Raw genomic sequence first — 144179 nt, 5'->3', positions numbered from 1 at the left:
CAGGGAAAAAGAAAAGAGCTCTAAGAGCCGTGAAATTATTAAATGTTTACATTGTCATAGGTCTGTGTAGCTAAAGTTCACTGAAATAAGACAAATGTTGCTTGAGCATAAGAGCATAAAGTTATCAAGTTTTTCTATTTTTAAAAGAGAAGACAACAATCTGGAATACCAATTAATAAAAGCATTATCTGCATTAAATTTATATAAATGAGATTAATTGCTAATCACACAACTGACAGTGAAGTGAAAGTTAAATAGTCGAGTTTTTGAATGAAAGAATTTGCTGCTTTGCTAAAAATTGAAAAATTGCTGAATATCCATTAGCTGCTTTCAAGCTATTTATTAAACTTTTTCTTTCTTTTTAAACATCAATTTTACTTAATTGAGTTCTTATTTTATTCTATTTATTTATTGAGTAAAGGTTTTATAGTATCTCTGAGCAGCTGGTGTTACATAATTTTTCTGTTTTATCTTGTTTATCTTATCTTCTGCAATGTGACAGAAATACCCTTAAATGTAATCTGAACAGGTCCCTATGCATGTCTGAAGGTGTGTGCAAAAATGTAGAGAAATTTAATTTGAGACAGTTCCTAAATTCTTTCATTGCTTTAACTTTCAGCCTTTCATTTGAAAAGTTAAAAAATCAGGTGCTGTAAATGGAAATGCTGAGGGGATAAAGCTCCAGGAACTGGGTCTATCCCTGTCACCTCCCACAGATTAACCCATTACTCCGTCTCTGAAGCCACTATCTCTGTCAGCATAGAGAAGCTTGCATAACTCCTCTTAAATCTGGAAGTCCTCCAACTTTATGTCTGATCAATTTCCATGTAGCGTTAAATCCATGTTTTTTCAGGACAGAGGCTTGTTTGCTGCATTTCTAGGACAGAGATGCCATCTTAATAGCTAAATTAGCTGTCTCTTTGAGGAGACGTGGGAACAAGTCATGTCATGATGCTATCACTGACTTTACAGATTTATCTGTACATGTTTGTTCTAGCTAGCAGACAACTTGGCCTTGATAACAACTACAAATGTTTGGCAGAATCGGAGGAGAGAGTTAAAGAGAGGAAAGATGCCGTGTGACCTCAGCAGGATTACCGTTTGGGTAGGAAGTTGGTAGAACACTCTAGCTTTGTTGCATGAGCATGCATGTCAAAGACAGAGACAAGAGGACAGGAGGAATGATGTACCGGTGAAGAGGATGCAGGTGGTTTGGAAGGAGATCTATTAAGTGGATAACGCTGATAGCAGGCATGGAGTGTTGATAAAAATATAACGGAGGATATTGTCGACAGCTAAATGGGTCGAGGTTTTGCATGTTTATACATCTGATTTCTTAATAATGAGTAATTAAAGAGCCTATATAATAATCATTAACAGATTAATTGTTTATTTTGGAATTTTACTAGAACGAGTTTAAATGCATAATTATGGAAAAGCACGTTGCTTTGCTCACGCTGCACTTTGCTGCAGCATCTCCTGTCAGAATCTTTCTGAAAAGGGTTCATTTTTGTGCTTGTCTCTTTAAGGCCCACCCCCTGAAAGGACAAGTCTGCTCTGGTTCAACAACCACATGAGTGGGAAGCTGAAATTGTGCTTAAGATATTGACCATTGCACTGATAAACCATGATGTTAACATAACCTTTTAACCACTAATATTAAACTTCAGGGTGTGCTTGATTTGCTGTATTACTCTCTTAAATCAAGCGCCATTGCCACAGCGTTGCTTGAAAGAAAAAGCAGTGATCACAAACACAAACTAAGCTAGAGGCTGAAATCTAGGTGAGAAGAAAAGCGCTTTGGTCCCCAATTATTCATTTTAGACAGTTCAACTGCAACTTTATTTATAACAAACTTTAAAAACAATAAAGTTGAAACAAAGTGCTACAACGTGCAATTCAAGATCAGCACCTTCTGTGGTTTAGAAAAACTTCCTGTGGTGTGGACTTAATATATTACACACTGAAAGAAAAAAGAAAGCATGGCATGTATTCTTCAAAGGCCTAATTACCAAACATTTTGAAGGTTTTATAGACCCTGCAACCTCAAACGTTCTTTTAGATGTTTAACCTTCACATATGCATGCACTCAACATCCATTTAAAGACACCATGAAGACTAATGAGTTGATTAAATGCTTTTAAAGGATGCACACCCATATTTGTCCCAGAAAAAAAAATAGCTTTGAAAGCATTCTTAATGGCAGAGCTAATCCTGTCCTGTACAACATTTTAAGCTTTCTTAAATTCTCAATTTCAATAGAGTTGATACAGAATATTTTAGAATTGGGCTTTCAAAAAGGGATTGTCTCCTTAAATGTTATAGAAAATCTGTAAATTTGCAGAAGTAGACACTCCTTTCATTTCATTGGATGCTGAAATGTCTTGGTGTTAGTGGAGTGTGCTTCTAGATCTGTTTGAAACTGTGGAGGGAAATCTTCTTTGAACTGTTCTACAGAGTGGTGCTTTACCAGATATGTATTTGCTGACCTAATCGGTCTTATAAAGAGAAGAATACTGATGACAGTCATGTCAAATTATATGGACTCATTATCCCATTGTTGCCCTGGAGTTAAAAAATTCATTTAGAAGAAAATGTTGCAATAGAAAACTTAACATGTAGCACAGATGTGAGATTTTTGCTTTCTAGGTTGCCCAAAACATAGAACTGTGTAACACAAGCCTAAAAGTGAGTTTAAAATGAGGTGGGATATGATCAAATTTGTTTAGGTATTTGTGTCAGTGCCTCTGCGGTTCTGACCTCCAGCATTGTGACCAGCACCACCAGGGCTCCAATGGTGTTCATGATGCCTCCGTAGTAGGACAGCAGGGCGTCACGGCAGCCGCGTTTCCACACATTGAGCTCCTCGGTGTAGTGGTCGTAACTGTAGTGCGCCGAGTTGTTGGTCATCTGGAGCTGGATGCAAGGTCTTGGGGAGCCGGGGTTACAGCAACTGAACGGCACTCCATCCATCAGATATTGGCCATCCACGTTGCTCCCAATGCGGCTGAGAGGATGAAGCAAAGTCGTGTTAGTGTAATAAAAGTGAAGGTGGGATGAGATTTAATGTCCTTATCTGTTTATTTTTTTTAATCCGTTTGGGCTAAAGCTGCAGGACTCTTGTCTGAGGCAATTAAAACTGTAAGTGTTGAGCTTTATATGGTCATGTAGTCTAATACAACCCCACACTTAACAGACGCAAAGCATTAAAAAGTACCACAATCTTAATAAAGCTAGAAAATTAATGCAAAAATATTCATAAAGCAAATCATGTTAGCTTTTATCACCATATTGTGTTGTGTTTACCCCCTGTATAGTGTGAAGAACTGGTGTAGGATACCCAGGCAGCGGATAATGTCTCTATTTGGCACTGAGGCAGTCACATTGCAATAAGTAGAAAAGTAACTACCTTAATGTGTATATCTGGGTCAGTACTCAATTTGAAGAGCTGATCTCAGCTGTGATTGATGGTTGTAGGTCAATGGAAAGACAAGTGTGATTGGATCACAAAGCATCCATGATTTCCAGTAAAACCACCACCTACTCAGGCCCAAAAATAATAATGCCCCAGATAAGACTTTGTTAAGAACTGAAGAGAATAAGTAATTACTATGATGTACGGAAAAGTTATGAACACTAATCAAATTAATTTTCATTTTTTAAACTGACATTTAAAATATAATATCATATTAGATTACATATTTAAACAGAAATTTGTATTTAATTGTATTTATTTAATTTGTAAGCACACATAGGCCTGCAAGACAAACACACCTTTAATCATTTAATCACTGCCCAATATTACAACATGTAACAATGATGTATTTATAGACAGTTGTTTGGTAGTTGTGTCTTATTTTTCCTCTTTCCTGAAATCTCAAGGAAGATGTTGTTGAGAAGTGCCACTCCTGGGCAGCTGCCAGGCCCGCTGCAGATTGGACAGGACACTGATTCTTGAAGGACACGTAATCCTAGAGATTAAACACTAATTATGTCCCAGCCTTCAAAACTGTCCTCTTCACCATTGTTTACACAAAGTTAAACAACCGATCCAAAGAAGCCACAGATTATTGGACTGTAACAAAAACACTTTCAATTCCACAGGTGCCACTTTGACTACATGTGTCTTCTTCGCAGTGTAACCTCTTTCAACCTCTATCTCTACTTGTAGCCGTCACCATTTAGGTGAAGGTAATCCTGAGTGGAGGAAAGTGAATAACACACTTGCTCTGACCTACCTTCACCACAAATCCACTTTTATTCAACTCTAAACAGAACACACCTGAATCAACACAACCTTGCAGCCTGCAGTTTGTACTTTAATGCTGAAAAAAAGTAACTTGTTCATGATAACATCACATGTTAATGATCAGCCATTAAGGGCTAACACGAGGGATTTAGCCTTTAATCTTTGCCACTTACTCTTTGACTTCCTTAGCGCTGAAGTCCAGGTAGCGGTTGCTAACCCATTGAATCTCAAACCAATCTCTGTAGTTGTCATTTCCGCAGCAACGGAACTCCATCTGCATCAGGTCCAGGGTCCTCTTCATGTAGCAGCGTCCCGGCGTGTCCGTGTCCTTGTAGAACTTCATGCCGTTTCTCAGGCCCTCAGCCAGGGTAAATTGTAGAGGGATCCTCATCACAAAACACAGCAGAGCGGTGACGAACAGCAGAGCATTGAACACCACACAGAACGCCAAGAAGGGCTTCAACATGGGCTTCCACTTTACAAACTTGGTAGGGTCCAGAGAGTCGTAGCAGACCTTACCTCCAAAGGCATTGATGCCACATGCTATAAGACCCATGAATATCAGCAGGTTGGGCAAGAAGTGGCTCTCATTGTTGTCCATAAGTTCTGAGCGCTTTCGCAGCTCAACCTTGAAGAACAGACCCAAACTCAGGACCAGGATACCGGCCAGTACAGCAAACCAGTACATGAACCAGACTGTCTGAGCGAGCTTCACTCGCTTTTTCAGGTCAAATTTGACCACCATCAAAGCCATCGTTCAGGCTGTGTTGTGTCCTTGCTCGCGAATAAAGGAGAGAAATTATCTAGAACTCCAGGAGCACCAAGGTTTCCAGATTCCTTTACTTAGACAAAAGTTCTTCTGCGGTTCTTCTTTCCTTGTTTCTTTAGCAGCTTATCCTCTGGCTGGTCCAATAGGACAGGAGAGTCAGCTCAGCATGGAATCCATCCCACAACAAAGGAGCAGAAAAGAAAAACTCAATTACACTCTTTAGAAGCAAAGCAATCTTATTTCCTCAAAACCTTCTCCTCTCCCATTGCGCCTGAAACTTCAAAGTTCATGAACCTTGAATTTCAACTGCTTTTCTTAACACACAGGTGAGGCTAACCGCAATGTACAGTCCTCTCAGAGAGGTAAAAGATTGCCAAGGAGCCTCATGATTAAACTCAAAGTTGCAGTACGTCATGCTAAGCCCCTGTAAGCGGCCTGATCCAATTTACAGAAATCCCCCCCACAAGATGAGCCTGATTGTAAGCCGCTGTCAGGAGACGTAATTGGTTTGAGTGTTCACATGGTTGTAGCCTCCATGCATCACACCAGGAGATGATTGCTGACAAAGATCGTGGACATGACAGTTGAGCTAAAAATGGAGCATACCCATTCACAGAGATGAGGTCTGCATGTCAAACACAAAGTGGATGTCTTCACTTTAAAGCAAACAGGCTGAGTTAATGAAACCTCAGTCACCCATTGACAGAAACTTTTAGACTCACAAGCAATAAGCCCCAGCACATTTATAACTGGGTTATTCCAATTACCTCTACTCCCAGTCAATGTTGCATTTAATCTGTTATTTTATTAACAAAACAAGCAAATACTATGGCTCTACTCCAAACACCTGTTTACTCATGAGTTTTATTTGGTCTCTCAGAGCTAAACTGAATTATTTCTCTAGACTGGGCTGAAATCTAAAGCTGAATTGTAGTTTAATGTTTAAAGAAATTATCTAAAACATTTTTTTATCATTTATAATATTCAGTTTGAAAAATAGCCAGAAGTTGTTGCTCTTGTGAGAATAATTCGAATTCAGGCTGGGCACAATCGTAGTTTTGCCCTGCGAAGAACTGGCAACCTGTGAGTGGCTGTGGGGAGAGGCTACAGTCGACCAAGACTCTGCACTGGAATAAGTGGACATAGATAATAGCTGGATGGACAGATAATTGTAGTTTTATCATATTTAGAAGTAACTTAACCCTCTATAGGAAACTGGCTTTTTAAAATTTCGCTAGACATAGTATCATATATAAAAAATATAGAAACATAAAATATAAACATCTACATGTTTCGAGATTTAAAACTTTCCTTTAAAAACTCCCTTAAATATTTTGTGAGAAAGCATTATCACTCATTGATTTGTGCATATTTAATATTAATCCATAGTTGAATAATATCTTGATAACTTCTTACTTATCATTTTTCTGGCTGTCATTTTACTCCAGTAGTAATAATTTTATATTCTAGCTCTATGGTTTCTATTTCTTCTTTTAGCATCTTTACCTTTTAATTTCATCTGTTTCCCACCGCCCACTTTATCAGGTAGACCTGCAAAATCTAATGCAATAGAAAAGTAGAGCCAATAATTTGATGTCTATGACTTAATGTTTGATTCTTATTCAGTTAGGAAAACAGGAAACATGTTTTGCCACAAAATATCAGGTGAATAAGGACAGAGATACAGGATAAAACCTTAAAGTCAACTTTATACAGATGCCTCTTTTCCTATGAAATCAAGCAACTTAGCTATTGTTATGTTGATTTAAAAAAAAATACTACATTAGGATTTCGATTTGGGGATTAATAAAATGTTTAAACTAACACACAAATGAAATTAAAAGAAAAAAGGAGGTCACATTTCAATAAACATGGATGCAGCATAGCTGTAGCAAACTTGTGTAGCAAGCTAACTAGCTAAGTGCCGCTTGTTGTCTTGACTGTGATAATTAACAGTGTCACACACGTGCCTCTGTTTTCACTATTTGCATTTTTATATGAGAGCTGCAGTGTTGCTGAATGTTTGCCACATGCAGTTAGAATATTGTTTTTAGCTGTTGTTTATATGTGTGCTGTAACTTTTATTTTTAACATTTTTATTCTTTCTTGTAAGTCTTGTATTGTTATGTAAAACACTTTAGGCTGCAGTTCTGCTTAACAAGGAGCAATATAAACAAAGTCGAAGTTGAAAGTGAAACCTTTCGTGTATCTTGCAGTAAAACACCATTGTGTTGACAATGATAGGTATTTTTATTTGTAGTAGAAGTGGTTGTAATAATATTTTCACTTATATGTAAGAAATCAAGTTACATATCTGTATTGTATTATATTGTTTGGTGGGTCAGTGGTGGTTTGTAATTATGATTAATTTTTTTAACCATAGTGGTTTATTCACATACCAGCATGGTGCTGACCTGCTGCTGGATGGAAACTGGGGTTCAGTGTTGCCATTTGGGGAGAAAAGCTCTGGCTCTGGAGCCATGGCAGCCTTGTGAATTCAGAACTTCATTAATGTTTTTATTATTGAAAAACTCTCATAACATTTATATTTTTATATGGCTACAAGCTTTAGCAGCTTTTTGTTAGCAAATAACATAATAGGATGTTAAATAGAATTTGTTTTCATAACACATTTAAATTAAAACTAGGGAATAAAATTAAACTTTCAGCATCTCAATCAAGAAAAAGTGGATGTTTTACAAACATATTACTTTTTATCTTGTGGATTAGTTTAGTAACTGTGGTGAGTTGAGTTTTCTTATTAATTTGTTGTTTTTTCAGTGGGATGAATATAATTTATGCGCCGCACAAGGTACAGCAGCATGACCACCATCATTAACAAACACATGAGAAGCAGATGTGTCAGATTATTAAGAGGCATCATGATTTTTGTGTCTCATTTCAGTTTGAATATTTTAAACTTCCTGTTTAGATTTAGCTAGCAAGTAGCCTGTAAACGCTGCAGGGTCAGTGGTTTACAGGATAAAGACATCATCATCATCATCAGACTCTTTATGATAAAGACTAATCTCATTATAAAATTTAAAGTTGTAGAAAAAAATAATTGAAAGTTTTTTTTTAATGTTTGATAGCATAAATTCAGATTTTTTTTCTCTATTAATCACAAATATCAGCTTACCAGAATTTCAAAATTGGCAGATTTCACTTAATGGAAAATATTTTCTAAATTTAGAAGTACTTTCCAACTCTGACAATAACTCACTGTTCATTCTCTTAAGAGATCAATGCTGTTGATGAGATTAACAGACCATCAGGTGCTCTGGTAATTGAGTTAGTATCCCTGAACAGTGAGCAGCAACACTACAGGTTCACACTTTAGTTTCCTGTCAAATAAATGATCCTGCAGATTAATCATCAGATCATGCAGGTCACATGACGCTGTTATTGGAAGATGAGGCACTGTTTACTTTTTGCTGGTTGCAGGAAGAATAAACCAAGGAGAAAAATCAGGAACTAAAGACATTTTGAGGATCCAAGAATAATTTCTCCGAAGGGAAACCAGTAACTTTGGACTGCCAAGCAGAGAAAAATGTGTGGAAAAAGTCATGGTGGACTTGGGGAAAAATGAATACATCATAGCAAATACAATTTATTTAATTGTATTTTCAAGTATGTATAGGCACAGCAGGTTATTTTACAACTATAAATAAAAATGTCACCTTTATTTAAATTACTCAAATTTGCCTTTAAACTTTAACTACTGTAAATCAAAACTCCAATTTGGCTAAGAGGTGAAAGAACTTCTTAAATACTGCCCAAATGTGATTTTGGACAATAAGTTTAAGGGATTTTTGTTTAATTAGTGCAGCTCCAAACTTCAAAACTTTTTTTTTAAAGAAAACATGTTAAACATGCTTTAGCCTGAATGCAGATCATGTAATTCTTCAACTGCCATGCAAATTTGAGATCCAATAGCTTTAAATGTTTAATTCTATGGGTCCCAGGTGGTTTTTCTATCTTCCTCTGGAATGAGAGTCCAGTTCGGAGACGGTGTTCCTGCTGCAAGCCAGTTGAAGTCATCCACTTGACTCCAGTTGTTTCTGTTTCGGTCTAGGCCAGACACCGAGAAGTCCTCCTCCAAGGTGGGATAAGACCAGGAGAATGGGGCGAAGCTCACTCCACTGCAGTCTTCAATGATGGCCCGGCTGGTGACGTGCACATACACCTGAGTGTCAGTGGTGTTGTGGGTCCGCATCTGCTGACATGGGAAGGCCAGTGTACTGTTCCTGCAATGATCTATGAATACAGATGTAGATACTGGTCCACACAGGATCTCGCAGTTGTCGATGTGTTTTAAGTGCAAGGTGCTGGGAGACCCAAACAGACGGACTTTGCAGTTGGTCAGATGAGTCAAAAGCACATCTCGATTTTGGATTTCCTCAGCTGTCTTAGTTAAAAACTGACTGTTCATATGGGAGAAGCCACACTGCTCTGAGGCCGGAGCTCCATCCACCTTAGAAATACTTGAATCTGGAGGTGTGTCTGCCACTTGTGCAGGGACTTTTTCTGCTCCTTTGGTGCGAGCTCGAAAGGCAAATTTCTTCTTAGGAAGAGCCTCCTCTCTGGTCTCAGTGAGGGATGTGTGGAGCTTCTGGAGGGCAGCTTGGGCTTGCCTTAGTTTATACTGAGTTAAAAACTGCATGCTGTCATTTAGAAACTTCTGCAGCATCAACGTTTTGGCCGTTGCCTCCTCCAGCTTCTTGGTCGCCACAGCCCGGTCAGCTCCGGAGCAACTGGACAGCAACTCTTCGATAGATGCCCGCTCCTCATTAAAGGTTCTGGAAAAATACTCGCCCTTTTCTCCCGCGACAGACTGACTCTGTTTGGTTTCCTTCCTCCGCTCAACATCCTCTAACCTGGCCTGATTCCGTTTCTGGATTCGCTCTTGAACTTTGGCTGCACCGCTTTCGCCATTAAACCCATTTTCGTGGTCAATTTCTACCGCTACGTCCATGTTCGCACAAGTTGATGCGGAAGTAGTGACGTCAGCTTTCTTCTTCGTGGCTTTAATACAACAAATTCAAGTAGATACTGCCACTTGTATCGGTGGTAGAATATGAATTTACATGCTACAAAGAATAACTAAATGACGTATTTAAATATATCTGATGATTATTGTGATTTTTGTGCGTATATAGATGGTAATTTCCTTTTAACCATGTTTGGATTGCATGATTTTAAAATAAGGTCAGTTACTAAATTTAAATAATTAATTTCTACATTTTATACACAAAACACGTTTATTGCTTCTCATTTAGTTTGAAATAGTTAGACATGCTTATTTATTTATTTATTTACTTATTTATTTATTTATTTATTTAAAGGCAGCATGGAGAACTTGTGATGGAAGAACTGTTACTGAAAGTTTCGAAAAAAGAAAAAAAAGGGCAGCAAACAGATGTTTTGAAAATGTAAGGAATCTCTGAAATTTAGGTAAAATAGTATTAAGTATTTCATAACAAAATCTGATTATAGTACCTTTATTATTTTTCTTAACGTCCAGTTCTTACAACATATAATTCTTCTGACTTTGGTAGGGAATTTAAAACGTAATATTTGCATATTACTTATATATGGCTTCTTATAGAAAAGAACAAGATGAGTAGCCTTATTATTTGATGATGATAGTTAGAGTTTTTAATTGATTTTCTGTATTCACTCCCCCCTTTTTGTCCCCTTCCTAATTTCTGTTCTGTGATGCATGTATTTTAATTATGGCAGAAAACAAAGTATACTAAAAACAAAAACAAAACAGAACAAACAAACAACAACAAAAAAAAAAAAAAAAACAAAAAAAAAAAAACATTAGAATAAACTAAGATTTACGTTGTGGAATTACTTTGAACACATGTTTGTAAAAATATCTAAAGTCATTTATTTAATTAGATTTGTAATAATGTTATTATGTTATTCAGGGTCGTAATGGAAGATGGATATTCAAATTTAAAAGTATCAAGCACAATAGCATGGTTTTTCCATTATGCTACTGTTGAGTATTATCTGAATTAATTGGTAGTTAGATCATACCTGAGCAACGTCAGTTAGGTGTGGCAAATACAGGCCCGCCCCCTACCGTTGGTCATGAATAAGTCTAATTACATGGGTTATCTATTTTTGGGGGCCGTGAAACATGTAATTAAAATTTTTAGAAATACAAAAATTTTTTTAATTTATCAGTGACTTATCCTTGTTTGTATATTTCCCTACTGAAATGTATTGAGTTGCAAGTTGCGTTGTGCACTGGTGATTTTGGTGCGTGCACTACCCCAACAACCCGTGCGGTGATGGCGAGGAAACCCCGTTGACAAGACACTGCTTTTTCATGACGGTGAGTTCCCCTTTGAGTGTATTATAATTTTGTGATAAAAATTTCAAGGAAAAAACACACACAAGCTCCTTCCTCCCTTCCTTCAGGGAGGGAAGAGAGTTTGAGCGGAGAGAAAAATCTATCCGAGACAGAACAGGGACAGTGAGAAAAATATATGAGTGGGAGAGGGAGAAGGAGGAGGAGGAGAAGGAGGGGGGAGCAAATTAAAAGTTGCCAAATGGAGATATTGGGTTTCAAGAGGAGTGAGACAGGAGTAAAGGGTTTGGCTCTTTGGGTCGTCTTTATGTTATGCTAATCTGGATAAATATTTATGCCTCGACGCGGTTTAGTCCTTTAGCTTTTTCGACGAATTCCAGCCGACGTTTTCCAAACAGGCGTCGTGGGCATTGTGGCTAGCTAACCAAACAACAGAACAGGCCGATGTTTAACGCTTAAATGTGGCGTCCAGCCTGGAGAGCGACCCGACCGGGACACGGACTGGTTCAAACGTCCAAATTTAAACCTGTCGGTTCGGCATGTCGATTCAAATGTGACGTTTTTCGTGTTGGCAGAAGAGCCACATCGAGGACAAATGAAAGCCTCCCTTAACAGAAAGAGAGCACGTCAGCGACGACGGGCGTTTTGTGCTGCTTCAATGCGATTATCATTGTGTCGATTCAGTCTATTTTTGGAAATTTAACTTGCAAGCTGTACAGTAGCCGTCTTTCTAAATCGGTGGTGGCACCTTACAGGGGGGAAAAAATACAGCGAGCGTGGCTTTTTCTTCGCAGTGTGCTTGCTAGTGCGGATTTCGGACTGTGAATTTGAGCGTGTAAATGCACATAAATGATCTAACACTAAACGACTTTTTTATTTTTTTATGAAACCACATAAAAATATATTTATTTTAAATTCCAGTCCTGTTTAGCGGGATTTCTATTAAGTTTTGGACACAGTGGACGCTCAAGAGCCTTGTTTTCTTTTAGCTAACAATTTGAGCTGAAAACTAAACGCGCAGTTATGGACGTTGACATGGGTCTTAGATTGTGGTGGTTCTTTATTTTTTCTACTTTCTATCCATATTTGGAGCTGTCTGCAAAATAAAATGATCAGACATCGGGTGTTCAAGGGTAGACACTGTGTCCTGTTAAACATTGTGCAACAACTATTGAAGGATAAGGGAGCCTCGTAGCCAACTCTCTTTTTACCTGTTATCTTAACATATTAGTATAAAACAATTTGCGCCGTGTGTGAAAGCTTCAGGTATTTTTTAATGATTTATTTGATACAGTTTAGTAAATTAAATCAGCCATTTTTATGTAGCAACCTAGTCGTCTTTGTTCTCCCAGATTCAAAGATGGAGGCTGAACGTGGTTCAGTCACAAAGACAGCTCATGACATGGTAACAGCCATTTTGTTGGACTGCAGTTTTTATGCACACATACAGGAGGACTCAAACTGCATTTCTACATTGAATGAAATAAACTTGAATTTGAAGGACGTTTAGTTTTATTTTTTTGGTCAATGTTGGATTAGCATCTGTAGGGACTTTAAAATTTAATGATATTCTGCCAGCATGTTTACATGTAAATTTACACCAGAACACCTACAGATCATTATTCCTAGATAAGCTTAGTGCCCATATTCTTGTTTTTTTCCTTTGTTCCCCACCAGTATAGCTGCATACTGCTGACTGACACAACATAATGTAGAGATAAATAACCATTCAGTATATAAATGGAGCAGAGTGTTGTTATTTACACTCAGTTGCCCATTTTCAGTCTGCACATATGAACAACCAATGTGGGGCGGCAGAGGAGGGAAATAGGAGGGAGTTTGTGTGTCAGAATAGACAAGCCATTTGTAGGAGATGAAGGCCATCCTGTCCTTGTGTACCGAATAAATGCTTCCTTCTGCATCCCTGTTTCATACACTCACTTTTCTGTCTGAAATACCTCACCCATCATTCTGAAATTTTACCAAATGTTGCTTTTCACTCTACAGCCCAGCCCGTTACAGGAGAGAAAGAGTGTAAAATAACTGAGTCCATGCTTCCTGCTGGAAATCTGTGAGTGTTCTTATAATACAGATGCTAAGCTTTTCCAGCTCAAACACTCACCTCACAGTAAAAACAGGCTAACAGTATACATATACTGCTCTGTTAAAGCACTTAAGTGGATGCATATTGAAACATTAAGAACCTAACTTTCCCATATCCTCACTTGCTATCCATCCACACTCTTTTAGGTGTCATGGATGATGACGACGATCGCCGTCTTCTGGATATATTAGGGTAAAAACTATATATATATATCCCTGGAGTTATTATATCTGCATGACAGATTTGTGAATCAGTACATGATCATTTGAGTTCATCAAGCAAATCACAACCTGACCTCACAACTTTACATCTTTCCTTTAAAAGTTGGGTAACATTTTTAAGTATTCCTCTTTGAAATCAGAACTTTTTTTTTCTACTGTTAAATAAATGGACTTGATAATCTTCAGGCTCATCAGTAAAAAGGTTAAAAACGCTTTTTCCACTTCTCTGAACATGTTGAGAAATTTTAGAGCCACACAAAAAAATGTAAACAAAGTGATTACAGTTGTGTCATCAGCTTGTAAAGGTTTCTTCTTTATCATTTTTAGAGATGTGGATGCACTGAATGACTATCTTCATGGCAGAAACAATAAGTCTGTGAGTGACAGTTGCAGAATACTTTCAACCATCTGAGCACATTCCTCAGATATGCAGCTTGGTTGCATAACATAACCGGTTTTACTGTTCTTTTATTCACCACCAGATTGAAGAGGATGATGTGACAAATGCAGCTTATGGGTCAGATGGATCCTTTTTTGCTAACGATACAGTGAGTGTACACGTGTCTTTGATCCAGCCAAACATTGGACATGATTAAGAAGTTTGATGCTAAGTCATGGGTTTATGGACCAATTGGACCAAATAATGCATGCATGTAATAGAATTATAGATGGTATAGAATCAAAATTTGGTTGCAGGTAGGTGAAGGGCCAGATGAAATGACACTAAACTAAAATTAAATTGTTGTAGAAACAGAAATAAATCAATAATAATAAATTCATGGTATTGTAAGCTTGTTTAAAAAGGTGAAAATGCTATTTACAGTTATGCAAACATTGCCCTTTGGTTTGATGTCTCCTTAAGACTGGCTCCACAACTGGCCTCAAAGATGGTTCTTCAGTGGGTGACTTTGGTGAGGACACAGCCGGGGCAGGCCTCCAGCTCTCCAGCAGCCTCTCTTTTATCGAGGACGAATTGGGTGCTGGAAGCTCCCCTGAAGGGGTGGATCTCGGGGGAGAGGACCAGCCCTTCGACATCCTCCAGAAGTCTCTCCTGGAAGCCGACATTACAGAGCAGACTCTGGCCCAGGAGGCCTTGCTGGACTCCCAGCCTGCTCCCACTCTTATGCATGCTTCAGTTCCCTTTTCCTCCCATATGGTCTCAGGGGGTTATGGAGGAGGTGTGGTAACCACAGCGACAGCTGCTTTTCCAACTGGCCAGTTACTGCAAGGAATGAACCCGCTGCCTAATGGCTCTGCCCAGCATATCCAAGTGTTGGGCTCGTTTGGGGCGAGTGGTGGCGTGATGACTTTGAGCAGCTTAGAAAGAACTCCACAGATTGTGTTAAGGCCAGGGGTGCCTGTAGCTCCAACAGGTACTGCAACAGGGGGCCAAGTGTTTGCCCCTACCCAAGGGCAGGTAGGCCAAGTTGGCTTACCTTTCAAAAATATCCCCCTTCAAAACATCATCATCCAGAGAGGCCCTGGAGGGACCCAGACTCTTGTCAGACCAATCCAGCCTAAACCCCCCCAAGCTGGGGCTCAGACTGTCTACAGCCTTGGTCTTCAGCCCACTGCCACCACCGTGTCTAATATCACTAACGCTAATGCTGCTGCTCCTGCTGGACAGTATGCAGCCAATGGCTCTATTGTGTTGCAGCAGCCTCTAGAACAGCAACAAGTGCAGGCCCAGACCAATGTACAGCCTGGACAGTTCTTACTACCCAACTCCTTGGCACTCACTCCGTCCAGCACCATTCAAAATGGTCCCACCGACCCAACCTCAAACACCCTAATTACAAGTCAAAACACAGTTCAGATTGTTGCAGGGCAGAACTTCACTGCAACACCAGGAGGACAGCTAATTTTGAATCAGGGAGTAGTGAGTGGGGGTCAGGTTGGAGGGACAGTAACTCAGACGTGGACAGGAGTTTCTGCTACAAGCTCCACCCCTGTGCAGACGTCTTGTGCTCCCGGACGGCTGACTCTGATCGGCCCAGCTTCTACGGGAATCGGTGGTCAAGGGCAAGCGTCAGGTTGTGCCGTGCAGCGCCTTCTAGTGACTCAAACTCCGAACTGCACTTCTCTGTCGCCTTTACCTGGTAACGTGATGCAGGAGCAACAAGACTTCAGACAGGTATAATCGTATCCTTCATTTTTATTCTGTTTCTTTGCTGTAAACTCTTGTCTGACCAACAACACCTTATTTTTCAGAATTCTTCTTCACCTGCTTTTAAATCGGCAAAACTCAGCAGTATCCATGGTAACTATTTTTTTTAATGTATATTGTGTTTCTATGTAGTCTGCTACACTTTAATCTTTTTTCATTGACTTTTGTGTACTCTCTCTTAGCAGTGACACAAGATTCAACACTAAACTCTGAGGTATGGTAGGCACTTATTTCAAATGCCTGTGAGAAATTTGAAGGAAGAGCAATCTAATTAAAAAGATGCCAGTGTTATGATAACTTTGGTTTTTTGTACTTTATATCCTTATAGGTCAGTACTCAGAAGCGGCCCATCGTACCACTGCTTACAAAAGGAGAAATGTGAGTTTTTTTTTTTATTTTATTTTTATTTTGTTTAAATTTTTTTAATGAATTTGATTCTCATTTAACAAGTTGTCTTTTTTTTTGTAAATTAAAAAGGATTTTACAACAATTAAGGAAGGATCACGGTGGAGTTCAGACTCCAGATCGACAGAAGTTCACCTCAGTTGATGATGCACTGCTAAGACTCCTCCCTTACCATGTGGTCCAGGGGGCTCCACCAAGCCACAATGAGTTCTCAGAAGGTATGGCCTTAAAATGATCAACTTAACTCCAGATCTTAAAGGGAGGCGGAAAATTAGCACTGAAGTGTGTATTGAGGGAAAGGTGAAAGTGAAATAATATTTGTAGCATTAAATTACATTTGTCTAAATATTGTTTTATGTTTAATCATTCTCAGTGGATGAGGAATTTGAGGCAGCTGCATCTCAGGTGCTGAAGAGGACCCAGGCCATGGTGAATAAATACAGACGACTACTGATGGTTGAAGCAGAGGTCAGTACACACTGAAAATATCCCCACACCAAGTAGTTCATTCATGCTGTTGTCAGATTAAATCTATTTCCCAGGTTTTATTATATTGTTGAACTTAAAACCTGAATGTCTCACAGGAGTTAAGGGAGCATTATTTTTTTTTATTTTCACAATAAGCCAACTTAGAGGCATCAACTACAGCTTCTTCTATGCTTTTCAGAGGTTTATTGTCTACTAGAAATCTCCAAAGCTTCCCAGTAATAGCCACGTATCAGTCCATAGTACATTTTAGAAACGTGGATCTTGCTAATTTTCCAGTATAATCTTTCAAAAAAATCAATCATGTCCTTCTGCTGCTCATCTTCTTAATCTAGTGTATTGTTTTTCTGAATGGAGAGAATCAGGGACAATTCTAGCTGGTGTGCAGAGTCTCCATGGCTACAAATAATTAGGTTTACATGGTAGGACTTGCTAGATTCTCACAGACTGATTAAGATGAAAAAATATCTGTCACACAAGCCTCTTGACCGAGTGGACATAAACCACGAGTACTTGGCTACATTTGGTAGAATATTGTCCATAGGCCTCCCGTTCTTCTGTATACCAGGTCTTCTAGAAACCAGCAGCAGGCTTGGATGTTGATTTCCAGCCTTTAAAGGACAAAGTAGCTCATCCTTGAGCCAAATTCACATTACAACAGTTTTATGTTGTCAGATAGTTGTTTTGTTTATGCTACACAAAAGTGTTACTGTCATGTCTGGGAGTTTTTAAATCTGAGATGGTTCACACTAAACAAGCGGGACTTGACTTATCCCCAGACTCATCTGTCTGATATTTATCTAGCCACCATGCAGTTAAGTTGTTCTGTATGTTTCCTTAGCAGGCTGTAGTTACTTTACCATGGTGTCTCACCCACCAACTATACTCCCTCTATCTCCTTAGAAATATAAATAAACCATAGATAATCAGTTGCGGAGTAGGGTGCGTGCAGGCCTCATGAATCACATCCTTGGTGCATTTACACATAGCAACAGATGACTGCTGATTAAACCGCTGTGGTGGTTGTTTCAGATCACTTTAACTTGCCTTTGAAAACTTGAATGCTTAAACTACACAATATGCCTTGTTAGTTGCAGTTATATAATTTGCAGGCTTTGAAGCATAATTGAAGTCTGGAAACTTCACTTTTCATCCTTCCAGCCATTTAAAGCCTTGTCCTTTTATATGCTTTTTTTTAAGCCTGATGGCTGTTTGCAACAAAATATCTGATTTTTTTCTGGTTGTCATGCATCATTATTTTTGTTAATTTCAAAGCTGCCTCATCAGTCTTAAAGGCATCTATGTCAGTTAAAGAGAAGCTGCAGATTAAAATCCCCTGTGACTTAAAATTCCTAGTTGCTGCTTTCACATTTTTGTAAAGTTTTCCATCATTTGTCAGAGTATAATAAAATTAGAAGTGATTGTTTACTAATTGAGTATTAAACAGAATACAAAATTGAACCTAAAGCTAAAGGATCAGCTGGTGGGTTTTGCAATATAGTATACAGTCGGTAAATCAAAGGAGAAAAGAAAAATTAACCTTTAAATGAGATAATATATAATAATTAGATAATATATATATATATATATATATATATATATATATATATATATATATATAAATATATGTATATGTAGCATCACAGTCATACCTGTTAGAGCTGCATCAGTGAAGTCTCGGGTCTTCACCTGTACAAGGTGCATCCAGGCAGGAATGCAAGTTTTGTTAACTCAAGTCAGAAAAATGGTGGTCGTTTTATCTATGTGCAGCCTGCATGAACACAGCATTCAGAATGATGCCAGCTACTTTTCTCTCAGCTACAAAAACTCTAGCCAGGAAGGTCCTGTTGAGATATAATGTTCGCAGATGACATAAAAGTTTTATATAAAAGACATTTTCACTTGTTTGTACAACAAAAAATGACACAAGGTAAAAATAGGGCGTTATTAGCTAAATGCAGCACCTTCTCAAAATATCTGAATCCAGTAAGCACTTGTTTTGCATAAAATGTGCACAAGATTTAAGATCTGAATCTCACTTCCCTAATAATTGTGCATGCTGTATACCTTATATATCATAAGCACTGGGCTAACAGGTTTCCTCTCCTTTTCCTGCAGCGTTCCAGTCCATCTTCAGAGATGGTGATGATTGACAGGACCTTCAATCAGGAGGAGCGCAGCAACCTGACACAAGACAAGCGCATGGTGCTGGTAGATCCAGGTATAAACAAAAAAAAAAACAAACAAGAGTAAGGAAGTCAATTGGAACAAAAAAGTGTTTCCACAAAGGATTTATTTAACTATTTTATCTTCCTTCTGGTTCATAGACAACTTTTTGGAAGACTTCTGTTGTGGGATGAAATCCAAGCTTTTCCAGGACCCCGTTCCCACCCAGCCGACGACTAGCTGTAATTGGGACCAGTCAGAGCAAGATTCCATGGAGCCACCATACAGGACAGAAACCCAGTCTGGGTATGGAGATCCTGGAGGGGGTGGGGCTGTAGGACCAGGTTCAGCAGGTGATCCACACCTGCCACACTTAGAAAACAAGAGCATGTCGGACATAAAGAGATCTCAGCAGTACTTTGGGTCCAGCAGCACCGGCAGCAGCAGCAGTTACCCCCAAGGCAAACCCTCACACTTTGCAGCACCGTCAGGACAGACTCTCTTCCAGGTCTCGCACCACCACCCAGTGCAGCCTTCGTACTCGCCCCAGCTCACGTCACCCCCTCACCCTGACACAGATTCTGCTTTAGAGGCAGCAGTCAACAGCATCCTGGAATGTTAAAAGTGATGCTCCATATCAGCCCTACCGTTTCACTTCAGCTTCTTTTGTGGGCCTTTTTTTGTTTTTGTCAAACGCCTGTGTGAAAAGAGGTTTACTCTTCTTTCTGGTCTGCCCATGTGACACGCAACCATGTAGCATGTATGTAGTCAGTGATGATGTCAAGGTGAACACAGGCACTTAACCTATAAAGATCCGGGATTGTGTGCAATGCAGTGAATTTACAGATGCAAAAAAAAAACAACAAAAAACGTTTTTTCTGTTATTGTAACATTATTATAAAGTAGTAAGGTTTGCAACTCTTAACAAAAAAGCAGCACTTAATGCAAGAGTTTCCTCTCTTCACACGCCACTTGACAGTTTGTGCCAGTTAATTTTCCACAGGGATGATGAGGAGGGACGAAGTGGCGACTCTGTGCCTAACTCCAGGTTTTCTATGGAAGTGTTTACATGCAGTTTTATTCCGAAATATCTTTTATTTTCCTCCTGCATTACAAATCTAAGCAGTGCACACATATTTGATAGCTTCATAGTGGAACAGTTAAACTCAGTAAAGACACGTTCACAGACAAATTGCACTAAACATACTGTTGTTTCAGGAACTATAGAAGTACGAAGCCCTTCTTGTTGATACATAGCATATGTTGGGCTAAACAGAATGTGAACATGTGGAGTAAAACCTAAATCTATTTGCCTGCTTTCCAGCTGCCTGTAACAAGGACAACCTCTTATTCACACTAGAAAAAAACTTGTCAAACTAGTCATGTAGTCACTAAACTCAGTGCTTTTTCTTTTTTTTCTGCTTAAGTCACATTTTCTTTGGCATTTTTCTTTTGTACCTTAAAGGTATGCAAGTCCCGACACAGACGCAGGACAAATCTCTCATATCATTTCACAATGAGTTTGTGTCCGTGGAGCTAAAGTCCTCAGATTGAGGAAGAAATGTTAAATCAATCTGTTTTATTTAGATTTTAATTTCCTCATTTTTAGAAATGACATTAATAAGAGGACTGTTTTTGTTTGTTGTGATGTGTTCCCCAGCCTTGTGAACATGACAGTACCTTCATCAGTTTAAATGGCCCTGGAGGGTTGTTGATTGTATGTACGTTTGTTTGCCTTCTACATACAGTTCTATATTTATTATATCTATCAATGCTTTATTACCTTGACATGTATGTCAGTGTGTGTTTATCTTCTTCCATACACACTGATTTATGACTGCTTTCACGTAGTTTGCCATCACTTTCACTTTGTCCCCATGTGTTTTCCAGGATCGAACAATGTTTTTCTCACGTTTTTAGTTTGTTTTCCAGCATTTCTCACATTTCCTCCATTTTTCTCAGCAGCAAAACCAAAAATATAGAGAGGAGTCTTATTCAGAATCCCCCCCACAGCTACTTTTTGTTCTAGTGACAGCAGCTCTGTGGCTGTTAAATTTTTTATTTATTCTTTTTTTTTAAGCCAGAATAACTCAGGTTCTGGTTTAAGTATTTTTAAGGTTTTGTATACTTTTTAAAGTCAAAACCGACCATTTGCTATATTGTAGCAATCCTTCGTGTTGACTGTATAATTCAGCTTTTCTAATGAGCTTTTTGATAACAAATCTACAGAAACCTGCACTGTGGTGAAAGCAAGAAATTCTTGTAAATGCAACACAGGACCAAAGGTTAGGTTTAATGTATTAAATGCACCTGGGGTTGATTCTGGATAACACCACTTTTCTTTGCTGTGAAAGATGCTTACTAATGGGCTACAGGAGTGGACTGGAGGCCTTTTATGCAGAGTAATAGTTTTTTTTTTCCAGTAGCCATCACAGCTTGCCTGTATCTCAGCCTCAGCCCTTCTAAAATCAGCCAGTGTGCACTGAGAAAACTGGGCTCTCTGCTCTAAAAATGAGATCTCTCACGAGTGAGGGTAGGCCGAGATTTTGCATTTGCACATTCAAAGTGACTGCTAAAAGATTTTGTGCCTCCGTAGCACTTATAGCCACAAGGAAGTTAGTTTTATGCTTGCATAAGGGCAGGATTGCTGGTAAAAACATTGCATTATCTGGAAGCATATCACAGTCTCCGGGGCCTGGTGAGAACATGCTGTGCTTTCCCGTCTGTACTGTTTCTGAATCCATTTTCACTGTCGTCTCACTTGATTTGTGATTTGTATAGTTTGTTTTGTAAAAAAAAAAAAGTATTTATAATTTTTGTATTGACCAAAAAAAAAAAAAAGATTGTTTAAAGAAAAATGGAAATTATTTTTATTGTGTTGGCTGAGAGGCGATGTCAAGAAAAGTAGTTACAAAAATGCTGTAATTTCTTCATTAGTAGCTAATGTGTGTTCACTACAGCAGCAAGGAGAGTCAACAATAAATTCATTTGAAATACAAGAACAGAACAGGTCCAACCCGGCTGAGAACCTCCTTCAGTGTCCCTCCATTACTATTCTGTGAGCGTTCGCACACTGGCACTGATGGACTAAGCATGCACAATCATATCATGTGACAGAGGAAGCATTTGTAAAAAGGAAAACAGACCATCTACAAATATGATGCTGTCATGGATTCTGAAAGCAAGACATTTAGAGATCATGTTTGTTTTCATTGTTGTGGTCATAGTCACAATTTCTCAGGTAAAGACAATCTCTAGGTTCACTTTAATCCTCTGATGGGCCCCAGAACCAGTGCCTATACACAAAAGAGCTAAGAAAACTGCATAGCAGACATCAGCCTCCCAAACCCTTTTGGTTTTCAGTAACACAACCCAACAATGACACCTAGTGGAGCCAGTGGGACATAGTTGGACAATAACTGCATGTTCCAGCCTTGTAAACTAACTAGCTGCTGGCCGAAGCTACTTGTTCAAAATTGGTGGCAGCAATCAATAATTTCTCAGAGTGCAAATTCATGATCTGAGGTAAATGTGATTAAAATGTCGGGTTCCTTCTTCAGTCATGTTCTTCAGAGTCGTGCAAACACGGTTGACTTCAGTGATACTTCCTCCAACGACTGAGTTCTGGGAAGGGGGAAAAAAAAAATATACTTTTCAGTTATTGATGCATCTACTCACTATAAGGAGATACTAAGATTGATGTTCACACTCACTTATATGAGGGTAACTCCAGATGTAGCTGATCACACAGTATCCTACCAGCAACATGCCCAGTCCACCTACACCAGCTTTTTTTACATCTACGTACCTCCTGTAATACCACCGCCAGCCTGAGACGACAGGGGATCTTTAGTAAACATTACTGAAGTAATACACTTTTAAAACAAATTATAAACTCAAATACATAAACAAAATGCCTTCTAGTGTGTTCTAATGTATTTGTGTCGTTCCATAACACACACAGATTTTCTTGCTTGTTTTTCTTACTGCATATTGAGCAAAAATTGCATGCACTTACTGAACACTATTAGCAATACCTTGTTAGTACCTTGTTGGACCCCCTTTCACCTTCAGAACTGCCTTAATTCTTTGTGGCATAGATTCAAACAGGTGTTAGAAACGTTCCTCAGAGATTTAGCTTCTTACTGACATGACAGCGTCACACAGTTGCAGCAGATTTGTTGGCTGCACATCCATGATGAGAATCTCCCGTTCCACCACATCCCAAAGCTGCTCTGTTAGATTAAGATCTGGTAACTGTGGAGGCCACTGGAGTCCAGTGAACTCATTGTGTTCAAAAAACCATTTGGAGACGATTTGAACTTTGTGACATGGTGCATTATCCTGCCAGAAGATGGATACACTGGTCATAAAGGGATGGATACTCAATAAGCTGCTCAATGCTCAGCTGGTACTAAGAGACCCAAAGTAGACCAAGAAAATATCCCCCACACCATTCCACCACCACCAGCCTGAATTACTGATACAAGGCAGGATGGATCGATATTTTCATGGTGTTCACACCAAATTCTGACCCTACCATCTGAATCTTGCAGCTGAAACGGAGACTCATCAGACCAGGTAATGTTTTTTTTCAATCTTGTACCATCTAGTTTTGGTGAATCGGTGCAAATTGTGGCCCCTGTGTGTTCTTCTATTTTCTCCTGCGTGTTGGAACCAGTGGTTTTTTGAGTCCCTGTTGCCTTCCTATCATATCTAACCAGTCTGCCCATTCTCCTCTGAACTCTGACATCAAATCAAAATGTTTGAACTCTGACATCAACAAGATATTTTCATCTTGATGACCACTCACTTTATGTTTTCACTTTTACAGACCATTCTCTTTAAACCCTAGAGATGGTTATGCATGAAAATCCCGGTAGATCAGCACTTTCTTAAATACTCAGAGATTCCCATCTGACACCAACAACCGTGTCATGTTCAAAGTCACCTGAATCCTCTTCCTCATTCTGATCAGGTCATCTTCACTATGTTTACATGTCTAAATGCACTAAGTTGCACTCTTTGATTGACTGATTAACTTTGTTATAACAGCCTATTGAACAGGTGTGCCTAATTAAGATGCCAGTGAGAAAAACAATCAAACGTCAGAATACATATCTGTTTTTAAATGTCCTAAAATCTGCTCGCTAAAAGCATAAAAAATATGGGTCTTTATTTAGTTTCAACATGACAGGTGGTTAAATCGGGCAAAAAGTGGCTGTAAATATGGCTCTAGATTAAAATGAGAAGTGCATTGAATACTTTTCTTGTATTGTTTGCCTGGCAGTGAAAGAACTTCCATTTCCATTTAAATATATTTTAAAAGTCAGATCAAGTAACATAAACTGCTGCAGCTGTATTCGTGTTCAGCTGTGTGGACTACTGACCTCTCTGCACCATTTCTACAACATCTCTTGGATGACTGGGGGTTCTGCAGGCCATCCACTCAGGTAACTCCCTCAGTCTCACCTGTCCAACACTCAGCTGTGTCAGCGCTTCTGCAAATCATCAACACCACAGAGTTAATGGACTACCAGAGAAATACACACTCAAAACAGATTCCTTTTTATTATACTGGGGGTGGACACAGTCCATTCCCATTATCCCTCACATGTACTGAGGTTCAATCACTAGGCTTAAATTCAGAAACACTGACCTGCTGGTAGCTTTTCAGCAGCTTTTTGCTTCCTGACCTCTAGTTGCAACTCCTCTGCCCTACCAGGCAGACTTTGTGCTGGAGGGAATTGAAGAGGGCAGGACAACTGGTGCAGGGGCGGTGATATGGAGAGGGGCCCTGCCATGTGATGACCCACCTTCGGGCCTTTATTAAAGCTGACTGTACCTGGAGTGGCTTGCCACACCTGAGACAATGAATTTGCAGAGGGAAGGTAAGCTGCAGGGAAGGTTGGTTTGAGCTTAGGAGCGGCATCGTCTTGCAGAGGAATTAAAGATGTTTGTTTAGACTCTTTCTCAACTGACTTGGCTTCTGTCTGTTGTGAGGTGGTGCTGAGCAGGTTTTCTGACAGGACAGTTGGTGTGACCAAGCAGCTGGCAGCATCGTTTTGGTTCTTCACTGGAAGTGAGACTGGACTGAGATCAGAGTTAAGTCTGAGTTTTTCAATCTGGCTCAGGATGCTCACCTTGCTGGACTGACGGCGGGTGTTAGATCGGTCTAATGTAGCTTTAACATCTTGAAGAGTAACCTTCACCTGCTGGCCACTTCCTGATTTGGAAAACAGCTTATTCACAACTGGATCTTCTACCTCTCCCTCACTATCCTCCCATAAGTTTCCTTTTGCATGAGGTCTTCTTTTACTTTCGTTTACTTCAGAGTCCAGAAAGTTGGAAGTAGTTTTGGTTGTGGAAAGAGCCTTTGTTGTCTTTGATATTGTCTTTTTAGGAGCATCTTTAGGTTTAGTGTCTGCAGACAGATGGGTAAGACTGGTATCTTTTGTTGAGACTTTTTCTGAGTTAGTTATGGTCACTGACCCTTGTGATCCCTTTGTTTTCTGGTCAAACTCTGCAGCTTCTAACAAAGTGCGCAGGCTCTTCTTTTTTGGCTTAGAGACGGTAGGAGACAGAGGTGGAGATTGAGACAAGAAAAGGGTAGCGTCTTTGATTTGATCAGCCAGCTTCTTCTTTTTCTTGGTTGATGATGAAACTGATGCTGCATTTGGTTTGACTGATGACAGCAGCAGTTCTGATGAAGACACAGTCACCTTTTTACCTTCATCTGCATGGAGATCTGTTGTCACTGATGAAGTCTGTGTAGACTTCTTTCCCTTTGCTTTTGTTTTGGGTAGCACTGGAGCCAGCAGAGAAGACGATGTTAGATTGGCATTGACATCTTCTTTATTTGGGAATGTTTTGGAGCTCGCTGCTGCCTTGCAGTGTGGTAGGTGTCTCTGCAGCCTTTTGTATGTTTTCCCACAGAATGGGCAGACCTCTGTGGAAACCGTGACAGTGAACAAGTTTAGCTAAGCATTGATAGTCATATGTTAAGAGTAGTTAAAAAGCGCAGGGGCTACAATATGCAGCTATTCAAAATAAATTAACAAGCGTCTAAACGGATGCATATGTCAAAGATGACGATAAAAAGTATTCGACTTTAATTTTTTGATTGCCTCTGAACTTAACGACACCATAAAATAGCACTTAATATCCACTGTTTTTCTCTCTGATTGATGGGTTAGCCTAGCATGTTTGTTAATTTGCATCATAAAATACAACATTTTCTTTATTCAACATGTTATTAGGTTTCTAAATAAATAATTGCGCAGACTTAAATGATTTTTGTTACGATAAGCACACGCGATACCTCTGCTTTTCTGAACTTCGACAGTTTTGTGACACTTACCAGAGCTCATTTTGCGCGTTGCTCAGGTGAAACCATTTTCCAGACCTGTAAAGATAATTATATTAATAAAAAGCGCTATAGAAGTAAACCTAATTAGCGAATAAATAAACAGCAAGGTCACATTTAAATACTAAAGTTTTCACGATCAGGGTCATAACAGAGGCACTGGACAGAGAAAGCCCCCCCCTCTTTTTTTTTTTTTTTTTTTTTTTTTGGGTAGCGCGTGTGAAGCCTGATCACAAAAATGATCACGCAATGTGTAAATACGTGCTTTTAACCTAAATTGTTGATGTTTTGATCAAGGGCAGATAAATAAAGGGATTTATAACGGTGCAGCCTGACAGTCTGAAATCTTGTATGAACATGTAGGTTTATGTTCAATGGGTGTGGGACTGTGGTGGAGAGTTGAGATGATTCACTCCGCCCTACTTCCGTTTTTGCGTAATTCCCCAGATTTACCGACACACTTTTTACTACGTAAGAAACATGCGCTCGCTCGCACACACACACACAAAACTGACAACATTGACATTGATGTTCCGTAGATAACCTATCTGCTATTTATCTTTGACTGAATTTTATTGACAGTAAAACCGTTCAAATCCCTCAACAAATCCTCATCTCATGTGGTCTTCCTGTGCTGTGGCTATGTTCTATAAATCATTTCCACTTGAGTGGGCCAGGAAATTTTGCAACACATTAGAGAGAGAGCGTTGGAGACAGAGAAAGACTGGACAATAATATCGATATATCACGTGCAGTATAAGATAACATATTTTACACCAAATCACGATCATACTTGAAAGTAATAGAAAATGGTGCAACAAACAAGGGAAATTTTATTTTTTTTCCTCACCAAGACATCAAGGGGAGGTTAAGCTTAATTTAGTTGTTTAATCTTATTTTTGGGTGGTCTTTTCGTGATTAATTTCAATTCACTTTAAAGTCATTGTGGTAATTTCGTGAAATTGTGATGGAACTTCTTTTAAGTTGTGCGGTACACATGACACAATTACAATACTCAACATTTATGAGAATCTGGCAATTCCTAACAATCACTAGCTTATCTGACCATCTTCTATTATAATTCATATCTCACTTGGCATGTCTTAATTTTTTAAAAAAAATTTTAAAAGGGGGGAGGGGTGATTTGTAAAACAAGTGAACATATGTCATTAGTTCAGAGATACAATAAAAAAAAAAGAAAGATAAAAATCAACTTTCACAATAATGCTTAGAATAAACAAAAAGCATCATAATTAGAAAGGTGTATTTTATTGAGGGTTAGAGTGGCATGAGAATTAATTTGAAAAGGTGATGGAAAAACAAACAAAATAAGATCTACATCAAAAGGTCATCATCAGAAAAGCAGTGATCTGAAAAAACATCCAGAATGGGGGAAAAAAAAGACATTTCTACGTCCATTTACATATAAGTAGATAAACCTGAATATTATTTACATAGCAACAGATTAGAGTATTTACAGAGCCAGGACTGGAAGCAAAGTGAAGCGCTGGAGAGGCTCATTTGTGGAGAAAAAAACAAACCCAAAACAAAACAAACAAACAAACACCCTGACAGACTGTTGACGTTAACACTCCTCAGAAAGCACTGATTTGGCAGAGAAGCAGAGATTTTAACAGTGCCTGGAAATTGTCCTCTAAATAAGATTGGCCCTCTATGGAGTACAGTCACTGACAAAAACTCAACTCCAGTAGCTTTGTTTATTTGGTCACATTATTTCTAGAAAATCATGATGCAATCAATGCCGATGGAAATCCAAATGGCAGAAAAGGAAATGTTCAATGTTATTTCAAACATGCTTGGAGTGACAATTCAGTGCCAGTACAGATATTCTCACATGATGTGTTACAAATGACCACAACAATGTCAGTTACAGTATATTCAAACAATCAAAAGCAAACTTTTGTACAATTATCAACAGACATTCATTATTCAGGTAAAGAGAAGAGGTCCGTCCCTTTACAAGGCATCTAATCAGAGATGAAAACAAAGGCAGACAGAAGGGCATTCTGGGACAACGTAAGCAGGATGCAGTTCTAAACCCGACCCAGAGAACGGTGTGAAGGTCTGACTGAGCTACTCCACTGCAACCCAGATCGGAGATTATTTGATTAGTTCACGAACAATTACATAACTATTGACACCGGTTCTGATTAAACCCTGAGAAAACAGTGGACTGCATGTTCACTCACTGGCACAACTTTTTACCCTCTCAATAACCAAAATAGGTATGCATGCATCTTAATCATCTTATTAAAGAAGCTAAGATTGACTTAAATTCTAAAGGAAAATTTGAACAGTAATTAGGTATTAAGAAATTACACAAAAAGGTTCAGTCTCGTGGTTGTACCCTCTTCTTGTAGTTTTCTACAAACAAGGTGCCAGTGCTGGAGCTTGTTTAAACGTCTAATCGTTTCGAGTGCTTTTGTGATCCGCAGCTCTTTAGCGGGTCCTCGTTCAGGCAAAATTTGGCTCGATGCCGGCAGCTAAAACCTGCTGATCTTAAACCAAGACAAAGTGATGCAACAAAGGAAAAATGGCAGTGCAAGGCAAAAAAAAAAAAAAAAAAAGACAGCCGTTCAGTCTCTGGATCATTAACAAGTTAATTCCTCCTAACAAGGCTCAAAAGCCATGTTAAAGCAGCACTGGTGAGTAAAATGGGAATATTGGGGTGAATTTGGATGAACTAAATTTAATGCTTGGACACAAACTGGCCAAACAATTCTGGTACAGACGATCGGTTTACAGAAAAATCTGATTTACGTGTCACTTAAGCAGTACTTGTTTCACTGTGGTTATTTCCTGTGTTTGTTGCTTTGCAAGATGTATATCTGGATTAGAAACCATTCACCTGGTTTGTCAAACGTTTTACCGACTTCCACTGGCGCCAGCACTGGCACCCCAGCAAGTCATTTACTGTGAGGCAGAGATCAGGACAGAGGACCGAAACAGTAGGGATTAGATGTTATCCAAGATCCAAACCAGCTTCTTGTCTTTCTACATTACCACAGTCTGCCCAACTGACTTGTTCCCCAATAAGATCCTGAACTAACAAGAGGGCCAACTCTTCAAAGAGGAGAGTAAAAACTAATATAAAAATGTCTGAAGAAGAATGGTGACTTCTATCCGATTCTTCAGAGGCTGGTCTCTCCCAAGTCCTCTTCAGGCACGAGGGGGGTGGTTTGTCCCTATTCAGGTCCTCCTATTTTCACAGGTTTTCGGGGGTCATTGAAGCATGAGCTGCTTGAGGTTGTCATGGAGGATGGTGTCCTTGACGTCCCGGAACACCAGCCTGATGTTCTCCGTGTTGATGGCCGTGGTGAAGTGGTGGTACAGGGGCTTCTGCATAGCGTCGCGTCTCTTGGCCCGGAAGCACTCTACCATGAAGGCCTGGATGTCCGGCAGGCTGTGCTCCGGCCCAGTGTAGTCGGAAAAATAGTCCTTGAGTGGAACGCTCTTCACCTTCTCCTCCAGCAGGTCTGTCTTGTTGAGGAAGAGAATGATGGAAACGTTGATGAAAACACGGTTGTTGACAATGGTCTCGAAGATGTTGAGCGATTCACGGAGCCGGTTGGTCTGTCTGTCCTCCATCAGCACCTAAAAATGAGGATGGATGGGTTAAAAATGTTTTTGCACGAGTTATATGTCAACAAAACCATCAAAGTTTTATCAGCAGACTTAAACTGAGCCACTGAAAGAACTTGTTCATTTACCACACATGCTACACATGTAGACTAACACTGAATTTGGTTCATAGGAAGTACAAAACACCCCATTTAATAAAAAGACCATTAAGCCATAACATGATGCATCACACAAGTTAAAGCTTGAGGCAGCAATGTTTGCTCTGTTTATTACTGCCTTAAATTTAGTGCATGAACAGTGCTAACTGGCAGTAGCAAGGGGAAGAAAACTGAATAAGACTGCAAGCACTCATATTAGCATCGAATGCTAAGACTGCCACATTCAACAACACGTTTCATCTACATTTTTATTTCACCTAGCACGTACATACTTAGGAATAAATCCAATATGGTCGTTTTCAATCATGTTCCTCTAGAACAGGTCAAGACTTTGTCCTTTTATCAAAAAGTAAACAGTCTGATACTATTTATCTGATTTACATAACGGCATGCTGTGTCCACGGCAGCAAGCACACACAGGGGATGCCACCTCCACCAGAGGACAGGGTGCACGCATCAGAAAACACAGATAATTCAATGGATAGGAAAGCATCAGTCATGACTTGTGTGTTTGCGATGAAATATAAAAAATGTTGATGGCTGTCGATCTGTTTTCGCAACCCATCCAAGCTTGTGGACAACAACAGAAGCAACAAACCATGACCCAAAAAACAAGCTTTAAATAACTAATGTTTAGACAAGTGATGATGGAAAATAGGCCAGCACATGTCACAGTGCATGCCACAGGACATGCCAATGAGCTGTGGTTTTTAAATATATACAAATTCTATCATACTTTTAAAGTGGCATTTATGCAGTTTTTGTAAAGTAGCAGAAAAAAAGAGGAATATCAAAGATAAAAACAGATGCAACATGAAACCTAATGTTGGTGCCAACAAAGCCAAGTCTAAGAAAGATAAAACAGTCTGAGATGGAATATTTTAGGAAATCTCATGTGGAACAGTAAGAAAAACAAATATCAAGTGTATACGATGAAATAAGGTTCAGCTGTTTTCACCTGGTCATATTCTGAGGACGAGACGAGGAAAAGGATGGAGGTGACGCAGTCGAAGCACTCAAACCAGCGCCTTCGCTCTGACCGCTGCCCTCCCACATCCACCATCTTGAATGGAACGTTCTTGATCTCAAAGTCATACTCGTGGATACCCTTGGTGGGTTTCCGAGCCAGCAGGATGTCCTGTTGACTGGGAAGATAATCCTGCAGAAGACACACAAAATCTACGTCAAATGTTCGCAAATTTTATCCATGTTTGATGGAAATTATAATAAAGAAATAAATTATAATAAAGAAATAATAAAGACACTGATATTGTAGCGAGAGAGAGAAAAAAAAATAACAATGCAATAACTAGGTTAGACATCCGTGCATCAGTCCTAGAATCAGTTCCTCAGATAGTCTTTTGTACAACTTTACATTTTACAAAAACAGAAATTACTGGTAATGATGCAAAATCTCATTTAAGATCAAACTGAGGCAATAACTCATCTCAGATCAAACACCAGCTTGTTGCAGGCTTTCAATCATACTTCAAAGGTAAAAAAAAAAAAGGTTAAGAACTACATATTCATGGGTTTTGAGGAAATAAGTGGAACAGAAAGTCTATTTTTTTCTCTACAATAAATCACAAGTCTGCAATTTTATCTTTCTGAACATAACTACCAAACAAATGTGCCATTTTAAAGGTTAACTAAACAGAAGTGATATTGAAGCATGTCATGGAAAGTGGAATATTTAAATGTTCCTAACATTAACGGTGTGATATTAGTGATGTACAAGGAGATAACTCTTGTTGCCTGTTTACTAATTAGTCAGAAGTAGTGGAGAAGACTAATTGGGGGAGAGAAAAGTTGAGGGGCAGAGCAGGAGAGAGCAGCAAGAAAGATGTGGCCGAGTTTCCGTACAGCAGAGCCTCGAACTCTTCTTTCAGAAAACAAGAAAAATCAAATGCTCTCAGACTGACTGCAAACTGTGCCGTTAGCTAAGGTTACATTACGCTCGTCTTAAACTTTTTTATAAAAGTTGTGATTTTGTGGGGGTGGGTGATGTCATTTCTGAAAGGAAAAATATTACATCTTGTACTAAGGTTAAAAACAAACAAAGAAATTAGCTGTAGATTTTCTTATTACAGGAGCAATAAAGGAGGATATGATATCTGGGACAGTTCCGTTAGGAAACTTAAAACTTACATGCTTTAAATATGCATAAAGTTTTGCAGGGATCATGCTGACCTTGAGACTTTTTCAATACCAAAAAATGCTTTTTTTTTTTCCACACACAAGCTTCATGAAATGCCTGAAAATACTCCATTACCAAAGTTCCTTTACACTTTGTCAGATCTAAGTTAAATGAAGCTTTTCTGATAAAACATCATCATCTCTTGTAAACAAAAATCCAAGTTCCTTTTCAGCCAACTTTATATTTGTCTGAACACGTTTAACTGTAACATGTACACGTCTGATTATAATAATAGGCATAGGCAGAAACAACTTACCCGCTCGCTGAGCTTATCCAGATTATCCAAGAAATACTTCACTGACTCACCCTGCGACAGGACAGAGGAGGAATTTCTGTTAATTCGACATCGTTTATTATTTTCTGTCATTTCATTATTAGCAGGCACAGTTTGAATGCATGACATATTTACTATTACTGCTTTCAACCAAAGCCATTTGTCAGTGGAAATGCATGGAAATGCTACACGAGAAAACCTTTCTTTAGCTGCTACACACAAACACCAACAGGTAATCTGCTTTTTTGTTTTCTTTCAAATTCTTGAACAGAGCTCAAGCAGGATGCAAAATTATTTGGTACTGAAGAAGACACGTGTTTCTAAGTGTGTCTTTGATGTATGCAGAAGTGTGGCTGGGTTTGTAAGTGCAGGATTTTTTTTTCTCCCTAGACTCTTCTGATGCTGCTGTTGTACAGTTTGTGCAAGTCCAGACATGAGGCTGCCAAGACTGAAGCATTCCTTTATCTGTGAATATGCATGTGGGTCCTGCTCAAAACTGAACTAAAAACTAACTCCAAAGATTTCCTATGCCATCTCTCCTGGTTCGTCTCATCTTAGTCTCACAACTAAACACTGGACTATTTGCATGTATTTTGCATTAATCATTCAGACAGCCAACATCTTTGTCATAAAATTCAAACTGAGCTGGTACCAGTGATTCGGCTGAATTTCTGTGCTTGACATTTCCGTCCTATTGCTAACGTCTGTACTCACCTTTTGATCTTTAAAAGAAAAAAAACTAACCTGGCCTGAAAAACCTGCAAGTATGAGTGCATGCACACAGCTAAGATTACAGGAGGGAGGAGCAGGATGGTTGGTGTGCTGCCGCGGCTAAAGCCAGAGAAAGGGGAGCTACCTTTCTGCAAAGCCAATTTCAATTCTGGCCACAACTCTGATTTCGTCTGAATAAAGACGATCAAATCTGATGGGACCGGGGGTTTTGTAATCGTCAAAAATCCAAAAGGAGAAGAGAAACCAGAAGAGCAATCATTCTAAATTTCCCAGCTCATTTATGAACCACGTAAGCCCGTGAAGTCTACATTAGCACACTAAAAATAAAACTGAAACATAATACGTCAATAAACTGACTGTAGTCAATGAATTTAGGAAGATTTCAGGTGAGACACAAAATATTCATAGTTGATTTTAAATACTTGGAGGCCTCTGTGTTCCAGGAAGTGACAGAAGCCAGCCAGGTTGTACATGCACTTTGAATGATAATTAAAATAAATAAAAAGAAAGTCTGAGAGAACATGATTTGAGATGCACATACTCAAAGAGCATGTACAAAAGACAATAAGTTTTATCTGCACGCAAAGGAACGAGCTGGTCCTCACCAACAAAAGCTGAAATTAGGTTTCATCTATATTTTTTATTTCCACGGGCATTAGAAAGGGAAAACAGAAAAACTTGAACGATGATGCAGTTTTTGACAAGCCGTTTGGGGTGTAAACACAAAATCTGAGGCGGCTAAAATGTTACCGCATTTTGCTGCCACTAGGTGTCATTCTCAGGAATATGTGGAACAATCTGATCTATAAGCTGCTCTTGGTTTTGCAGGTGCTGTTGTTGGTCCTTAGCTTTGCTTCGCCGAAGAAGACGCAACTCAGTGGGTAGAAATCAGCTTTATGATTGGGCAAAAAAAAAATTGCCAAGTGCGACTATAAATTGAATTTTCCCCCACGTTTTTCCGTTTTCTATAATTTGTGGCGCTTCATCTTGTTTGTGATTAAATAAGCTGTTGCTGTAATCCTCTTGGCTCAAGCTAACTTGCACACAATCAGCATATAAATTACATTCAGTATTATCCAAAATTGCGATGCACATTTAGAGGTTGAAAATCCAAAATTCTTTGTGCGGCATGAGGTGAGATGGATGCAGGTGGATACCTTTATATTACCAAACAAAACTGTATACACATCACTGATGACATAAACTACTGTCTCTTTCTATAGAGAATAAGTACTCTGAGACATGAAAGAATAAATACAACATACTCAGTTAAAAATCATTACCAATTTTTCTATTTTTGATTTGTTTTTAAATCGTATATAATTCTAATGTTTTGCTTCCCTGTCAGCAATTTACTGTGTGTGCTGCTCTGACTGTTATACAAAAATTAACATTAAGAACTGTAAATAAATTAATAAAGGCTGCAATCAGGTTCTGTTCAACTAATACGTCAATTAAACATCTAAATATCTCAACCAGTCCACAGATACATCTTCAGATTCTTTATCAAACATACCAAAGATGAAATAATCTAGATAAAGCTAAATGTACAATAAAATGCTGACTTCGACAAATCTTTTTAAGTTTCTCCCCTAAAACATATCAAATAACTATTTTAAATTCCAGTGTTTCTGCTTTCAGTGTCCTGCATTTTGTTTCAGTTTTAGGTTGCTTGTAGTTTGATAACGGTTTATTTTGTCTTGCAGCGCATCTATGTTTAATGTTCGAAGAAAAAAAAAAAAAGTGTCAAGATTGTTTGTGATTTTTGGCAAAGAGCTTCTGTAAATTGTGAGCTGCATCTCTGATGATGAAACCTACAAATGGTTATAGTTTCTACAATAACATAATTAGCATTTTGTAAGGTTTTTGTTGTCTGTCTGATGAATTTAAAAAAAAGTATGCATTTCTTTTGAATACCATTATAAAAAAAAAGTCCCAAATATAAAAGTTGCAGTCCTACACACACGTTTCTGAAAATACGTTGTGTCCTTGTACTTCTATTATGTGAGGTGTGTGACACTCTGAGTGTTTGTGTGCAAATAATGCTGAGTGGGACAGCCTGGGCTCTGTTTGTAAGCATAAAGCTGTTTAACTGCAGATCAACATTCCTGCTCTGATCACACTACTCCCCCTTTTCGGTCTGCAAAAACAATTCACACCAATGAGCCGAGTGTGTGTGAGACTGGCAAAATCCCACTGAGAACAGTCCAGCTTTGTGCCATTGACAGACAAATTGCAATTTTCTGCCTTTGTCTCATTACTGAAAGCAACTTAAGAGTCCTTCCTTCCTTAGAAGGGGCCCCTCAACAAAGTTTGTCACGTGACCTTACAGAAAAGGGAACAAGACATATCAGAAAGAAATACAAGTAGGAAAATGACATTTTCTTTTATAATGGCAGCAGGTTGTAAAAGTACAGCCAGACAAATTCAGAGCTCTGGAAGGTCCCAGGGAGCGCTTGTGAGCACTCTCTTGACCACAGCTGCTGCTCTGTGGGAAACGTCACAGCGTTTCAACGTGCATGCTGACAGCCAAGATACAAGGAGCGGGGAGAGGTGTAAACAGGAAGCTGACTCAATCACATGTCTGACCGCTCGAGCAGACAGAACGCCAAAGACACAAAAATCAGAGCTAGGAAAGGCAGGATGAAAATTAAAAAAAAAAAAAAAAAAAAAAAATCAGTTTCACTTTCTATTTTCACTGCCATTTTCTGAACGCTTTTAAACTCTCTATGGGTTTTTGAAGAGTCCAACTTGAACCACCTTTATACTCTTACATCCTTTGACAGGGAGCGCAGCATGTCAGCCATCAGAAAAATGTTCCTGTCAGAGCAAACCGGCAGAAAACCTGAGCCACCATTATCTCTGACCCATCATTGCTCTGGGTGTGCTCATCAACCTACCAGCTGAAATTCCCTGCGACGATCATAGGCGTTCTGTATGCCCGAGTCCGCCCACAGAGCTTTAATGGCAGGCAGGTACTGCAAAAACACTGATGTCTCCAGCTGCCCGCTGGCCATCTTAGATGACCGGGTGTCGAATGCCATCACGCTTTCGCCATGCTGCTGGTTGTTCGAGTCACCCCACGGGATGTGCAGCTTTTCTCGAGCGTCCACCAGCACACGAATACCTGGACAGGAAGTGAGGAAATCAGAAAGACAGCCAGATGTGAGTGGAAGAGCAGCAAAACAAACAATGGGGTCATTTCATACTCTTTTTGTTTGATAGACGCACAGTCTGGGTAAAAATATACGAGTCCAGGCCGCAAAATGTAGTTGAAAAATTTGAGGATATTCTGCATTGGTTGCTCTGACTTACATATGATTACATGTGACATGGCAGCAATTTAAAAACTCACAAAGCTAACAAATCTGAATGTGTGTGACATGAAGGATGGAAAGAAGTACTCACACATTAATACTCTTTCCAATCTCTGATTTGTGTTGACTCATTTAAAGATGTAATGAAATGGAAACAGTTTGAAACAGTTTGGTGGGAAATATGAAAGTCTCGTGGGGGTGTTCTGAGCTCATAAGATATCTTAAATGCTGTTAGGCGAAAATGAAAATAGCTTAATGGTATATTTTAAAAAGACTATCCAATATGTGAGATGTTTTTTTTTAAAAAATAACTAAAAGCTGTCAAACACATGCGATAGGGGAGAAAGGTCAACCTGTAGTGAAGTGAAAGAATACGGCGGAACTGTTACTTAGCTATTGGACAAACAGGAACACCTTACAGTTTAGCTAGTAGGTTACCCTCCATTGAGAAACACAACATGTCTATCGCTTTTTGAAGCTAATAACTTTGGTATATCTTTCATTAATCAAATAAAAACAATTTTCGTGGTTATACACAAGTAAACTGTTGAAAAAGAAAGGTTTTCGGAGAAACGCGGTTGATCTGGGTGTGCCGACAGCAGATGTAGACTGTTTATGCGTCCTCTCACCAGCCAGGCGCTGCTTAACAGATGTAGAAACTTTCCCATGCATTTTAAACGTCTTTCTGGGGTTTTTAAGTCCCAACCAAATGGCTCAAATACTTCTTTATAGTATCTGTCGTAAGCAGCGAGGTTACCTTTGATAACATTGCTGTAAATCGTAGCTTTGAACTCCTCTCGGGCTTGCTGGTCGAAGTCCTGGCCGTGGATGATTCGCATTTGTTTGAGGAAAGTCGACTTGCCGCTTTCGCCAGCGCCCAGCAGCAGGATCTTCACCAGCCGTTTTACGTACGTTTTCTCCCGGGACAGACATCTGTCGATCTCTTTAGACTTTCGCAACTGTTCCACTTCGCCGTTGTTAAGCAGGCAAACGGGTAGGCAAACTTTTAACACGGACCTGGTCGGCAGGAAATCCGCCATGTTCGCAGAAACTTCATCGATGCTAATTTGAAGCGCGTTCGCGGAGCGCGGGCACGGGACCAAGCCCCTTCCCTAAACTCAGGAAGTGCTGAAGCACAACCGCTGAAGACTGTTTATCATCAATCTCAAAGCACCCTGTGCTGAGCTGTTTATGCGTAGCTGACTCACACAAACACATTTCTTTACACACACAATTAAGCTGAAATATGTCCGTGTAAAACAAAATAGTTTGAGGTTTCAGTGATTTTAGGGACGCGGTTACATGAAAAGTGAATTTACATTGATATGTGTAGATTTAATATAATATTTTATAAATACAGTTCAACAGAGAAAAAAAATGTTAAATACATCTTAAATAAATCCAAACATTGACAAAAATTAGCGGATGATGCACTACCGCCATCTGCTGTATTTTCTTTATATTTAAAAACCTTGTCCCCCCCCCCCCACTGTTGAAAAAAGCGGCCTTCTGATTGGTTGGTTCCTGTCTTGATTTACTTATGTTGCATTCAAGGGCTGCAGGATATGTAACTTCTCTACTTCAACCCGGTTCAAAAAGATCAATAAAATGAGAAACACGAACGCTATCAGCTATAAAACGTGGGCCGTATCCTTAACATGTTACTTAATCTTTGAGGCATTTTTAGCTTAACAGTATTAACCTTTTGTTTAAACAAATGACCTACGTTTTACACTATTATTCAGAGTCGTTGATTTAGATTACATAGTTCTTTGGGTTGAAAAAAAAAATCACGTGCGTTATAATTAATTTAATTATAATGTTAATTTAAAAAAGAAAACAACAAAAAACGTCACTTTGATGTTTTCCATCCTTTGAGCGGGAGATTTCGTGAGACATTTGAAAGCAGCATCAGCATCGATTATTTTCATTCCTTCCAACATCCCCACACGACACCGGGCTCGGTGGCCACAGCAGCAATATATGTGTGTGTGAGAGAGAATACAAAACATCAACAACATGACCATTAGAAACGCTATCCGGGATCATGGACAGAGATACCGGCCACGGATGGCCTGTCTCAAAAAGGTAGGCTACCCTCTTACATTAGAGATGATATAAATCACAAGCTGTTGGGAGTGCAGACGCACAACACAAAATATGTGAATCCTCAAGCTTTGGGCTGTAGTGGTCTCCTGCAACATCATAAACCCTTGCTTTTAATAATTATGTTATCCTTAAGAAATAATCAGATTTTCGAGGGCCTCTTGGTTTCCTGATGCTTTGCTTAGTGTAGATATAAAGCAAATAAATCCTACAGGTAGTAATTGGGCCACCGAATGCTTTCTGTGCATACTCTGCTTAAATAATGCCTTAATATCTTAATCGTAGTTGTAGGATTAATTATAATCCAATTTTTCCAAAGAACTAAACAACCAGAAATGCATGTAAAAATGTCAGAACACTGTAAATCAGATGGCATTTTGATTTCTGTGTGCACTTTATTTAAACATATTTAATGTTAGACTGTTTTTGTTTCAACCTTGTCACAGTGATAAGGTCATTCAGTTTAATAAGCATTAAGTCTGGATCAGTTTAAGTGCTCCCATCTATACGGAGCAGCTGATGGGAAGAAGTTAATCCAGAAAACAACAGCCCAGCCCTGTGACCAGTGTGGCTCAATTCATCATGGCACAATCCAAATTCATTTAAGAGCTGTATATTTATCACAGTGTCACAACTATTGGCATCAGGATATAATAAGGGAGGCATTAAAATAAAAACAAAAACAAATTTCATTTGAGTTTATTGATCTCAGATGCAGCATTCACAATGCCTTGTACTCCAGAAGAATGTGCCGAGAACTCATCCACAGGAGAACTTCGAGTTCTGGTCCATGAAAGCCCACTTTGCTCCGGCTCAGCCAGGGGTTTATAGCCTCTCCAGGATGACTTCAAAGCGCAAAGCCACTTCAAACAGCCCTAAGAGTCAGCTTCACACACTCTCACAAACACACATACACTCATGCTTTTGCACAAACTGCACTACAGGATTTTTTGCTTTCTGATACACACCTTTTATGAGACCTATGGGAGCATCAGGATCTGCTGATAGCTAAAATGCTATTTAGAAAGGAGGTGACTCATTGCAAACCACCCACACAAGCCAAAGAAAAGCCTTGAGATCAGGGAACATTGTCTCACCTCTCATCACTTTCTGCAGCATTAAGGTTTATGAATAGTCATGTGGGGACACTTGATTAATCAGAATAACTGAAATTGATATCAAGCTTCAATAGTGAATTAATGCAAAGACGTGATACTTTGGGCCCTGGAGATGAAGATGATTATCATCAACATCACTTCCTAGTTGTTTGAATATTTGCAGCATTCTGGAACAATTTTTCATTCACAGAAATAAAATATTTACAGGCAATTCCAGATTTCCTTTTTTTCATGCAGGTTGCCCTCATAACCTGTTGTCAAAGCAATCTGTTGGCATGGTGACCTCTACCCCCTTTCACGTATCTTCTCACTTATTATAACGTTCCTTTACAGGCGGAAAGGGTGCTGCTGGAGATGCAGGACCCCAGCACAGGAGTCAAATCACAGCCTCAGAGACTGGTTATCACAACCATACCACATGCTCTCTCTGGTAAATAATACAGACTCACACATGCACAAACACACACACACCAGTGTGCATGTGGTGTTATTCAATGGCTGGTTCTATGATTGTGCCTGCATAGTCTCACTGGAGGGTACCAGAGCTATGGGCTCAAACTCGGGAGCTACAGATTTCATCTCCATGACAACCCCCACGGTCTCAGACTCGGGAAGAGGGAAAAAGTAGGAGGTGAAGGAGGAGGAGGATGATTGAGGAGGCGAGAGGAAATGAGCAGAGACAGATACAAAAAAGGAGAGGAATAAAGAGAGTAGGTGGTGGAGGAGGAGAGGAAGAAAAGAGGGAATCTAGGTTCCTACGTCATTTGAAAACATTGAATCCAGCTGAATGAATGAAATTAAATACATCTGCTTCTACTCTTCTCATTCTTTCCTTCATTTACTCTCCTTTCTTTTCCCACCCTTTCCCACCATCTTCTTTTCTTAAATTTTTTTCTATAGTTTTCTCCTTTCTTCTTTCTCCTCTTCCTCTCCTTCAGCATTTCCCTGACATTAGTCTGCATTCGCAGGCACACAAACCCTCACTGAAACAGCCATTAATATTTTTATTTCAAATTGTTCTTTGTTCAGTTTTGCGTTCAATTTTCTCCCTGTGTCTTACTCCTTAGGTGAAGACATAATTATGTGGCTAGCAGACAAATTTGAAATAGACGCACAAGGTGAGTGAGGCAACTGATGCCATCCATACATGAGTTAACAGTTTTTGCCAAAAATAATTTAACTTAAGATGCTACTAGGTTAAGTAAGCTGAAGGTAAATGGCCATGAATGCTTTGATTTAAATCTCTAAGAAATGCCAGAAATCTTGTTCATCTTTATGTGTATGTGTGTGTGCTCCTTCTTCAGAGGCCAAGAGTTTTGGCACTATGCTGGTGGCGTTAGGATACATCTACCCTTTACAAGACCACAAACGTTTAGTGATCAAACCAGATGCATCCCTGTATCGCTTTCAGGTAAACACGCCACATTTCAAACCTGAAACCTTAAAAATGAGAGAGGCAAATAATCTTGGATGATGTAATCTGGAAGTTGAAGTAGGAAGTATAGGACGCTTCCCCCTTCCGTTTATAGAGCAACTATTGCATAAGTGACTTCCCATTTTGTTTGTATTGTTCCATAAATGGGATGCACATGTTTGTGTAAGGTAGGAAGCAAATTCTGCATGGTTTTTAGACTGTAAGTGTCTAACAAACATGCTGGAGTATGCACAGAGCAAACAGGATCTTAAGCTGCAGTAAACAAAGTTCTTGTGTGTTTGCAGAAGAAAAACCCCCAGTGCCTTCCAATTAAACAGTGCCTTTAAACTTTATCTAGAGTATATAAAGTGCTTCACAGTGAGTTTCTTATTCATCTGTTCACAATTACAGCTCAGACTATACACACACATACATAAATATGTACATAATATATATACATTCACTATATATACCTACCATCTCTCCTGGGAGCTTGAGGGTCCTACGCAGTATCTTAGCTGTTCCTAGGACTGGATGAAGTTGTCCGATGTTTCTCCAGGGATCTGTTGGAGCCACCTCTCCAGCGTGGGAGACACAGCCCCCAGTGCTCCGATGACCACTGGTACTACTGTTGCCTTCACCTTTCAGGCTTTCTCCAGCTCCTCCTTGAGTCCTTGGTATTTCTCAAGTTTCTCGTGTTCCCTTTTCCTGATATTTCTATCATTGGGGATGGCTACATTGATCACCATGGCTTTCCTTTGCTGCTTATCTGGTTGGTTTGTCACAACCATTTTGTCGGTCTTTATCTGGAAGTCCCACAGGATCTTAGCCCTCTCATTCTCCACCACCTTAGGAGGTGTTTTCCTATTGTGACCTAGGGGTCTCCAGTCCATATTCAGCACAGATGTTTCTGCACATTATGCCGTCTACTTGCTTATAGTGTTCCATGTATTCTTTGCCTGCCAGTATCTTGCACCCTGCTGTGAGGTGCTGGATTGTTTCAGGGGCCTCTTTGCACAGCCTGCACCAGCGGTCTTGCCTGGTGTGGTAGATCTGGGCCTCGATTGCCCTGGTCCTAAAGGCTTGCTTCTGTGCTGCCATGGTTAGCACCTCTGTGCTGTTCTTCAGTCCAGCCCTCTTTAGTCATTGGTAGGACTTGTTCATATCTGCCACTTCGGCTATCTGTCGGTGGTACATCCAATGCAGGATCTTGTATTCCCATGATGGTTCCTCAATGTCATTCTCGTCCAGGTACCACTGTTTGAGGCATTCACTCAGTTAACCCAATTTTAGTAGTTTTTCCTTCCCTGGATATTTTCTCTATTTGAAGCATGCCAATGATAACATCCTTCTTAAACAAACATCTTTTCCACGACCACAGAATGTGTCTTTCCAAATGGTTGTTTAAGCAAGAGAAAAGACATTTACGTTTCGTTAGGGGGTGCCAAAGTGTGAAAATCTGCCAAAGTTCAGAAGTACTGCTTTAACAAGTCCTCAAATCTTTATTAGGAAGTAGGAGTGTAGGTTGGATGGTGCAGCAATGCATTTTACCTTCTAATATCACTCCTTTCATCAGATGTCTTCAAGACCAACCAACTTTTAAAAAACATTAAACTTCTGATTCATGTTCAATTAATAACAAGCAGTAACCTCACTTGGTTAGGATTAAAAACAGTCCTAGTTTGGACTATAATACATTCTTTTTACAATGCAACCATTAGCTTATTGACACCATTTTTAAAGTTTACATGCAGTTTTTCCTGTGTCCACTTGATATCACGTATCTTTGCATGTAGTTGCAGGCCTGAATAAAAAGAAACTGCTCCCATTGGTTGGTATTGGAAGGAACTGGTCTCAACTAATCACAACAAAATGGGTTCCTTGGAAATGTTTCCATTTCCATGTGCAAGTAGACACCAAGCCAGTTCTGTTAATGAGTTCTTAAAGCAAGAGGATCCCAATAGATAAACTACATGTAAATTTTATGGTATGATCATGTGACACACAATTATGATTTAATTGTTTTATATTTAAATCTCAATTCATTCTTGTTTTTTGTTCCAGTACAAGAATTTAAGTTTTAATACAGTGTGTTTTTTTTTTTTTTTTGTTTGTTTTTTGTCAATAAAGCCTTGAATAATGTCAAAGTAAATTTACATCAGTCAGTATTGTTTTCATGGCGATCTATAATTATACTTGTTTTACTTGATGTTCAGAGTATCAGCCAATTAGAGCATTTATCATTTCTTAAGCACATAGTAACTTATAGTGACAGTCAGGCTTACATTCCAAGGATTACAGTCATTATTGATAAATTTTTGTTAATAGCTTCTGGTAAATAGACTGACAATGTGAAAGGGTAAATTATTCATCACAATTTACTAGATGTTATTCATGTAGTTTAACCCAACATCAAAATATCATTTTATAGACATTTTATAATAATAACAAAAATACACAATAAAACCCCAAATTACTATCAATTTATGAAGCATTGAGAAGTAACATAAAATCACCAGAAATTAATGTGTTATTCCTTTGTTAGAACTTCATCGCTACACTTGATTTCACGAAACTAGGTGTTTTTAATATTCAAGCTAAAAAAATTCTGCGATGGACTGGTGACCTGTCCAGGGTGTACCCTGCATCTCACCTGTTAATTTCTGGGATAGGCTTCAGTTTCCCCGTGACCCTGAATTAGACTAAGCGGTGTAGATAATGAATGAATGAATGAAAGCTAAAAAACAAAAAACAAAAAAAAAAAAAACAAAACAAACAAAAACAAAACAATAAACTGCAATAATCTGACCAAACATTAACATTAACCCTGTCCATTGTTGTTCCAGACACCTTATTTTTGGCCCACACAGCAGTGGCCTGTTGAGGACACAGATTATGGTGAGTGTGACAGTAGCTGTTACTTACATTTTATCTCATGTCCACTTTCAGTAAACACTCCTTTCTGTTTCATTACTGAAGCAATCTACTTGGCGAAAAGAAACATTCGTAAAAAAGGAATCCTGGAGCTGCATGAGCAGGTGAGGATACGGTCGAGACACAGGTGTAATCATTTCGTCTACTGGCATTTCCTGATGTGTTATTTTATGTCCTCAGGAGCAATACAACCACCTTCACAAGTGGATGAATCATAAATGGGATTTCATAGTGATGCAAGCTAAAGAGCAGTACAGGTAGGTGTTTAAGAGTGACGTCACTCAATTTTGAGGTGAAGATGATGTTATGATTGTGCTTCTGTGTTTGTTTCTTTGTTAGAGCTGCAAAAGAGAGGAAGAAACCAGACCGTGTGGTGTTTGACTGTCAGGAGAGAGCCTACTGGGTGGTTCACAGACCTCCGGTGAGAAACACAAACACACTTTACATAGTATTATACTAACTACCTTACATTGATTCCCCCCAACATGCAAACACATTATAATTTACATTATGAGGAGTTCTTTTTTTCATTAGAAGAGAGAAGGATCCCCATAAAGTCATGATTCAGACAGTTTTCTGTCCTCACAAATCGAGAAACAGAAATACACAAACACAGATAGTTATCAGACTTGCACTGTGAACACAGGATGTAGCTTCATGTACTGTAAGTAGAATCTAGCAAACACAGAAGTCTGAAAATAAATTGCATGCCACCTCTATACTTCCCAGGGTATCTCATTATCTCTACCCATGATGCCTCGTTATAATTATATGTCCAGGCAGAGGAAAAGGGCACAACTGATTAATATTTCACAATGAATGGCAAAATGTGGTGCAACAGCTTTCGCCTCATGCTCATCAAGTGTTGTGTGTCATGAGGCTCGATAACAACCAACCAATAAGGGAAATGTAAGACCTAAAAAATATCAACTAGATTGTAGACAGAGCAATGTGTGTTATCAAACTACTGTATATCAAGGTAATTGACACCCTGCAAATGTGACTTTACACAGGTCTAACTGAGACAGTGTAATGAAGTTGCCCTGTGTTCACGCAGTGCAGCGTTTGCTCAGAAGTTCACCCGAGTAAGCAACAATTACAGGATAATGGTCAATGCAAAAACATGATGTAACAGTGGCAAGTAAAATATGTTATGATGTCATTGTTAAACATAAACACACTAAATTCAAATTATAAGTCTGAATTGACCAAAATCCTTTTTTTTTTTGTTTTACTGTTGATGACTCATCTGATTTTTTCAGGGCTGTGTGGACACAAAAATACAATCATCCATTCACAGTGAATGGACAATTGGATTAGTCACAATCTGATGTGTGACACTTCAGTATAAGGTCCTACTGGATGATTCATAAGAGCGAGGCACTTGTATCACTCAGTGTAGTTGGCGTAAACCTGGTGGATTACTACAGCACTGCTAGCAAAGCTGCTAAACAAGCTAAAGCTAGCCGTATAACCTTTCTTGTACTTTTCAGTCTTTTCCTATATAGCTGGGCAAAAGGAATCAAACAAACTCATGGAAGTCATATGTATGATGCACCTACAATTCTGAATCATCAAATCTAATCTGATTGTGTTTTGTTGAGCAAATTTAGCTGGTGATGTGAACCTAGCCACAGAGTTACAGCTGTCTAAAGTTTGGCAGAAACACAGTTGGGTGTTATTTGACTTTTAAGGTTGCTTTTAACAAGCCTAAAACAAGATGCAGTATGTTAAGTAGTGAACTTTGTCACTATCTGATGTGAGTCATTCCCTGCTGTTAGTCGTGCATTTGCAGGAGAGATGTTATAGCATCAAATTGTTGCAAGTGCAAGCTATACTCAATTGCACTACCTTCTGTCTGTCTGATTTAAGAGCCCTCATTTAAGTACAGGAATAACTTCCTGATATCAGACTAGGGCTGCAAAACTTATCCATAATGTATCATTATTGAAATATCCATCCATGCAAACCTTATTATTACACCTGTAATTAGCACAGTAATTTAAAATATTTCTTTATATATCAAAATCATATCGTCATTGTAGTATTCAACAATGAATTGTGCAGCTCTTTATCAGTCAACTCATTTGTTTCCATGGAGTGGAGACTTTGAAAGATCTGGAGCTAGGCAGGAGGAGCAGTAAAATAAATAAAATGTAACTTGTATAAAAGAAAATTTGATATCTAAAGTTGCACAATTAAATGAGGCTATATATATTAATGAAATTTAAATTCTGCTCTTTTGGTGGCCTTAGTGTTGTGTTTTAAGTTGCGATCACTGCTGAACCTACCAGCAGGTATCTCTAGCCTCCAGGAAGTAGATGCGAGTTTCTGACATTGAAGGTAACATGCACATGCAGGTTTTACAGTGCCATACTTCACATAGAGACGACCTTGAACAGGTGTAGAGGTTTTTATTAGTTGAGCCGAAAAGACTTGGTGTTTCCTCCTTTTTCTAGATAGTATTCATACTAGGCATAAATTGTGTGTAAAAATGGAATTTGATATCATCAGTGTTTTGTGGAGTGTCATAATGAACTAATGATTTCAGCATTTGTTCCAGACCTTGTCGGTCTTGTGAAACAGTAAGCTAAAAGTGCGCAGAGGATCTGACTGAGAGATAAGAAAACTTTGCCACTCCCAAAATGTAGCCCACTCTCAAAGAATATTTGCATTATTGCCTTTTTTATTCTAAATTAAAGTATTATTTATACAAAGTCAGAATCATGTCAAAAATTCTCACTGTGGCAACAGATCAAGGTAGAATTGGGGTCAACCACTGCTGGCTTGAAGATTGAATGCAAATACATGGTGTGTTAGCAGTGGTGTAATTTTTCTGATAGGGTCTGATTTTATCTTAAAAGACAAATAAAAAAGGTGAAAATATTCTAAACGTTAAACCTGGGACGTGTAGATTTAACATAGCAGAAAAGCTACTTTAATGTTTCCATAGCCCAGTTGTAAATATGATGTCAAGACAATCCATTTTAAGGGCTCTTCTGGAGGCAGTCTATTTACTTGCATGATATGAATCCCTGTTTTATACTTGTTAGTAGCCTCTTGTTGTCTCACATGGCCACAAAAAGCGTGATACATAATTAGAAGATGATTAGCATCAGAAAACAGCCATCTGCTGTAATTAATTAGTCCTCTGGAAAACACACATTGTCTAATTGCCTATTTTATGTGTCTGCAGCCAGGGACAGTGAGCGCCATGGACTATGGGCTGGAACGACGAGCGGATCCCAACGCAAACGAGGTAACAGGTGAGTCACTGCATGACCTGCTTAAACATAATTCCTGTCAATCAGCTTATATTCAGTAAGAAGCTTTAATGTATGAATGTAGCTGCAGTAAAGGATATTTGTTTTCACTTTCATGTCTACTATGTCTTTTATTAATCTCTTCTCTTCTCTTCTCTTTTCTTCTCTAGGCATTTCCCATGGCTACATTGTTCAATCCAGATATTTAAGTTGGTTATATACTTCCAAATGCTGTCATACTGAAGCTCTAAAACTCACGATGATTCTGAAATGGAAGCTCATGCAAATAAACGTTTTCAATGCAAAACATTTCACTTTGCTACAGTAGATACACATTATTTTTTAAAAGCTGTCACATGACTTAAAAGTTTTAATTAATAGATGTATTTTTTTGTGCTCAGACGAAAACTCCTGATGACTACGAAAGAATTGTAAGTGATGCTTTTACTCCAGCTTTATCTTTTCTATCATCCTGTGGTGTGTATCAGCTTTCCTGTTGTACGTCATTCTAACTGTCATTTCTGTTTTCTGCCTTTTCAAGATGATCTTCACCCAGCAGTCCATCATGAGGCCCAGAGTGAAGTCATCTGTGTCCATTGGCGCGTAAGACAGTCACTCATTTTACCTTCTCTTCAATACTTGAGATACACCAGTCACCTTTGAGTAGCTGGATTGTTCAGATTACATCTTAAAACAGCCTACAATCACCATCTTTACCAAATCTTCCGCCTCTCACTCATTTGCAGCTGCTGCTAAAAATCAGCTGATCAGACAGTGCTTTTGAATGCTGCTGTTGTCTCAGGTTTGAAGGATGCCTTCTCCAGACAGCATGTTTCATGTCTTTTCACAGATGTTCAATAGGATTTAAAACAGGGCTAGCAAAAGGCTACTTCAGAATAGTCCATGTTTTGCTCTTGAGTGTTTTTAGCTGTGTGTTTTGGGACAAAATCCTTTTAGAAGACCCATGACCTGTGACTGAGACCATGTTTTCTAACATTAAGCAGCAGATTGTGCTCCAGAATGCTTGGTCAGTCTAAAGATTTCATTGTACCCTGCACAGCTTCAAGACAGCCTGTGCCAAATGCAGCAAAGCAGCACCAGATCATAACCGACCCCCCTTCATGTTTCAAAGTTGGGGCAGTCAACTTTTCTTGGTGTGCTTAATTTTGCGTCTGTGAACATAGAGCTGATGTGCCTTGCCAAAAAGCTCCAGTTCTGTCTAATCTGTCTAAAGGACATTCTCCCAGGAGCTTCGTGGCTTATCAATATGCACTGTGGCAAATTCCAGTCTGCCTTTTTTATGATTTGCTTTCAACAGTGGTGTCCTACTTAGTCGTCTCCCTTGAAGTCCACTTTGGCTCAAACAGCGAAGGATGGTGCGATCTGACCCTGGTCTGCCTTGACCTTGGAGTTCACTGTTAATGTCTTTGGAGGTTGATCTGGACTCTTTGGTTATCATTCGTATTATCCATCTCTTCAATTTTTCATAAATTTTCCTCTTGTGGGCTCATCCAGGGATGCTGGCTACAGTCCTGTGGACTTTAAACTTCTGAATAATATGTGCAACTGTAGTCAGAGGAACATGAAGCTGCTTATCAATGCATTTAAAGCTTTTACCTTTACATGTTTGTCAGTGATTTTCTTTCTAATCTCCTGAGACAACTCTCTCCTTCACTTTCTGTGGTTAATGTTCAGTGCGGTGCACACCATGTCACCAAATAGCACTGTAACATGTTCCCCTTTAAAACAGGCAGACTGACAGATTACAAGTTTGAAGCTATATGTGATGCTAATTTAGGACACATCCTAGTTTAACGTGTCCCTATGGCCAATTATTTTCAATCTTTTCAAGAGGTGGCATCATTTTTGTCCAGGCCTGTTTCATTAGGTTGTTTTTTAAAATAATTCCGTTGAACAATAATTCAAAAGCATTGTCTGGTTTTCGTTGGTTAATTTTCTGTGAATATTTATTTATTATTAATTTAATCACTTTGATGAGTTATAATATTTTTTTTCAGATAGAAGTAATTTTGTTACCACACACAAATTTTTATTTATTATTAATTTAAGCAGTTTCAAGGGATTCCAGTGACTTTTGTGGGCTTTTCTTTCATTACAGAGGTGTCCATGTATGTATATACAATATGTCTGTATATTTGCTGGGCCATTGCTTTGCCCATCACATGTTGGGCTACTTAATAAGTCATAGGTTCATTTAGCATTTTGTACTTGTAGAGATTTTTATAGGAGCATCTGTGAGATTTACAACAACTCATGTGTTTTATACATGTTAATATCCTAATTTTTTTACTGTCTTGTGTTTACTACTTGTGCCGACTACTTATAACGAACCAAATCCTTTCTAGGGAACATTAATAGTAATCCAGTCTAATCAGCTTCTATCCAAGAATAGCGTACATGTATTTTATTTTATTATTAATAAAGTATTTGTATTATTAATATAAAATGTTTTAAATATGTATAATATTTCTATTTTTGAATGTGCCGCTAGTTGGTAGCAATTTGTAGTAGGTCTGATCATAATATATTTATATTTTAAGAACAGTTGTACTGTTAAGTGGTTTCTCCTTAAACGCTTTTTAAACATCTGTTATGAATAATGTCCATGGCAATGGAAAAGCTGTTTAACTGCAGAATATGCGGATTAGGCTCTTCAAAGCCATATTAATGAGAGTATAATTAACCCAAAATCCCACATGTGTTGAAGAGGAAATGGAGAGAAAAGATAGAGAGAAAAGAGAGGGAAATTCACAGCATATCTTCCAACCATTCTGATGAGAAATGTGAGCTTGCTAGTTAACAACATAGATGAGCTTGAAGCTCTAACAAGTAAATAGAAGGAATAAATAGAAAGCTGTAGGGTGTATTTTACAGAGACATGGCAGGAACAAAGTGGTGTATGCACTGCTTTAAGACTATACAAGCAGATCGAGATAACAAAGTTATCAGTAAGCTAAAAGAAGGAAGTTCTGCAGTGCTGAACAAATTTTACACTCACACAGCCTCATCACTATGCTCCCACCTCCGTGTTACATTGTTATGACTATGCCCTGGCCTGCCCACCCATAGCAGTCAGACCCCATCCACGCTTAATAAACTTGATTCTGATCCTGCGTGACTAAAGACCGAGCTCTAACAGTTCTGAGTTTAATCTTCTGTACATGTGATTAGTGCAAGTCTTTACAATTCCTGAAACTGAAGCACTCGTTTGAATGTAAAATAACCTGCAGCTCAGCTTTATCTGTAGCTGTTCCTCTGCTTTTTATTTGTGTATGAAACAGATTTTTTATCTCAGATGATAACTTCTTTCTCTCTTCCTTGCAGACTGGTGAAATATTGCGCCACTTACACAGGCCATGACCCTTTTCTCTCCAAGTGTCTTCCAAGCAATCCCTGGCTCACTGATGACCCCACATATTGGACCCTGAACCTGGCCAAGTGAGTCAGCTAAGAATGATAAACTTTAACTGAATTTAGAGCTACTTTTTAAACTAAATTTGACCATTTTACTCATTTTGTTCCTCTGTGGTTATTTGTGTGTGCGGCAGGGTGGAAATACCCACTAAGATGCGTGTGGAGAGGTGGACGTTCAGCTTTAGTGAGCTGCTCTCAGACCCTCGAGGACGAGATGATTTCAGACTCTTCCTCAAGAAAGAGTTCAGCGGTACATTGGTTGGATTTTAAATAAATTAATATAAACTTTTGGTTAGGTTTACTTTTAATTTCTTTTTCATTTTGGACTATTATAGGTGAGAACTTGGCATTCTGGGAAGGTTGCGAGGATCTGAAGTGGGGCACTGCTGCAACAATGAAGGAGAAAGCAGAGCAAATCTACAAGTATGGTTCTAATGTTTTCTTTCTCAACCATATTTTTGTCCTCTCTGATGAATATTGATCAGAGTTTAGATAAGAAATGCAATTTAAGTCTCTTTTAATTTATTTATGTAAATTTAACCAGTTAATTATTTGAAGCATGAAAGTAATTTTTGGATTTTTTGGCTATTTTAGTCTTAATCTTAGTATTACCCTGAATTTAATACAAAGAGAATATTTTAAAGTGGCTCTAAACGTGAGCTTGTGTTAAAGCCTTCTTCACTCCCCTCACTTGATTTTTCTCAGAACATTCCTGGCCCGTGGCGCTCCACGATGGATCAACATAGATGGAAAAACAATGGAAATCACAGTGAAGGGGCTGAAACACCCACACAGATATGTTCTGGATGCAGCCCAAACTCACATCTACATGCTCATGAAGAAGGTCAGTGAACATAGCGACAGTTTTAATATGAGAATAGAAAAAAAAAATTACTGCTTCATGATGAGGTTATGTGTTATCTGCAGGACTCATACGGTCGGTATCTGAAATCTCCCGTGTTTAAGGAAACGCAGAAAAAGGCCATCTGTCCTGATGAGCACAGGTTCAAGTAAGTGGCAGCTTTTGCACATTTTCACATCTAATTAGTTACACTTCTTCAGGTTGTTGAAAGAAGCTTAAAAACGTGTATAATAAAAAATCTGCTTAAATGAAAGTTAATAATATTAATATTAATAAGATAATAAAAAGAATAATGATGCTCAAGGTTTCACATCATATTTTGCTCTGTATTCTCTCATTTCTTTCCTTTTTTTAATCCTTCCACTCTTTTTTTCTGCTTACCCCAGTGAAGCACAGTTGGAGCAGAATGCCAGGAACAGACGGCCCAGTCTCAGCCCCATCGTCATCCGACAGCAGGAGCAGGAGCAAAAGGCCAAGATGGCTGCCAATGCCCCCGTCGACATCACACAGGTTATGAGCAAACTCAGCAAGCAGGGCAAAGAAATTCCTCCTCGTCCTCCTAATAAGTGAATACAAACATTGTGTCCAGTAACAGAATTAGGTTTATTTATTTTTTTTTTTTTACTTACTTGTAGTTTATTTCTTAATGATTCTACCATGCCATTTTAGGTAAACTTTAAATTTGCTTTCTTCAGTATCTTTTCAAATAAATCTTTTAGAAGCTGTTTTGGCCTATAAATGCTTTAAAAAAGTCATTGAAAATGGGACCGTGCAATAGTGAAGCTAGTGTGTAAATATGAAAAAACAAAAGTACCTTAAATAGAGATATATGAATAAATATGAATTGTAACTAGATATTAACATGCACCTCTTAAGTTACACATGCAGTTAGGCAGATTTGAGCCAATAGATTTTTGTTCTTCCTACAACAAATGAAAATGATGCACAAAGAAAGTTTCTTTGTGCAAACATCCAAGGGCTAATGAAACATGTATGAGGCAAAGTTTGTGTTTAGTGTGAATTCATACTAAATTATGCTATTATCATATTGATAAGGGACAACAGGCAGAGAATCAACTGTCATAATTGGACATACAGTGTGTTATCACATGCTATCTTTATGTCCATGCAACTTTTGTCTTTATTTCCCATAATACATGTTATACTTTCCATCTTTGCTCATTCTTTGTTCTGTAGAGCTGCTTTATTTGTTTTTATTTTTTTGTCATCAGTCACAAGTTAATAAAACATCCACAAACCTACTCATGTTTACCTGTTTGTGTTTATTTTACTTCATTAGTCTCTTTCCATCAAATCATATCTGGTTGTGATGCTGCACATTGGGACATTTATTTATTTATTTATGTTCATAAATATATGTTAAACTTAACAGGATGGAGGTCCCAAATGCAGAAGAAAGCTAGGTAAAATCCATCAGCAAAGGATAATTTTGAAAGCAGAGGAGAAACTCAGGTGATTGACTGTGTGCTACTAGAAATGATGAGTGAAAGCAGTTGTTGGCTGCAATTTGGAAAAATCCATGATTCTGGGTCTCAGTGAGTAAGAGTTAGCAGCCATTATTATTAGATTACTTTGTGATCACTACATTATGAACTTAGTGGTCAGTTTTAGTAGACAGCTTTCTCATGGTTCAGCCATACAGAGCCATTGGTGTCCTGACAACCACATCAGTATATCTTTGCCAATAAAGGACTATCTACTGGCATCCTGAGAGAAAACATGAAAAGAACGGGTCTTATGGGACATGCTCATACTCATGGTGTCACAGATAGTGTTGAAAAAGTACTAAATATAATTGGTTCAGAGACAAAGTTATTTGTGGGCGGCAGTGGCTCAGGCGGTAGAGCAGGTCGTCCAATGATCGGAAGGTCGGCGGTTCGATTCCCGCTCCCGCCGTCATCTGTCGTTGTGTCCTTGGGCAAGACACTTAACCCTCCTTGCCTCCAGTGTTGGCATCGCTGGTGTATGAATGTGTGGATGAATGTTCGGTGATGGTCGGAGAGGCCGTAGGCGCAGACTGGCAGCCACGTTTCCGTCAGCTTGCCCCAGGGCAGCTGTGGCTACACACGTAGCTTACCATCACCAGGTATGAGTGAGGAGTGGATGAATAATGGATTCACACAATGTAAAGCGCTTTGGGTGCCTTGAAAAGCGCTATATAAATCTAATCCATTATTATTAAGTTTCTAATATGGCTTTCTGAAAAACTGCATGTCCTTTCCTATATTTTTGATGGGACTCTGCAAGTCTCTAAATAACTGAATCCACATGGTCTGATTTCATGCCCTGACAGTCATAAACATAGCATGAATCATAAGAAGAAAACAGCACAACTTTACCTCTTCATCTAGCTTTGTACTAGTTTATCCTAAGATAGTCAGGATTGGCTGGTGTTGATTGGTCCAAAAAGTCTAGGTGGAACACACAGGCTGTTTGACTACACCTTTCTGGGGCTGAGGATGGGGCTTGGAAGATTTATTCTAGGATGATTTTGCTTCTGATGTTTTGTAACACATTAAAAAAAAAACACACACACACAATTTGGGCATGTGCACGAGGTGAAACGTTTATTTTTAAGTGGTGGGACTTTAATATGCTTAATATGATATTTTGATACAGTCAAGTGTATAGCAACAGTTTTTAAATATATTTTTAAACTTCCTTTCTGTCTAGCGTCATAGCAAGCAGAATGATGGTCTGGCTCCTGTGTTGAGCTGAACAAATTTGCTTTGCCAAGAAAAGTTTTGTGGATACAAGGCTCTTTTTGATACTTAAGTATTATTCTTAATTTTAAAATGAATCTAGTGAGGAATTTACATATTAATGCTGGACCTGACAGTGTGCCAAAGGAAAGGAGAGAGTACACAGAAGAGAAAAAGAGAGTGAAGAGAAGAAAAAGGAGACACAGATACACCAGATAGAAAATAACACCATCAGCTGTTCAATCAAAACAGAAAAACCAGACAACCAGCTGTTACACCTGTAAGGACAACATCGACAACATCTGCAAGGAAAACAAAGCTGATAATCATCGGGAGCACCTATGAAAAGACAGCAACTGTTTTGATACAGCTGGCTTGTAACATCCCAGTTTTGGTTTAGTTCAAAATAAATATGTTTACTGGAAACCTTCTAAAAAAAAAAAAAGATCCAAAACTTCACCTAAACTACTCAAAAAAAGGATTTTTGTGAGGGATTTTCAGCTTTTTTATATGATATCAGAATGCACCCAAAATACACCACAACCTTTACAGGTAATCTTAATTTGACTTTCTCTAAATTTGAACACACATGTACAACTTTTCAGTGTTTAAGTATTTTTGCATATCATGCTGTTCTCTAGGTAGGTAGAGAAAAAAAAAAGAGAAAAACAAAAATAGTATCTGAACCATGAATCAACCAATGAATGTTCTGGTTCAATGACAACTTGTATTTCAACAGTCTTCTTCATCATAATGTTCCAATTTTGATATCATCAGACCACGACAACAGCTAACACATGACAAGTTATCAAGACACTGACATTTTTATGATGTGGTGTACTTTTGTTTTAATAAATTGTTTGAGATGAAGGAATTACCACTGTGTGATTCTATTTTAAATGACCTACATCCATGATACAACTTTTTACATTTTCTGTAAATAGGGTGACTCTCTCTAGCTCTGACTTGTATCTCTTACCCTTTGACCTCACAGTTATGCCGCTTCACCACTCCTGTCCCCCACCTTGCTGTCTACTCTGGCATCACTGACCCCTCCTTTGCCAACGCCTCGCCTTCTCTCCCTTTCCTCACCCACACCCCTGCCTGTCCGTCCCCCATCAGCGTGGCCTTAGACAGCACCTCAGTCTCTGAGCGGCGGGCAGAGGTCAGTGAGGGTGAAGTCAAAGTGAACCCTGAGGGTCGAGCCACTGGAGGAGGGAATTTGTACAAGTCTCGTATGGCTCTGTCCCTACGCCGTCTGCTGAAGCGTGGCTGCAGCCCTTCCGCCATGTTTGCCAGCCTGTCGCCTAAATGTCACGCAGCTGCTGGGACAAGCAGCCGAATTCAGCCAATCACCCCGGAGGAACCCAGTCAGGCTCCACCCAGACGAATCGGGAAGTAAGTCACACATATGGAGAAGTTTCATCTCCCATACTTTTTTAGACAGTCATGTGTCATCATATAATTTTAGCTCTAAATAGACAAAATCTGGAGACATTTGGGTCTTGGTGATATGGGCCATAACAAAACTACAATTTTTGTACTTCATTAGATTTTATCTCAGGTTATTTTAAATGGGAATGAAAATGCTTTTATTGCTGATTTCAAGGAGCACCACCAGTAAAAGGTCTCTGCTGGTATGTGTGGCCAAAGAAACAAACAATTAAAGCTGGGATTTATGGCTCATTGAAGGTAGCTGGATCTTGAGGAGCCGTTCCTTTCAAAGAGCCATTCAAAAGACCGGCTCGTTCTTACAATATCTTACAAAATTTCACAATATATAAGAATGACAAACAATCAAAATATGTACCTATATAAAATCTACTATACAAGATTTTAAAAATGATAGGAAAAATATAGATAAAAAAAGGATAAACCTGAACAGTCAGTGCAAATTCTAGTAAATGTTTTGAATAGAATACTCTCTTCCCACAGATACTTCACATGAATGGAGCATGTTGGACATCAGACTTTTATGATGTCACAAATGTGATGAAGGCAGTGTGGAAAATTTGTATATAAAAAGAATGGCTCACAAATGAACGGCTCACAGCTGAGACTCGGTTCCTATTGTTCATTTAAAAGAGACGTTCAAGAGAATCGATTTGTTCATGAAAGTCACATTGCTACAAACAATAAAAAAACAAAGACTAATTCAGCTTTAAATATTATAAATTAGTTAAATTTTTATATTTTCATCCATGTAAAAGAGAGTGGGATATGCAATGAAATTATTGTGATCCTGAGTTTCACAGCACAACAGAGGTAATGGTCATTTGAGTTCCTGTTGCCTCGCTATCATTTCCAACCAGTCTGCCCAGATTAGCCTGTCTGGTGCAATCATACCACATTCAAAGTCACTTAAATCCCATTTCTTTCCCATTCTGGTGCTCAGTTTGAACTTTCTTAATCATGTCTACATGACTAAATGTAGTGAGTTGCTTCCATGTGACTGGCAGGTCTGTAAATGGATAAAGAAACTGTTTCTAAACTGTTGTAATTTTTTACTGTTTTCTTGTGTTTTGTGAAAGGATTTTGTTCTTTTCACAATTTAATTACATTTCAGGGTCATCAAAGAAAGGGTAGCCTGAAGAATCAACCTGCTAAGGATTTAGACCAATTTTCACCATAGTTAAAAATTTTAACCTTATAGTGTGACTTAAGAACAAAGCCTATCCATCAAAATGATCATCTTACAAAATCTTCTGTTCAACATTCCTCAGTTTTTTCCAGATTAAAGTAGACATTCCTCCGGAGTGCCGGATCTACCCCATCGAGTCTGAAGATGAGGAGGAGGAAGCCAGGCCCGCCTCTCGGGGAGGAGTCGGAAGTGAGGAGATCATCTGTCCCTGGGAGAGCCTCACTCCACATAATGGGACAGGCTAACTGGCTGGATTTACACAGGTGTAACACGATGGGGGTGCAAAGCTGATGTTATGTAACATAAAAACCTAATGATATAAGACCGACACACCACTTAGTCTGGGACACTATAGAGGGACAGAACTGGTGGTATGCAGTGGACTAAACATCAACTTATTTTCTGACCATTAAATAGTTGATTACTTGCTGGCTTGAAAGGCCTCTGAGCCACATCTGCTGCAGGATAACCTCTTCCTGTTGACCGATGACCCCCCTCCCCTCCAAAAAAGTGTGGAAAGTAATGTGGCTGAATGGATTTTTAACTTCTCTTCACAAAACCAACAGATTAAAAGCAAAATACTGATCAGACCACACAGTGGTCCACAGCTTTCAAGCCAGCAGGCATGGAAAGTCTGTGGTGGAATGCTCCCTTAACTAAAGCCTTATTGTAATCAACTCTTAGTGTGAGCACCAGCTGAGCCCAGGCTGGAGGTTAGCTTTGACAGGGGCCACTCTACAGGAGAACCACAGGGTGTATGGAGGTTTAAGCCCTTTCATAACTTGAGATGTAGCTTTCATATTGAAACCTCATTGTGTATTTGTTCATGAACTGTAGCCCAACAGCAGCCTTAATCACCACAGTTTGGTCTTGAAGTTTTTTCAAATCCGATGGGCACACATACCATTTTTTTTTTTTTTAAATCAAGGATACACAATTACAAAAGCTATCAATGCAAAAATAAGGTTTATTTTTGTGATTATGTAGGAACACTGTCACGAAAGAGAAAGTACACTCTGCTTCAATTTGAACATTTTATGTATCAGGACATGATAAAAACCATAAACCTAACCATACTAGGTACACACACACATACGCAAACACTCGCATTTTATGTTAGATATTTTAATATACGTAGATATAAAAACAATAATCTCAAAAGAAATTTGTCTTCTGACACCACCAGATGGCAGTTTAATTACCCACGTTTGTGTACAATACGTTCCAGTTGCATAGTATTTAGTTTAATTTAGTATTTAGGTGCAGAAAACCAAAAATGTGACATCCACATACACTATTGCCACAAGTATTGGCTCACCTGCCTTGACTCTCGTATTAACTTAATAGACATACCATTCTTAATAAAATGAGTCAGTATGACGTTGGCCCACTCTTTGCAGCTATAACATTTTCTCCACTTCTGGGAAGGCTTTCCACAAGGTGTGTTTATAGGAATTTTTGACCATTCCTCCAGAAGCACATTTGGGAGGTCAGACAATGAAGTTGGACAAGAAGGCCTGGCTCTCAGTCTCCGCTCTAATTCGTCCCAAAGGTGTTCTGTCAGGTTGAGGTCAGGACTCTGAAGGCAAATCACGTTCATCCACACCAAACTCACTCATCCATGTCTTTATAGACCTTGCTTTGTGCATTGGTGCACAGTCATGTCAGAACAGGAAAAGGCTGTTCCCAAACTGTTCCCACAAAGTTGGGAGCATGGAATTGTCCAAAATCTCTTGATATACTGAAGAGTTCCTTTCATTGGAACTAAGGGGCCAAGCCCAGCTCCTGAAAAACAACCCCAAACCATAATCCCCCTCCATCAAACTTTACACTTGGCACAACGCAGTTAGACAAGTAACGTTCTCCTGACAAGCACCATACCCAGACTCTTCCATCAGATCGCCAGATGGTGAAGCATCGCCATCATCACTCCAGAGAACGCATCTCCACTGATCCAGAGTCCACACTGGGATTCACTGAGCTCCTGAGAGCGACCCATTCCTTCACAAATGTTTGTAGAAACAGTCTGCATGTCTCGGTGCTTGTTGTTATACACCTGTGGCCATGGAAGTGATTGAAACACCTGATTTCAATTATTTAGATGGGTGAGTGAATACTCTTGGCAATATAGTGTTTGTGGATGCCAGATTGCAGGAGGTTAACAAATACCAAAACAAAGTGCAGAAGCATTTTGTGAAAAACTAACTACAATCTATGAATTCATAGTTTGCAGAACCACTTTTAGCAGGAAAAACATTACAACACTTTACACTCATTACAGCAGGATAAAAAAATGCAGGTCTTTGTTAATGCAAGGAATGCAAGAAATATACACATATATTCACACACATATGCACACACACACACACACACACACACACACACACACACACACACACACACACACACACACACACACACACACACACACACACATATATATATATGTAAATCCTTCATTTGCTCCAATAATGTTTAACCAAAATTAATCAATAATTCCAGAAAGATTTAAAAGATACACAAAAATTAACCAAACCAATTCTCTGTAAGGCCTAGCGGGTGTGACAATCTAAATCTAAGTACAAGCAGGAGTGTCTGAACACTCACACGTACAAAAATAGTTACCACTTTTCCAAATAGACAGAAAACTAAATTAGAAACATAAATTCTACAATGATTTGAGTCATTATAAACATATTCACAATAAATAATAGCATTTAGGACTTAGGGAACAGATTAATTCAAGAAACAGTCACAACATTAAATATAATTACAGCTTGTAAGTTAAAACAAATGCAAATGGTGTGTGTATGAACAAACATCTAGATACAATTTGTTTTTTGCTCTTATGCTTGGAAACTCTACCATATGGATGAGCATCTTTGTTAAGTGCATGGTATATTTTACAGTAACATCTACAAACAGCAAGAGTTACAGCTTCACGTTAGTGGTAACGATTCACACAGGAGTTGTAATATAATTTCTTCTTTAAATAGTTGTTTTCTGTATGATGTTATCAGTTTATAACATTGTGATGGAAAAATTTTGACCCCTTTCTTTTTGCAACATTGCTCCAGTTCATTTAGACGCCATGCTCGTCCTGATGCATGACCCAGTTTCAGCTAAGCTAAACCTGTGGAGGTGGTGTCCGATTTGACTCTAGATTCATGTCCTGATACATAAAGCCTTAGAACTGAGAGAGATTGTACTTTCTTTTCCACGTAACTCCGAGTAGAACCTATAATTATCAGGATATAACATTTGAAAAATGCACTCTCAAGATGAGCCAAAGCAGACGCCTTTAGACTGGTTGCAAATGCCTTCTTGAGATGGTTATGTATCTAAATATTTAAGTAGAAAAATGTTCTTGTGCTGCAAAGTAGACTTAGACGCCTCTTTGTTAATTGACTTACCTCTTGAACATGTGAAAATACTGACTACATGCATTTCAGGTAAAACAAGAGCACTTGAATAACTGGTCTACAGATTATGTGCTCTTTGTGCAGGAGTTACTGTTATAGGAGTTGGGTTATAGTTTTGTATTAGGCTCCACTGCTGTTTTGTACACACTGTGTAGCTGTTGTTACTGCACAATACTCTGAACGAGGTGTTTTCTCACGTCTCCCCTTTTGGGGAGGGGCGGTGAGACACGAAGTTACTGACAGAATGTAATCTCTTTACCATGTTTACAGATGCAAGAATGTGAAAAAAACTTAAATTTGTTGTATTTGATATGTACATTCCATGGTTTGTTGTCAAGTGCCTCAATAAAGGAGTGTCTTTATAACAAGTTTCAGATGTCTGAATTCACTAAGAGGTGATGGTGATGTTTAACCATTAGGTGGCAATGTAGCAAAGGAAATGGATGCAGCACAAATAGGAAAAAGACAGATTAGTGCACCAAAACCTTGATGTGAAAGAGTTTTTAAATAGATTTTTCCCTTAAGTTTGTTTTAGTTATATGAAAAACAACAAACAAGCTATTTATATAGTCAGACAGCTTCCCTGATATTTCATTTCCACATAAACCTGTAAGTAAAAATGTTGGTAAAATACTTGATATCCACACAGATATTAACTCCCAACATCTGTTCTTCTTGTTAACGTCATTTCTTCTGTCTCACGTATCAGCGACTGATCTGCAGAAACACAACATCAATCAGGTGACTGCACAAAGACAAGAGCAAAGCTTTGATCAGTCTGTGTGTTTTTTTTTTTTCTTTTTTTGGATCTTTGAGCAGGACTATCTGCTTTCTAACAACTCTCACTTTGGGACATTCACATGCAGTCCACTTATGCATTAGCAATCCAAAAAGGAAGGAATTTATGTAGTTTTCGTCCAAGGTGTGCATAAATTAAAATTAAATTTGCCTGATTTATCTTATAATGATGCCCTTAGAGTTTAGTGTTATGTTGAATGAATTTTTGTGCACACGTTTAGGATAAATGTTATGTATCTTGTTTATTATCTGTTTGTTGCTGTAGGGCTGTTACATGTTACCCACTGCTTGATTTATTCAGCAGCATCTGTGAATACATCCTCTGGAATAATGCTCAGCACCTTACAAGAAAAAGAAGGTTGTACTAAGGAAGTGTGTCTATCCTTTATAAAATGTTAAATATTTATAATAAATGGGGAAAAGGTTTGAATCGGTTCAGTGTTTGTTCAGTGTTTCTTCCTCTATTTAAATCCCAGATGACTTCCAGGTGTTAAATTTCGTGGGGTATTATTGATCATTGGACATGTTTATTCTTAGCTTTCAGACAGTAATCAGGGATATAAATGCTGCTTTCTCTGTAGATCTACAGGAGAGCAGGTACCAGCTCCCCTTACTCAGCGCTCGTATTTTGTCTGTTGAACTCTGATTTTTTGATACAGAAATCTTACTTTGACTGGATTTCTGCTAATATGTTACTCAACCAGGTTTTAATGGTAAAATAATGTCATCCACTGGCTTAAAGTGCCTTTTATTTGAACCAGGACAAGTTTAACACCAATAGAAGTGTAACAAGGTCAGAAGAGAGACAAATTCAGGTCTCCTGTATGACCTTCACATGTAATTTCATCACCAAACTCCAAACTCTAATACCTCAGTGCAGACTCTTTGACTTGTTAAAAATTAAAACTGAGAGTTAAAACACTCCCTTTGTGAAATACCATGTAGCATATTTTGTGTCCACATGAGACACAAATTAATACATAACATTTTGGGACAATGCTTTGTGGGGTTTTGCATGTGGTTAATGTGAAATAGTTTGTGTCATATAGACCGAACCAAGGTATATTGGCTCCTTACCCTCACCAAACAGACTGAAAATGAAATATGTAAAAATGAAGTAAAATATGTCCCAATACCCACCTTCCATGGAGCTCAAATGTGTTTAATTAAAGCATATTGATGTAGCACATTTCTTAGATAAAAAAAAAAATCTTAAACATTTTTCAGAGTAATACAATATTATTTATATAATTAAAAAGAAAAACATTAAGAAATAGCACTCTTGATCACTTTTGGATGCCTTGCGCACCCATTCACATACACAATGCTTCTTAGTCTTTATATACTACAGGCTACATAATGTTTTCCACCTATCACACATTCATTTACCCTAGTGAACATATCGGAGGTAATGTGGGGTTCACTGTGTTGCTCAAGGACACTTTGACATGTGGTCAGGGGATGCCGGGGATCGATTCACCGACCTTTCAACTAGCAGATGACCACTCTTACTGCTCAGCTACAACCTCTCCTGAGTAAAGGACATAAAACCAAAAACATGACATAAAAACGCTCTCTAACTAAAAGCTTGTCTAAATCAAAAGTCTTCAGCTGTATTTTAAAGTAAGCAATGCAGCCAATGCAACATAAAAACAAGGGAAGTGCATTCCATAGTTAATGTGCGATTGCATGAAAGGAGCAATCCCCACACAGATGGGAACTACAAATAGGCTCTGGTTGGATGATCTAAGGTTTTGATTTGAAGGTTACATACTTTAAAAAAATCTGAAAAGTACTAAGGGTCTTGAGCCCTTACAGTCAACACCAAATGTTTACAATACATTTTAAAACATTCATCAGATTCAGTTGGTTTCAATTTTCAATATATACCACTAGATGTCACTACATCCCTCACACCAGACCTTTAATGGACTTTAGTGGAAATGTAAAGCTGCGTTTTCACCGGCAGTTATTTTATTCCTCCCCAAAAAGCCATCCCGGTTGGCTGTTATTACCTTTGAGAGTACTGGTGCTTTTAAGGAGCAGAACATCTCTGCTTGGTTGAGTGCTCCGCTCATCTTATTTTCACCTTTCTGTCTCTTGTCACCTCATATTTTGTCTCTACCGTAGCCCATAAAATCAGCTGAGTTTAGGCTGTACTGTTGGATTGTTGATCCTTTTTGTAAACACCATATTCAAACTCAATCATAACATTTCTCATAATTTTCTAATTTCAGCCTCATCATCTTCCCCATCCTCCTGCCCGTGACCTGGAATTCAATCTCTGCAAAGCATCTTAAAGGACCACTCAGTTCCTGAAATACATGCAGAGGAGTAAGAGAGAGGAGGCTTGCTGGAGGAGCTATAAATGAGCATGCATTGCTGAAGAGGTCTGCATTCATGATGTGTAAATGGGTCATGACATATAATCCAACAATGAGAATTGAATTAAAAGTAAATGTATTCAGTAATGTGAGACACTATTTATTTTTTTAGATTCTATGTAGAAGAAGTTAGGAGGAGTAATTTTTCAGAGTGCACTCGAACAATAGTGCTTCAGGCTTTTTGGCATATCTAAGCATGGTCTGGAGTGTGTCCAAAAAGAGACTGGACAAGTGGAAGATAGAGGAAGAAGTGGCCAACCATAAAACATTATCTACAGCAGATGGACAGCATCTAAAAGTGATGTCCTTAAGAAATAGAAAAAATAAATAAATAGATCAAATCCAGGTAAGACCTTAGTGAAGCATCTGAACCCTTCGGTTTTTCATGGCCTCCATGAAAAGGTGGCTGTCAAGAAGCCATTCTCAAGCCAAATGACACAAGATCTTGACTGAAAATCAAAGCAACAGCTCTCATGGGGTGATGGACCCTCCCCAGAGGCTTGACCTCAACATTATTGAAGCAATGTGGGATCATCTTGACAGAAAACAGAACAAAAGGAAGCCAACAGCCAAAGAAGAGTATTGAAATGCCCTTCAAGAAGCCTGGAGATGCCTGAGATACCCATTCTTTTTTCTTTTTTTAGTATTTTACCCCTACTGCACCCTAAGTGGGAGGGACTAAGACGGAGGAGATGACTCAAAGAGAATTAAATTAAAGATGCATAAATTGAGAGAGAAAAAAGGGGACACATGACCATTTAATGGATCCCTATAGTGGGATAGACACAGCAGTTATTTGATTGTTTTATAGAGATTACAGATAGAAGCATAAATAAAAAGAAAAAAATTCTCCTCTGCAATACATTTATCAGCAAGTCAGCAAACTGTTCTGTCATATTTACGGCAATTATTTTGTTTCTTAAAAAACCTTCCTTTGAGTTTTAAGTACTACTTATTATGGTGTAAGAAACACACGGAAAAAGAAACCTCTACAAGACAGATGTGCATGCATTCACACACACTACAGCACATACTGCACACATTCCCTTTTGCAGACATAAACATGTGTTGGCCGCTGTGTGTGACCTCTCTGTGACATGATGAATGACCAAATCATGAGTGTAATGAAACACAGTGCATTCACCTGCTGCTTCCCCATGTATGCATGTGTATGTGTGTGTGTGTGAAAGTGTGTGTGTAAGTGCTCAGGACCTCAATCAGAATCACAAGTGACCTGATTTCTTGCTGAGCCTCCTAGGTTTGACAAGAGCAGATAATTACCAATGACCTCCCACCTCGTAAATTCTACTACGAAGAGAAAGCGAGTGATGAGAAAGCGAAGCGACCTTGAAAGTTCAGCTACATTTAGGTCACCTTTGACAGCCCCACCATAACACCTCCTCGCTCTTTTTCTATGTTAACCTTTAACCCTGCACACATCTTTTTTAACCTCCTTTAATTCTTCCCCTCTTCTGCTTTATCCTCAAGGACTTTGATCATTGCTAATTCAAGTCTGCTGTAAACCTGTCATCATGCGCCAACTGTGAAAAGATTATGCACGTACACACACATCTACACAGATGGTGACATTTTATGACCTAAAAGGCAGTGAAGGGAGAGCAACACCTTGACATAATACACAGTACTATTTAAAACAAACAAAAACAATACAAAGCCACGTATGTTCAGAGCAGTGATTAAATCTTCTCAAGGTCCAATAAATTAATAAAAGTCTGAAATCTTTTATATGAACATGATTTGCATGAATTTGGAACAAAAGTAAATGAGCTAAGCCTGTCAAACGACTGATTAATCAGAAGATAGCTGTGGTTTAATAACGATCAATCACATTCCAGAATATAAACACCGTTACACCTGCATGGTTGCTGTTGAGAGGGTACTTCAAGCTCAAGGTGCTTCAGTGAAACAAATATTTTTTCTCTGCTGTCTGCAAATGACAGCATTTTTATTAATTGCTCCCTCTTTGCTTGTTTTAATTCTTAAACTTCCCGTCTAAAGGGCCAGCATGCTTTTCAGTTTCTTCCCTCCTGCTCGGGTCACAATCAGCCATTATGTAGATGCAATGATGTCTTCTTCTTGTTTTCTTGGAGGTGGCAGCCAGTGATTTGAGGCATTACTGCCACCAACTGTTTAGGAGTGTGGAGCAGACTATCAGATGCAACGACTATGCAGTATGTGGTTTTGCATTGTGCTGCTGAAATACGCAGGCCTTCCCCTGATAAAAGTGACATCCCGATGGATGCGTATGTTGCTCTAAAGCTTGTATATGTGGCAGTGCTGTTAGCAGTTTCATAGGTACTATGTGTGTAAATAATTAAATCAAATTAACTTTCTGTCATTCTTTTGGAATCCAGAAGCACAAATAAATAAAATAAACAAATTAGCAGCACCTGCCATAATTCAGGCAGGCAACTGACAATCCTGCCTCATCACACTCTGCATGCCACATATCAAACATACGGATCTAATCTAAGCAGAATATTTCTGTTGCAAAGCTTTGTTCCCTGTCTCATATTTGCTTTCACTACTCTGCAACAAGTAATATCAGTAGGTATAAATTATGTGTACAATGAAATTCAAAGCATGTTTCAGTTGGAATAAAGCTGCTGCCAATCTCCACTTTTTAAAATGCTGCAACATAATGAGCTTGTCTCTCATAAGAAAATTGACATGATCTGGGAATAATGAAAATGATCCAAGTCAAAAGCAAAATTAAAGGATTTGGTAGCCAAACAGCAAGTGTTTATCTGACTGACATTGTAAGCTTGGAAATATTGCAAATGTTTTGTGTCTGTGTACTAATTATTTGTTTAGATTTAAAAAAAAAATTTAACACCTAACAATGTGATTTTGTGTTCTGTCACATGACTATATTTACTGAATTTGGGAAGCCCATCCCCTCTACACACATTCAAAGCTGGAAATTTTTCCCATATTGCCCACACTGGCCCCTAAAATATCTTCAATGATGAAGCAAAAATATTTTTCTGAGTGTCACAAACTGTCAGAATTTAATCTGATCAGCCTAATTGCATTTGTAGGAGCCGTGTGATTTCCTGGTTTTATTTCACGCATGTGCACAGGTTTCTAACAGGAAGCTTTGTCTTTCTTTTTTCACAGAATACTCTCACATATGCAAGTTTGACACACACACACACACACACACACACACACACACACACACACACACACACACACACACACACACACACACACACACACACACACAAACAGAGTTATTCACTCCTCTGCATACAATCTTTGTCTCATGAGAAATGGTATTAATACCTGGCAGGCCTTAAAATGTCAGCCAATCTCAAACAAAGTGCACAAAGACCCAATTTATTTATGGATCTGACACTTCTCATGTCTTTTTGCTCTAATGCTATTTTGGTTTTCAAAGTGTGTCTTCTTAGAATTAGGAAGAGGATGAGGAGGGGGATGAAGATGCAGACAGACAGGTCAAACCCTAGACAAAGGTGTGAGAGCCAGAGGCTGAAGAGATTGGCCTGGGAAGCCCTGAGGAGTTGGTATTTTAATCAACACTTGGAGAAAATATCCCTCAAGACAAGTCTTCCACATGTGACACATGACTGTGATCAAAGAGTTGCATTGAGTGATAAAAATACCACAAATGTGGGCTAATCACAAATCTGCATTCAGTCCTGATGGCTGCTTTCTAACATGAGCTGATGGGCTTTATTTACTCCTCCCTCTCCTACTCCTCTTCCTCATCCTCCTCGCGTCAACTTCCTTTGTATTTTTTAGTGTCACTCTGTTCCCTTCTTTTAGTATTCACATCCAGTCATACACACGTTCGTCCAATATCCAGAACTGTTTACTCAGTGAGTGATGATTACCTGTTTAAACATCTGTCCTCAGCAGTGTACACAGCAATACACACACACACACACACACGCACATGCACACACACACACACACACACACACACACACACACACACACACACACACACACACACACACACACACACACACACACACACACACACACACAGTTCCATTGCATTCTTGGCAGCAAATCAAGAATGCAATCATATATTTAGGCTTTATTTAGCCAATGGTACAATTAAGCACAGTAATTCATGAGTCATGTGAGAAAGAAAAACAAAACTTTCGGTTTTAAGGTTTTGCATTTCATTTGTCATCAGGTGTTGTAATAAAAAATGTTGTGGTCCTCACCAGGTAAATACAACCTCAGAGGAAAACAAGACATGACATGTTTGATTTTGTTCTTATTTTTTCAGCTAATGCACACTCTTACTGCTTCCATAGGAAGGTAAGTTGTTGCCCCAGAGGAAGCTTCTTCTTTTCTAAAATGAATATGGCAGCCTTTGAATAAATTGGCAGTCTTTTGGAAGAATGTTCTTTGCAGAGACAAGACCATATTAAAGATATGAAAGGCATATACATTGTGGAATATTCTATATTAAATAATAATTTCTATGAAAATTTCAGACTGAAAGAAAGTTTTGGCTTTATCATGTTGATAAAAGTTGGTGGATTGGTGATATTAAATGCAGCTGCTATATTATAGAAGGTCTATCTATCTATCTATCTATCTATCTATCTATCTATCTATCTATCTATCTATCTATCTATCTATCTATCTATCTATCTATCTATCTATCTATCTATCTATCATTTTTATCATAAGCGAACATGGTATAAAGATTGTCAAATAAAACATTTTTATTAAGAAACTGGCAGAACTGAAAAATTTAAGCTATGTCATTTGTAAACAATATAAAATAACAACATGAACAATGCAAAAAAATAATAAAATAACTGTTATTACCTTTTATCACACACTAAAGAGTAAAAATAAGCTAAACAACAGCAAAACCTATTGGCTGGCTCTCATTCACATTCTTTGGCTTTTTTCCCCCGAACCATCAAAATATTGACATCATCACGCTGGTGTTGATTGATACGATACTCATCTTGGTATTGATAATATTGATATTTGAATCGATCCACGCAGCCTAAATTTGGACTGCAATGACAGGAGCCGACCGGAGCACACCTTCCTAAAAGGGCCCCACCTATATCTCTCAGTTTAACTGCAAGTGGTGATGTGTCTAATGTAAACAAACAGGTGGGGGGGTGGTTATCAAACTGAAGAGAATTTATCCATCTGGCAGTGATAAAGGAAAGAAGCAAGAACAGGAATAGCAAAAAAGAGAGACCAGGACAGTGGTAAGTGTTGCAGATAATACAGAAACTAATTTAGCTTAGAGCAGCTCAGTCTGTCCTCCTGTTCAGGTATCATGATACAATACTCTTTCTTTAGTTATTAAATTAAAGCTGTGTCCAATTAAGCGGTCAAGCTAAGAATGCAAAGTATGAGAATTTACAGGAAAAAAAATTGGATAATGTACCACCAAAAGTGCAAGGATGGAAGTTTTCGCATTGTATACAAATCTACCTCACCTTACAATCTAGAAGGTGTGGCTCAGGTGTGGTGGCGTGGCTCAGTGGGTAGAGTGGTCCTTTTGTAGCCTGAGGGTTGTCGGTTCGATCCTCAGTCTGTTGAGCTCATGTTGAGGTGTCCCTGAGCAAGAAACCGAACCCCAAACTGCTCCTGATGGGTTGTGGTTGAGCGCCTTGCATAGCAGCTTCCACCATCAGTGTGTGAATGGGTGAACGTGGTGTATATTGTAAAGCGCTTTGGGTAAAAGTGTTATATAAATACAGACCATTTAGAAGTGCTGAAATTATAATCCTGCTTTTTGCCCGTTCATCTGATTGCCAAAATTCTCTATCAGCCATTGTTTCCTCTGTTAGAAGGAAGGCAGCTTCACACAGCTTTGAAATTTATCCTGCTGACTTGTCACTTTTTAAGTAATATATCCTGAACTATTCATTTGTCATAAATATTTGAATATATTACATTTAAACTTAAGATGAGATTTACCAGACACATTTTAAACTGCTTTTACAAAGCAGAAAATAATATTGATTTTCTTCATACAGCCATACTTACACAATACACCACTTTTGATTTTATTATTGAACTTTATAGAAATAATTGCAAAAAGTCATACAATTAATTGTGATTAAAATTTTTAATTGTTTAATCGTTGCTCGGCACCAATGTAAAGCGAAGTAATTTGCATATATGTACAGTAGTTTACAGTGTGAAATATTGGAGTTATTGTAGTGCAAAATATATCCACCAGGGGGCAGAATACAAGACTCAGATTGCATGCAACGCGGTTCTAAGCAAAGTTTTTTTTTTTTACCGAAAACAAAACAAAACAAAACAAAACAAAACAAAACAAACAAACAAACAAAAAAAACAACAAACAAATGGTCTCAGAAAGTATGTGATATAATAGGTTTAAAAAAAGTAACTTAAACATCTTCAAGAAAACCTGTAAATCCTTTTTCCATTATTTTCCTTTTTAATTATTTGTCTTTGATCTTGATACTTAAGATTAACATAAATATTCTGATATTCCCAACAGATTTGCGTATTTGTCAGCAATGCTAAAAACGTTATATCACACATGAAGAATGTTTAATTATCGTACTTCATGGTTTATCTTTGTATTCCAGGTATTTTGTAAAATGTCACTTATGACTATTTATATATAACAGAAACATTTTATTTAGGTGAAAATTATAGAAAATGAGGGAGATTTTTCAAGGATAAGCCAACAGAACAGAAAGGCTAAATGGGCCACAGTGGTGATGGTCAGAGGTTGGCATAGGACCGATAGAGTCAGAAACATGGCATATGGAGCACAAGCCAGGGACCATGCTGTCCTCAGCAGGTGAATTTATGTATTTTTCATCAATGGTGACATAACAGAGATGTAAGAAGAAAAAGACAGCTCATTCAAAACTGCATGAGTTAAACAGATTAATGTGCAGTAAATTATAAAATGGCGGTTTGCTCTTGAATTGCTCTTGTGCGTCAGTGGGAAGCCAGACGCAGAGAGAGCAGCGGAGAAAGACCCAGCAAGGTTCAGACCTGAGCATGCATCTGTGACATTATGCATGACATTGATTAAGTCTGAAACAGAGGCTCGGGCAGAGGTCAGTCACAGACGCTGGGCAAGCCATTGCTGCCTGAAAATCCCTGTGTGGGATTTGCCAACTAAATGAATAGAAAAGAATCAGCTGACTTGTCAACTGATGTAAATGGACTCTGAGCTCAGCTGCTACCAGCTGATGAACTGTGATTGTTGGCTGAGTTTGTCTTCATGACCTGACCTAAACTAGATTTAATTGCATCATGCCAAGGTTCACCTATCATATTATATAAATTGTAAGCTATCTACATACAGCTTTAACAAAAAAAATGTAGAGTCCAGTCAGAGCATCAAGATTAAGCACACAAACAAGACTGTTATTTATGTCGGCCATGATGGGCTAACACTGGCACAAAATCAAGTGAAAATGAAGATATCCACAATGTAGAAACAAAGGACACCCAGAAATCTTGAGCCTGATCCAAACTGGCTAAAGAAAGAGTGTGTTGAGCTTTCCACATTAAACAGAATTTAAACTGAAAGAAGATCTTTAGGTCCACCCTGTCTGTTCAGTCTATCAGTATACATTCCTGTGGTGACAGTGTAGGTATACGTAGGTCCTTTAAGGCAAGGCAAGGCAGTTTATTTTTATAGCACATTTCATGTGCAGGACAATTCAAAGTGCTTTACATAAAACAAAGGCAGTACAGATATTTAGAAATAGTAAAATGCATCAACACATAATCACAATAAAATAATAAATTACATTAAAATGATTAAAAGAAAGATAAGTTTAAAAAGTTAACATGCAGATTTCATGCATAGGCGCATGAGAAAAGAAATGTTTTTAACCTGGATTTAAAAATGTCTACATTTGGTGAAAGTTTAATCTCCACTGGCAGTTTGTTCCACTTGTTTGCAGCATAACAGCTAAATGCTGCTTCTCCATGTTTAACACAGATTCCAGGTTCCCTTCAGATTTGCGTGGACAGAAACTATTTTCTCTACGATAGTTTGCTCCAGAGTTTGCCCACAGGTTGTTATTCTCCTTTCCTTACCTCACAAATGACAGCAGTGTCACATTGTAAGTAACACCAAATATGCTTTAAAATCCAAAAAGCTGCCTGAGACACAAAAGAAGAAATTCAGTTCAGCGTGTATTTACATCATTCTCACAATGTGGGTCAGATGCAGTTTGCTGAAAATGTAACTAATGAGTTGTATTTGTGATATATCCATCATATATGGTTAACTGTTAAAGAAGGAAAAACTAGAGCATAAATAAACCACCAAAGAAAAGATCCAAATATACTCAAATATTTTTCTTACTAGCCAGATGAAGAAAGCAGAGCAAAAATGAAAGGAGGTAATGAATAAGGGTTCAGTGGAATGTGCAGTTAAGAAGGTATGTTGCCATTTCTTCTCTGTTTTTTGTTTTACTCCAGTTTGAAATATGAATTTTAGATGCGGTTCCATGCCATGAATAAAAACAAACAAACCCTAACAGCTTCCACTTCAACACGTCTTCATCCCCACTGAAACAAATTATCTGCATGCTGTTGCTACTTTACTGTAGCTCTGTTTTTGACATAGCTGACCTTATAAGCAACTGCCAGAATAAATTTGCTTGGCAACACAGACTCTAACTTCCAGTGAAAACATCCCATATAATGGAAAATCTAAATTTTGGCAATGTTGGCTCATATTCACTCTTTCCCTAGGACTCTGTTTTTTGGTTGCATTGTTTTGAATTTGAATTCTTCCTCTAGGGTACATTATTTGTAAGCATGATAATTTGCAGGCATGAAATTGTGCCTAATTGTTATGCAGATAACACAGCTCTGTGTTTAACTGAAGCACAGTGATGCTGGTAGCTTCAATGACACTGTGACCTGGATATTAAGTATTGGATGTCTTATAGCTTCTTCCAGCCCTGTGACATTAAGCTGAAGATGTAAATAATTTTTTACCTCTATTATTAATGGAAAAAATACACACAACATGCTCAATGTTGATGATTATTTTTCATTCAGAGCAACTTTATTTTTTGGGTTGTGATTTTTGTTCATTCCATTTTTAACAATAATGTCTCTAAAATGAGGTATTTCAACACGTCTGTACTTTGGATTATTCTAATTCTCATAACTTCATACTATCAGTGTTATTCTATCTAAGCTTAAGCAGGGAAATTTGTGTTTAATCCCTTTTTCCCCTTTAACAATACCAATGTTGTATTATACATTATTGGAAAGCCAATCACCTTGTATATCTTGTAAGGATTTGGCTTCTGTGGAACGAGCAACACATTCTGATATCAGTCAATCAAGTGTCAATCAATAACCAGTTTTACATTTGTGACTGGCAACACTTAAATCTTAAAACTGGATTGAACACCATAAAGAGAATATTTGAGGAGATTTTGGCAGCATTCTTTCGGGGATATTATCCATGTTTAGCTGTGTTACTCATTCCACAGAAGCCCAAACCTCATAAATTATAATCACACTTTCCAGCTGTGTATAGTACAACACCAGTTGGTATTTTAAAAGGTAAAATGTAGACACAAATTTCCTAACTTTTTGTAATAAGTTTATTTTGACACAACTTAATGGCAAATATCTATAGTGGTTCCTTTTTTAATTGATGTCCTATATAAATATGGCTTTAAATAAAGGCCCAAACAAGACCGTTTTTTTTCCTCTCAGTCACATAAAACCATTGTAATTTTTCTCAATAAAACATATTTTAATGAAAACTAAAGTGTGTTCTTTTATTCAGCCCTTCTCATTTCCTGTTTTTGTTATTTTACAGCCAGTTTTCAAGTGGGACATTTCACTGGTGCATAACATTGTTGTACTGAAATTCCTACATGCTAGAAACATACAATTTGTGAAGTTCTTCTTGTATTTCATACACTGTTTAGAAAAGCTTATTTGTATAAGAGTATAGTATAGCTCATTCTTAGCATCTTTGACCTGCCTGACATGTATGTAATCCGACATACGAAGAAAAGATTGGAGAATGATTATACGAGATTTATTTCCAAATAAGAAGGATAAAGCTTGAGTATAAGTGGATAGTGAGATGGAGTTGGGGCTGATTGAATGCAAAACAGACAACAGAGATAAATGTGCTGAGCAGTGAAGCAGTGGCAGAAACGATGGAGTTGAATGAAAAAACACATTTTAGGAGGCGCCAGTCATTTGTTCAAATGCCTCAGATGACAAATACTTTCATTTACCTCATAAAGACTATTTGGCGAACTGAGAGAACTGAGACTTCTGTCTTTACAAAAGTGCCAAAGATTGCAGTGTTTACTTAGGTGAACAATCCTAATAAAGTGTCTTTTCCTTTTACAATGGGGAATTTATTACTCCCATTTTCATTTTTACATGTACTTACAGTTTTCTTTTCATCTCTATAACCAGTTAGTTCTTTTCCAAACTAAATCTTGAGGTGAAAATAAACTTGCTGTTTGACCTTGCACACACAATTGTTCACATACTTGCTGGTGAACTACTCGTGTCACCGGAGGATTCCACCAGGGGGCACAAGAGAACTCATACTGGATAAACCTACCAAATTCGTAGAATGTAAACAAATGAAAAAACATGGCGACAACAGAGGAGGTTAGCATTTAGTAAATTTTAAAATTGTGGCTAAGAAATCTACAGCAGCAGATGGTATGTGTGGCTCCTAAACTTCACGTTATTTTTTCCAGCACCACCAAGACCCCCAAAATTCCCAATGGACTGCCACTCTCACTACAACAGCAGTTGTTGTTCCTGCAGCGGCAGTTGCGATTTCCTTTGGTTCCTGTTTCACATTGGTCTGGACACTGCCCCTAGTGGTTATCTGCATGTTGACTTTAAAGTTCTGCTGCTGGTCTATAAAGCTCTGGATGGTTTAGTAACGAAATATATCAGTGACCTCTTGATCCAGCATCTCTTACTAGTTCCCAGAGTCAGAACTAGAGATGGAAAAGCTGCCTTCAGCTTCTATGTATCACATGTCTGGATCAAACTCCCAGAAAGCCTCAGATCAGCTGAAACACTCAGTTTATTTAAAACCAGGTTAAAGACCCACCTGTTCTCTGCTGCATTTAAATAGTTTTTATTAAAAAGTCCAAATCTCCAGTTTCTTTTAAGCTTAAATCTTGAAACTTGATCAGGTTTTAAAACTGTCTCCATCTAATGCTCTTTATTTTTCCTTTCTCCTTTGTTTTTAATTTGGAATTATGCTTCTTATTTTCTGATGTTTCAAAGTTTCTGGAAAGCACTCTGAATCATCCTGTTGTTGAATTGTGCTGTACAAATAAACTTGCTTTTGCCTATTGCAGTTTGCAAATGCAAGATATGCGTGGCAAGCCATGATAATCATGCGTATGCATAATTAAAAGCTAATTTATTTTATGTAACTGGTATTATCTTATCCCAGTCTCAACAAAGTTGAGTACATAACCTGAGCTGGGTTTTGTGTGGGTGGATTTTGGATAGGGCCAATTATGATATCAGTCTTTCTTCTGCCATGAAGCAATAAAGCATATAAAGATACATGGAATGGTAAAATTTTGCACAGTGAGAGCTGCAGCAAAATGACTAAACTCCAACAAATTTGCCTGAAAACTAAGTTGCACAGATGAGTCTAAATATATCCTGACCTCTGGCATAAAAACAACAAACTGACCGAAACCTTGAGGAGCGTTGTCCATCCTGAGAGGCTTTTAACTGGCCACAACAAGAGGCGCTGTCCATGGTGCTGAATTGCTTGGCAACTTTTTCCAATATGATGATTTCAAATCCATAAAGGAAAAATGTGTCAATGTTTTTTAAGAAGTGACAACTTAATAATTAATCCAAGAAAACATTTACTTAGTCTGAGTATGTTGGACGTGTCATAATTTTAAGATTTTAAATCTTCTCTATGATTTGAAATGTTTTCACAGTTCATCCATTTAATAGTAAAAAATTTGGTTTTAAAATTTCAGTATAATATATTTCAACATTATTTTTGTTTGAACCAACTGTTTAAACTCCACTGCTAAACTTCAATTTGCTATGTCGCAAAATAAAGAATTTTCCTGACAAATTTCCCCATTTTGAGGACTGGAATCTAAAACATGTGGCATGCTGTTTGAAAATTATTCAGTCACATATAACAATATGTGTACATTGTATAGGTCTGCTCTCAAAGAATCTCCTCATAATGTTGATTTATTGACAATCTCAAATGACAGCTGTATCAGTACAGTTTTGGCTCTCAGTAAATTCACACCTGCCAGCACCTATATAAAGAAAATCCTTTCAGATAACAAAGACAGTTGTAGAATTAATTATTATTAGCTTTCCCCTGCAAACATAACTTTCTGACTTGCTGAATCAATCTGAGTTAATCTGTGGACGTGATAATGCAGCTGGCCAGAGAACATATGTTCCTGAGTGGCTGTTTCACCACTCCTCCAGCTTCTGACACAGAGACTATCCTTTGAAACATCTGTTCGCTATTGTCTCATTCCATTTATCAGAGGATCACTCTGCCTTCTGCACACATCCCATATAGATCCAAAGACCTCAGTCACACATCTCACATCTGAAACACTCTATTTTAACACTCATCTGTATTTATAGAGCTGTGTTAAAAGGCTTGTCTTCTGCCCAAGCTGCCTAGTGAAGAAAAAGGCTTTTATTAGGAGTGATAGCAACTTGCAAAAGACAGCACTCTTTAAAACTATGAAAAAGCTGTCCAACAGTGTGAGTGAAGGAGGGAGAACAAAGGATATTGTTTGTCTCTCTACTGATAAATAAATATCTGAAGAAAGGTGGAGGAGGAGAGAAGTAAAAGACACCCAGCTTTAGTCACTTTCTCCACTTAAACACACTTTTTCATGTCAATATAATTTCAGTAATCAATAACAGAAAAACAGTGTTTTCAATCTGCAAACCTGCAAAGGTAAAAGAACAGTGAATGATTGATTTTTTTCTGTTATCCCTCCTGCTTTCAGTTGACTTGCAGGTAGACAACTGCCTCCACCATGAACACTTTGATCTGCAGATTAGAAAGGCAGCAAATGTACAACAATGAGACATATTTCTGTGTATGAAGCACTTCAGAGTTGTTCATTGTATTTATTCTGTTTCTTTTACACGTGTGTTCGGCCTTTCGATACTCAGAGAAAAATGTGATGTTTGTTGGCTCAGCTTCAACCAAGATATTCATTTTTTGAATATATAAATGTGTTGTTGCAGTTGTCTTTCAGATTAATGATTTTACATTTACATGTAAAGGCTCAGAGAACTACTCCATCTGAAACATGATATAAGAAAACATCTAAGAATCAGAGTCAGAGTCCTTCATTATTCCCTGGAGGGAAATTGAGCTGTCAAAGCAGCAACAAGAATGGAGGAACATGCCCCAAAATGCAACCTTTTTTAATTTAAATGGATTTCAGGTGATGACTGAATCAAATAGTAGACACAGCTCTAGTAATGTCTGTAAAAATACATTTAATTACATTTCAGTTAAGAGTTGAAAAAGAAATAGAAAAATTTAATTAGAGATTAAAAACTTATCTACATGTTAGAGTGCTTTTAACTTTTTTTAATATTTTCCTTTAATGAGCAGCACCTTCTCATTAAAGGTTTGTTGCTAGCTGATTGGGTCACTGCTCTTTGCAGATGATGTGGTTCTGTTGGCTTCATCGGGCCATGATCTTCAGCTCTCACTGGAGTGATTCGCAGCCGAGTGTGAAGCGGCTGGGATGATCATCAGCACCTCCAAGTCCGAGACCATGGTCTTCAGCCAGATGAGGTGGCTCAGGCATTTGGTTAGAATGCCTCTTGGATGCCTCCCTGGTGAGGTGTTCCGGGCACATCCCACCGGAGAGAGGACTACATCTCTCGGCTGGCCTGGGAACGCCTCGGGATCCCTCTGGATGAGCTGATGAATGTAGCCAGGGAGAGGGAAGTCTGGGTTTCCCTGCTTAGGCAGCTGCCGCGACCCGACTCTAGATAAGTGACAGAAAATGGATGGATGGATCGATACTAGTCGCTTTAATGACAACGAGTCAATAGAAGGGCCTGAAAAATAGTTAAATATAGCAGCAAAGTAGCTAAGTTGTTTAAAAAATATAAACAATATTTTTTTCAAATTTTTCCAATATTTTCATATCTATGTGCCACCCTGAAAATTTCATTTGATCACACAAATAATACTGGTTTAATAATTTCCTGTGTCATACAGTGCATGTGCAAATTGAAGTTCAGAACATTCATACCATATCACTCAATATGAAAACTGAAAAGTACAAATTAAAACATGACCATTTTTCTGTATTTACTAGCCCAGTAAGGTTGAAAACCACAGCAAAATGACACCAGTATTTGTGAGCTAAGTACAAATAATGCAACTGAATGGGGTCTTACATTTACAGTGAATGAAATGATCAAATACCAGTAACAGTTAAGTGCTGAGGTGTCGGGGCCCTCAAATAAAATTCTGCTTAGGGTCCCATGAACGCTTGGGCGGGCCTGCATGCGGTTCACTCCATGCCCCTCAAAATGATGCACTTGAGTAGAGGTGTAAATTAATGGAAGAAAATGAGCTGCTGTACTGTCTCCTTGTTATTTAGAACACAGACATTTCATTAACACCTTAGTAAACTGTGTCAGCTTCTGTAAAAAGGGCAAAATATGTCTATCTTTAAGAATATTAAATAAGAGAGTTTGCATTAAAACAAACTGTAATGACATACATGTTTTCAGTTATTACTGATTGCTCAGTTCTGTATCATGACACACAAAGGGAAATGGGCACAATAACAAGGAGCTGTACTGAAATGCATTGCTTTCAAAGTCATGCTGGATGACAATAAAAGGATATGTTGTTTATGTCCATTAGCAAAAATGATTTTCTTTTATCTTTTATGACTTATGCAAACTTTTGCAGGAGACCCAACTGTTCAGTCTGAATCCATGGGCTAGTTTCTCAATGCTTATGTTTTGAACTGTATTCAGTTTTGAATGCAGCATTTCTGTCAGAATGACTGCAAAGCAGAGCTGAAGTAACACAGAGCACTATTCTTAGCATTAGGTTTGTGATAATTAAGCTAAAAATGTGTAAACTGGTGTATAGCCCCTTTAGCTGTGCAAATATTTCAGAGCTGCCTGGTCAATTGAAATATTTATTTAGTCAGTTTGTCCAAAGGCTGCTGTTCTGTGATGGTCCGCTGGCTCATTGACTTTGTAAAACTGCATTCACACTGATAAACAACTGACAGAGTCTTTGGGGTCCTGACTGAAAAAACAAAGCTGTTAATGGGATTTATTTTGGACCTGTTGATAGTAAAGCAGAGGAAAAGCAACAGAGTGATACAGTGGGATGGATTTAGGAAATAGAAAGCATAGAAACTAAAATGATGTAGGTGAATAATACAGAGAAAACGGAGCAAAAGTGGGCTGGGAGAGGAGGAGGGGTTGCACTAAAGTGAGGGAGAGGGAGTAGAGGAAGGGAGGCAGGCTAAATCCTTGCACCATTATTATCAGGACTCACATGCAGACCCTGCTGTGATGGAGTGAGAGGAGATGGAGAAAGATGCAGAAAAGATGGAGTTACAGAGGAAATCAGAAGCAGGATTACTGGTGTGACAACAGCAGATGAGCGACAGCACAGCGGTGAGGGAGAAACTCTGGTGGAAAAGAAAAAAAAAACAAATCAGTGCAACAGGATGAGGACCTGATAGTGCACAGCCTGCTCAACCCCACAGACCTACCATCTGTCCCGCTGTTTTCTTCGTGTTCCAGACGCTTCCACCATCCACCAACATCTGGATCACCTCGCATCCATCTGGGAAAGAGGTTGAGAGGGGAGGAGGTGGTCGACAAACCCAAATCTTATCCTCTTCTTTTCGGATCACACAGGACCTGAGGAGGCACGTCATCACTCAGGGGATCCCTCAGAAAGGAGTACCCTAAGAGGGTGAACGAACTACAGGAAGGGGAAACTTTTCCCCCCAAGATGCAGAGGTGTGCACAGGACTTTTTCTTGTATGTGTGCGAGATTCCTTAACTTTCTATGGATCTGTTGAGCGTCTTAACCCTGAGCAGGGAGAAGGAAAAAGAGAAAGAGGAGGCAGAGAGGGGGAGAAGGGAAAAGACGACGAGGAAGCATCACTGCTGCTGCTGAAGTATTACCAGGGTTTGTGCCCCTTCCCTTCCTCTGGGGAGGCATTTCTTTCTACTCTCCCTCCCCTGCCTCTTTCACGGCTCTCATCCGAACAGCAGGAGCTTGAAGGATATGGACAGGAGCTAAACAAAGTGGGGCTACGCAGACTCATACACTCACACACACTCAGAGGTTGGCTGCTTATCCAAGGGTTCACACATCTCATCTTCTTTCACCCTCATTTTCCCTAACTTTCCTTTCCTGTCCCATTTTGACGCTCTGTCTTCACCTCCATGACCACTTGCAAATGTGACACACACAAGAAAAGAGGGGAGAAGTGGAAGAGGAAAGCAAGCAGGCAGACAGAGGGATTTTGGAAGAAACGGAGAGATCACATACACTTGCTGTCACGTTGTGAAGTCCTCCTGGGGAGTGTGCAGACATCCAGACACACTCACACACACAGAGGCACTGATAACTCACACACTCCTGCTTTCGGGCTACATGCGGACTCATACAGGTGCTTAGAGGGGAGTGAGGCAGGTGAAAAGCAGGTGAAGACAAAGAGGAAAAGACATTTAGAGGAAAATAGGACAATGATGGAGCAGAGGGAGTTCAAGTTGGATGACAGCAGAAAGCACAGGTAAGTCTGTCAAACAATGTCTCGCTCTCTCAAATATTTACACTTACTCTTATCTGTCACTTAATCTGATCATCTGTCAGCTGTCTGTGTACATAAGCCTTTAAGTCTAAGGGACAGATATGTAGCAATAAACGGAGGCAGACTAAGAAGCTCATGGGGTGTGTGAGTGCAGTCATACTTTCAGTTTTCATAAGTGACGAGTTTCCTCGAGAGAAAGCTCCCATCTGCTGCTGACAGAAACGGAGCAGCCAGTTGTTAATAGAACAGGAGGCTCTGTAAAAGACCATATTAGCATTTCTCACGCAGAGATATGGTGCTTGTTTTGTGTGTGTGTGTGTGCTCTACAGTACCTGTGAGCTTATTTAGTGTGACTCATTTCAGGATGTTTTAGTGTTGGTATTTTACAGTCGTATCTGGTGATGCTTATTGACTTGTACCGTAACATGTAGCAGCTCTAAATTTCTAATTGATCTAGTTTACATTCATCATGTTGCAGCATCATCCACTTCAGTTTCTTTTAGCTGCTAGTCACCTTAAATAGACTAGCTCCTCCTCCTTCAAAAGGTTCACAAGGTCTAAATCTGAAGGGTCAAGAAATTCTTAACAATCTCTCTCTCTAAAAAAAAAAAAAAAAAAAAAAGTAGAAAAAATACTTTATTAATTTGAGACGTCTTCAGACTGAGGCAGTTTTTCTTTGTGTATCAGTGGTTTGCAATATGTGGTTTGTGGTTCTGGTAAAGGTCCTGAAAAGGATGAGAAAAGAACTTCATTCAGTTTAGGAAACATTTTAACAGTCAGAGTGCTAACGTCAGATGCAAAACAAAGTAAAATAAAGTTTAAAGGCTTTCATTCTCCCCTTTCTATGTCCTACAATGGTTCGGTCCACTTTTGCTTGGTCAATGATTGTGGCTAGTAACAACAGCTTCTCAACAGTAGTTGATAAGTTTGCTTCAAGGATAATGAAATCAACTATAATCATCTGAATATATCATGTTTAGCTTTGTATTTGTAGGGACTGACTTACCTTACCGAAGTTGAAATTTTGACTTCTTATGGTGTTGGATATTAAGTTTTTCTAGTCAGATATTAGTAGTTTTTTCAGTGTCTTCTATTAAGTTTGTTAGAGGAACCTGAGTGCGAGTGAATGTCTAGAAAAAAACTTAATGTAATTTAAAAGAATAAAAGCATGTAAATAATTCTGTTGGCTTCATCATCTTCAGGTTTACAGACAAGCTTCGGCTCCCACGCATATACAGTATGCCTGTAGGAGGTAGAGGGTGCATCTATGGATAAAACTTTCATAGTTCATTGAAAACTGATCCAATTTCCTGGTTTGTACATTGATTTATGATACAGTGTATTTGGTTAAGATAAATAAATAAATAAAAGAAAGCTGGTTAGAGCCATCTGCATATGATAACAATCCTAAAGGAATTGACTGCTGTAATGCATCAACCTGCCACCAGGGGCAGCAATGAGAACACCAAGGCGGAGGTCATGTATTCACTGGCGTTGGTTTGTCTCTCTGTTTGCAACCTAACTCAAAATGTTATGGACGGATTTTAATAAAATTTTCAGGAAATCTCAGAAATGGAATATGGAACAAGTGATTTGATATTGGGGGTGATCCGGCTCACTGCCTGGATCCAGGAGTTTTTTTTTTACAAGGATTCTTTACTATTGGGAGATAGGGATAATTTTGCCATCAGAGCTTCTAACTCATAAGTAATGCCCACAATTACTGGCAAAAAAACAACAACAACAAAAATAAAATTACAATGGCTCGGCAATGGTGTGTACTCTCCGAGTGCTTCTAGTATTAAGCAAGATTTGTTTTTAAGGATTATGAACAAGGAAAATTAACTTGGATTTGACTTGTTATCATCACTTGGAGTCAATCAGGATACACTTCATTGTCTTTAGATGATATTAGGTATTCAGTCATGGATGAAATGCATTAGGTATTCTGATAGGAATTGCATTAAGGAATGAACACCAACATTGTTTTTGGATTAAAACAATCAAGTAGCTTTATATCACCCACTCAGCACCGAACAGCTGACAAATCCTGGAGTGTTGTCAAGCAGTGCACCATCAGAAAGAAGCACATATTAGAGCATGCTGCTGTACATAATTAACCGTCAAACGGAGGGAATATTAGACTCACAATTAGTAGGTATTGAATAAGTATATGTAGATATAGTTTGTGTGTAGAATGCGTGTAGTAGTATAAATAAGTATATAGTAATGGTATATTAAGCAGGATTAGCATTAGCTTCCTCCTATTTCCTTTCAAACATAACATGATCAATTATTTTTATTACAATGACAACGTGGATTTTGGTTTGAGTTTTAAACATCACTGTTTACCATGTCAATGTGATTCCTTTTCTTTCATTTAAAAGATTTTTTGTATGTTTTTTTATGTTCAAAATAAAGAATGTGAACTTTTGATCATCTGATGATCAATTTCACTCCCTGCTGACTAAATATAGAAGTAAAAATGTTTTGCTTGTAATTTTGGTTTATAAGTTGTTTGGTTGACAAGATAAGCAAACACATTAAATATCTTTACATCCTGATATGTTGACAAGAAGCTGACTTCTCTAATATGCCATCCACATCTGTTTTACAGCTGGTTGTCAGCATTTACGGCATTTTTCTAAATTCAGCAGTAAATGTGAAGAGTCCTGATTTCATTCACTCTTTAATTAATGGGATTCTGGTCAATGAAACACTTCCCCCGCCATTTCTTTAGTCATCATCAAATCATTTGAATTAACAGTATATTTGACAGTTAACACAACACTGATGCTGAAGCGTGAGCAGCTGCTCTGTCAATGTCAATCTGCTCAACTGCTAGTCCATTTTTTCCTTTTCATGCTTCTTCCAGCGTTGTGGATGACTTGATGAAGACAAACACATATAGAGCTCTCACACCCTCAGGCTCAGATACAGTTAACATCACTACTCAACCTTCCACATACAAATTAAACTCACTATATGAATGAATGAATGAATGTGTCATACTTCATCCCCAAGCCTATTATGAAACATATCACATAACATGTGCCACGTGAATTTATCATAATTGGGATTTTCACTGCTGCAACCCCATCTATCCTGGGGTTCTGCTCTCACACTTAAAGACTTGACAGCTTTACAGGAAATCGTTGCAGGCTAGACGTATCGTCTAAGATGACTGACAAGGTGAGAGGATTTCCAAATCGGCTTTGCCCACTGCCTCTCTTATGTATAGCAATCAAATTCTCAAAGACACCAAATCTGTGGCCACAGCTACTTAAAACAGACACAATTGCATGAAATTACTCATGTATAGAATTACATAAAAATGCAAAATCACACAATTGTCCACTTAAAGTAGTTTAAACAAATAATCAAATGTGTTAAGATACAGCCGTAAAGATTAAACTTTTCACTAAAAATGATACAAATGTATTGTAATTAAATAATATTACTGCAAAATTATTTGATTTGATAGTTTCCTACTGTGTTAACAAATCACTTAAAGCAACCCATAGTGAACCAAACAATGTTACAATAATTAGACAATACGTAACATGAAAACTTGAATGAACTTGCAAAGATTGTAATGTTTTAGAAATAGTGATGTCCTAACATATTGTGCCCCTTTAAATCTGACCCTTAGGATAAAAACCACTAACCTTTTGCTGTGCAAAAACAAGACCCCACCCAAAATACTTAATGTCAGATAGAGCCTCGTGGTACGGGCTTGAATGCTGCAAAACTGTCGGCCAGACGGTAGCAGACAAAAGTTTGTGACTGGGGTGGCTGGGGTCCTTAATGATTTGTGTAGAGGTGTAGAGGTCCTCCATGGATGGCAGGACCATCCGGGTGATGTGCTAAGCAGTTTTTACCACCCTCTGTAGAGACTTGCAGTGTAGGGGGGTGCAGCTGCTGTACCAGGCAGTGATGCAGCCAGTCAGGATACTCTCTATGGTGCATCTATAAAAGTTGCAGAGTATCCTTGAGTCCATGTAGAGCCTCCATAGCCTGCGGACGAAGAAGAGCCTCTGTCTGGCTGACTTTGTAATAAAGTCAGTGTGATCAGTCCAGGTGAGGTCCTCACTGATGTGAACTCCAAGGAACCTGAAGCTGTTGAGTCTTTCCACCATAGCCCTGTTGATGGAAAGGGGGGCGTATGGGCTCAATATTAAGTCATAAAGATTTTGCAGTTGTAAATGAATGCTTGCACATACTTTCGGTTTGCGTCTGTAAATCAAGCTTGTCACCCTGTAAAAACAATCTGCCTGAAAAATTCAAGTGTGCAAATGTGCAGAAAAGGTGTTTGCGTGGTTGTAAAAAAGATTTGTATTTGTGGGGGAAAAAATAAAGTTCTTTTGCGAAAACCCTGTTCATAGATGCAAAGCACCAAACTGTGTGCGAGCCTCTGAAGTTGCGGTTGCGAATTTTGTCTCTGTCTTTACAATTTTATCTGATTAGATGGTGACAAATCAAACTGTCCAATCAGAGCGCAGATGGCTTCCTGTCCTTCCGCACAGCTGCAGACTCTTAAAGGGGAGTAGAGTTTCAACAATGGACGAAGGCGCGAGTACGTCTGTTACACCGGTGGGTTCTAATTTTAAATATAGCTGGAATAAAAGTTCATATTTTATGTCACAACTTTATTGAAGCATTCAGTTGTTTTAGTGTCGCTCCAACTAAGTTGTCCTTGTGTATCTTCTTAGTTAAGAATTGCGGCCTATATATATTTTTTCTTAAATGAAGATCAGCTTTTCCGGTTTATATTAGCCTCACGATGTGATAGCTGACAAATCAGCAATTACTAACTCCAGTTAGGGATGGTGAAACCGAGGCCTCATGAATCATCGAGCCAACTTTGACCCAAATGCATGAAAATGGCTTAGTGTTCTGAATCATTTGACCATATTAAAGAGCTCCATCTGCTGGCTGTGGGCGTCTGCATCAGAAGGTCAGCGTTGCAGTTGACACCTCACATCTGTCATCCCTATCTCAACTTGGAATACGTATTCAATAAACGATACATATTCTACCATGAGTGAATATTTATTTTCTGTAGTTCATAAATTATAAAGAGGGGTTATTAGGTAAGATTAGTAAAGGTAACAGAATTGTGGTGTAACTTAAGTATACCAATCTGTAATGACAATAGTTACTCACAGCAGGAACATATGAGGGAAGGGTGCTTGTGCAACAGGGATAGTGATTGTGTTAGTGATTTTAGACAGTTGTAGTAAAATTGTTTACTGTTTTATGTGTCTTATTATTTATAATAAATATTGCAAATGTATCTTATCGTCTACCTCATGAGTTTGTTTTTCTTTTTTTTTGCATAGCTGATTGTTGTTGAATGTAGCACACTGCACATTTATGTACATAGATTATTTACTCCAAGTTTTTTTTATGTTATCTTTATTTTCTATCTAGTTTTTTTAATTGTTTATTTATTTTATAATGTTTTCTGGCATTCAGGGTGGACGGCAAAGTAAGATTTTCGTGGTTCAGGGAAACTTGTTTCCTTACTGTGCAAATGACAAACACTTTGAATACTGAATCTTGAAATGTATTATGAGAAAAATGCTTTGGCAACTGTGTGATCTGTCATAATTTTTTATTTAAAAACGTATTTTCTCAATAATGTCAGGCTGCAGGTCTGCTCCTCTTCTGGCACACTACCTCTCCAGCTTTGGAGAGGTTGCACCTGAAAGAAACACAATAACAAAATTGTAATTAACCAACTTTAAAATTATTAAAATTCTCTACTGATGATGATCAGAAACCAGCTCGGCTGTCTAAGGTCCTGCAGGTTGTAGTTTTCCTCTGCAGCTGCAGACCGAGACGTTTCCTCGGATGCTTCTGGTTAAAGTTTGATGAATTTTAAAAGTCTGCTTTTTGCATCGCTATTAAAACATTTATATAAGGAGAAGGAAATAAAGCTTACCTGTGATGTTGAAGGCACCGCCCGATCCGTCCTTCTCTCACACTCCGAGCTCCTTCAGCAGTAACCCTGGCAACAGCGTCTCACGCAGACGTTTGTGTCCCAAAATCTCTAAAAGCAAAGTGTGATCCAATATAAACTAATGCTGATGTGATGCTTCCCCTAATTTTGTTGTCAAAATGTAATGTCGCACAATGGCTCCTCTCAAAAACCCGCAATCTCCTCAGCGTTTGTAATCTGTCATTGAGAGATTGATTGAAGACCGGTCCCTTTAAGATCCCGCGTGCTGCTTAAAACGCGCTGATAAGGTAACGAGGCCTCGTTTGGTCTATCACGTGACTTTTGGCATGCTGAATCAATGACAATGCTCGCAACAGTTCCGTGTCACATGCTCGACACGTGATCGAGCAGATTGGCTCGAGCATAACATCCCTACCCACCGGCGTAACAGACGTACTCACGCCTTCGTCCATTGTTGAAACTCTACTCCCCTTTAAGAGTCTGCAGCTGTGCGGAAGGACAGGAAGCCATCTGCGCTCTGATTGGACAGTTTGATTTGTCACCATCCAATCAGATAGAAGTGTAAAGACAGAGACAAAATTCGCAACCCCAACTTCAGAGGCTCGCACGCAGTTTGGTGCTTTGCATCTATGAACAGGGTTTTCGCAAAAGAACTTTATTTTTTCCCCCACAAATACAAATCTTTTTTACAACCACGCAAACACCTTTTCTGCACATTTGCACACTTGAATTTTTCAGGCAGATTGTTTTTACAGGGTGACAAGCTTGATTTACAGACGCAAACCGAAATTATGTTCAAGCATTCATTTACAACTGCAAAATCTTTATGACTTAATATTGAGCCCATAGGCGTGTTCCTCCCTCTGCCTCCTCCTGAAGTCCACAATCAGTTCCTTAGTTTTGTTGGTGATTATTGTCCTGGCAACAAGATGTCAGTCCTCTGACCTCATAACATAACATGACATAATCTAATGAAAAATGTCCAATTGTCAAAAGCAAACAACAAAACAAAACAAAACAAAACAGGACAGTACATGAAGACATGGTCCTCAGTCTCCTTTGTAAAAGTTCAAAAATAACCCATGCTTCCACCTTTCCCCTCCACCCTTAAATGTAGACTTTGTTGCTGCAGGTGGGTGGAGTAGGGCGCCACTGGGCCAGGTGGGAATATTCAGGGTCAGTTAGAATACCACCAGCAGGACAGCTGCAGAGTAAAAGCTCACACAGGGATTTCTTGGACCTCATAAATGGACTCTAGAGATTCCTGATGTTTTGTGCAGCTGTCTGAACATCGTGCCTGCAGTATGTTGATGAGCGGTGTACTATATTAACACAGGCTTACTAATTCAAGCTCACTAATTAATGCACTCAAATCAGATACAGTGAAAAAAAAAAGAAAAAAAAAATATGACAGGCTTGTTGATAATTCTCTGGTGATGATGCTCATCCCATCAACTAGATCCTGTCTGGTAATTTTCTCTTCACTCCCTGGGCACTGGCATAGGACACCATCATATGCTAGGAAAATAGCTGAATAATTTTTATTTTAGTATGTACAGTATACTAAATGGGGTATTTGATATTAACAAAGCTTTACACATTATTTAAACACAAGGTCTAATGTAATATTACAATACGGTTTAATCAGGTCATATAAGTAGTAAGCTAGCTCAGTTTTGTCCTGTAAAATTTAAGGACTCAGACCAGGAGTTCAACAAAACAAACTGTGAAAAACTTAGTAAAACTATGTGCTAATATTTTGTCATTCATGCCATTTTTACTGATCCTGATCAGTGTAACTGTATAATTAGTGTTCATCACACTGTAGGATAATTTTGGATTTGTGTAGTCATGTCGCTGCCAGTGCAGGTACAGAGATGAGTCCCACTGAGAGAGTTCATCCCACATGGAGGAGCTGCACTCCATCTGGAAATCTCCATGATAATAGAAAACCTGCGAGTGAAGCACCTTGCTCGCTCACTTACTCTGTGCATGTTAGAAAATAAGCATAAAATTACTACAGGGCTTCAGGAAAGTAAATGTGTATGTTGTTGGTGTTCTAGTATTCTGGTATGTCACAGTCATATTACTTTGGCCTCTTCTCATCTGAAACATTCCTGTTATTTATAATAATGTAGGCAGCAGATTGTTGTGTGCTGTTTGTGAATTTCATATATGCTATAACTGTACTCTTGCTGGCAATCTGGAGCACACTATTTCCTACCCACCATCACCCCCACTGCACACACATACTGCTGTCATCTGTGGACCCATTATGTTGCTATTTTCCAGAGATTACACTGTGAAATGAACGCTTGACCTGATCTCTAGTCAGATGATCCACCCAGTAAGCATTTGTCTGTTTTCTCACCTGCTGTTTCATTTCAACAAATGTCCAATACTTTCCAATCTATCCCTCTTATTTGCATCTATATGTTAAGAGGTATAACTATTATTGACATTTTACAACAGAAAATCTTCCTGCCATGGCCACATGTGTACAGATTTTCACTTTTATTTATTTATTTATTGTTTTGTGCTGTCATTTTTGCCCTGCTCTCTTTGAATTCTTTACATTAAAGCAAAGGTTAATAGCTTTACAACAGATGGTTGAATTACAACAGCAAGTGTGACTTTATATAAATGCATGAACCAGTGAGCTGAGATGAAACCCAGATTCAATGTTTAACATTACCCTGGATTTACACTTTTTTTTAGTCCTTTAAATTGTCATCCTCCAGGTACCAGAAACACATGCATTTTGTCTGCATATTTTATAAATGTATCTAAGAATATGAAGACAGTTTAATTCACAGGTGTCAATAAGCGAAACAAAAAGCTCTCTGAGTTCCTGCCTGGTGCTCACAAGAGGATCTAGAGATTCATCAGAAACAAATCCAGCCTCTGGCAAAAGTTATGGGATTATAACACTGATTTTTTTTGGTTCTTTTTAAATTCAAGACAATAAATGAATCAACAAATCATAAATATAACACTTTTTAACATGCATGAACAAAAAGATGAATTATGGAATTATGGAAGCATATATGAACAAAATAATAAAACATTTTTTACTAAAGAAATGACATCACCCCTGATCCTTCACCTGGTGAAAAGCACCATGTCATCAGTGACTGAAAATTGGCTTGTTAGTCATCTTCATTTTTCATTAAACCACCATAAAACAAAAGTTCCAGCATCTACTCTTTATCCAACACAGATTGGTAATTAGTTATTGAATTTCACTGTTCAGTCTTCCATATACATGACCACCACTTTTTTTCTTTTTCTCATTCTATACTACTACTACTACTACTACTACTAATAATAATAATAATAACAATAATTACTAAATGTAAATTTGATCCCTATTATTGCACATTCCCAATTATAAAATCCAGCACACCAGTCAATAAAATAAGTTATAAAAATGATGAAGTTCAAATTATACAGTTACAGATTACAAACCTGGTTGGATGTAGAAAAAGATTTTCAGGTTTCTCTTGATTACAGACAGACTAGAACTTTCTCTGCTTGAAGGTGGTCAAACTGCCACTGATAGAAAGCATGTTTTTGCTGCAGGTGCATTTTCTGAAAGGCACTACACAATCACCTCTAACTGCTCTGGTGGTAAGTGTAGTAACATTAGTCTTGAGCTTTTACATTTTGTATTATGTACATCTAACATCATTAAGTGCCTTTTTGTATAGATTTAACCAAACAGCTAAAATTTTAAATATTGAAAATGTCACAAATGGCAATGACCCTACAACATTTTTCTGATACACATTTTTCCTCTTTAAAGAACAGAGTGTAACATGGCTAATGTTTTGCAAACCCAAATGCCTTAAATACCATCATCAAAAGCCCCGTAAAATGCATGCTTGTGAACCAGAAGGGATAAATAAAGTGATAAATATATAATGTTTTGAACCATTAAAACATAAGCAAAGAACTGTAAAGCAAACATACAGTAGAGTAATGATGTTCCTACCATTAGCAGTCATTTTTTAATCGAAGCTGCTCTGTTGTATCGCTGGCCTGGCTGAGTGTATGCAAGTCTTGTTGTGCAATACAAATCAAGCAAGCTTTCAGATTTTTCTCCACTGAATGAACCACATACCTGCAGCAGGATAATACCAAAGACAGCCTTGTTCTGGTTTTATTGCAAGCATGAAAAGATGTTTTTGCTCTTTTACTGACTGACTGACAAGAGTTCGATGACAGCCGACCCCACTGATGGTGGATCTTTGGTCTGATTAGGTGAAGTTGACAAATGATGATAGACAGATGGTTCATTGAATCACCTGTAGTGCTTTCCCTTTAGCACACTTTTTCCTTACATGGTCCTGACAAACAAACCACATGGAGAGTCAGGCTATGTTTATCTTGCAGTAAATCTCTTCCCATATGGACTCAGTGAGAGAGGCAAGTTCAAAATGTCATATGCAGCTCACACTAAACCTGCAACCTCAGTGACCTTTTTGCAAACCTTTTGAAAAAGTGTTAGCAAAATATAATCGGCATAAAACAAACAGTTAATAGAAACGGACAATTATATATGTATTAATTCTTTTAAAGGCTGCTCCATATCCATAAATCCAGCTTTATCTAATAACAAGAGTGGATTGTTTCAATGGGTCAAACTATATTTATTGTTAAGGGCACATAAAGCCCAGGAGCTTAAAACCTTATCAAGATGAGTGATTGATTTGCCTGGAGGCACACATTTAACCGGTGATGCTTTGAATGAAAGGTGGGAGGTGCTGTTTATTAGCAGAGAGTCTCTGATGCTCACAGATGAGACCGACGCACCATGTTTCCTATCTTATCAACCAAATATGTGTGTGTGGACTTGAAGATCCCTTTTTTTTCCATATGAAAGCCCACCTGCCTTTATCAAAGGTTCAAAGGTATTGATCCAGTAAGGAAAGATCTTCAAACAGCAAATGCTCTATTTAAGTTGCTTAATCCATATGCAGATGGTGAAGGCTGTGAGCTGTTCAGCAAATGGAAATCAGAAATTAGATGCTCAGTAGGGTAGTGACCCACTTTATATTGATGGCCAATAATCTTCATAGCATTTCAAGAAATATTTTTATTTTCAATTCTCGTCTTTGATTTCTTCTCTTTAGCTTGTTTTATAGATATTTTCTCTTTTGGGACACATTGTAAATGTATATATTCTTCCTACTAAACTGTACTGTTGTGCATTTAACAGCTCTGTAAATATGTGCATGTATTATAGATTTTAGCTTTTGTGTGGTACTGGCTAAATATTAACCTCAAGAAATATGATTTGTATATTTAGTTTAATAGTGGTTTTTGATAAAAAGGATAGTGCAGACAGGACATTTATACAAAAACCCATCCATCCATTAATTTTCTATACTGCTTCAGTTCAGGGTTGCAGGGAAGCTGGAACCTATCCCAGAAATTAGTAGACAAGTATACAAAACCCATTCTTTTTAAATCCATATTGTTAAAACGCTTCTTAAAAAGAAAAAGAAAAACAAAAAACAAACAAACAAAAAAAGATTCAATCTGTTTATTTGTTACGTGCTGTATTATATACTACAATATCCAAGTAAAATGTAAATTTCCCTCCCTAGGACGTGCAAGTATAAGAATAAGCTAAGTAATAATTAATAATAAGTAAAGGTTAATTAGGGATATATAGGAGAAAAAATACAAGCTAAATAGAATATGTAAAGAGGAAGATGTTTATTTATTACAACTAGTCATTACAACAAATGGCCACCTGTGATTCTAATTTGGAAAAAGTGAGTATATTCAATAGATGGGAGTAAAAAAGAAATTGCTCTGTTTGAACTTCCTAAAAATTTTTTCTTTATGCAAAGGTCTATCTAACTTATTTCTGATGGTTTGCTGAAATTTAAACTGTATCCAACAACAAACAATGGCAAGTGAAATGAATTTATACCTTTTTACATAAAGAACATATTTATTTCTCTCTTTTAAATGTGGTACCTAACTTGGAAAAAAAATGATCTACCACTGAGATTTCCATGGTGTTACACAGATTTATTAAATTATTATGTTTTATTGTTGTTATTTAAACAGCATTTAGATTAGTTGCTGTTTCTTTTTGTCTATTTTCTGGGGATAGATTGATGAAATCACAGCTGTCTGAAGTATTGTAATGTAACGAAATCCCATGAGGACCTTGGTGACAGTTTTGGCATCCTGGTTGTACTGTGTGTGTGTGTGTGTGTGTGTGTGTGTGTGTGTGTGTGTGTGTGTGTGTGTGTGTGTGTGTGTGTGCTGAATCACAGATGTGTAGAGATGGAGAGGTGATTACACTCATGACACTAGGGTTGGATTATGGAGGATTAAATGCACACAGGCTCTGACACACATACATGCACAGTTGTCATGATGTTGTCTACATGCAGAGCAAATACCGATAGACAGAAAGGTCAGGAAGAAAAACAGACATGAGGAGAGAAATGAGGGATAGATGTGTTTTTATGGTTTGTGAGTGATGTCAAAAACATAAAAATGAAGCAGCTTATATGTGTGACTGCTGCTCTATTTGCTCTCATTCCCCTTTTTCTCTCTTTTCCAGGCAGTAGGCTGCCAACATGGCATTTCACAGGGGACATCCTCCTCCTTCTTCTTGGAGCCCAATCTTCTTCCTTCTCCTCTTCATCTTCATTAGCTCCCCAATGCCGCTGCGGGCACGGCCGCTCCTCATCCACTCGTCCATTAACGTGGCGGTGGTGTTTAGTGGCTCCAGCTACCAGAATGAGGTCAGAGGTCGTCTCAGCGGGGAGAACTTTGTTGACTTACCTGTAGTGGTCAGCCCAGTGACTGTGCTGGTCAACGATACCAACCCCCGAGACCTGCTGACACATCTCTGTGATACCATGGCAACGGAGAAGCTGCATGGGGTGGTGTTTGAGGATGATGTGGGCTCAGGTGCGGGTGCTCAGGTAAATTTAAACACATTTTTGGCTTTTTAAAATAAGATATCCTCTCCAGAGTCACACTGTTCAGTCACTCAGTCACTGTTCGTGAAAATTTTTATGTGATAAAGCATCTGTTGTGTCAGCTTAAATCACAAAGAAAAACTAATTAAAATGCCAGGCGTGTATTGTCTTTCCTGAAATTGAATTCTGGTGTTGGTATAATTAAAGTTCATAAAAGAAAAACAAGTAACATCAAGTCATGAAAGAACCTACTGCAAAGGATTGTTTCTAGGAGGAAGAATAGCTGGTGATGGCTGTTTTCAAAGAGATATAACACATGTTAAAATCTCAGGACATTCAGTGACATACAACAGTTTGGGTGAATAAAATAATGAAGGTGAATAAAATTTTCATGTGAAACTGAAAAACATAAGCTCTCATTTAAGATTTAGACATTTATAGGAGCCATAAGAAGATAGGAATGCATTTTCAATCAGCCATTTCCTCAGTTCGTCATCTAATTAAGAAATAGGATAAGTGGGGGTGAAGTTTATGTCTGGACGACCAAGACAACTTTCAGAGGGAAGTGCTTGGAGGATTGCTAGAAAGTCAGATCCAAACTTGATGCTGTACTGTTGAACCGTGCTGCCACATCATTACAAAGATGACCTTCATGGAGTCATCTGAAAAAAACTTTTCCTGTACTCTTAACACAAATCCCACATCAAACGTTTGCTAATTAAAGTCTAAATGAGTCTAATGCATTTTGGAAATAAGTCCACTGATCCGAAAGTTGGGAGTTGAATCCCTAATTTCTCTTCGTGCATCCTCAGGCAGACCTTGAACCCTTTTACTGCTTGTCGTGCTTATTGATTTGTATAAAGTCCTTCTACACTTGTTGAAAAAACACTAACATCTACTAACCACTAACATGAAATCTTTAATGAGCGTTTAGTCCTATGTTAAATGAGTCGGCAGTAGTTATTAGTGTTTATTGGCTTTGCCTCCAATTCAAATTGATGGGAACATAACCCCTGGGTGTTACAGCAGCACACATTAACCAAGAGTTTAAAGTCTCAAATGGAGAAACTGAAGCTGACAGCAATGAAAAAGAAATTACACTGATCAATTTTACCTGCTGGATGACAGCAGGCGGCTTACTCTCTGTCCTGCTGTGTGGACTGATGTGCATGTTTTAATATAGAATAAATCTCTCAGCAATTTATCTCAAAATGTTGTGATTATCATAAATTTGTAGCCAAACACACCCTTCAGATTACAGTGTAATGCCATCCCTTCATGCTGTAGCTCTAGGGCTTTTCCCCTGAGAGATAATAGAAGTTGGATCAGTTTTGAATACACTGTAGTGCCCAGAGCCTCAAGGGTAAACATGTTACTTCTAGTGACATTGAGAATGTATTTAATATCAACGTGTTTTAGCAGGTGTACCTGTGTGTAAACACCTTTTAGAAACATGTGAGGTAAAAAAAATAGGCATACGGTTGAGAAAAAAGCCTTTATTTAAATTTGTGCTGTATGAAATTACTTATATGATGTGCTTCACTTAATAAAGAAACTGCACAATGCTTTGGGTTAGGTTACAAAGCCCTATACTGTCAGTGCAAGCCATTTACCTTTTACAACAGGATACCTAAGCACATCTCACAATTCACAAAACAGTGGAAGAAAGTAGACAGATTGAGTTTAACCCGCTAAACGAAGTAGTAAAAGCCTTTGTCTTGGCATACAGGGTGTTAGAAAGTACTTTCCATGACGAGTATTCATATGCTGAGTAGTGGTTATAGTTGAGGAAGGTGAAACAGACATATTATAAATTAAATTTAAAATGCAGGTCAGCTTTAAATGCTGATTCCATGACAAATGCTCACAAATTGTTTTACAATCTATACTTACATCGAAAAAATGATAGCATATAGACATACAAATATGAAATATTTTCACATATTAATTCAATTATTTAAACATGTACAAATACTTTCAAAATCCAATGCATATGAAACCTTTGTAGCTCTATCACACCTAAGGTCACACATTATTTCACACACTAAAAAAGTTAAAAGGGCTTTGACCTCTTTATAGATGTTGCTTGTACTCCTTTGGCTTTGGTCTTCCATATCACACCCCATTTCACACTTTATTCATCACATATCACACCTATTGTTTTGAGTTTTGCAGTGACATCATCACAAAGCCTTGGTCCCTCTAGATAAGTTGCTCAGAATAAAAACACCTACTGAGCCAGCTTGGTGTGTTGAGTACTTTTGAGCAGCTCTAATGAGCTCTGATTTCTGATGATCCATATATAAGGATGACAGGACAGACCCTATGGCATGGGGGTATTTTTCTATCTTTAATCAAGAGCGTAATTGTTTGCTTAGAGAGCAAGATTTCTGGTTTTCATGCTCAAATATCATCTTGCTCTCTCTCAAAACTCTGCTCTCACACTCAGAAAGTCCCTCTTGCTTTCAAATATATTGTTCTTCCTTTTATAACTCTGCGCTCAGACTTGGTTTCTTTCCCTCACACTCAGACACGTTCTCTGCTCTCTCAAAACTTCTGCTCTTGGATATTTTTTCCTCTCTCTTGGGTTGCAGAAAGAGCAGTCTGTCAAACCTCCTCCAGCCAATAGAATACCAGATAATTCGAGCAAATAGTCCCCACCTTCTTCAGGGTGCACTTGTTTTACTTGACACAGTGACTCCACACTGTTAGCCCAGATTTTGTTTGAACATAAACTTTTTCGTAGTGACTAATTATCATTTTATGTTTTATATAACAGTGTCTCATTAATAAGTTGTTTCTAATAGTTTTATACATTGTGCTGTGTAATAATAATAATTAGCAAAGAAAACTCAACATGTTACGTTTCTGTCAGAGGGGGCGGGGCTATTTTCAAAACTCAGCACATCCCGACCCCAAAGGCTGAAATATAACCTTTTTTTTTCTGTGCTATAAATGTGAGTTTGTGTTAACAATTAAACAATGTTTTTAAGTTCTGCCCTCTTTGAAATTTAAACTTGGCACCATGAATGAAAAGGACGGTACAGGAAATGAAATCCAGAACAGAAGTTTTGTGAGAGCAGAGATTGTGTCTGAGTGTGAGGGAACGAGACCAAGTGTGAGAGCAGAGTTTTGAGAGAGAGCAAGATGATATTTGAGCATGAAAACCAGAAATCTTGCTCTCAAAGCAAACAATTGTGCTCTTGATTAAAAATAGAAAAATACCCCCATACTATGGCAAGTGGCAGTCACTGAGCAGTAATTGTAATCTCATGATCATGATAATCTTTAAGATCTAGAGATGGGATTTTTGGCTCTTTGAAGGGAGCCGGATCTTGAGGAGCCGTTCCTTTCAAAGAGCCATTCAAAAGACTGGCTCGTTCTCACAATATCTTACAAAATTTCACAATATATAAGAATGACAAACAATCAAAATATGTACCTATATGAAATCTACTATGCAAGATTAAAAAATTATAGGAAAAATATAGATTAAAAAGGATAAACCTGAGCAGTCAGTGCAAATTCTAGTAAATGTTTTGGATAGAACTCACAGTATTTGTTTCCAAACAATTCCCTCTGCCCATAGATGCTTCACATGAATGGAGCGTGTTGGACATCAGACTTCTATGATGTCACAAATGTTATTTATTTTATTTTCATTTTACTCAACTGTACGACTTCTTATTTACTTATTTATTCATTCATTCATTTTTAGCTCGAAGTGGGGTGGGGTGGGGTTGGGCTTGGTGTGTGTGTGTATACGTGTGTGCGTGTGACTGTGTGAAAGATTTCATTGAGTGTTTTTATTCTTATGTTTTTAATCATGTAAAGAACTTTGTGTTGCATATAGCATGAAAGCACTTTATAAATAATGTTTTATTTGATTGCATTTGATGAAGGCAGTGTAAAAAAATTGTATATAAAAAGAATGGCTCACAAATGAACGGCTCACAGTTGTGAATCGGTTCCCATCGTTCATTTAAAAGAGCCGTTCAAAAGAATCGATTCGTTCATGAACGTCACATCTCTATTAAGATCACCATTTCATTTGTCAGGGAGATGTGATCTCACATGCTGAGGTCTATGTGACATGTCTTATGTGACTTGCAACAGGATGTTCAGTTGATTTTTTTTCTTTTTGAAAAATAAAGAAACAATTTGTGAGCATTTGTCTCTTTTTCTATGAGAGTTGTGAGCATTTGTCTGTGCACTTTAAATGTCACTTTTATTTGGCCCATGACTGTTAACATTTTCACCTAAAAAAAAATGTGAACTTTATTCAACAACTTGTCGTATGTAGATCAGTGAGAATGCTGTGTTTAATGTTTATCCTCCTTCATGCAGAACTGATCATGTCTCATTTTTTTGTCCTCAGGTGGCAGAAGTAGCACAAATCCTCGACTTTCTCTCCACTCAGACAGCTCTGCCGATTGTGGGCATCAGTGGTGGCTCTGCAGTTGTCATTCCATACAAGGTACTGCCAATATAATGAGTCAGTCATTTCCACATTGGCTACTATGATCAGCACCCTGAAGCTTGAACTGAGCCTTGAGTTGTCTTCCTTCTTGCCACTATGATGAGCAAGTCTGATGAAATAGGCAAGAAAAACTACAGGAACAGATTTTTGGTGCAAGATAAACAGCAACCTGTAATGTAAACCCTGTCAGCAGCACTCACTCTTCACAGCCTCTTGTCTTAGTCACAACTCTCTTGCACAAACATCATTCAGTTTAACTCAACTTAAGTAGGTCAAAGCAGGGAAACCTACTTTGGCAAGTAACTCACTGCATGCAAATATTTGGATATGTGCAATACAGATGGGTGAATTAGTAGCAATGACTGCGGCCTTCGACCCTCATTAGCTTGTTTAATCCCTGGCTGGGAAAAGTCTGAGCTGCTGGAAGGAGAACTTTGCGAGGGGAGACAATCTTAGTTTCAATCAATCATCCGGGTGCAGAAGAGGAGCAGCAGGTTTCTTCAGTTATGATTTAGCATGTATCTCATTGATGAATGGAGATGCAGAGCAGTGAGCTGTGTAGTTTGACTGTAAAGAAGAAATTGATGATACCAGATGGATTCTTAATCTCTACTTTTTCTCTACTTTTGAGTTGGCTCCATCCCCTCTTCCTGTCATACTCCATGTTTTCTGCTCATCTACCCTTCCTTCCTTTAATTACCAAACTGCTCTTCAGCACCTTGTATTTATAGATCCAGCTCTCACACATGTGAATAAACACTGTCACATATGAAAGCACACACACAGAAAGCGCTAAGTGGATGCATATCCACACCTATCCACCACAAGAAGAATCCTGACTGAGCTGAAGTGTAGTTGCTTGGCTGCGAGGGGAGGATTTCACCCCCAGTCGACAGTTTGTAAACTGTGTTGTATTTATCCGCTTCCTGTTAATCAAAAGGTATCCGCAGATGTCACGTCATAGATGGGTATTAAACAGGAGGAGTTATAGCTGCAGGAGGGTGATTGATTTGCTGTATTCTGATGGCAGAGTGGGAATGGCAGAGTGAATGAGTTAGAGACAGACAGAGGAGAAAGATGCTTCGATGAAGCTTGGCTGACAGCTGCCTGAAGGCAGTATTTTACAGTCTCACAGATAAGTCTTCCTTCTCTTTTATGTGAGTGAAATAGTCATTCTGTCTTTTACTCTATTGTCACTTATTTCCTTTTTCCCCATGTCTTTTTGAAATTTTCCTTCTAGTTTGATATTTTTCTTTATCACCTTCACTTCTTTTTGTGGAGGTGATATGTTTGGTAAGGCTATGACTAAATGCAAGCCAGAGACTTGTGTTCCTCTGTCCTCTCTTGGAGCTTGAGGATGCCATTAAACTGTTAATTAGACCCTTAAGGGGGATAAAACCTCTCCTACTGAACACCCACCCCAAACTCCAAACCAATCAACCTTCCATCTTTGTAATTGTGTTGTCCTTCTTGCAAAATCTCCTCCAAATTCTTTACCTCAACATTGTGTTCATGCTTTCCACACATATGCTTTTAACACACATCTAAAGCCTGGTACACACATAATGATTTTTTTAATCTTATGAGATTTTTTTATTGGTTCGAGACCTCACACGTGAAGATAAAAAATCAGGCATTAAACAATTTTCATCATAATGTGTGTGGTGAGCGCCGATAATCTAACCACAGAACAACACACACATGATGATGCTGTCCTGCAACTCATCTACAATCTAGTCCTCCGAGCTGGAAAAATGTCGAAACGTAGAAGAAGAACCATAGCAACAACTGGCAAAAAACGAAGAGAAGAAACATAGTAACACAACACAGCATGGAAGAGGATATATAGGATGAGGGAATGATGGTGGTCTTGGGACTATTGCTAACAGAAAACGCCAGAACTGAAAAAAAAATAAGAGACTGGAGACGGCGTGAACAGGAACTTTATTTACTTCCTTGTTCCCCAGCCAGCTCACTCTCTTATTGGCTACATTCTGTACCACGTCACCATCCACGCAGAAATCATCTCTGAAATATTAAACATGTTCAATATTCCCGATTGTTGGCTACTACCCATTTCGGAGTGGATTATTGGGACAAATTGGCTCGTAACACACCACAGACCAAATGATAATTGGTCAGGGAAATCTCACGATGATCGGGCGTCAAGAAGAGGCAAAAATTGGGACAAAAACAGCCCAAAAATCGTTATGTGTACCAGGCTTTAGCCAGTTCCTTCTCTGACTAGCTCCAAAATGGTTTCAGTTAAAGTCTGTCAGTGATTTACAATTTCTGGTTTACAATTTGCAAAGCCAACCACGCCTCCTTCATTCTGGATCTTTTAATTTTTTTTCCTTTTATCTCTGCCTGACAACAGCAACAGACAAACACAGATTATCTGTCGTAGCGGGTGACCATTTTTCTGTAGAGCTAAAACTGTTGAGTGATAGTTCTCTTCTCCTTTCTGGTCTCCATGTTGAAGGCTTCACTTTACATGACCCTTTTTCTGTCTTATACACTCTTTTTGTTGTCAGCAAGGAGAAAAAAGAATGTCAAAGGTGTCTGGCACAATGAGACAGGTGGATTGGACAGAGAAAGACATATGCATGAGTGCCTGCTTCTCTAAGGGGATAAAAGAGCTCAATACTACTTAATTATCAATAGCCTGATGATGAATATCTTTGATGGTGGTTTAAAAAGAAGCGGCAGCCGCCCGGGCCGCCTATTTATGGTTCCTGTCTCAGTGATCTCGCTCTATAGCAAACAACAAGGAAGGAGGGAATGAGACAAAGATGAAAAGATTGATGGGAGGAGAGGAAGTGTGTCTTTTGTCAGACGACATACATCAAGCAAGAGCAAAGAAGAGGAAATGAGAAAGCAAGAAGAACGGCAGAGAAAAGGCATAAAGACTTTTCAGTAGGGCCTGCGTGCAAAGAAGAAATTAAATATTGCAACGTTTCTCCCTGAGGAGTTGGAAATCATAGCTTGAGTGTGTTTCTTCCTGGCAGTCATTAGAGGGTGCTGCTTCCAGTTTCAAGTTTATTTTAATACAGAAAGATTAACACACAAGACAATGTGTCTATAAGGAAAATAGCTTACTGGTTATGAAGTTTGTCCCACTTTTGGACATATTTGTGTATTGTAGGGACAAAGTGTTACCCATGGTGGTTATTGATCTGACTGACCCTGCATTTCAGTGCATTATCTCATAACTTCCAGTCCACTGGTGTTCTCTCTGTTAACTGTACTACAGACTTTAACCCCCACACTATGGGACAGCTGTCTTAGTAACAAGAAAAATTAAAAGAAACCAATGTCAAATATTTTTGTCCACAAGTTGTTGCTTTCTGTTGCGAGCCTCTGAATGAGATGTTATTGTCTGCACATCGATGTGCATTTCTTTATGTAACATTTGAGATTTGCCTAGTTTTGTCACAGCATGCATCCTTAGTAAAAAATGAGTTTTCTGTTCCCACTTGTGGAGTTTAGGTGGTGTAAGGGAGTATGAGCAGGTTTTTTGACCAGTGTTAAAACAGCTTTACTGAAACTTGGATTTGTACACACTAGGTCCTCTTTGCATTTCTGGAGCCCACCACACTGAGAATCTCTACACATCTGTGTTACCAAGGTTTCCAGGTTTCCCAATGTGGCAAATTAGCTGAACTAGTCAAGCTAAAATGCAATTTATTTTGCCTAAGAATGGTGTTTACCTAACCTTGACCAAGCAATTATAACTTGTAATGCTGTAGTATAGTTGGAAAGTGAACTTGAAGTGAAAAACTGCAAGTTGGATTCAAAGATAAGTTCCTGGTAGCCAAATGTTTTCCCTCCATCCGTCTGAATTCTTTAGAACCCAAACAGGATTCTGTGGCTTCTCTGTGATGTTTCTTTGCAAACGTAAGTCCATATGATACAGTCTCATATATGTAGAATAACCTAAATAGTGGGCTAGTCTGTTCTATAGTGCGCTGTGGAAAAAACTACTCAATCTGGTTTGTGATAAAGAGAAAACGAGTACAAAAATGATGATAATTGAAATCTGTTGTTGCTAGCACTTCCTGGCTTAAGCATACTTTCAGCCAATTAGACTTCAAGCAACACATAATGTAATCTCAGATGGCCTCGTGTTGTTAGGTTTCTAGAGGATTACATGGAAGTCTGTCTGCATTAGTGGAAAGTCCTACACTTTGCATCCTGTGGGATCAGCACAGACTGATTTTATGTACTATCAAAGGGACATAACTCAGTCTGAGTTACTTGTTGACAGCCTACCACAGTAGAATAACAGTTTATAGTTGCCATTTATGACAGGTTCAGCCAGTGTGTCACTTAAATTGCTTCCAGTAAGTGTGGCTGGCAAAAGAAGACTGTGGAGAAGTTTCCTTGTCTGGCAGATTTTCTCTGTGAGGTGTCTCCTATTGACCACTAATTTGGCATCTATCTTGCATCCTTCCTCTTCTCTGAGCTCTCTACAGTCTGTAAAAGTTAGTCAGATGTTGACTCCTGTCTTATATCTTGCTCTGTCCCTTTCTGTCTTTCTTTTCCTCGCAGTCTCCAACAATGCTCTCTTGGGTTATTTTGATGAATCAGCCATGGTGTGTGTTCAAAATGGTCTGTAAAGTGAAATGCTGCTGTAAAGTGACGCAGCGACCCAGAAAAAAAGGGGTGAAGTGTGGTTTCTCAGGACACTGCAGGGCAATGATGGTTCAAGGAATGTACATAATGAACATCAGTGTATCATTAAAATGAGTCAGAAACACATAATTTAAGGTCAGAAATCTACATAGCGCTACTTTAAATGACCACTTGCTAAATATTTCAATAATGCTGTTTCTTATCCTTCTGGTATACCTTTGTTGTGCTGGTTTGCAGATAAAAAAACTATCACTAATGTTAACCCTCACTCTCAGGTAATTTTCCTCAGTCTAAATGACATTTCCTCCTCTGCTTGTAAAACGAAACTCTCAAGCCTCCCCTAGGACCGCCTCCTCTTCCATATAACTTTTAATGTCAGGAGCTCTCTTAACATATTAAGGTCTATGTGTCGAGAGGGTGCCTCAAGCCATAATGGGTTAATAGCTAACATGCTTTTGTTAGAATTTAAAAGCACAGTTACTAAAAAAAATAAACAAACAAACAAACAAAAAGACACTAGAGATCACTATTTATATTACAAGTATGTAGCAAAAGATGTTTTTTTTTATTCCTTCTAAGATGAAGTGCAGATGACAACATTTTTTTTTATTGCTGAGCACAATTGTTTCCATTAAAAAAAAGGATAAATAAATAAAGTGAACTTTTCATTCCTAACAAAGCAGTTTTTGTTTGTTTCAATCACAAACATCAAATAATAAGTGATTATGTCTGTAGGTGATGATAAAGTCTAGAATAAACAAAGCTGACAGCTTAATTTGCATGCTAGCAAACAGGAACAAAAGTGTCTCTTAAGCGAGCACATGATGGATTTTTGAAGTACGGAAACTATTGAGCTCAAGTATTCGAGCATATAAGGTCATTTATTACAATTTCAGGCTGTCAGTAGAAGATTAGATTTCAGCGGTTACAGCCTGAGAACTGGCTGCAGTCTAAGGTCACACACTGAAGTGATGCAATGAGCCAGACGTCTCTTACTGGATCACAGTGTTCATTTCTTTTTTTGGGGTTTGTTTCTGTGGCCAGACTGACCCGCTTTCTCTGTTTGTCCTTCTGTACATAAGTCTCGTCTCTCCACGCCCCTCCTCACTTCTGGCTCTCTCTTGGCCTCATGATCCAGAAATCAGAAGCCCCATAAACAGGTCATGAGAAGCCCTGAGCCAGTTTTTGCACAGTTTTCCCATTGGAAAGCACAGACTATGTTAATGGCCAGGTCACCTCCAAGCTTGACAGCAAGAGCCCAGTAATTTCAGTGAGGTGGTCGGTCATACTGGTAATATTATCACACAGTGTGCTGTGTGAGAAATAGATAATTGTATGGTGCAGGGTTTGACTGGAGGGCACAAAAGCAGGTTTCTGCTTCTACTAATATAATGAGGACCTAAATGTTACTAAATTTAATATGATAGAGTTTAAAAATCTGTTAACAAACTGTTTTAAAAGCAGTCACTTTGCAGTAAGGGTCAGTTTACCTAACTTGTCTTTTAACTTTCATTTTGTTTGTAGCTAATCATGAAAATAGTTCTGTTTTTGTGCATTTGCATTTTGAGATGTCAATCTGTAGCTGTTTTCACACAAGCACTGGAGTCCTGAAATGTTGTGAAGCTATTCCAGAGTAGTGGCATTTAAGCACTCTTCAGCATTTTTAATGAGATTTTCCACCCATGCCCTTGGTGAAATCTTTAGAACCTCAAAAGTGAGTACCCAAATACCAGACACGTTTGACTGGGCTAACTTTGCACTTGTGTCACAGTTATGGCACTGGTAAGTCTCGTGTTCACCAGATGTGTTTCAGATATGAGTTGCCGGCCTGGACTTGCATTACAGCAAGTGTTGTATGAGCCACATATGAGGAGAACAAGGAAATTACAGCAATTTATTGTGGTGATGGTCATGTTGATGAGTTTTGGCAGCCACACTCACAGAGTCAACGCTGCGAGTCAAATATGGGCCAAACAAAATTGCAGATGTGGGCCATATGTGGGCCAAACATGCTTTGCTATCCGGGTAAGACGATACATGAACATTGCAGCAAATATTACGTAGCATTTGCTGCCACTGCAAAGTCACTGAGTGCGTGAGCTGGGAAGAATTTCTGCTACATTCTTTTCTTTTCCCTGGCTGAATTGAAACCGTTTAAACAGAACAACAGAAGTAGAAAAACCCATTTTTAACATGTTTAATTAGCAAAATCTCTCACATCCCAAGACTCCAAAAGACACTTCTAGCACTACTACTTTCACTTCATCTCTCCTTTTTTTTTATCACTTCATACAGATCAGAAAAATACAACATCTCTGATTAAGGACTGTAATGTTTGAGATTTTACTACTAAGAAACTCTTTCTTTTCTTTGGTTTCATATTAATTTTTAGCTTGAGCATTTGTGAATCACCATGTTGATATTTAACGTTATTTCTGTAAGCGCTCTACACTTTGGTAGTCGTACATGAGACAGAAGCAAGTAGAAATATTCTGATTCTTTTCTCCACTGGTTTGAAATTCGTCACTGGGATTCAAATTCAATCATCAATCAGCATGAGAGCAGTTTTAAAAGGTGATTTATATCTGAAAATTTACTCCAGTGAGCTCTCTTCTTTAATCTCAGTTACGGTGAAGAGAGTGAATTGTGTGCAGACTGTGTAACACCTGAAGTGAAAATTAGGAAACTGAATAATTAGACAGGTAAATACTGTGCGTTTGCTTCATTTGGAGATCCATAGGACAGAGGATGACCAATACCCGACTAAATTTTGAGGATTTCTTTGCTTGTGTAGCATTGATTGTGAGCTCTCAAAATTTCTCCTTTCTAACAGCATGGCTCCATAGATGGCAATGTTTCTCAGACAACGGTTTGATGTACTCAAATGAAATTTTTTTTTTACATCTGCAGCACTCAAACGACGAATATCAATATCCTTAGTTTCTGTTCCTGTTGGACTTTTCTGTTTCTGTAAATGACGAATGTTTTGCCAGATTCTCAACACATGGTGGTGTAAAACATATGTAAATGACTGCGCTACAATTTTAACTTAATGAAGTCCAAATCAACCAACGAAAGTTATTTAATTATTTGGAGCCCCTCCAATATGTGTATTGTTAAAACATTGTACAATTTTAGTAATGCATTGTGTACCATTGTTGCCAGGTGTATGATAATGTTTGTATTTAAATGATAATTTAGCCCTTAGTAAGATGTACAATCAATACTTCCACAAATATGATCCCTTCATTACATGACGAAGTTACTTCCTCATCACTTTCATGATAGAGCTCCTGCACACAGCATCAGCATATATGGCTCCACAGCTAATCAATGCTCGACGTAGCATGTGCTGACACACGACATCGCCCGTGATGACACGTAAGGTACTACGGATATTTAGCAGAGCAAAACATTTTTTTACATTCAAATTCATCATTGCAAAATGTTTTAGAGCCTTTTATTGTCAAAGAGCTAAAGAGAAATATGTTTTGTGTGAGGCAGTCCCTAGACAGGTTGATGTTACATGATCAGAGCGTTTACATCATCAGGCTGAAGAAAACAGTTTTGGTCAGGCAGGTAAACAATGCACAGATGACTGAGTTACTACCCTAACTCCCCACACCTGAACAGAACGAAAGAAGCCAGAAGAAAGAGAAGGTGAAGGATCTTCAAGAACAAAGCAAAAAAACAACAAAACAACAACAACAACAAAAATAAAAGAAAAATAATGTCTACATTGATGCAAGTGTTTAGGAAGAGATTGTAAAAAGACATCTGCATATGAGATATTTTTGGCTCCAAATGGTTGACCGACGCCAGTCTTTCTGCTGAAGGGGAAGTAAGGCACAAAGCTTCCCCCCACGGGAAGAGAGGAGTGCGTGTGCAGCCACCATGTCCACCATCTTCCTGTCACATTACCATACGCTCCTGCAGAAAGACTGCTAATTACGCATGTGTATGACAGCTGCACTGCCAAGGTGGTGGGAACAAGATGGCTGGGTGGAGGCAGATAAGACTAGAGGAGGGTGAACTCTGTCTCTTCATGTGGTATATTACTATGAGATTTAGACATAGAAAAGAAGGTCACTTTGTTGTAGTTCACAATGGAGAAGACAGTGAAGGTCCTGCTGTATGTTTGATTTAGACTTTAATTAGATAGCGATAAAATGCTGACTGCACCAAAGGGTTCACTGCATTAAAAGTTTGTTTAATATCTGAAGCACAATTAATTGGATTTTAATGGCCAATAAAATGATGAACCTCAGCAATTCTCTGGCACATCAGCTGGAGTGGAGCAATATATGTTAACCAGGACTGCCAATCTCTTAACCATTTTTTGTTTAATAAGTACACTGGCATGGCTGTGTACTGCTATTTTTACAGTTATTTTGGTGCACAGCTCAGCCAGTGGTCTGATGGCACTTCAGCTCTGGAGGTGAGCCTCAAACAAGCTCAGACAGAGATAAAACTGGTAAATCTGAGTGAGGAAGAGTCTAGCTGTGATATTCTTGTGGTAGTCCTCAAGCTGCGGAGCTCTCTTGGGCTTTGCGAAGGCTCTGAACTGTGGGAGAGGAAAGATCAACAGAAGGAAGAGATGACAGGTAGTCACCTCGGAGACAAGAACAGACTAAAAAGATCTGAGATTTGGCCCCAAGTGGTACCTGATGGTTTAACCCTATCTGTTCTTTTCTTTTCCTTTCTGCCTTCCTTTCATACATGACTTCTCACACATACGTGTGTCCCATTTTATTTCAAGTTCCCATTGTACATTGCTGTCTTCAGTTTGTATCGGAGGTTTTAGTTTTAGCCAACACCTTCCGCCATCAGTTGTGTGTATTGTGTATGTATTAGTTTTAGTAAACATTGGTATATTTTTATTTTTTATTTTTATGTTTAATGAGAGGCATTTTTTATTAATTTATTATGTGTGAGTTAGTGAAAAAAAATGTCAGCCTTTGCAAACTACTTTTTATTCACACAGTTTCTTTTCTGTACTGTATGTGTGGCAAGGGTTGAACATACACAGCACTTCGAAGTCCTGCAAAAAATAAAAACAAGCACTACATGAACACAGGTTTTACTCTCCTCTCTTAATGTTTCTCTGACTGTGATTAAAGCCAGTCATCTCAGTAACAAGCAGGGAAAGTAATTAATGGCAACTTGGTTTTTCATAACATGAGTGGTTGAAGCTCCAGGTGTAACTTTGTCTTTGGTCAGTAGCCTACTGGAATTTTAAATCGGATTGGCCTGGGCCAAGCTTTTTATCCTTTTTTTTCCCAAGTTAAGGCCATTTGGATTTTTTTTCTAAAGAAAATACCTATTTTTTAAAATATTCACCAAAGCTGTCATCCTCTCCTCAGGTTCTTCTGCTTGCATCAGTTTGTCGCTCACCATCCACTTAGCGTCATGACATTCATGCTTGTGCGTTTGGACATCAGAGGTGGGATTTTCAGTGACAGCTGTTGAGACTCAATCCCATTTGATAAAAAATAATTTTAAACTACATTGATTGACCTAGGATCTAAAATATCTTAACCAATCAATGACAAGGCAGCCTCAGCTCAACTGCATGCCAAAAGTTGAATGACATACATACATTCTTGTCCTGCACCCTTTTTCATGAAATATATATTTATGCAGTAAGTAAGTCACCAAATACAATAGTTTTTAAACAGACTACCTAACGCACATGCCCAGGCAGACTGTATGAACAATCAATTTTAACTGCATGATCATTTGATTTAACTAATTTATTTATTAATGTTTAACAGGGGAACTAGCTGTTTTGATGGAAGCTGTCCTTAGCTGCATTAACAAGCTGCGAATGGAAAGACTTTAAGAAATTTCTGTAATAGTCCTAATTACTTCGAAGATGAACGGATGGTTTCATTTTAAAGGCTGATTTAATGGCCGAAAAAACAACATCTGTGGAATGAAGAGAAAAAATAACTAAATATATTTTATAAAAACCCTGATACACAAGGACTTTAAAGCTTTTGTCAGCACAGCATGTATTTGAACTTTATTACACGAATGACCAAATTAATGCATGTAGACAGGATTTATGAGTTTAAACCTGTAGTTAGGAACTGCTTTTCATTGTAAACACAGATGTTGAAAAAACAATTACAGTTGAGCTACATTTCTTCTACTAAATCTGTCCCAGTTTTGTAATAATGTCCAGCCATCTTTTGACCTGCACATCACTAAACTATTGCTTTGTGTAAATGTTTTACTCCTGATACACATTTGTTTCATCACTGGTCTCATATCGTTAATCTTTAACTAGGTCAAGAGACTTTAAGGTAATTTTTTGACTGCTTTGGGACAGGAATACCCGCTTGAAATTGAAACAGAGCATCATTGATCTTCGTCTCTGTTCTGTCCTTGTTACACTTCCACAATGTCCAGTATTCCTCCTCCTCTTGCTCTTGTTGCCTACTTTGTCTGAAAGCCAGTTGAATGGGTTCAACAACCTCTTTGCTGTCAACACACACAGCAGTGAGTGGGTATGCAAATGTATGCAAACACACACCGACATACAACAGTGGACCACCCCATCTGACAGAAAGAGAGCAGCAGGACTGAGTATTTGCTCTTCAGAGACACTTGTACCGGAGTGAGGCTGAAAATGGAGAATCAAAGCTCTCTTGTAAAATGAAAGCGTCAATAAAGGTGCAGGATGTGATATAAATATTCATGGAAACAGTTTCTTACACAACACACTGCTAGAGATTTGCATCCTTATTACTACAGGATGCAAACTTATGTTTGACAGTTCAGTAATTTCTCTCAAGCCTGAAAAGGTTAATGCTCATATGTTTACTTTAAAGCAAGTGCATTTAATCATTTTATTGTTTGATCACATCTTACTAAGTTGTGGATTACTAACGCTTGGGAACAACATGATTAAGTTGTGACCATGCGTTAATAAGATGTGGAAATCAGTAATTGAGTTGTGACCACAACTTCATTATTATCATGAGTGGCCACATTTTTAATCTAAGATCAAACAACATGAAACTGAAAGATGGATGTCAGCTTTGTCACTCTATCAAATGAAAATAATTGTCCTATTTGCTAACATGCTTATACATATGTTTTAGAGGTGGGCTTGGGGTTTGAAATCTACCAAAGATTTGATTCGATGCAATCTGTAGGTTTTTCCTTAACTAGGCTACTTTTTCTATTATTTGGCTTGCATGAACACTGATTGGAGGACAATAGATTTGCTCAAATTTATTGTATGTAAAGTACCCTGAGACAACGTTGTTGTAACGTGGTGCTATACAAATATAGTTGAATTGAATTAAATTAACTGAATTGAATTGAATACAGTGGCAAAATACTCATAAGTCACCCACTGATGAAAGAATAAAATAAACCACATCCTTTGTTTATTTTGCATCTATCTATAGTCATGTAGTCTCCCAGGTACTTCCAGCTCCTGCTTGATGTCAATAATGAGTTTACATTGTCCATATTGGATGTGTTTCTAGTCAGGCACACAGCCAGATTAAGTCTGAATCTTTTATTTTCAATTATTGTACTCAACTGTAAGAAATCACAGGGTATTATAATACATCCAAAGATTGAAATATCACTCATTCATTCATTCATTCATTCATTCAAAACGGATATATAATCCCTCCAGTGGGCGGTGTGTCCTGATAAACCTCCAAGGGGAACTGACCAGAAGGCACATCACCTGACTCCTTTCAATATGTGGGAGCAGCGTCTCTACTCCGACCTTCTTTCTGGATGTGCAAGCTCTTCACCCAATTCCTGAGTCCAAGCCCAGCCACTTTCAGAAGGAAGCTTATTTTAGACGCTTGCATCCATGATTTTATCCTTTCAGTCACTACCCAGAATGCATAACCATAGGTGAGGGTTGGAACAAAGACTGACCAGAAAATCGATAGGTTTGCCTTTTGACTCAGCGCTCTCTTCACCACAATAAACTCAAGAAGCGGCCTCATTACTGCTGATGAAAACTCAATCTGTCAGTCCACCTCACACCCCATCCTACCATCAGTACTCCAGCCTTTTCGGATTGAGAACCATGGCTGACTTAGAGGAGCTGACTTTCATCCCGACAGTTTCACACTCAGCTGTGAACCACCCCAGTGCATCAGTGAATATCTAAGGAAACTAAAAGAACCATATCATCTACAAGAACTTCCCTGATAACCTGAGTGCAACAGAGCAGTAAATTTATTATCATGTGGCCACACTTTAACTATCATGTTACCATGCATTGATATTCTATGGTGATAACTTAGTAATGCATGGATAAGAGATAATATCTTTCCCACCTGTGTCATCAGAGGGGCAGCATAGTTTCTTTCCGTTGTTTCAGGTTCTATACTTTATCGCATGTTTGCTAATTGTGAATAGTCACTGTGATGCTGGAGGCAACAGTGGTGGAGCCATTTTCCTTGCAAGTGAAGCATGTTTAATAACATAAGGCATCACAGAATTCATGCAGAATTGATTTTCACGAGTCCTAACAATATTTTGAATCAATGCAACTACAAATATCCATCCTTACTAAGTTTTTGGACTGTTTCGTCATCCAACTTGCCACCCATGACAATGACTTATTCCACCCATGAGTCATTACACGAGATTCTCTTTTTCTTTACAGGCTGAGGGATCCTCATTTTTACAGATGGGGGCTTCACTGGAGCAGCAGGTCATCTGCATGTTCAAGGTAAAGAAGTGCAACCAGCAATCAAACCTCATTTTAATAAAGGGAAAATGTAGGTTTCAAGAACAAATGGTTTAGATGGTCAAGCTTGACAACTGGGACCTCTCTGGCTGGTTAACACCATTAAGGGGCAACCCAGGAGTCAGTGGGGGAATCCCTGATTTGAAGTTCTGGCCCAGTTTCTACAAACTAATACGATCTGGATTTATGGTGTGGACTGTAGGCTACAAATTCTCACGGGGCTTGATGGCGTCATTGTCACAAATGTTTAGAAATTAAAGGGATAATCCCAGTAAAGTCTGTGATACCCTAATTTTTTTATAATAATTTTAATTCTGACATGCATATTCATGGTAATTTGGTGTATGATATTAAAAGTTCTCATATTTATTTTTGTCTTTTGCTGCATTCGGCTCTTATTTATTGAAGTTGGAGGCTCATGTGTGTGAAGCTCATAGCTGCTGGTTTCAGTTTAGCACAGTCTTGAGAGTATTATTGATATTCTCATTTAATTCTCATCAAGACCTCAATTTCAATTACTATAATTACTTTTCTAAGTCCATAACAATGTCTTATGTGGGATTATTTTTCATAGCTGTTTTTCATAATCTTGTTAATCTTAATATTATTAAGTCTTTAATTCTCTGTGTGTCTGTCTCAGATTTTGGAGGAGTATGACTGGGGCGAGTTTGCTGTGATCACCAGCTTGCTGCCCGGCTACGACACCTTTGTGGATATAGTTCAGTCATACACAGACACATCCTACTTCCTATGGAATCTACAGGATATTATAAGCTTGGAAATGTCTGTTGGGGCTAATGATTTGAAGATCAAACGCATTCTGCAGCAGGTATAATTATATATCAGTTTGTTTCAAGTTCACATTAAGCTCCTCAGGTCTTAAACGGTCTTCTGTCATAATACTAACTTTGGGGCAACAAGCAAAGCTTCTAGAGCATGTCATCTTATTTTTAAAAAATAAAAAAAAAGATAACTTAAAATCAGTGCTTAAACCAGTTAACAGTTGCTTTGTCTGTTGCACAGTAATTGTCCTCTCCTAAACTGCTGGTGTCCCCCCTCATGTATTGGTACCATCAACATTCTCAATCATATGAATTTCTCAAGTTCTGTAAATGTAGATGTGGTATTTGTGAAACCCCCCATGAGTTAACGCCTACTTCTGTTGTACTGTAACCCAGTTTAAACTTTGAACAGCTGGTGTTATTGGCTTCAGCAAAACTCTGTTTTGTGAATTTAAAGCAACAGATTTCCTTCTCTGTCTGCAGGTGGACTCCCAGGTCCTGCTGACGTACTGCTCCCACGAGGAGGCGCAGTACTTGTTTCGTCAGGCTGCTGAGGTGGGTCTTTTGGGGCCAGGCTACATCTGGATCCTCCCCAGCCTGGCCGTGGGCAACCCTGACAGCCCCCCACCTGCCACCTTCCCTGTGGGTGTGATCGGTGTGATTACAGACCAGTGGAGAAAAAGCTTAAGGCAGAGGGTGAGGGAGGGTGTTGCCATTGTAGCTAAAGGGGCGGAGAGTTTCAAGAGGGATTATGGCTTCATTCCTGAAGGATACGGTGACTGCAACAAGCCAACTAAACAGTTGGGCAACAATACTCTGTTCAGGTGAGGCTGCCTGAGAAATCACTTCTTTCCAACATTTAAATATATATGGTACTTCCACTGTGTTGCATTTGCAGGCTTTGACTTTTATCTTTTGCATGTTGCTTATGAAAAGAAACGTGTATGATTTTTAATAAAGATCTGTTATTATAGACCATAAAATATGGAAGTTGCCACTCACTATCCAAGGTAAAGACTTTGTAAAAGTTTTTTAAAAGGGCTCTTATAAAGTGGCTTCATAAAATTATTGGTTTCAATGGACTTTGTTTTCAGTAATGTAAACACTATAATTATTTCCCACAAGTTATTAAAGTAGCATTAGCTAGGTTCACTTTTTTTCTGATGGATTTCTGTTTATTTATAACGCAATTCCTTAAGTTGAAATGAGAATGTAAGTATTACTGTCCAGCTCCACCTGTTTATCCAAACATGGTCACATCTGGCACCAACAAAACCCAAAATGTCAACAGCCAGGTGCCAAGCTACATCATGCATGCTTCCCTTTAAATTTAGGATTAGATTTAAATAAATTACCTTTAAGGCAGCACAAAATTTTATTTTTAACAAAATTAGTGAGCACCTAATTTAATTTTCAGAGTAACTGACAAAATGTTTTTTTCACAGCTAAAGAGTTATGCTAATTATGCTTTTCAGTCCTAGTTTACATCACTGATATCAGCAACACAAATGTATAAACTTAAAAAATGATAAAGGTCCATTTTAACTCGGACTATGATCTTTTTCAAACCCTAAGTAATTTTGGTACCTTTCTGTTGACACTTCAATAATGTTGATTATTTTTGGTGCCTTAAGTCTAATTAAACACCAAGTGATAACAAAACGTAAGAGAAACTTCAATCCAAAATTTAATGCAATGAAACCTAAATAATAAAATAAATATCTCTCACTGATTTGATCCCTCAACTTCTGCAGCTGTGACACCATCAACTCTTCGATCTTTTTATAAGAAATGCTAATAAGGGTCATTTCAGAAACTTATGATTACTTATACACTGCTGGACCAAAACAAGTTACTACATACTTTATAACTTAGCAACTAGTGTAAATAAAAGTATTCCTTTAGAAAGGTACTGCAAGAATTAACATATTTCAATTTATTTACCTTTAACTGAAGCAGTGATCAGTTTCCATTCACCATATTTATTGTATTATTATGTTTAATTGCAGCTTTTTGTTGCAGCTGATGGAGATCCTTTAAAGATCTTTATGAAATTTTGTGCGAGTTGGAAGGAAATGAATGTTGATGAATCTAATCGAAAATGATGCCACAGCAGAAGCATGGTTCATCGAAATTGAGTGATTGTTACTGACACATTTAGAGACAGCACAACTTTAGATTTTACCTTTGAACTCACCAGATCATGACATGAAGTAAAGAAAAAAATAAAGTGTGCCCCTTTTGCATATGTTCTAAAATGCAAATTAGTCTGGATTCATTATTCACAGGCAAGTCCATTATGAATTTATACCTTCACAGACAGCGAAACCACTCAGTAGGAACATCCTGCCGTCCAACCAATCACCTGCCGCCATCCTCCCCTAATGAGCTACTTCCAGTCCCTGACATTAAATTAAACCCTCCCAGGGGGAGCTTTAGTCTTAATTAGGAACTGATCATTGTGTGTGTGTGCATTTGCATAAATCAATATGCTGAATCTCGTGTAGAAAGTATCTGTCAAGCTCGTTGATTGCATACTTTATACTTATTTCTCTTTGACATAGACACATGCTGAATGTAACGTGGGAAAAGAAAGATCTGTCGTTCAACAACCAAGGCTTCCTCTCCAACCCTTCTATGGTTATTATTGCTTTGGACCGGGAGAGACTGTGGGACAAGGTATGGAGCATAATGAGCTAAATCATAACATATATTTACCATAATGTGGACAGTGGGTGTACAAAAATTCGGACAGCAGATTGTATATTAAACCAAGGAAGTAATATATTTACAGTAACCTAAACTTTTTCCTGTTTTATATCACCACACAGCAAAGGACACAGTGTCTCCTGAAGACAAGCATGAAATGCACTGTGAACATTGTGGACTTGCAATCAAAAGTTTATAGGCAATTAAAAAGAAATTTTATAAATATTTTGGGGCTCAGGTTGGTTTCAACTCCAACTTTAAAATAATTTTTGAAGAGAACAGTTTCAGTTTGGATTTGAGCTTCACTTTATTGTAACTACAGCATGTAAAAGGCCAAATATAAAGATGAGACGTGCAGACACCCTGAGCCATATGTTTCTTTGAGTATGAATGTGCACTTTGCACCTCCAGATGGTTCATCTACTCACATCTCCATCAAAAACATTTTGTACTGACCTGTTTAAACCCGTGTTGTGATCATGGTTTATGAATGAGAGGCATGTTATACAGTACTGACACAGGTAAAACATCCATACAGCAGCTGCATTGTTTCATATACAGATATTTTAACATCAAATTTAGAATGAAAACTGAAAGAAACAGAAAATAAAAAGTTTCCTATGATCTTTAAACTAATTTAAAGTATATTTACAATAAGAAATATTAGACGGAAAAGAAGCTTGTAAAATATATTAGGATGTAAACTGAATTTCACATCACTTCTGTGCAGCCTTGTGTTTTCTGAGGCTATATCCTTCCCCTGTTTCCTCAAAACTATGCCCTGCAATCTAGAGTTTTTTTTTTTTTTTTTTACTCCTTTAACACACACAAGCACACACACACACACACCCAATCAAAGCCTGAGGGGATGTAGAAAAACCGTGACATAACAGAGAGGCCTGAACCTAATCTCACAGCTACAGTTAAACCCATTCATTCCTGTCCTGAAAAAACCAACCTATTTTTTCAATGTCACTTAATGTCAGGCTCGTATGTCTTTGTGTTTGTAGGAACATGGTCATGTAATCGCGCTGATAGGGATCATACATGTGCAACAGCCTCACACCATCTCCATTTATATTATGTCTTTGTGTTCCCATGACTTATTGATGTTGACAAAACACAAACATAACAAGACATTTTAAAACAACATTCTGTACAAATGTTCTCCGAGCCCTCTTTCCTTTTCTTTCCTGTCTCGTTACATTCTGATCGTTCACTTGTACCTCCTCTTCATGTCATGTCATGTATCTCAGCTGTTATAACAGCGCTGCACGGTGCTCTTGTCAAGCTTCTCTCCTTCACTGTGACAATCTGACAGTTTAACATGATGTTGTTCCTTTTCATCATCTGAAGGGCGCTGCCGGGTGACATTTTAGGTCCACATTTATTGCCAGGATTCTCTCCTGTTCTCTTTTCTTCCGCTCCTTACTTTTGCACCTGCAGAGCTGAAATAATGATTATTTTCATATGAACTATAGATCAAATAGCATCAGATAATTGGGTGATGTGAAAGAGAAAGTTAATGGAAAGCTCTCTGACCAAGAGAGAGATTTTTGTGGTTGTGTTTGAGCACTAGTGTGGTTCAGAATCCACACAGCCAATCAGCATAAAAATATCTACAGCACCAGTTTTAGATTTCTGGACCCACTCTTCACTCATGAAGTAGGAGAAAGAACAAACATTAGGTTTTTATTTCCACTTCTGAAACACTTAGAAAGTGCCGTATTTATACAATAAGTATGATGGGACCTGAATTTATATAAACACATGACTGATTATGAGTAACATAGTTATTTAATATCACCATACTCCCACAATAAGTACGTCACACTATAGTAACATTGAGGTCACCAAGGAAAAGTCTTGGTCTCAATTGTGCATTTCACTCTATAGACTGCAAAATTAAATAATTGGAATTAATTACACCAAGTAAGGCCACGAAACACAATGAGAATAATTTCTTGACATCCATATTCTGTTAATGGAGAAGAAGATGTAAAGAACAATGTAGACTCATTCTACCCACTTTCATCTGCTTGTTTGAATTAAACAGCAAACTTTGTTATTGACCGTCCTCTGCTTTAAATTAATGATTCAGAGTGGAAGTGAACCTTTACAGCTGAGGTCACCGTTTCCTCTCACAAGTAAACCAGGAGTGTGGATGAAAGTTTGATGTAGAATGTGACATACCATGTGAATGTGAATATACCATAAAAAAAGTCGTTTTACCCTGAACTGTGTCTGTCACAAACCAGGTTAGTTTTGCTGTATCTCTGTTTCCATCCTTTAGAAACTCGTCACATCCAGATGAAACATTTTGGTTACATTTCCTGTTGATCAGATATTGAATTGAAATGTTTACAGCAGCCCTCTATCTGATTCAAACGTCATTAGCCATGTTTACATGAGAAAATTTCTTCAATTGGATTCTGATCAGACCTGAATTGTTTACTTGAACCTGAAAAATTTATTACATTCATGACATGCGTTGATATGCATCACATGTTTGAATGGAGAGTTGTGCCACTGTCTGACTTTCCATAACCAGCAGTAGAAGCTGGTATTTCCAGTGTAAACAAACACCATTGTTTGTCCATATTTATTGCTGTCTTTGCAATTTCAGTTTTTCTCCCCCTTAAATAATTTGAAATGATTTACAAATCTCAAACAATGTATTTGTGTCAAATACTAATCAGTTCAGGTTGGTCCCACTACATCTTCCACTAGATACAACTTTTTTTTTTCTTTATAGAGTGAAGTGAACAGTACAACATGGACCATTACGTAAAGTGTGGGAATATGTTACACTGAATATTGGCTGACTTAACAACATACGCAGTAAGGATAATTTCCACCTGACACTTGGAATGTGTGTTTTCATTTGCGCTGATCCGAACAACAATCAGCATAACCAACCCGTCTCATCAGAATGAAGTTTTAATCAAGCGGTAACCTCCGCCTGTAAAATGTGAAGCCTATGTGGAAGTGCAAAAAAAACTGTAGTTCACCCCTCATCTGCTAGGGTCTGGCTCCAGAACAGAGCAAATTCCCACAGACTCCTATGGTAAAAAGGCCAACTTCACAGCAGAAATAAACATGTTTAAAGGCTGGTACAAAAATCCATTTTAGGATTAATAGGTCAAGTTTACTTTCATGACAACTGTGAGGGGGGTGAATTTTTTTTCTAAGTAATCTGTTTGGATGTTATTTAATCTTGAAATTTGGCATTAGGGGCGTGTCCTTTTGATTGACAGGTATCTAATATCCGCGGAAAGAAAGGAGAGTGCAGCACAACCGCGGTTTTTAGCCATCTAACAACGTGCCTTAGCTTTAACCCACCTACCTCCATTAGCTGGTTTGCTACCATTGCTAGGGGTTAGCTCGGTTAGCTCTTAGCTACAGGCAACTCAGAGTTTGATGGTTGTCAATCATCCACCCACACCTTCACAGTCCCCCTCTCAGCTCACAGTCCTCCTTTCAGCTTTTGGATTTTCTAATGACACTCGTGACACTACCAAGATGGCGACGGTGGGAACGCCCAACGAGCTTCACTTTTGCTTTTTAGAAACCTATGGGTGAGGCCACGGAGGCTCTGTCCATCTTTTATATACAGTCTATGGTTTTAATCCAAATGAGTGTGATCGGATCAGATTCTTTTGATTGGTATGTTAACACAAAGCATTTTTATTGCGATTTTAATCTAAATACTGGTCCACCACTTTGATACGGATACCCAATGAATACATCAGTCTATTGAAAAATGCAGCTCTAAAGTCATCTTTATGGGTAGCTCCCAAGATTTCTGCAAATGAAATCATAAATTATTTATAGATTTTGGTGACCAGTCAGCTATATAGTTTGTACCAGAATTGCAAGCGAATGAAGGAGCTTCTTCAGAAGTAAAATATTGGTTTTTCTGTCACGCACAAATGGTAGAAACAAATTCCCATCTTGTATCATAACGTGTGTTCACTCATTTTAGGAGGTCATTCATGTTCAATAAAGGAAAACATTTGCTTGAGTGAGCTAAAGAACAAATAAAGATTTTGCATGAAAAGGGGATCTCATTAAATCTATGAGTAAGCCCATTTCAGATGTAGTAAGTCAATGCAGGCCAAGCTCATACGGCTCATTAGGTTGTCAAGATGTGACAAACTGGTTCTCTTGGAAAGGGTTTCATTGAGCTTAGTGCTGACATCTAATAGGATTCACTGTATAATAATGACATTATAGTATGAAGTTGCACCATTTGACATAAGAAAAGATATCTTTTTGTTCTGTTTGGAGTAATTATCTTATTTTATTTGCCAGAGTCTGCGTTAATGGATTTATTTTCAGTTCAGTGAGCTTTATCAAGCACAAAAAACATTTTCTCAGTTGTTTAAAAAAAGCTCCACAAATGCAGCAAATATTTTTAACATGCCCAAAAACTCATAATAAACAGGAATTATTACTGGAATGGTTCACATTCACAGATTATGACATTTAAATTTGCTTGTTAGTTGAAAAAAAATTGAATAATTATTCTATAAAGTCAACATGGATCCGAGGCAACACATACTGGGATGAAATATTAATGTGATGTAGTTGGTTTGCCCTTTATTTCAGTTTTTGTTATTTTCGTGCTCCCTTGCTCAAAGAATGTGAAAGTCTCTTTAGTGTGTTATTGTGCTCTCCTTTCATCTTTTAGTCCTCTTCTTCTAGGTCAGTACAGGCTTTTTTTTTTTATTTTTTTTTTTTAGATAAAATAAAAATAAAGAAAAAAATCTTAGCCTGCAGGGAATGAGAGGTGAAAAGAAAAAAGGTTGACATGAAGGTCACAGCTCAGATTCAAACATGTAAGTTCATGATACCAATGAGCTCTTTCTCTCCTGCACTCCCTGTTCAGGTAGGTACATTCGCTCGGGGCATCCTTCAAGTTCGCTACCCCATCTGGCCACGGTACGGCAGCTTCCTGGAGCATGTGTCTGATGACCGTCACTTGACTGTTGCCACCCTGGAGGAGCATCCCTTTGTCATGGTAGAGAATGTGGACCCGGGAACTGGCACATGTGTTCGCAACACCGTACCTTGCAGGCGTCAGTCCAACTACACAGAGAGGTACGCAAAGAAATGCAAACACATCTGCAGTCTGTTCTAAAAACTGTAGAAGCAAGCCTAGCTGTGTCCCACACAAACAAGTCACCAGTTTTCATGCACAGAAACCTTAAAGGGGTCAGCCGCAGCCAGAAGAAAGAGGGCAACATTAAATGCAGATTTTTTAAAAAAGTAATCTGGCTGGTTCTGCTGGTTCACACCTAACCTTGACCCAACTCAACCTGGACTGTGTGGACAAGTCTTACAGTACTCACATGCCACTGGTTTAACTGATGATCGAAAAGTTTAACAGGATTTTTAATAATTGTGTTTACAAAGGAGGTTTTGCTGACTCGTTTTGGAGATTTTAATTGCATCACACTTCCCTTTAGTTTCTTCTAAACTGGAGTTCCAGCAGCTAATTTCAGGGTTAGAAAATGCCAAACACCAGAGTTATTTAAGGCTGGCACCAAAATTAAGTCAATTCCCATAAACTCCAATTTAAAATACCCAATTTTACAATAAAAATAAACACGTTTACAACCCTGTAGTAAAAACAGATTTGGTCTGATAAACTAATTTATTTGTTCAACCATTTATAAGGTTATGAATTATAAGCAGGGTTGCTTCAAGTGACTGATGGGTGTTGGGGCCACTATTCAAACAGTCAGATCAACTCTTTGCATGATGTCATAAAGAAAAAAGGAGGTGTAATGGAGTAAAGCCAGAACTGTGAATTGTGAGGAAAATCATTCATGTGCATTAGAGACAACCAGAGGGAGGTAGAGAGGTGTTAGGAGTAGTTTTTTTCTGCATGTAGTGCTTAAAGCAATTTTTCAGTAATGTTGAAATCTGTGTGTTTTGAAGTGAGTGTGGAAATCATAATGATCTTCAGCACAACTGTTATTGTCATACCATTTCATCCTAATATATATATATATATATATATATATATATATATATATCACATAGAAAAATCAGAAAACAAGTGAGTGAGTGAATACCATACCAGACCAGACCAGACCAGACCATACCATACCAGAATAAACGATACCATACCATACCATACCAGACCATACCAGACCATTCCATATGATGGAATATAATTAGCTTTTTTGTCGCTACTGGGTAATTTGTTTTGGGCTCAAGTGCTGTTACATCCTTCTATCTATAATACAATGGCAGCTGTTTTAGCATAAACAAATTTGTCTTAAATATGGAAAGTTAATTCCAAAAACATCCTTGGATTTTCCAGAAAGTGTGATAGCAGGAATGGTAAATGAAAGACTTTCTTAACTAACAGTATCAAGTGAAAGAGAGGTCAACAGGACCATTGGCTTCAGTACAAAGTACTGAGGTAGTTACTGAAACAGAACAGGGTCAAAGCCCACAAAAACATTTCTTTGATTGTGCCAGCAGGTTGAGTTCAGTTATATTAATACAACTTGCAGCAAGGATGTCTTTGTTAAATTCATCATGGTTAATTAATTTTTAATGAACAAATGATACCTGAATTCCTAATTAGTCAGCCAATTCTTTAGTTCACAAAACTTATTCATAAAATCAGTTGTTTACAGTTTTAGTAATATTGTGATCTAGTAGGAGATACAGTGGTGTTTTCTTATTTTGATCCTCCAAGATTATATTAACTAATACTGGCTATGCCCCATTTGAAAGGATTGTATAGTTTCTTTGAAGCAGAGTTGCGTGTTATAGTCAGTGTGTTACCTGCAGTAGATCACCACCGATAAGCCAGCAATACAACACTCTAAAAAGAGAGAATATCAAGAGATTGTTCCTTCTGCTACAAGCTTCAGGGACTTCATTTAAAAGCTGTCAGACTACTCTGAGTGTTGAAAAATTATGCTAACAATTTATCTTGTGTGTTATGCCAAGGGAACCTTTTCAAGCTATGTTCTCCTAGGGATGTTTGAGCAGCTCAATGTACTTTTCTTAGTAGAAGCATATTTTTTTTCTGTAAAACAACTGTGTAATACTCCTGACCACCAGTTTGAAGTGTTTTGTCTTCTATAAGAAGAAACAGCAGATCAAAAGTGAAGCATTCTTTCAAAAAAACTATCGGCCTTGACTAACTGCAAGCATTTTGTTCAGAAAAAAATCCAAAAGACAAAAACAAACAAACACTTAAAACAGGGATTAACCTCATTTTGCATTTACTGCCTGTTTTGCACCTTTTAGTCCTGGCAGGATACCAAGCCAGACATCATGCAGAGATGAGTCACCTGAAAGCTAACCTGCCACAGTCACCGCATTTCATGGCATTCATTTGAGGCATTAAAGCAGACATTTACTCAGTTTGTTGATCTTCTCTTGCTCGTCTTCACACAAAATGTCAGAAAGTTGGTGGATTACCTGTTTAATCCATGTAGACCACTTCTCTTATTTTTTTTTTTAATTATAAAAAGCTAAGCTGATTATCTATTTCTCAGCCCCCCAAATAAGTGTAATTGTCAAAATACAGCTGAACAGCTGAAATTTTATGGGTATATGTGCCTACAGTTCTCTAATCACATGACAAACAAAACAGCCAATTTAGCCCAAACATGCTGTGTTCCTGCTCACGATATTGACTCCACATATGTGTCTGTGGGTATGTCCGTTATGCAGATTGCAAAGCTAACCATGTCTGGCACATTAATTATAGAAAGAGATATGTAGCGGCTGTTCTTGGGCTCAATGGCCACATTGATTGCCAGTAAAGAAGATTTATCTACCCAACACAGGGACATCTGTCAAAGCATGGAACAATGCTATCCCATCGTAGCCTCTTTCTGGTTCTTTTTCACATTGCTCTCTGGCTGGCATGTCCCATTTGGACATGAACCAGCAAACAGGAAGCAGGGAAGAGGGGCAGAGTGAGTACTGCTGCTATTTCAATCCCATAATCTTGCAGCATGGTCTGAGAAGCTTCACCGTAGAGCAGATGTTTAGCATGATTAAAAGTTTTGGTCTTGCTCATTAAAAAAAAAAAAAACCTTTCTTTGGACAGATGATAGTTTCTTTTCGCCAGAGGGCTGTGCCCACCTCTCTGTCCTGATTAAACACAGGAATTCTACTAAAATCCAGTTTATTAACTATCTTATATAATACGGTCCTGCACAACATGTACTGACTACAAGCTAAAGAAAAGCGGGTCTGAAACAGTTTGTCCAGATTTCTCTTGGCTCTTTGACAGAGGATTAATTGCCAAGAATTTTGATTACTGATGAGTGGATTGTTGGTTTTAAAACTGTCTTGTTTGTCCATATTGTTTGCACTTAGAAAAGAAATCGTGGATATGGCTTGTAAAATATTGAAAGGAGACAAAAAGAAGAACAAAGATTAAAAGCTGGACTATGATGAAAACTGAGTTGATTTCATATTTATTGTCTTTACTTTCACCCCTAACATCACGTTGCATCAGTTATGTTGTACAATAGATTTATCTGATGTAAATCCAATTTTAGTTTATACTTTTCTTTTTTTTTTCCTTATTTTTAATCCCTATGGAGTGGATCTTACAGTCATGGTTCTGGTGAGGCGTCATCATGCATCTATTTTGTGGTAAATTATTTTTGATTGATTGAAAGTTTATTTGAGCAAAATACCATTAAACAAACAAAAAGAGTATACAAAAGAAGGACAAGTTAAAAAAGAAAGTCTTGGTCCAAAGGGAGTGGGAAAAAGCCAGCGGTTTTACAATCCCACCCCCTAAACCAGACACCATTAACTTATATCAAAATATGTATGGATCAATATTAATAATAATAATCATTTTATTATAACAGTGTGACATTCAAAGTGTAGTCTATGAAGAAACTATTTTCTAAGTTTGATTAACTTAGCTTAACTTGCTTGCAAAGCAAAGCCCTCGCTACTCCAGTGTTATGGTTTGCACTGTATTGTGGACAGTGAGCCAGCATCACTGTTAGACATCACTAATGCTCTTGTGGGAAAGTGGGAGCAAATCCCTTCAGACAGGTGCCAACAAATCTGGTGGAAAACCTAAAACCAGATGATTGGAGTCTGATCTAACAAAACTAATATCATGATCCATATTGATACGTGACTCTGTTCCTGTAACTTTATTTAATCTGTCATCTGTCTGTCAGCAGTTCTTCCATATTTCAACTTACAAATCAATGTAGGCTGGGACCTTTCTGTGGAGTCTGCATGTTCTCCCCTGTGGGAGAAAACTGAGCACTCTGGCTTCCCCCCACAGTCCACAAACATGCTCACTTAGTGTCTCTGAATTCTCCCTAAAAGTGAGTGTGAGTGATTGTTTGTCTCTCTGTGTTCACCCGTCAATAGACTGGTGACCTGACAAGGTTGTGCCCTGCCTCTCGCCTTGTAGCCGCTGGGACAGATTCCTGATAGTAAGGCAATGCAACTTGGAAAACATTATTATTTTTTGAGAGTGGCTCAGTGGATGTTACACATTTGAATTGTACACTATTGAAATGGAAGTGATGTATATATCAGACAAAATAAGTGCAAACGCAAACAAAGTAATTAAAGTCACACAAATCAAATGCAACTCACGTTTAGCTTAAAGACAGCTCTGTATTGAGACATTTTGTGAACCTATAATCAAAAGAAAACAGCTCAGTGGGTCAGGGTAACTTATTGTATTTGCTTTAAGAAATGGTGACCTTAAGGAATTTATCATAGTTATTCAAGATTGGTCTGTTGCACATTAATTCAGCCTCACTGTTTTCTATAAAAAATACAGAAGAGTTGGGGGTTGCATACTTATTTTATAGCACCAACGGATAGTTGGATTGGGAGGACACTAGATAAAAATTCTGCACACCAGCATGCACTTTGTATGCACAAACAATGGTGGAATTATGCTGGCAACAAGTTATGACTATTGTAGCTTCTCACTGTTGTGTGTGCATGGCATGGTAAACACGTTTACTGTTTATGTTTGTTGTGTGATTACTTTGTTTTTGTCTTTCATTACTTTCTCCTTTGGAATTTCTACATTTTTAACCTAATAATTCAAAGGAATATCCCCTATTTTAAAAGAAAATCATAAATATACACACGCGGACAAAATTGTTGGTACCCTTCTGTTAATGAAAGAAAAACTCACAATGGTCACAGAAAGCCATTCTTGGGTGTTTTAGTTGTGTTTTGGGTCATTGTCCTGTTGCAAGACCCATGACCTGCGACTGAGACCAAGCTTTCTGACACTGGCCAGCACATTTCTGTCTAAAATCCCTTGATAGTTTTGAGACTTCATTGTACACTGCACAGATTCAAGACACCTTGTGCCAGATGCAGCAAAGCAGCCCCAGAACATAACAGATGTGCCTTGGCAAAAAGTTCCATTTTTGTCTCATCTGTCCACAGGACATTCTCCCAGAAGCTTTGTGGCTTGACAACATGTAGTTTGGCTTTTTATGATTTGTTTTCAACAATGGTTTTGTCCTTGGTCGTCTCCTATTAAGTCCACTTTGGCTCAAACAACGACGGATGGTGCAATCTGACACTGATGTTCCTTGAACTTGAAGTTCACCTTTAATTTCTTTAGAAGATTTTCTGGGCTCTTTTTGTACCATTCATATTATCCGTCTCTTTGATTTGTCATCAGTTTTCCTCCTGTGGTCACGTCCAGGGAGTTTGGCTACAGTCCCATGGATCTTAAATTTCTGAATAACATGTGCAACTGTAGTCACAGGAACATCAAGCTGCTTGGAGATGGTCTTATAGCCTTTACCTTTAACATGCTCGTCTATAATTTTCTTTCTAATCTCCTTAGACAACTCTTTGCTTCCTCTGGGCCATGTTGAGTGTGGTACACACCATGTCACCAAACAGCACAGTAACTACCTGTAGCTTATATATAGGCCCACTGACTGATTACAAGATTGTAGACACCTGTGATGCTAATTAGTGGACACACCTTGGATTAACATGTCCCTTTGGTCACATTATTTTCAGTCTTTTGTAGGGGTACCATCATTTTTGTCCAGGCCTGTTTCATGAGTTTATATTTTTAAATAATTTTGTTGAAGCATGGTTAAAAAGCAATGTCAGACTTTCATTGGTTAAATCTCATAGAATTTCTATGTATTACTTTTGTCAGATTCAAGTTATTTCTGTGACCATTGTGAGTTTTTCTTTCATTAACTGAAGGGTACCAACACTTTTGTCCGTGTGTGTAGCTCTTTACTGCCAGAAATGTTAATTTCCAATATTCCATTGCAGCCCTGTGATGAGCTGGTTATCCGTCCAAGGTGTAACCCACCATTTTCGTGTTATCAGTTGGGATAGGCTCCAGCCTCCCTGCAGCCTTGTGACCCTTTGATTAAGTGGGTATAAAAATGGATGGATGGGCAGTCTATTGTTAAAAAAGAAAGAAAAATGTTTATTTTAAATGGTCTTTTAATGTAAACATCTAAATTGAGCCTCACCACAGACTTTGTCCAAAAGTTGGATTTTTTCTGGTCAGAGCTTTCATTTCTGCTCAATATTCTGTGGCAACATATTAATAAATAACATTTTGGAGAAATAGTTTGAACAGGACAATTAAGATTTAAACATCTGCATCCTTATGGCCATGCACTTTTTATATGGATTTTAATTGTTGGTCACGCAAAAGAAAGTTTCTTTTGACATCTGAGACACCTAATACACTTCTTGTTTTTTTCCTAGTTAAAGAAAATCATTAAACAGTTAAGCAAATTTACCCTGTACCCATTCTTCTGTGTTTTTGTTAGTTTCATATGTTTTTTTCTGTATTTTTGGTGCTTTTTCTTCTCCACCCTCTCTTATAAAAACTGTTTTCCTATATTTTTGACTTGTTTCCAGTTTGGTATTACCTAATTGCATACCCTCCAGAGCCAAATTAAATGGACAAAAATATAAACTCTTAAATGCCCTGTGAAATTAAGACTTGATTGATTGAAGGTTTGCATGGCTAATTAAGGAACCCACAGATTTCAAATCATTGCATACATATGTATTAGTTCTTGTGCCTCCAGGTCAGTCTGTCCTGTTCTGATTTAAAATGTTAATAATTGTTACAAAAAAAAAAAAAAAACAAAACAAAAAAAAAAAACCTAAAAGATTAACAACAAAGTTTTTTTTTCAATTTTATACAACTGTTTGGTTTAAGCAGTACAAACTTTACAAATCTTAATTAACTGGTGGAAATTCAATGTTATAATATGCACTGACAACAGGAATGAATGAAGCATAATGACTGCCAGGAATTACCCCTCATTCCTGCAGGGTCACAGTAGGAATTTCACATTTCCACCGATGCCACCGTCTCCTCCTCTGAACAGAAATCTCTGCCCTGTCACGACTTGTCTGCCTGTTCACTGTGTGTTTTCTGTCAGGCGTTCATCTGAGAGTTTACCTCCCTCTTTCTGGTCCAGCTGCTTCATCCTCTCCTCCACGCTGCACCAATTTCTGGGCATTGTGTGGAGACCATACACACACCTACACACACCACTCACACTCACACACACCACAACGTAAATGCTGTGAATCCTCAGAGAACGCTGCACTGCATGTGAACATGTGTTTGTGTGAGACCGAGAGAGACATCCCAGTTGAAGCACACTTGTGTGTGTGCTGGTGGATTTCTAGTCAAGTGTGTATAATGACGACAGGTGGCCAGCAGTTAATTAACACTGCCTTTATCAGAGTTAGATTCCCATGAAAAATGAAAGCCCTTCAAATAAACTTTTTTTTTTCTCAATACTATTAACTTTTACAATTTTGAAAACAATCAACTAGAATTTTAATTAATCACAACTTCTTCTAATACAGTCTTTCCCTCATTGATCCTCCATCTTGCTTATTATCATTCTTCAGCGCTTATGCTGACTCACTGACATGCTCAAGTTATCAGTTATACACTCGCACACACTCACAGCATGACTCATCCCTTGTAGATTTTAGGTCTCCATTTTGGAGCTGGATAAAGCATAGACTGAAATATAAAAGTAAATCGAAAATTTCGTTCCCTTCTCTAACACTTTTTGCCCTCGTGTTACTCTTCTACACCCCATTAAGTAGCAAGGCCACATAGGAAGTGAGTGTGTCCCACAAATGCTTTTCACCTTAATGGGTTTTGATTAGGGGCCATAAGAGTCCCCCCCCACCATTCAATGCGGCCTCTGTTACACTGCGTGAAAGTGTATTTGTGCATGTTTGTGATGTTCAGTGGGCATCTCCTCCCTTTCTCTGAAAGACGCCTTGTTACCTGACATTGATTTTCGCTAATGAACCAGTGAGCGCCTGCCCTTCGGTTGCTGCTGTAGACAACGGTTGCTGTCAGCATGAGAGCCTGCGAGTATTTAGCACTCGCTCTGTGAAACGAAAGCAAAACAGCAGCTTTTGTCCCTGAAACTAAAAATAGTAACATTTCCAGCTGTGATCTGTGATCAGATCAGGCTGAGACATAAAAAACTTTTTGTGTGACTGTTTTTTTAATTTTTTTCCACCCTTCTCACAGTATTATCGGCCACTCAGAGTCCTACACCAAGTTGTGCTGCAAGGGTTTCTGCATAGACATCCTTAAGAAGTTATCCCGAACCATCAAGTTCTCCTTTGACCTTTATCTGGTAACCAATGGAAAACATGGCAAGCTGGTCCATGGGATTTGGAACGGGATGATTGGGGAGGTGAGAATGCTGCGTTTATTATATTTATACTGAGTTTGCTGTTGTGCATACTAGTGTAGAAATGGGAGGTTTAAGGGGTTCATTTACAGATCTAATGTACCCTCAGGTTATAGAACAACCCAGTTGCATTAGATGCAAGCTGTTTCCATGTATCATGTTGGATATTACCCCAACACAGAATGAATGTTGACTAGATATTTTATAAATACAACTTAAATAAAAACTATACTTTAAATTTTATGTGTTTTTTTCCCTAATGTTTGAACCAAAAATAATAACGTGGAAATAAGGGGTAAGCTCATTTACAAAAGAAATATCCAAGTTAACATTTTGATTTTGCTGCCACACAAACATTAAAATGTGGCCTAAAAATATATAATGAAACTGTACGTCGTTATTATTATTAAAAAAAAAAAAAGATTGAAAAAAAGATAGCCAGCATAAAAATACATCAGCTTATTAATTCATTAATAGGTGCAGGTTTTTTTTTTTTTTTTTTACTTTTTTATTTTCTTGTTAGAAGACTATTTTATGTTCAGGGTCTGCATAAGGAAAAAGCAGGTCTCCCTTAACTTTTTAAAATCCTTGGTCACAATAAAACCATTAGCTGATAACCACTCACAGCTAGGGCTGAGACAAAGGAACCTTCTCTCAGATGCAGCTTCTGGAGGAAAATACTATATACTATTGTACATGCAGTGTAAAAATGAAATAATAAATAAAATAAGATAAAAAAAATATCATAGAATGTTTAATGCTTGGTTAAGGCATCCCAGGTACCTATCTCAATTGTAACATAACTATACAGTTATTGGTACAAACAACCTCAGTGTATGTTGATTATACATGTAACTGCTTGCAATGGCATCATACACACACTGGTCACTTTATTAGGCACACCTATTCAATTACTTGTTAACACAAATAGCTAATCAACCAATCACATGGCAACAGGTCAGTGTACTTATGCATGTAGACATGGTCAAGAAAACTTGACTAGTTCACAATGAACATTAAAATGTGGAAGAAAGTCGATCTGAATGATTTTTAATGTGGCATGGTAGCTAATACCAGATGGGCTGGTCCGAGTATAAAAAAAAAACATAAAACAGTTGATCTGCTGGAAAAATGCACCATATCACAAAGCCTAAACACACTAAAACTGCCAAAACGACAATATATTAACTGTACTCCATTGACCTCCACAGTAACCACCTTTAGGTTGTGGTGGAACACCTTGTTGAAGTTGTGCCATGAAGAATTAAGCCTGTTCTGAAGGGAAAAAGGGTTCCTACCTGGTACTAGCAAGGTGTACCTGACAGGGTGGAAGGTCCAATAGAAATGGTAAAACTCTGGTTGTGTAAAATGGCTCAGTATCTTGAAAAGACAAACAAAACACATACTCCACATGTTATTAATTTTATATACAGAAGAAGAATGTCAAGAGGATTTTGACTCATTTACTTGTTACAGGCTGACATTTTATTTTACACTCCCTATTCCAACAAAAATAATGTAGTGAAATGTTATTTTCCAAACCTTTCCTAGTCTCCACTTGCTTGGAAAGGTTTGGTCCACACATGCCTTTTGATGGCCATTGTGATATATCTGACAGTAGCACTGCATGTATAGTTTCTTTCATGAGTTTTTATGTAGGTAAGTGGTGTAAATACATAAACAAAGCAACTCTCTATGAGCCAGACCTTCTCAAACACAGCTGCAGCTGAAAATGAAAGACCCTGAACAGGTGTTCTTCAGAAGAGCCTTCTTGTTGTGTTCCTATGCCTGAGGGCACTCTGCTGTAGCTGTATAATTATGTTTGTGTACAACATTTTTAAAGCTACCTTGGATGAGAAATTTTTTGATACATTATTCCACCATCCTATATGCTCAAATGATGAGACAAACATTTTTTCCCTGCAGACATCCATTATTTCAGTCATAGTGTTCTGTGAAGTGCTTTCCTGTTCAAAAGAATTGCTCATGAAATTATGGATTTCCCTTCTTTGGGGAAAAAAAAGATTATTTTCTGCTAAAAAAACATTTAAAGCAGCTTAAAGTACTGTTAGAGTAAAGGTGTTTATTGCAGTACGTTGGTTGATTGTAATTTGTCTTCTCAGGTTGTGTACAGACGAGCTGACATGGCCATTGGCTCTCTCACCATCAACGAGGAGCGATCAGAAATCATCGACTTCTCCGTGCCGTTTGTTGAGACAGGCATCAGCGTCATGGTAGCGCGCAGCAATGGAACAGTATCCCCATCTGCCTTTCTTGGTAGATAATAATTCTTCCATCTTTATTTTGATCTTTTGCTGTAGGTTCAAACTGCCACAGCATCTGTCATAAAGTGAATCGTGCATGCTTGCCATGTTGCTGCCACCTCCTTTCCCAACACTTTCTTACATCATGGCCTACTTACACGAGTTCTGTCTCTGCAGATGCTTCAGGAAACTTTCCATTAAGCTTTTATCCCAACAACAACTGTTGCCTACAACTAAATCCCCTTGCACACCACAGCAAATAACAATCTTCAGCATGAAATCCTCAACAGAGTGTTTGCCTTCTTTTATTTTTATATCCTATAGTTCTTTATTCTCCCTCCTGCTATCCTCCTACTACATATGACACCATCAATACACTGTGTTTAGAAGCAGGAAGTCTATAAAAGAAAAAAAAGGAGGCTAAATCCATGTTTTTAACATCTCCTCCTCATTCAGAGCCCTATAGCCCGGCAGTCTGGGTCATGATGTTTGTGATGTGTCTGACGGTAGTAGCTGTGACGGTGTTTGTGTTTGAATACTTCAGCCCAGTTGGCTACAACCGCAGTCTGGTCAGCGCAAAAGGTGAGTTTTACTCTGTTTTCATTTAATTTCAGTGGCGTAATATAATGAATGATAGAGAAGTGACTAATTCCTTAAGCATTATGAAAAAAGAGGAAAAAAAAAACTGCCTGTACATTCTATATATATCTAATAAAACTAAATAGATTAGATTTGTATTTTTTTACTTTTTCTTTATATTCTAAAAATATTCTTCCAATACTGTGGAGCTACACAATTTATATCCAGCTGCGTATTTCACAATAAGCCAGCCTAAATCCAGTCCATCCTGCATGTCCTGAAAAGGTTTAAGTTCTTCAACAAGAGTTTGCAAAGATGGCTAATCAATCCCAGAATGCAGCACTGACAGAGCGTGCCTGTATCCAGGTCCGAAAGGTCATTTCCCTGTTTTAATTAGCATTGGTGGCTGCACTAATCGAAGTGTGATTGATGGCGGTGGCGCCCTCCGTTGCTGCACATGAGCAATGATGGCAAAGAGCAATGGAAACAGGCTGAGGCAGTGAAACTGTTCTGCTGTTTGGAAGTTTGTACAAGGGCATGAGGTGGGTCAGGATTGTGTACTCCCTGAACAGCAGACAAAAACAATGTTATCACTCTGATTGGCAAAATGTACATGGCAAAAAATTTGTTGACTGTATTCAAAGAGTTAGTTTACTTAATTAAAAAAGTTGTCAAATAGTATTTGTACTTGCATTTCCACCTTGAATTCAGTGTGATTTATTGGTTTTAAAAGCCAAAACTCTACAACAAAGGGAGCTAATATCTTAACACATAAACTGGTCCTGCACCTAAGAACCAAGCTGGCGTTCATCAAAACTTTTTATCAGAATGTGGCTTGTAGATGTGATTTGCAAAAAGTCATTTTCTGTTGCAAAGTTGACTGGAAAAGTAAACACACAAAAAGGGGAAGGAGAGAGGAATGCTTCGAAATGTGAGGCCAGTTGGAAAGTTTTCCCTGGTAGCTGACACCCAGTGAGTCAGACTATTCTTACAGAGGCAACATATTCTCATTCCCAACTCATGATCAAGAGCCCCTGATGTCAGCAGCCCATTAACTTGATGCACAGAGTTGATCTTTTTTTTTTTTTTTTATCAGTTTCTGACTTAACTGCTTTACAGCTGCACGTTGTCAGTGTCCTTCTGCAGTCGCAAGTCATGTACTGAGTGCCAGGATAGTAGAATGGGTTGTGAACAAGTAAACTATGCATGGAGACCAGAGCAGGAGATAGAAACATGATTAAGAAACATGTGATATCTGTTTGGTGTCCTCTGTCTTTCCACTTAATTTTTGTCATGTTTGATCTGACTTTCAGCCTTAATTTTGAGATATTTACTCCACAACTGTAATACTTTATTAGGCATTAAAAGAGCTTGAGTAAGGTTAGGAAAACATTCTTTGGCACCAAAAAAAAGTGTTATTCCCAGTTTAAATCTCTACTGGAGTCTCCATTTGGTATTGTATTATATAGCATGCTTTTTCCTCTTGTGGTACTAAGACATGCATGTGTGATTGATTGAAAATTCATAAATTGACACTGACTCAGTGTGAGCCAGTGCAGCCCTGTAGCGAGCAGGTAACCTATCCAGAGTCCACTCATCCACTTGCAAGATGGCCGTTGGGATGGACTCCAGTTCTCCATGCATTCCTAAATTGGATGGATATATTTGGGCTGTATCCACCACAGGGGTAGGGTGCAAGGCCAGAGAGAAGGATTTAATCACATACGGGTTGAATGTCAGTTATGAGGCAACCAAAAAAATACCCATAAAGTTATTAACTTCTCCAGCTGCAGACTTGAATGGATTTGGGTAGATTTGTCAAGCTAAGGAAAACCTTGGCATTAATTTCACTAATAAGGAGCAGCTGGGAATATAGGTTCATTTTGTCTTCATGGCAAGACAGGAATTCAGAGTTTAGATTCATATAGACGCTGCACCTGAACATGTCTTATTGATGTTTTACATTGAAATGAGGGTATTGCCACACAAACTTTGAATCTCTCTCTTTTCTTAGCTCCTGGTGGTCCAACCTTCACAATTGGGAAGTCAGTGTGGCTGCTGTGGGGCATCGTCTTTAACAACTCTGTTCCCATTGAAAACCCCAAAGGAACCACCAGTAAAATCATGGTTCTGGTCTGGGCCTTTTTTGCTGTCATCTTCCTGGCTTCCTACACTGCCAATCTGGCTGCTTTTATGATTCAGGAGCAGTATATCGACACTGTGTCTGGCCTGTCTGACAAAAAGGTATGATACTGAACAAACAAGAGTTCAGTAGTAGCCTTACAGTGATTATGAAATGTGACAGTTCTTGAAAGTTCACCGAACCAAAACACAAGCGGGGTGTTTTTGTGGAGCTTGGAATCCATCACATCTTTTCACTTAAATGCAGCTCATGCCACATAATCTCTTTTCTCTTTTCTTCACATTGAATTGACTAATAAACCATAAACAGTAGAGCGCCAAAAGACCAGCTAAAGGATTTGGTTATGAATGTGTCTGTCCTTTTCCTATCAGCGGGAAGCCCAGCAGTATGAATGACTAATCAATTACTGCCGTCTGTCAATACAGTTGGTGTCTGAGTCTTAACTTGTCCTGTCAGTATTTTGTCTGTCAATATTCCCCCTGTGCCGTCTCCATCTCTCGTCTCTTTCACACTGTTTGAACAAGAGCGCAAAATGTCAAATGATTGAAAAAAACCCCACAAAAAAACAAGCAAAGCCACAGAGGAACACAACATCTGCACACTCTTTTTACCACTTAAATGTGTGTACACACAAGTGCTGTTTAGAAATAGTCTCGGAGGAGGTTTACAAGACCATCATTTTTTTCCCAAGACAAAGGAACAGTTAGCACTGTAGTTTAGGAATAAACACTCTTCACTCAACTCAGACGGCTGAAACCTTTAGATAGATAAATATAAAAATTGATTTTCCATCTCTTAAGTTAAAATGATTACCAAGCAGGATCTCTCTGACGACATTTTGATAAGAGGAAAAACGATAACCTGTAAGAGTTCTCGTGGTAAACATATGATCATGTGACTACTACATTAAGATTTAATTTGCAATCTCTGGCACACGATTGGCCCATTCGTTTGCACTCAGCTGAAAAAGGTCAGTGCTGGAACCGAGATGAAGAGGTCTTCTTTGTTTATGGTCTAATTGAGAACTAACAGATATATTTCTACTTCGCTCTGCAATGCATCATAAAAATGTGAATTTCAGGCACAGATTGAACTGGATTAGCATCATCTGTGTAGGATGAAATAATTCAAATGCATGTTGACTGATGTCAGATGTAATCTAATTGAAGTGAGTGAGTGGTCTGCAGTCCATTTATCCAGCTTTGAGTTTATCTGCTGATTAAATTATATTTTAGATCCAAAATTAAATTTAATTTAACGGTTCAGTCCCATTTCCTCTTTTAGTACTTCCATTTTCTCATTCTGGTCCCTCATTTTCTTCTCTTGTCACCTTCCTTTTTTTTATTTTTCTCTTTTTTTTTCTTTTGCTCCTTGTCTTCCTTCATAACTTTTTGTCCATATCCTTTTTCAACACACACAAACACACAGACCTACAATTTCTTTTTTCCCTCCCTTCCTCTTTGCCCACTACTTTATTTACTCTGTCTTTTCTTTTTTGTTTTGCTTTAATCCACACTCTCTTTCTTTTTCCTCCTTTACTTAATCACTTTCTACTCTTTTTTTTTCTTGTCTTACTTCCTCTGTCCCCCCTGTTCCTTCTCTTCCCTCAAACAATCTCTTCCCCCACTTTGCCTTTTTTTGAAATCTTCACTTTCTTCTTTTGTCTTTATTTTTGGTTTTCACACCACCTTCCTCCCTCTCTTCAGTCTCTTTCTCCTTTCTGTTCTATTCATGTTTCTTTTTAAATTTACTCTTCACAAACTTGCCTTACCTACATCCACTGTCAACCACCCTTTGTTTCTCCAATCTTCCGCTTCCCACCATTTTTCCTTTTCTCTCACCATCTTTTCACCATCTCTCTCCACAGTTTCAGAAACCACAGGAGCACTACCCTCCTTTTCGCTTCGGGACGGTCCCAAATGGGAGCACAGAGAGGAACATCCGCAGCAACTACCCCGACATGCACACACATATGATGAAATACAACCAGAAGGGGGTGGAAGAAGCCCTGGAGAGCCTCAAAACTGGGTACAGATTGGATCACATTTTAACTGTAAAGCACAATTACAGTTAGGAAGTTGTATTTAACTGAGCCTCTTGCTAGTGAAGACATGACACAGTAATGATTATCATTATTTGGGTGATACAGCAGAGATTTGATGCTCTTTGTGCTGCACACCTATTTTTGAATCAGGCCAGTGTGATGGGTGTATTTTTAGACGTAAAGTCACATTTACGGCTGCTTAATTTGTATAAGAAAGTGCTGTCAAACATTTCATCCTCTCAAAGATCGAGCTTAGATTGTAAGTACTTAAAGGAGCATTCATGATTACAAACTAAGTCTTTTCTTTCTCTTTTTTTCTTGTCTCAGTTCAGAAAGGGAAATAATCAGCAAAATTTTCATTTTGGCCACACCATCCAGCAGGTTATGGAGAGTTCAGCAGTGAAATATGATGAGGAAAATTTCATTAAACACAATTAATAGTATTTATGATTGTCAGATGATGAAGTAAACTAGTACTAATGGTGTGGTGGGACCCATACTGATTAACAGCATAGTGATTGATGACCAATAAACAGCTTAAATGTTAAACAACAGGGCAGTTATCCACATCAAAGTAAAAGTGACATATCCATTGCATCCATTTGGTTAAGTTGCTTGTTTTTATCTGTCTTTCTCAATATGAATCAGGCTCCAAATATTTTTTATTCTTAACCATATTTTACACCTAAATACAAGATATTGGGGCCCTGATTGGGAATGCTTATAATTTCCCCTTTAATCAGTGATTGTACCAAAAAAAAAAAAAAAAAAAAGCACAGTATAAAATCATTGTTAACATCTTAAGTATAGCCCCACACATACAGCAGTAAACTCCTGCTTGTTTGAGTCACATTGTCCTATGCAAGTACTGTCGCATAGATCTCTCTTTGAAAGGTTTTTGGTTACATCTGGCTGGGCCACTTTTGAACAGAGTCTTTACACAACAACCTTTTCTAAATAGCTGACTAGGATCAGTGTGATGGATTGCCAGTCTCAAACAAGTTTCAAGTGAGCTGATTGTCCCGGAAATTAAATGAAAGCAATGGCAGCCTGGAAGGTAGAAATATCTGAAACCTAATTTGCTTTGAAGGTTTTCAGCAGCAATTTGATATACGCAGCATTTAATGGGATCAAACAAGCAAAACCCCTAGATAGATAGTTTTAGATCCTATGAGGGCAATGCAAAGATGTTCTTACAGCAGGTGATAATCTTTAAGAACTAACAGAGACAATCTACTTGTGTGCAGGAAGCTTGACGCTTTCATTTATGATGCTGCTGTTTTGAACTACATGGCTGGAAAGGATGAGGGCTGCAAACTGGTGACCATTGGCAGTGGAAAAGTATTTGCTACCACAGGATATGGCATTGCTCTGGAGAAAGACTCCCGCTGGAAACGGCCTATAGACCTGGCGTTGCTGCAGTTCCTTGGAGATGGTGAGCACAGATCTGAGCCGTACAAGGTGCAATCAAAAGGTTCAAACAAAAGTTGGAAATTTGGCCATTATCCATTTTAAAGCGGTTGCCTCATGCAGCAATATGACCTTTTAATGCTCCACATTAGACCAATATGAGGTGAGCTGATTTAATTATGGACCTCAAAGAGAGCAAATGTCAACTTCTCTAAGCTCTCTAGAGGTGATGAGTTTGGTTTGTTATGTCCCAGAGACAAAGAAGAAGTTTGGTGAAAGACTAAAGAATTCACATCAAGTCATCAACTGGACTTTATAAGAGCACCCCAATGGTGCAATGGTGTCATAATTTTCATGAAGTATATATTTGCTTCAGGAGTTATAGTCTGTTAACTTTATTGATCACACTGTATATGTCATTAAACACAACTCACTCAAAAGATACTTACATTTTCCCTAAGCTTTGTCTGAATTTATTTCTGTCCCACTGCTACAGTGAGGAACTGGCATCAGTCCAGATCAATATGTGCTGTGTCAGCAGGGAAGTGGGCTTACAGGGAAGAGTTAATATCCTGCAGAACAACAGGGAGTGTTAGGAATATGATCACCTCCTTCACACACACATTCCAGCCATGATTTCTGCTGGTGTGGAGTTAATATCCTCTCCCCTCGGAGAGCTTAAGAGTGTCCCGCACATACACTCCATAACTATTTATTTGATCGTTTCTGAGACTTCAGTGTTTGGAGAACATACAGAAACTAAGTAATAAAACAGATCATGTTTCCTGGAGAATGTTGAGGAGAGTTAAGCTCAAGTTGAGGCCACCTGATCAAGACTCAGAAGGAGTAACTTATTTGGAAATGCTAGTTAATGGAGATTTAGATCTGGACATAAATGGTCCTTCATATGTGTGGTGAAATGCATTTTCACCATTAAAGAACAAAGACAACAATACAGTCACATTTCAGCAAGAAACTAAAAGAAAATTGACATGGTTGTCTTCTATTTTGGCTCAAACTTTTACAGTGTTTTAAACATGGTTCCTTCAGTTCCTTCTTCAAAGCTTCCTGTGTTAGAGGAGTCATTTAATTCAAGACAAAAGGAATCTCCAAAATGCTTGAAGGGCCTCAAATAAGGTCTCCCTTTTAGTTTTGGCTTTGTAATTTTTTTCTAACCCAGATTCTGCTGCTAAATTAGCTTTTTAAGGTTGTATATTTGACATTTAAGACATAAATACACATTTAGTAAAATGTCACACTAGTATTGTTTTTATGACTGCAGCCTCAAAAATACAAATATTCCAGATATTTTGTTTTATTCTCACAAACCAGCTTATCATGTCACTGTCTTTGGGATTAGAACTGAGATTAGGTTCTGATTTTCTTTCTTATTTAAGGGTTTTAATAGCCGATTAGATGGGTTTCATTTCTGGCTAGATGTAGTATTTTACACAGATTAATCTGTCCTCCAATTCTAAGGGAGTGCAGGAGCCAGACGAATATTCAAAATATACAAAGAAGGAATTCAAGAAGGTCTTTTCAAGCCAAACAATAAAATGCTCTTGACTGGCAAAGTCAAGAGCACATGTATCACCGATGAGGAGCAGATTAATCACTAGGGCTGGATCATAAATGGCAATAGGTCTGCTCAGGGGATGAGTAACATACTTGTTACTTGGGCTAGTAATATAAAACTGGACTCTTTTTCCCATCATTACAACTCAAATCGACTTGTTGCTTTGTTGTCTACTGTAGATGTTATCCCTTCATGGTCGGCAGGCTCATCTGCTTATCATAGTTATGCAATATGAAAATGCAGTGACACAGACACAAAAACAAATTACATGCAATGTGTTGCAAAAGGGTCATTGGACTTTGTGATGTTGGTGGTTGAACATAACAATGTACAACAGAGTTTGTCTTTATTAAGTGGAGAAAATGAAATATTAAAACCCTTGATATAAACCAGACTCTTTGTTTACACTGTGCTCTTGGATTTATGCGACTTTACATGCTGTCCATGGAGAAGATGGGATATCTGTGTTATGTGTTTAGCAATCAATGCTCAAGCTGTGTGCACAGCATTGCAAATGACTTTTTTAAAGAAAAAGTCACAATTGTTCCACCCTCACTTATTATTTTAACTGACTGGAGATCTTCTGTTTTTACATCACTGTTTAGTATCGGTTTAGCTGGCTTAGAACCTTTAAATTCCACATCACAAAAACAACAGAGTCTGATTGGTCCACAGTTCATGAGCAGATTCTGTGACTGGTAGACTAACTCAGCACAAAGCTACATGGACGGCAAATAGTAGTTTTTAATATGGAAAATAAATTACTATATATTTGTTTTACTATTTGTTTTCAAATACATTTTGACTTGTCCAATCACAGTTTGGTTAGCTTTAGCAAGTGAGCAACAGTTAATGTCAAGCTCTGTAAAACAAAACAAATTTGTGCACACACATAAATCTGCATTGAGCTCTGGCTGAACATTACTGTTGCCCCAAAACCCCCAACAGATTATTCCCATTATAGCAACTATATTCATATAAGATTGCATTGTTGAATATTCAGGATAAATATTCAGATCATAGACCTCAAAATAGGCTGTAATTGGCTGTGGAGTCACTGTTTTGAAGGACTGGACAAAAACATTTGCATCACGCATCCAGCCTACCTGAGACAACAGAATTTCTTAATCTGATTAATTAAAATAAATTGAAGTCTTTTTTTGTTTGTTTGTTTGTTTTTGCTTAACTCAGATATTCTCATTGCATATTTCTTCACCTTCCCTCAACTCCTGTCAACCCATAGGAGACACTGAGCGTTTGGAGACAGTCTGGTTATCAGGCATCTGCCAAAACGAGAAGAACGAAGTAATGAGCAGCAAGCTAGACATAGACAACATGGCAGGCGTCTTCTACATGCTTCTGGTGGCTATGGGCCTCAGCTTGCTGGTCTTTGCCTGGGAACACCTGCTCTACTGGAAGCTACGACACTCCCTGCACAAGTCTGATAAACTTGACTTCCTGTTGGCCATCAGTAGGGTGAGATTTGCAAATTTCTCAGTTAACTGTTGAGTTGTTTCAGTGAAACTGCTGAGGTGTTTATTAATCCTTAGTTGCTTTGATAGAATTGGAGTGAGATAACTGACATTTATTATTAAGTTATTAGACTGTTTAGCTTTCTAATTGGATTAGTTGTGTAAGAGCTTGGCTGAGAGATCGAACGCCTGCTTGAAAATTTTATTTCTAAGTGGCCGTTTGGCTTTTTTTTCTGTTTAATATGCTGTTTTACATCAAGTGGTTCTTATGTGATGAGAAATTAATGCAAATGGATGAGTATTTGCATCTAATTACATGGATTCATTGGAGGACCTTTGCATAAAGAATCAGAGAGGAGAGATAAAAATGGAAAAGAAGCTCCACTTCTGTTGTTTACTCAGCATTTAACTTTGGGTGGAAATTTAGGCTAATTGCAATAACAAAATCAGTTTGTTAATGTTGTTTGGCAATGTATTTATGTAGGCAGACAGCACTGGCTCAAGTTACAGCCAGTGAAATGTCTCTGGACTCCAGCCTCTTCTACTGTGTAATTATACCATTGTGCCTGGATCTGGGTTTTATCAGATTAACGGCTAAATGACTATCTGATCATTAATCCTTATTGGGCAGCCCCAAGGACCAAATTAAATTTGGCTCTTTCAGGATCTCTCAGCCAACTGTAAGCAGAGAGAAGTCATGGGATTTGACTCTGTCCAGTTGGAGACTGTGTTTTGAAAAGGGACATTAGGTTTGTGTGTTGTGTATGTTTATTAGGGCAATCCTCTCAGCTTAAATGGTTTTTGTTTGAGTCCCAGGAGAATGCATAATGAATGTGTGGATGACTTGCCTCAGTGATGAAATGAGACATTAATGAAATTGAGTTTTTACTTTTCTGCCAGTGAGGGATTTCACTAGTCAAGATGCAGGTCACCACTTTGCTTAAGATTGATTGAAATCGCTTCAGATAATTTCTGTGCAATTGTCCCCTTTGGATTGCTTGGTTAATTTAAGGTTAATTAAAATGTTTAATTTGTTTCTCCTTCTCTTTCTTAATCTCATTGATTTTTTCCTCCATGTCTTTTTCCAGGGTATTTACAGTTGCTTTAAAGGAGTGGAGGATCCTGGACGTTCATCTGGTTTGGCCAAACCTGACCTTACCTCCAGTTATGCTCAAGCAAACATGCTGAAGATGCTTCGCACTGCCAAGGACCTGGTTTCCACAGCTAATGTGGAGAGCTCCCTGGACAATGCCACCAAGACCATAGAGAAGTTAAGTCGTCATGGTGGTAGCTTGCCTGTTCGAGTTCCACAAGCTGCTACAGAGGCCGTGCCGGGAGGCTTTGCTTACATAACAGAAAACCATTGTGCTCTTCCTCAGCGCTCCCTTTCTCCACCTCTAACTGCTGTTACCACTCTGAAACAGCAGAGAGGTGTAACTAGGCCAACACCACTACGCTACACACTTCCAACTCGTTCTTCATCATGTTTGTATGACAGACCACTTCCTGTGTCCAGCTTGAGCAGCCCCCACCTGGCCGTGGGAGAGCCGTTGCCTCATCAACACCCACACCACTACCAAACCACCGGGAGAATATATATAGATTCCCATTCTCATTCACCTTTCATACCATACACCGATCTCCAACTTCCTGACATATATGCGTCTCATCCTGTCTCCTCATCCCAAAACCAGCATGTACAAATGGGCTTCACCCAACGAAGAAGGAGGTCCAAGAGTTTTCAATGTGAGGATGGGGATGTAGAGAGGAGAAAACATGGGGAGCAGATAAAGAGTGACAAAAGCCCCATCAGTCTGAGTGAGCTCAAAGTCAACCACCTCCAAGACAACCACATCTCCTCTCCACCTGTTGACAACATTTATTCAGAAGAAGGAATTTGTCCTCGGGTAGAGAACTACAGCTCTTGGCCCCCAGAGGACTTTGTGCTGAGAGGGAGACGCAGGCATCGCCGCCCTTCTTTTCTCAAAGCAACTTGGGGTACTGAGCAAGTTCGTCAACTTGATGAATCTCAGTCTTCTCTGTCCAGCCAATCACCTTCAACCTTACCAGACCTGTTTCCCTGCATTCTTACCCCAGCCACATCTGCCAAAGCTTACAACCCCTCCCATCTTCGAAACAACCTGTGCCTCCCAAGGAGCCAGGCCTACCTCCACATTAGGGAGGACCAGAGAAAGCCTAATGGGCGTAAGGGCCAAAGGCTACGCTACTCCCATTCTGCCCACCTGCCTACATATGGAGAAGCAGTGCGACATGGAACTGGGATAGGGCGGGGTGTGATGCGAAGGGCCACCAGCTTGCTCAGCCGACAGTATGCACACTACCTGAACTCATACCCTGGACTTCCCCTCTACCATGGTCCACTGGACCTTCAGCACCACAGCCAGGCTTCCAGCCCAGTGTGCCAGCTGTTGGCCTGTGGTGGTGGGCAATGTAGGGGCCAGGGGGCCCTACTATACCAGGACAGTGTTTATGGGGCCTATGGTGTCTATCAGGGGTCTCAAACTGGATCAGAGGCCCAGGCAGGGCATGCAGCAGGGGGCCAGCCTATGGGAAGCCCCTGTGTACTTCGGCCCTGGCGACGAGTGTCCAGTCTGGAATCTGAAGTTTAACTGGGAACCATAAAAGACCTTATTAATAGGAAACTGTGGAGGTACAGAAGACTCTTAAACATATCCACTGTGGAAAGAGGTGTTTTGGTTAGATTTAATTAAAAGGGGTAAACTTATAATTAAAAGTATCTGTTAAATTTTGAATGTGACTTTGTGTGGTATAGACTATAATTTTGGGTCTTCAAACTTTACCAACACAAAGGACTGACAGTCCAAGAAGACTGCACTCTCACCGATCTATCCTCAAGAAAGCTGGAATTTGTTGGTTTAAATCACTTGCTGCTTTCCCATAAACAGTATTTGTGTTTTCTGCACTTTAATGTGCACTAAGATTTATTACAGTTTGTGGTATTAACGCATGATTATTCATGCTGTGTGTGTTGTTTATGTTACATTGTGAGTGGTTGGGATTCAGTCTTGAGTGTCGTATAGTACTGTAAATGAATTGTTTACAGGTGGAGAGAAAAAAAAGGGGGGGAAAGAGATTGTCTCTTTAAATACAGCCGCCAAAAACAAGCAGCCACTGTAGCAAGATAATCTGAGGACTACTGCTATGCAGATGTGAAGAGTTTAACTCCGATATGAAGCATTCAACACTAAATCACTTTGACATCAGTTTGAGCAGAGTAGGAGTTTTCTAGATTGAAATAATAATTTTTGAGACACCCAATAATAAATTTTAGAGAAATCTCTTAAACATGTCTATACTTTGGAGTTTAACCCTTCACATCTTCGCTTAAGGGGGTTAGAGGAAGCATCTGCTTTGTGAAAGCAGTCCTTATGAACACAATCTGCAAAATTATTGCAAGATTGGGGCAGTATTGACCAGCACTAGGTGTCTTAAACCATGGACTCTTCATCCTCTGTTGGTCTCATTATGAGGCCACAGTACAGCACAGCACAACACACATAGGGCCTCACATCAAATTAATTCCGTATTCTACGTACTATATCAATATAGATGAATGTGTTATTTGAGGTTGGTTAGTGTCATATTCATGTATTCTACATATGATAGAAATTTATAATCACACTTTTTTCTAAACACACCTCTGGCACAGTTTTTCATTTAAAAAACTATTGCTGATTTATTGGATCATTTGCCATTACTATATTAACTATCTGTTGGCAGATGAAGATTTTTCATCACTTCCCTTTTTTCCACTGTTTTATATTCCCCCATCATCCCTCTTTGTTCCCATCTTCTCTAACTGTTTAATTATCAAATTTAAATGAGGTAATTGAAAGCTATTCTAGTATCTCTATTACCAGGCTCCTTCACCCTGTAATTTATCACTTAGACCAATTAAAGAGCCTTTTTGGATGAACATGCATGTGTTTTTTCTTGTAGTAGTCTTTGCTTAATATGAACTTGTGTACTATGAAGGAAAAAATGGCATTTTGTTTTAAGGTTTACATCAAATGTTTTGTTAGCACAGTTTATTTGAACACAAATACTCACAAAACCTGGGTGTGCACCAAACAAGCAGTTTCCCAACAAACTATCTCTGGTGCAGTTCAACAAATATAAATGCAGCAGGGACAAGAAATAGCAAAATATACAAACAAAACATATTTAACTGTTAGATTTCAATTCATCAT

At 38.4% G+C, this 144179-nt stretch overlaps 7 protein-coding genes across 11 annotated transcripts in view; 3 read left to right on the top strand and 4 right to left on the bottom strand.

Moving 5' to 3' along the window:
- Positions 1-5380, bottom strand: part of prph2a (peripherin 2a (retinal degeneration, slow)) — a 5672-nt gene extending 292 nt beyond the window's left edge. Inside the window, exons 1-2 of the mRNA XM_041974616.1 lie at positions 4423-5380; positions 2761-3007 (exon numbers count right to left, since the gene is read on the bottom strand). Of these exons, the coding sequence (XP_041830550.1) occupies positions 2761-3007; positions 4423-5003 (828 nt within the window). The 5' untranslated portion in view covers positions 5004-5380. The remainder of the gene's footprint in view (positions 1-2760; positions 3008-4422) is intronic.
- A 3232-nt stretch (positions 5381-8612) lies between these two features.
- tbcc (tubulin folding cofactor C) lies at positions 8613-10030 on the bottom strand. The gene has a single exon (XM_041974945.1). It carries the CDS (start codon positions 9991-9993, stop codon positions 8971-8973), a length of 1023 nt encoding a protein of 340 aa, XP_041830879.1. The 5' UTR covers positions 9994-10030; the 3' UTR covers positions 8613-8970.
- Positions 10031-11161: 1131 nt separating this feature from the next.
- On the top strand, positions 11162-21908 carry bicral (BRD4 interacting chromatin remodeling complex associated protein like). Of its 4 annotated transcripts, XM_041973467.1 has the most exons (14): positions 11572-12609; positions 12696-12748; positions 13351-13414; positions 13594-13639; positions 13996-14044; positions 14151-14216; positions 14531-15802; positions 15880-15928; positions 16018-16049; positions 16164-16213; positions 16313-16458; positions 16614-16708; positions 18845-18947; positions 19054-21908. In XM_041973467.1, the coding sequence occupies exons 4-14, from the start codon at positions 13599-13601 to the stop codon at positions 19512-19514; spliced, it is 2364 nt and encodes a 787-aa protein (XP_041829401.1). In that variant the 5' UTR covers positions 11572-12609; positions 12696-12748; positions 13351-13414; positions 13594-13598; the 3' UTR covers positions 19515-21908. The 4 variants fall into 4 exon arrangements, with proteins under 4 accessions (XP_041829400.1, XP_041829401.1, XP_041829399.1 ...); XM_041973466.1 differs by lacking the exons at positions 11572-12609; positions 12696-12748 and adding an exon at positions 11162-11367; XM_041973465.1 differs by having other exon boundaries at positions 11572-12748.
- Positions 21739-26528, bottom strand: si:dkey-21c1.4. The gene is made up of 5 exons (XM_041973468.1): positions 26253-26528; positions 24552-25841; positions 24283-24393; positions 22606-22722; positions 21739-22516 (listed from the first exon to the last, which is right to left on the bottom strand). Exons 1-5 carry the CDS (start codon positions 26260-26262, stop codon positions 22488-22490), a joined length of 1557 nt encoding a protein of 518 aa, XP_041829402.1. The 5' UTR covers positions 26263-26528; the 3' UTR covers positions 21739-22487.
- A 980-nt stretch (positions 26529-27508) lies between these two features.
- LOC121632534 (guanine nucleotide-binding protein subunit alpha-13-like) lies at positions 27509-37661 on the bottom strand. The gene is made up of 5 exons (XM_041974119.1): positions 37297-37661; positions 36123-36349; positions 32473-32523; positions 30978-31178; positions 27509-29873 (listed from the first exon to the last, which is right to left on the bottom strand). Exons 1-5 carry the CDS (start codon positions 37577-37579, stop codon positions 29502-29504), a joined length of 1134 nt encoding a protein of 377 aa, XP_041830053.1. The 5' UTR covers positions 37580-37661; the 3' UTR covers positions 27509-29501.
- A 786-nt stretch (positions 37662-38447) lies between these two features.
- Positions 38448-57397, top strand: LOC121632880 (regulator of G-protein signaling 9-like). Of its 2 annotated transcripts, XM_041974673.1 has the most exons (19): positions 38448-38627; positions 40097-40193; positions 40831-40881; positions 41068-41174; positions 44024-44075; positions 44157-44215; positions 44292-44368; positions 44451-44532; positions 47308-47370; positions 47776-47805; positions 47916-47977; positions 50720-50833; positions 50944-51059; positions 51145-51232; positions 51515-51653; positions 51737-51819; positions 52058-52181; positions 55389-55792; positions 57118-57397. In XM_041974673.1, exons 1-19 carry the CDS (start codon positions 38559-38561, stop codon positions 57278-57280), a joined length of 1980 nt encoding a protein of 659 aa, XP_041830607.1. In that variant the 5' UTR covers positions 38448-38558; the 3' UTR covers positions 57281-57397. The 2 variants fall into 2 exon arrangements, with proteins under 2 accessions (XP_041830607.1, XP_041830608.1); XM_041974674.1 differs by lacking the exons at positions 55389-55792; positions 57118-57397 and having other exon boundaries at positions 38451-38627; positions 52058-53256.
- A 21853-nt stretch (positions 57398-79250) lies between these two features.
- Positions 79251-143887, top strand: LOC121632794 (glutamate receptor ionotropic, NMDA 2C-like). The gene is made up of 16 exons (XM_041974542.1): positions 79251-80462; positions 93035-93401; positions 97777-97875; positions 111164-111229; positions 111888-112076; positions 112513-112853; positions 114594-114708; positions 119630-119841; positions 128294-128462; positions 130583-130736; positions 131180-131305; positions 133317-133546; positions 135313-135473; positions 136737-136924; positions 139719-139951; positions 141036-143887. The coding sequence occupies exons 2-16, from the start codon at positions 93051-93053 to the stop codon at positions 142575-142577; spliced, it is 4176 nt and encodes a 1391-aa protein (XP_041830476.1). The 5' UTR covers positions 79251-80462; positions 93035-93050; the 3' UTR covers positions 142578-143887.
- Positions 143888-144179: the final 292 nt, after the last annotated feature.

This window comes from Melanotaenia boesemani, chromosome 21 (assembly GCF_017639745.1).
Source record: "Melanotaenia boesemani isolate fMelBoe1 chromosome 21, fMelBoe1.pri, whole genome shotgun sequence".
Lineage (NCBI taxonomy): Eukaryota > Metazoa > Chordata > Actinopteri > Atheriniformes > Melanotaeniidae > Melanotaenia > Melanotaenia boesemani.
The sequence above is the reverse complement of the archived record's forward strand: the minus strand, read 5'-3'. Positions and strand labels throughout refer to the sequence as shown.

Excerpts from the sequence above, each read along its gene's own strand:
- LOC121632534 (XM_041974119.1), bottom strand. The coding sequence starts at position 37,579 with ATGGCGGATTTCCTGCCGACCAGGTCCGTGTTAAAAGTTTGCCTACCC. Across the intron at positions 36,350-37,296 it reads TTACAGCAATGTTATCAAAG|GTATTCGTGTGCTGGTGGAC; the intron begins GTAACCTCGCTG and ends CTTCCTGTCCAG. Across the intron at positions 31,179-32,472 it reads TGGATAAGCTCAGCGAGCGG|GATTATCTTCCCAGTCAACA; the intron begins GTAAGTTGTTTC and ends TGTCTTCTGCAG.
- tbcc (XM_041974945.1), bottom strand. The coding sequence starts at position 9,993 with ATGGACGTAGCGGTAGAAATTGACCACGAAAATGGGTTTAATGGCGAA.
- bicral (XM_041973466.1), top strand. The coding sequence starts at position 13,599 with ATGGATGATGACGACGATCGCCGTCTTCTGGATATATTAGG. Across the intron at positions 13,640-13,995 it reads CGTCTTCTGGATATATTAGG|AGATGTGGATGCACTGAATG; the intron begins GTAAAAACTATA and ends TATCATTTTTAG. Across the intron at positions 16,214-16,312 it reads CTGCTTACAAAAGGAGAAAT|GATTTTACAACAATTAAGGA; the intron begins GTGAGTTTTTTT and ends TAAATTAAAAAG.
- si:dkey-21c1.4 (XM_041973468.1), bottom strand. Across the intron at positions 24,394-24,551 it reads TGCTGAAAAGCTACCAGCAG|AAGCGCTGACACAGCTGAGT; the intron begins GTCAGTGTTTCT and ends GATGATTTGCAG. Across the intron at positions 22,517-22,605 it reads CTGGAGTTACCCTCATATAA|AACTCAGTCGTTGGAGGAAG; the intron begins GTGAGTGTGAAC and ends CCCCCTTCCCAG.
- LOC121632794 (XM_041974542.1), top strand. The coding sequence starts at position 93,051 with ATGGCATTTCACAGGGGACATCCTCCTCCTTCTTCTTGGAGCCCAATC. Across the intron at positions 111,230-111,887 it reads AGGTCATCTGCATGTTCAAG|ATTTTGGAGGAGTATGACTG; the intron begins GTAAAGAAGTGC and ends TGTCTGTCTCAG. Across the intron at positions 112,077-112,512 it reads TCAAACGCATTCTGCAGCAG|GTGGACTCCCAGGTCCTGCT; the intron begins GTATAATTATAT and ends CTCTGTCTGCAG.
- LOC121632880 (XM_041974673.1), top strand. The coding sequence starts at position 38,559 with ATGACCATTAGAAACGCTATCCGGGATCATGGACAGAGATACCGGCCA. Across the intron at positions 40,882-41,067 it reads ATTTGAAATAGACGCACAAG|AGGCCAAGAGTTTTGGCACT; the intron begins GTGAGTGAGGCA and ends CTCCTTCTTCAG. Across the intron at positions 52,182-55,388 it reads CCCCCGTCGACATCACACAG|TTATGCCGCTTCACCACTCC; the intron begins GTTATGAGCAAA and ends TTGACCTCACAG.